Source organism: Vipera ursinii (genome assembly GCF_947247035.1).
Source record: "Vipera ursinii genome assembly, chromosome: 4".
Lineage (NCBI taxonomy): Eukaryota > Metazoa > Chordata > Lepidosauria > Squamata > Viperidae > Vipera > Vipera ursinii.
The window spans coordinates 65,522,515-65,647,883 of NC_139514.1; the positions used below are offsets into that span (position 1 = coordinate 65,522,515).

At 38.2% G+C, this 125,369-nt stretch overlaps 1 protein-coding gene across 1 annotated transcript; it reads right to left on the minus strand.

Moving 5' to 3' along the window:
- Nucleotides 1-7,891: 7,891 nt before the first annotated feature.
- PHEX (phosphate regulating endopeptidase X-linked) lies at nucleotides 7,892-103,799 on the minus strand. The gene is made up of 22 exons (XM_083361622.1): nucleotides 103,228-103,799; nucleotides 99,284-99,352; nucleotides 96,089-96,250; nucleotides 79,127-79,213; nucleotides 76,403-76,629; nucleotides 74,811-74,879; nucleotides 73,761-73,877; nucleotides 71,139-71,222; nucleotides 70,768-70,913; nucleotides 65,758-65,851; nucleotides 65,083-65,211; nucleotides 60,911-61,012; nucleotides 44,996-45,073; nucleotides 32,783-32,886; nucleotides 27,372-27,430; nucleotides 22,953-23,007; nucleotides 13,310-13,377; nucleotides 12,850-12,980; nucleotides 11,022-11,087; nucleotides 10,786-10,890; nucleotides 10,146-10,222; nucleotides 7,892-8,371 (listed from the first exon to the last, which is right to left on the minus strand). Exons 1-22 carry the CDS (start codon nucleotides 103,349-103,351, stop codon nucleotides 8,269-8,271), a joined length of 2,256 nt encoding a protein of 751 aa, XP_083217748.1. The 5' UTR covers nucleotides 103,352-103,799; the 3' UTR covers nucleotides 7,892-8,268.
- Nucleotides 103,800-125,369: the final 21,570 nt, after the last annotated feature.

Genomic DNA, 125,369 nt, shown 5'->3' on the forward strand with positions numbered 1-125,369 from the left:
TTTAAGTGATTGTCCACTAGGACTCCAAGATCTCTCTCACAGTTACTACTATTGAGCAAGGTACCACCTATACTATACCTGTGCATTTGATTTTTCCTGCCTAAATGTAGAACCTTACTTTTTCACAATTGAATTTCATTTTGTTAGATAGTGCCCAGTGTTCGAGTCTGTCCAGATCCTCCTGTATCTTAAGCCTATCTTCTGGAGCATTGGCTATTCCTGCCAGCTTGGTGTTGTCTGCAAATTTGATGAGTTCCCCATCTATCCCCTCATCCAAATCGTTGATGAAGATGTTGAAAAGCTGCACAGACCTCTTCTAGATTTTCCTCTTGCCTTTCCGAGTTAACTCCTTGGTCTGTCATTGAGCAAGAATTGACTTTGTAGGGAAGCATATTATCATTTGATGTATATTTAACATATGTTCTACCTTTATTTACCAATTATATAATATTTGTATGCAATCCACATGGCGAGGTTTGGGGAAACTTACAATAGAAAAAATATATTTTTAAAATCATAAGATTAAAAAATCGCCTGGCCCACACCGCCTCCGCTGCCCGCATTGCACAGCCCCGCCATATAGAGTGGGCTCTGCTGCTCCCACAGCACCAGCTGCGCCGGCTCCAGCCCCAGGGAGGGGAGCCCGCCGCCAACATCCTTCTCACCTGTGACTGCAGCAGCACCGTCCCCCCACCCACCCCGCCTCCTGCGCCTGCCAAGATGAGAGTTCCGGCACCTTTTTTTTTTTTAGAAAAAAAGCACTGCTTGTATGTTTTAATCCATGGACTTGAGTTAAATTGCATTTATAAATAAATTAAAGCAACGTATTTTGTGTACACTATCAAATTGCTGCACAGGAACTATTGTCCGAAGAAAATCATGTCCAAAATACTTAGAGACCATTTTTTATAACAGCACTGCTAATCCAAACATGTAAGCATTGACTTATGTGCAGTTATGATAGTTTTCTTTCCTTTTTTCTCAGCAGCTGGAAAACTATTATAGCTGATGACAAGCAAAGAGAAACAGTAGTGTTAATCCTAGTAACCTTGAGAAAATCTTCTATTAAATGACTTAAATGGGGGGAAACCAAGAATTTCTTTTTTATCAAAAGAACTGAGACAGGATTTTTATTAAAGTGAATTACTACAGCATTTTCGCTAATAATAGAATGGAACTGAGACAATTGTGTGAAGAGAATTTAAGGCAAGAAATTTCCCTTGATTCTCTCTTTGCCTGACTAATTCTCATTTTTGTTCAATAAACTTTTTTGTTATTCATGAAAACAAATGATCAAAAATTCTTCAGAATATTACATATAAACAAACTTATATAATTACTTTAAAATCAATTCTCTAGTGTTGTGAATTTTCAACTTTTCAGTTGTTCCCTATTTACCTCTTTTTATCGTTTCTTATTTCTGAATCTATTAAAACATAGGCAACTGTATTATATTGTATACTCTCATCTTGAATGTAATTGAATAACCTGGGTTCCAAATTTGGGGCAAAATCTATCTTGAAGGGAAGAAGAAAAAAGGGATCCCATTGAACTAACTAACTATCTTACACTACATAAAAATCTAGTGTTACATTTTGGAAGAATTAAAATTTTGTTTGATTAGCATGATTGTTGCTTTTAGTTAAATGATTTAAATTGACCACATTTATACAAAGTGTAATTTACTTCCAAGTAAATAAGCTCTGGATCCATGGTGTATACAAGTACAGAAATAAAAATTTTAGACTCTAATTCCTTACTAGTCATGAGCAAATAGCTGCAGTTCATATATTCAGCAAGTACAGCAAAGTATATGTATAGTCAGCACATGTGCTCAGATGGACATGGAACATATTGGGAAATGTGAAATGTAATTGGGAAATGTGAATGCCGAAGACCAATTCTGTTTAGAGATGTCAAATATTTGTTTGTTTATATTGCTTTTGAATATACAGGTGAAACTCAAAAAATTAGAATATTGTGCAAAAGTTCATTTATTTCAGTAATGCAACTTAAAAGGGGAAACTAATATATGAGATAGACTCATTACATGCAAATCAAGATAGTTCAAGCCGTGATTTGTCATAATTGTGATGATTATGGCGTACAGCTCATGAAAACCCCAAATCCACAATCTCAGAAAATTAGAATATTACATGCAATCAATAAAACAAAGAGTGTACATAGAACAATATCAGACCTCTGAAAAGTATAAGCATGCATACGTACTCAGTACTTGGTTTGGGCCCCTTTTGCAGCAATTACTGCCTCAATGAGCATGGCATGGAAGCTATCAGCCTGTGGCACTGCTGAGATGTTATGGAAGACCAGGATGCTTCAATAGCGGCCTTCAGCTCTTCTGCATTGTTCGGTCTCATGTCTCTCATCTTTCTCTTGGCAATGCCCCATAGATTCTCTATGGGGTTCAGGTCAGGCGAGTTTGCTGGCCAATCAAGCACAGTAATCCCACGGTCATTGAACCAGGTTTTGGTGCTTTGGGCAGTGTGGGCAGGTGTCAAGTCCTGCTGCAAAATGAAGTCAGCATCTCCATAAAGCTCGTCTGCGGAAGGAAGCATGAAGTGCTCCAAAATCTCCTGGTAGATGGCTGAGTTGACCCTGGACTTAATGATGCACAGTAGACCAACACCAGCAGATGACATGGCTCCCAAAATCAACACAGACTGTGGAAACTTCACACTGGACTTCAAGCATCTTGCAGTGTGTGCCTCTCCATTCTTCCTCCAGATTCTGGGTCCTTGCTTTCCAAATGAGATGCAAAGGTTGCTCTCATCAGAAAAGAGGACTTTGGACCACTGAGCAACTGACCAGGTCTGTTTTTCTTTAGCCCAGGTAAGATGCTTCTGACGTTGTTTGTTGTTCAGGAGTGGCTTGACAAGAGGAATACGACATTTGAAGCCCATGTCCAGGATCCGTCTGTGTGTGGTGGCTCTTGATGCACTGACTCCAGCCTCAGTCCACTCCTTGTGAAAGTCCCCAACACTTTTGAATGGCCTTTTCCTGACAATCCTCTCCAGGCTGTGGTCATCCCTGCTGCTTGTGCACCTTTTTCTTCCACACTTTTCCCTTCCACATAACTTTCTATTAATGTGCTTTGATACAGCACTTTGGGAACATCCAACTTCTTTTGCAATTACCTTTTGAGGCTTTCCCTCCTTATGGAGGGTGTCAGTGATGGTTTTCTGCACAACTGTCAGGTCAGCAGTCTTCCCCATGATTGTGATTCCTACTGAACCAGACTGAGAGACCATTTAAAGGCTCAGGAACCCTTTGCAGGTGTTATGGCTTAATTAGCTGATTAGAGTGGGACACTTTGAACCTAGAATATTGCACCTTTTCACAATATTTTAATTTTCTGAGATTGTGGATTTGGGGTTTTCATGAGCTGTACGCCATAATCATCACAATTATGACAAATCACGGCTTGAACTATCTTGCTTTGCATGTAATGAGTCTATCTCATATATTAGTTTCCCCTTTTAAGTTGCATTACTGAAATAAATGAACTTTTGCACAATATTCTAATTTTTCGAGTTTCACCTGTATTTATACTCCGTTTTCTCCTTCTACTCTTCCTTTCATATGCATCATCCTAAAACAATGCATTTTCAATGTTCTGTTTTCAGTTTAGTTTTCTAAAATTCAATACTCTTTCTAGGGATTCAGATAAGTCTATTTTACAATCTACCTAGAGAGGACTTTGTGGAAATAATTATAAAAAATTAGTCCCACAACTAAACTGTTTAGCGTTAGAGCATTTAATGCTACATAGCTGCAAAAGATATCTGCACCTTTTGTTGAATGAACTCTCTTTAGGTTGCATTAGCATTTATTTTCAGGTAGAAACTTCAGTCTCAAGGTAATTTCCTACCCCCAATCCCATGACATCATCTGTTTTAAAGAATTTTTCCCTCCTGTCAAAGAGGAAGTTAATTAATGTTGTTCAAGTCTCCTGGCTCTTTGGATGCTTGACTGACCAGTTTCCATGGATTCCTACTATCACAAAATGTGCAACTGAGAGGCATAATTTGTTTTTCTTGTTTTTCTTGTGAAGGTAAATATAAACATTGTGTCAAAGGCAAATGTGCCACATTCTAAATTATGTTTTTTATCTGATGAGATAAGGTTATTAGGGCATATCAAAGCTCTATTCTCACCATTTAAATGTTTAGAAATGAGCCATATTGAATTTCTGGTTGGCTAGCTTCCTATAAATGTTTTCAGCTTTTCTGCAAAAAGAAGAACAAGAGTAAAACAAAGCAGTTTTTAGTATTATGGCTAAGGTTGTTTTAATATGATCTGTTTTAACAACACTCTGATAACAATCGGAAGATGAAACCATGTTTTGAATTTATTTCCATAAAAAAAATCTATTCAGAAAAGACAAAATCCTTCCATGTACATTTTGCCTCTTAATATTAGAAGCATCTATCTGAAAACAATTCTTTCTTTAGTACAAATTATGAGAAAACTCTCATCCCCAGACGTCTTCTAGCATAGATCTTAATATTTTCGTAATCCAAAACATAAAGAGTCTTTTGTAAATAACCCTATCCTTTCCTGTTATTTGTGCTGCACTCACTGTGAGCACAATATTTAACTATGGCTAAGGGGTGCAGTGGCCTAGTATCTAAGACACTGGGCTTGTCAACCAGAAGGTTGGCAATTCGAGACCTATGTGACTGGCTGAGCTCCCATTCTTGCCCCAGTTCCTGCCAACTTAGCAGTTCAAAAGCAAGCAAATGCAAATGAATAAATAGGCACCACTTTGGTGAGAAGGTAACAGCGTTCCGTGTACCTCAGAATATAGTCATGTCAGCCAGATGACTGCAGAGGTGTCTTCAGACACTGCTGGCTCCCTCAGCTCAAATGCCTATATACAAATTCTCAAAATGTGGGGAACAAACAGGGTGAACTTGAACATGAAGGTAGATAGTTGGAATTACTGAAACTTGGTGTGATGAAACCCATGACTGGAACATACTGATAGAAGGATACAAACTGCTCAAAAAAACCCAGCCCCCATAAAAGAAGAGGTGGAGTCACACTATATGTAAAAAATCATTATATTGCTACCGAAATGCATGAGATCAAAGACGAAAACCTCCTAGAATGCATATGGATCAATATAAAAGAAAAAAAGAATGACCTTGCCATAGGTGTATACTACAGGCCACCCAACCAAGTAGAAAAATTAGATATACTTTTTGCTAATCAACTAACAAATATATGTAGGAAACACAGTACAATAGTAATGGGGGACTTCAATTACCCTGACATCAAGTGCAAGACTAATTCTGCACCAAGTGAGAAATCGAATAGGTTCCTGACCATACTAGCTGACAACTTTGTTGTCCAAAAGGTAGAGAAGGGAACTAGAGGGACAGAAACTTTGGGTGCATTTAATATAATGCAAACACAAGAAATCAAACATAATGGTACCAGAGTCTTAGATTTTAAAAGAGGTGTTTTTAGCAAACTCAGAGAGAGCTTGAGAAAGATTCCTTTGATGAAAATCCTAACAGGAAAAACAACTCAAGAAGCTTTGGAAACTTTGAAAAATATGATCATAAACGCCCAGTACAGTTTTGGTCTCCACACTATAAAGAAGATGTTGGGAGTCTAGAAAGAGTGCAGAGAAGAGCAACAAAGATGATTAGGGGACTGGAGGCTAAAACATATGAAGAACAGTTACAGGACATGGCTAGTCTAGTGAAGAGAAGGACCAGGGGAGAAATGATAGAGTGTTGCAATATTTGAGGGCTGTCCAAAGCACCTGAAAGCCAGACAAGGAATAAAGGAAGGAAATTGATCAAGGAGAGATTGAACCTAGAAATAAGGAGAAATTTTCCGACAGTGAGAACAATCAACCAATGGAACAGCTTGCCTTCAGAAGTTGTGGGAGCTTCATCATTGGAAGCTTTCAAGAAGAGACTGGACTGCCATCCATCAGAAATGGTGTAGGGTCTCCTGCTTGGACATGGGGTTGGACTAGATGACCTATAAGGTCCCTTCCAACTCTGTTATTCTATTCCTCCAAGCTTGGAAATGGAGATGAGCACTGCCTCCTAGAGTCAGACACAACTGGACCAGGGAAACCTTTACCTTTTAAAGACTCGATTTAGAATTGCTCTGCCCATACAATATTAGCACAGATGCTCCTTTATAGGCAACTAAATAGTGTTTGGTACTTGGATACCTTTCTTCTTGTTCACATTAAGAAAAAGAAAAGAAAAAATATATTGGAGTAGCTTTGCAAGATTTATTTGTTAAAACGTATCACATATTTTTTTCACAAGTGAACTCAAAAGCAGATAACAGTAGACAATGTCATACGATGTATAAAACCACTGTCATTTTAATTATCTTCATCTGTGATTTGAGAATGGTTATGTTATATGATCATTAACAAAATTATCCTATTTCAAACAATTTTAAAAATGGATATATTTAAGCAATTAAAAAAAACCAGGAAAATTATATAAGATTATCTCACTCTTTACTCAAATCTTTACTAGCAAGAACCCTACTGTTACTATAGTATAGTTAACATCTTCTGTCTATGGGATCTTTTTATATTGTGATCTAAAGTGACCCTGCTACAGTAATGGACTCCACAGAATCAATGCTGTCACTGCATGCCCTCCTTGGTCTCTTTTGCAGTAGAGATTCCTAAGCCTAAAATACTAGAAACAGTCAAGACTTTTGAAGTAAATTATAATTGACTCCCTTGAGTCCATCTGCAGCTGTGAATTGGCATTGGCATTTCCAATATATCTGCAAAACTCTGGAATTATTGAGCCAATTCTGGCACTATACCGAGGGTAACCCAAGTTTGGAACTCTTCTTAAGACAAAGTAGTGCTAGGTTCTAATCAGAAGCTGCCCCTTTAAGCCTTCCTACTCCAAAATTAACATCAAACCAACATTAAACAATACTCCAATCAAGAAACTGCCAAAGAAGCCAGCAGTAAACAGCCCAACCAAAGAATTTCTAAGGCCAGCCCCACCAACATTGACAAGGCAAGCTACTAGAATATAAACTGACAGCAAACTGCACACCTTACTAGCGCTGATGATGTTACCTAGTTTGGGTAATGAAACATCTGCAAGAAAACAAGCAAGCTCGGAGAGCACCAAGGATCCCTCCTTGCAAGGAAGTGGTGGTATCTGGGAGGAAGTTCTTCACTTCTTAAAACAAGCAGACATTCTATAATGGTACAAAACATCTGCCTCTTTTCCCAATTCTGTTCTGGCCTACACCCGTATATTAGGTAAATTAAACCAACTCAAGTAGAAAATTTCCTCTTTGTGTATTATCAAAAGCATCTGTCACAAGGCCAATGTGCAGTTAGCTGAGCAAAGATTTAATGATGTTCCTACATTTTATATATAATTAACCAGTGTGGAGGCAAATAGCCACAATATCTATATGTGGAGAAAGTGCTTAAACTGACCTTATAGGATCATGCATCTGAGTTTTAAATGATTATATTTTTGTTTCAAACTTACCTTTTTATTATATTATAAAATAAATGATGCCCATAATTCAGGTAAAATATTTGTGATACATTTTTTTCCATTTGTAATTGTAACTGAAACATAGATTGTGAGTTTGTGTGCATCATACAGATATGCATGTGCAATCATAGGTAGAAGAAAACATACACGTCTGAAGCTGATTCTGAACCCAGTGGGCCTCCTTTGTTTATTCCACCATGTAGCTCAGAGTGGCAATGGAAAGAGAATAGATTAAATGGCCTTATTCTTAAAGTTGTGGTCCCAAATATCTCTCTGATCAACATTTCAAGAAGGCAGATGAAAGATGCATGTGATTGCTGAAAATCAGAAGATTTTACTGAACATCTGGGTTTATATAATTGGAGGTATAGTTCGACTAATTTCAAATGTCAGCATAACCGCTATAAAAATATATATAAATGTACCATTATAATCTTATAATGTTGATGTTGCTTTGCTTCATAGTAATGAGAATACTATAGTACAAATTTATACATGTTATGAATTTTATAAAGGACACATTTCTTTAAAAAAAATTGCCTACATACTACATTTTGAATTATCCTGTGCTTGTGAACAAGCAATTCAATAATGGCAGCTGGTTGGGTCCCAGGATGGGAATGCTACAAAGCAAAATAATATTGGTCTGCACTTGGTCAATGCAATTCTGAAGCAATAGTGGGCCAGTAAAAGGAAGGCATGATTTCTGTACAGGATTCCAGAGGAAGTGCTACCAAATTCGACAGGAATCTGCACCTCGATTCATTGTAGTATTTTCTGGACAGTTGAAAGCTTTCCGGAATTCCTCAAAATTACTCATAGCACCTATAACTCTAAAGTGGAAAAATAAAAGGTAAATTTGCAAATTAGTTTAATACTGTGTCTCATATTCTCAATATATATACTTGTAGTGATTTCAGGCCACAAGAAGCCTTCATTTTGATTTCCTGCAGAGAAACATATGCTAATTCAAGCTAGCCCTGCTACTGCATCATACCATTTCAGCTAACATATAAAATCTTTTAAAAGGCTCAGCATTTTAATGTACCTGGGTACATTAGGTGATGTTACTTGATAAGTTCTGAAGACAAGACGCCCAAGGACAAGACACAACCTTGTTGATGAAGATATACCATTAATCTGTATAATGTCATTCCACCTAGTCTCCTGCTTGTTCATTGCCTGCAGCAGCACATTAAACAGGGATCTCAACAGCAGCACCTGAAATTTTATCCTGATAGTTTTCTTTCCTGAACATAGTTGATATATTATTAATAATTCATGTACTTTAGATTTAACTTTGCTTTTAATTGTTGAAGCAGTTTTTTTCATTAAAAGTGTCCATTTGATCTGGTATCATTCAAGCTTTTCAACATTATCTAAGCTCCCTATTTTTAAAAAAAGAAAAAAGAAAAATTGTGTCATAATTGCATTATTATTGTCCTTCACTGCCTAACTCATCCTATAGGGGGAAACTATGTTACTGGAAGATGTATTTTCTCATTCCAAATGGTTATCCATGCAAGGCGTTTTTAATCCTACTCTTTCAGAAGACAGGTATTTGGGCAACAAATCTTTTAAATACAGACAGCTAAAAGAGGATTCTTAGCACCTTTCTATAGTTGTAATTACATTTCTAAGGATATATGAAATAGCTCCACAGTTAGGGATGAAGAACAGAACTGTGTGAGTTGGGATTTAGGTTTGATATAAACCTGCTGGATGTTGAATACACCTCTCCTTTAAATATTGGCAGGAAATTGCACTAAAGAAATTGCAAAAGAAATTCCTGTTCTAGGAAAGGCTGATTATTTAAAAAAAAATTAGTAATTTAAAATACTATTTCATTCATTATGATTGTATATAATAATGTGTTTTAATATAATTATTTAAGCTTCCTACAATCTCCATGTGGTACTCAAAACATTAAAAAATAAAATGCAGCATTAAAATACAGCAGAACAAATAAAAAGCAGTGTAAAAACGTTCACCCCACAGAAAAAATGGAACAATTTGGGTAACGAAACTGTGTTGTTGGGCCACAATGCAAAAGCTTTTGCCGGATCCAGGATCCAGGTAGGCAAAAATTGCCTTCAGTTGTACAAATGTTTGGGTGTGTGCATTTGCCAGAAAAAGAAAACAATCCTCTTACCCACATGTCTAGACCTGATTTAATGTGTTGACATGTGGGGTCAGTTGGCCCATACCCATGATTATAATGCAACACTTAGATTCAGAATACTAGAATAAACGTTAATAAATTAAAATCCACACAGCTAAATGTTACAGAGAAGAGAAACTATTACCTGGAAAGAAGAAAATCATTTCTCCCACCCCAATTTTATCTCCCTTCTACTAATCAGCTTCTTGGGGCTAGAAAAACAAATCTCTGGAAATGATGTTCAATAGAATATCAAGATGGAAAATAAAGCAAAGGGAGAGAAGTACATAATGTATGAGTTCTTGCAGAACAACAGAGTGGTTAAAAGAAATTGTCACATTTCTTAACTGATCAGAACAGCTGTTTATTTTAGTTCTATTATACCTGCCTGGTTTACTGTATTATGGCAATTGCAAAAAAAAAAAAAAGGAAGCAAGTGAAAATACCTGAACTGAGGGGGACTGTGAACTCCAGTGTAGATTTGTTCTCTTGCAGCTTCTAGTTTAAACGAATTGCACCTCACCTAAGATAAATAGTTAGATAATTAGATAAAAGAACTAGTTAAATATTTCTGAACCTCTTTCATGATCCAGCTTGTAACCAATGACAGAAATAGTTGTCTGTAGCATACGTGAATTGGAGACAAATTATGCACAAAGCCATTCAACATTGTGCTATGAAAGGGAATTTGGACTGCCCTTGAAATTTCTTTCTCTTCAGCAACTAGAAAGCCGAAAAGGAATGAACCATCAGGTAGGAAGCAGCAGTGAAATGTGCTTTACATCTTTTGGGTATGGTATTGTGGAAAAAAGAATCTGAAGAGAGGCCTTGCAATTTGTTTCTTTTTGAAGGGAAGGGAAGGAGCCAGCCACTGGTAATAATCTACAGTTTATGAAAATGACATTCTTTTGGTAATCAAGCAGACTTGTCTGCTCAACATACCGTGAACAGAAAAATATGCATATGAATGAATGAACCTTTATTGTCAAAGTACAACCATGTATACACTGAGATTGGCTGAGCCTCCCTTCGTGCCCCCAAACCACCACAACTCAACTCCATTCTGAAATGTTATGTACTACTCACATGAGCATAACTCAGAAAGAAGAGCTGGTCATGAGTGAAGTCAATGCCTGGTAGTAGAGCTTCTTCCTCTCCTTGTCTCTTCTCTTTGACCCATTTCCTATAGGCCTGATGAGAGACATAATGAACACATTGAAGGCACTGCAGGTTTCACCAGCCCTTTTTCCTGCAGTATCATATTGGGGCGGGTGGAATGGACCATGTATTGGTCTGCACTTAGAAACAAAAGAGCTGCCTACCCCAAAAGCCTCTCGCAGCCCTCCATTATCTGCAATGTTTTCTGCCAAAGTCCTTTTTCCTTTTATCTAGGAGTAAGAATATTGTAAATTAACATGGTTTCTCAGCCCACATCAAATTTTTCCATATAACTGGGTAAAAAATACAAGGGTATGACAAATACTTTAAGATTTACTCTCAGATTATTACTGGGGGATGGTATTATATGTATCCGGATATAGTTGTCACAGAATGGGTACCAGGGATCTTAATCAGTACAGTACATAATTTGTTCATGTAATGTAATCTAATGTCATATTAATGCATAACGGCAGGCAAAGTACTGGTAGTCCTTATTTAACAGTCACAATTGGGATCAGCAACTCTGTCGCTAGGTAGTAGTTGTTAAGTGAGACATCATGTGACTGCAAATTGCAATTCCACTGTCAGCTTCTTTATAGAACTCTACTTGTCAGAAGCGAGCTGTAGAGCAGGCAAATGGTGATAATTCAGCCAAAGGAATGTGATGGCCATCCTAAGTGCAAGGAACAGTTACTTTTTCAGTACCGTTGTAACTTTGAACACTTGCTAAACAGGACAGTCTTTAAACAAGGACTATCTGTAGGCAAAGCTGGAAAAAAATGTTTTTTATATATGTATGAAGTTGCCTGCAGCATTACAGCTGTTGAAAAAGTGAAGAAATAAGCTGCCTTTTAAACCATTTTGGCTACTATGCAGCATTAGTGCTTAGGTTTTCCAAGGAATCCAGTCAGTGGATCCTATTGCTTCAAATTCCTTTTTTTCCCCTTCTACTGGATGGATGGATGGGATGGATGGATGAGATAGAGCAGGACTTTTCAACTGGTGGTACTTTAGCACCTGGCAGGTGGTACGTGACCCCTAGCCAAGTGTAGAAGGGGAGGGAATGAGCCAAAGCGGCACTGCACAGGCCTGGAAGAGATCAGCTGGAGCTGCAGGGCTCTGCAGAAGTGCCAGGATCTGTGCGTGCAGCTGCATGCTGGTTGGAGCTCCCGGTGCACTGAGAAGAGAAAAGGAGGAGGAGGGCGGAGAGAGGAGAAGCTATAAAAGGGGCAGGTTTTGGTGGGAGAGGGAGAGAAAAAAAACACACAGAGAGAGAGAGAATAGAAGAGGCTTTTGTTAGCAAAGTGATGAGGAGAGAGTGAGCGAGAGGGGCCTTTACGAGTGATGGAGGAGTGAGCAAGCGAGTGAGCAAGCGGCCTTTGGAAGCAATGGCAACATGTGAGCAATGTGTGAGTGAGAGAGAGAGAGAGAGAGTGGGAGGCTTTGCAAACAACGTGTGAGTGAGTGAAAGAGCAAGCAGGAGGCTTTGTGAGCAACATGTGAGTGATCAAAAGAGTGAGCAGGAGGCTTTGTGAGCAATGTCTGAGTAAAGCCAAAATTCCCCCCCCCTTTTTTTTAACTCATCAAATTTTTGACACCTTGCTAAGGACTGGTGATACTCAAATATTGTCATGTACTAAAAATGGTACAATCTGTGAAAAGATTGAAAAGCCCTGAGATAGAGATTAGATATAAGCAGACAGTCAGACAGACAGGCAATCAAAAGTTCTAAAGAAATACAGCTTTAACATTGTTATTTACAGGTATATAATAGTATAGGTGTGCAATGAATAATTAAGCGAGCATCAGTGGTTTCCCATCACTTCAACTCTTTCTTCCCTCTCTGCTTTGAAATTAAAGGAAAAAGTGAGGAAAAGCATTTACAAAAAAGGCAAACATCAAAATGCCATGATGATATATTACTACTGATTGTTCCAGACTTAGTTTGATCGGTCCAAATCAGTTTTAAGCCAAACATCCTAAACTTACATTCAACCCTGCTTTCTTCCAGTAATAGCTGTTGTACTGATTGACCATGCATTTTGTTTTCTCTTTGAATTTTTCTTCTGATTGCAAAGACCACCATGGATTCAAATTTCCATTCTTGTCATATTTGCGACCTGCATTTTCATTTTCAAGAGAGAAAAAATGCAAAGCAAGCATAAATAAAATACAGATTTCTTAAAACTTAACCCAGAAACATTTCCTTTAAAAGAATGACTTCACTGTTTATGTTAACCTTAAAACATACATAAATAGAAACAAGAATTTAATGCATGATTAACTATTTTCACTCAAAAGACCAGAAACACTACATCTCCATATTGCTTTGGAAAGTATGTGAGGTTTGCATTTAGAGTTCATCATTTTTATTCCTACAGAAGTTAGGAGAGGTCTCCAAAATTAGTCTTCCTTTCTTAACCAGATTTTAAGAATCTAAATAACTTACCATTGTTATCAAATCCATGAGTAAATTCATGCCCAACAATAACTCCTATAGCACCATAGCTTAATGACCTGAAAAAGAAAAGAATTTTGAGATCCAGTAGAATTTCCATTCAATTTTATGTACACTGGAAGAAAGTATATTTAAAGATATCATTGAAGAAAATCACTATTATTTGATAAACATTAGCAGAAATTAAAAAAATTCTTAGTTTGTAAAAAGCAAGTGGAAATGAGCTAATATACACAAAAAAGTACATTTAACTTCTTTGACTACATTAAATATAGTGCCATCTCAAATATAATTCTCTATGAAAAACTTAATGGCATATGATGAATGCAGTTTTAATCACATTGGATGTTTTTATATTAATGGACAAATCACAGTTCAGTGTTACATTTCTATCAACCCTTTTCAAGGCTGCTCACAATTAACCTTTTGGAATCAATTACTAGCCCTGCAGTACCAAGTAGATAAACTTTGTATTTGTCACAGCAGAGTGAAGACCTTTTCTTAACAACTGTAATTTCCAAACATATGCAAAAAAAAGCTCAAGCTAATTAAATTGTCAAAAGAATACTGAATATCTTTTTTTCATATAAGCCAAATATGGCTCATAGGTTGTCTTAAATCAAATTTGATGGAGAGAGGTCTAAAGTATAAATAGCCAAATGTATTAGAATGGAGTATGCTTGCAGTAATACCAAATTGCTGGTGCTTATTATTTATGTCCTTATTGGGAGATATTTATTTGTAATGATGTAAGGGTAAAATTATTTGATGTCATAAGAATATAAAAGCTTTTTTGTAATCTTACAGTTTAAAACAGTGGTGGGATTCAGCCGGTTCACATGACTTCAGCAGAACCAGTAGCTAATTTTTTGTTGCCCGGGCCCAGAATTGACTTTTGGAAACCGCATCCACACAGAGAACCAATTGTTCACATATTTGAATCCCACCACTGGTTTAAAACCACAAAATGGAAGAAAAAGGAAGGGAAAGGGAAGATGTGCAAGTTTAGTTAAATACCAGACTAAAGAGATAAGTTTCTAAAATATACTAGTGAAAGGAAACCCATGGATCTCATGTTTTTAAGAACTGAAATAGCAAGAAGGAATAAAAGAATATGGAAGTAGTCCTGGAATAAAAGCATAACTTTTAGTTTTTGAAGGGTCAACTTTTCAATGAGAAAAGTGAAACTTGACTACTTCCAGAAGGCACAGTTTTCATCCTACTTTATTCTCAGAAATCACTTGAAAGCTAACATTTGAAGGTTTTCACCTGAGCTGAATTCAAAATGGTGAAGACAGACAGGAAATCATATTCCAATCAATTATTCCTGTATCCAACCAATAACAGAATTTTAAAAGTGGGTATCAAAGAATATTCTGCCCCTGAGCTGTCACATATGGAGTAACAAAAAACCCATTTCTCCTTCAATGTGTACACAAACATACATTCAATTATATTGTCATATATGTTGTATGAAGAAAAGGAAAGGAAAGGAAAGGAAAGGAAAGGAAAGGAAAGGAAAGGAAAGGAAGGAAGGAAGGAAGGAAGGAAGGAAGGAAGGAAGGAAGGAAGGAAGGAAGGAAGGAAGGAAGGAAGGAAGGAAACATTATTGTTGGGAAATAAGGCCATTTTTTCTGTTTATATTAAAACACTTCTGTTGAAGTGTACCCAAAGGATAATATGATGGCATTTTTACAGCCAGACACTTTTCACAGTAACTTTAATAATGGCTGAATGTTGCAGTATGAGTCATTATAAACCCATGGCAGGCAAAGATGGCTCCCTGAGGACAGAGGCTAGGAGTTGAATGATATAAAATATAGATACAAGTTACATATATAATCCAGGAAATTCAGATTTACTATTTTTTAAGAGAGATTGTGAACTTGATGTTGGCAAAGTTCTGGAAATGGAATTGAATTTTTGGAATTTGCATTGGATTATGCTGCTATTTCATTTTATGTTGTATCGTATTTTATTCCTTGAGGACATTGAGTAGCTAAAAAATTTTCTTTAAAAGTGCAAAGCTAAAGTCTACATAAAATGTAGTTTGTCCCCTCTGCTAGTGAGTGAAACATGAGGAAGTCACTATTGTTGCACACTAAACCAAGAAACAAGTGCATTGCATTTCCAAGCTCTTAGAAAATCTCACTCCTTTTAAAAATAATTATTAATAAAATAAACAAAATATAGCAGTAATTGTATGTTTGTGTGTACATGTATTAAAACTTCCAAAAATGCAAATCCATATATTATTATTATTATTATTATTATTATTATTATTATTATTATTATTATTATTATTATTATTATTATTATTAAAGTTTATATGCCGCCCTTCTCACTAAGGAATCACGGTGGCTCACAACAATAAAAAATTAAAAAAAATAGAATACAAAGATTTAAAAAGAATTAAACAATAAATAAAGAAATAAAGGACAATTTAAGCCGATAAAAACCAAATTTAAAAACCATGATCAGTCCAGGCCTGCTTGTTGGAACAACCATGTCTTCAGGTCACGGTGGAAGGATCGAAGGTCAGGGGCCATCTGCAGCTCCGGAGGCAACTCATTCCAGAGGGTCGGCGCGCCCACAGAGAAGGCTCTCCCCCTGGGGGTTGCCAGCCAGCATTGCCTGGCCGATGGAACCCTGAGGAGGCCAACTCTGTGGGAGCGAACCGGGCGATGGGAGGTTGACATTGGCAGCAGGTGATCTCGCAAGTATCCTGGGCCTAAGCCATGTACCAGCACCTTGAATCGCACCCAGAGGGCAACCGGAAGCCAATGCAGCTCGCGCAGGAGTGGTGTAACATGGGAGCATCGAGATACTCCCATAAACACCCGCGTGGCTGCATTTTGCACCAGTTGAAGCCTCCGGGTGCACCTCAAGGGCAGCCCCATGTAGAGAGCATTGCAGTAATCCAGGCGAGAAATGACAAGGGCATGGGTGACCGTGCATAGGCCATATTAACATACAAATAGATGTTTTTAAAATATGATTAAATCTAGGTTATAATGAAATCAATTTATTATAGGCATAAGGCTAGATTCAGTGAAATGTACAATAGTCAAACTGTTGTATACCTCTATATATATAACAGAAAAGCAAAGTACCGTAATATAAAATGTGTGTATGTAGGTATAGATTGATTGCTAGATTGATGAGAGAGAGAGAGAGAGATTGCCAAAAATATAGAGAGAGCCATCCTGATATAGTGGTATGAAGAATGGCTGCAGGACTTGGGTTTCACTAACCTAAAGAAAAGAAGAAATAGGGATGACATGGTAGCAGTATTCCAGTATTGAGAGGCTGCCACAAAGAAGAGGGGGTCAAATTATTCACCAAAGCATCAGAGGGCAGGACAAGAAACAATGGTTGGAAAATGACCAAAGAGAGAAGCAACCTGGAATTAAGGAGAAACTTCCTGACAGTGAGGAAGTTAATTAACCAGTAGAACAGCTTGCCTCCAGAAATCATGGGCACTCCATCACTTGAGGTTTTTAAGAAGAGGCTAGATTCTCCTGCTTGAGTGGGGGGCTGGACTAGAAGACATCCAAGGTCCCTTCCAGCTCTATTCTATTCTAGCATCAAGCTAGACACTGGAAGACTGTGGTTCTAATCCCACAAGCTGGATAACCTTAGGCTATCACCTTCTCTCAGCCCCAGGAAAGAGGAATGGCAAACCACTTTTGAAAAACCTTGACAAGAAAACAGCAGGACTTGTCCAGGCAGTATTCAAAAATCAGACAGGACTAAACAGAATTATAATGTAATGTAATGTAATGTAATGTAATGTAATGTAATGTAATGTAATAATATAATATTATAATATAATATAATATAATATAATATAATATAATATAATATAATATAATATAATATAATATAATATAATATAATATAATATAATATAAATCTAATAATCTAATCTAATCTAATCTAATCTAATCTAATCTAATCTAATATAATATAATATAATATAATATAATATAATATAATATAATATAATATAATATAATATAATAATCTAAAATCTAATCTAATCTAATCTAATCTAATATAATATAATATAATAATATAATAATATAATATAATATAATATAATATTATAATCTAATCTAATCTAATCTAATATAATATAATATAATATAATATAATATAATATAATATAATATAATATAATAATCTAAAATCTAATCTAATCTAATCTAATCTAATATAATATAATATAATATAATATAATATAATATAATATAATATAATATAATATAATATAATATAATATAATATAATATAATATAATATAATATAATATAATATAATATAATATAATATAATATAATATAATATAATATAATATAATATAATATAATATAATATAATATAATATATGAGTTTGGAGAACTGGTTATGATAAATCTGTGTTTTCTGGAACACATCTGGTTTTCGTTCAACTTTCTTCCAGGCAGGGAAAAAGAAAACCCTTCCCAAAAGTCTAAGAGAGGAGCAACGGAAACCAAATTGAGACACAGTGCCTTCACTCACATCAGCTGCCCCCCCTGCCTTTTCCCTTTCATTCCCTTCCCAAGCCAAACGGCCATGTTATGGAGGATGGGCCTTACCCAGTCCCCCTCCGCCATTTCAGAGCTACGGGGAGTGACGGAGAAAGGCTTTTTCATTGCTGCGCAACAGCTGTGTCTGCTGCTGGAGGGGCTTTCTTTGGTCCCCACTGCCTCCTCGTCCACCAACTCTCCTGTGGCTTGCACCGTGACTGGGGGGGCGCAAGCCTCCCCTGCTGCCTCCTTCTGCCAGCCCTGGTATCCCTCCACCAGCCCTCCATCGCTGCCACCACACTTTCTTTCTACAATAAGCTCTGGGAAAACTATGCCAGCTGGAGCTGGGCAGGGAAGGCCAGGCTCCCCTTCCTCAATGGTTCTGCAAAGCTCTTGAGAAGTGGATCCACTTCCTGCAGGGCTGGCCCAATCCGCTCCTCAAGAGCTTTGCAGAATCATTGGGGAAGGGGAACCTGGCCTTCCTTGCCCAGCTCCAGCTGGTGTAGTTTTCCTGGAGATTACCATAGCGTTCTTCTGTACAAAATGTCCTTCCTTTCCTCCCTTCTATTGGGAGGAAAGCAGCAGGAAATAGGGCTGCCATTTCCAGAACAGAGAAGGGAGATGTGGGCCCATGCAGGGCAGCAAGAAAGTATGGACCAGCGATCACTGCACAGAGAAAGGAAACAAGGAAAGAAGACTTAAGGACACCCAGGGAGATAAAGGAAGTTACTGTAAACTGTCTTTCTCCTTTTCTCCCTTTCTCCCTTTCTCGGCTGGGATGGAGGCAGCACACATGGGCTGCTGCTTTGTGCAAGTGGGTGTGACCTGGGTGACCAAGGCTCCTCAGGGCTGCTTGAGATGTTTTGTTCCTAGATGGTGGTGGGTGAAACCGACCACCCTGCAGCAGTTTTCCACCTCTGCCTCTTCCTCAGGCGGCTTACTCCACCACCACCCCTCCTTTACTTTTAGCATTTAGGGAAGCCTGTGCCTTCACATATTCTTAAGTTGCTCTTCAGGCTGAGAACCAGTTGTTAAATTATTTGAATCCCACCACTGAATGTATGCATATATATATTATAAAAAGTATATCCAATTTTAATTAATCGTGTGATGTGTTCTACAGATGGTGGTACAAAACTGAGTGACTTGGAAAGATACTTTTGAGTCCTTGTCTAACAGATGTAATATTAAATAGAATGAAAGGAGCACTACAGTAACAAATGGCTTAGGGTTTGTTGAGCCATTACCACATGGACAAAACTGGAAAGACATAGGAGTATGTTTAAAACATCCAAAAAGAAGTGCTGTGGGTAACACATCCAGCCTAGGTAAAGTGAAATCTAGATTATATGGAAACATATTATCCCATCTTCTAAATTTATATTTTAAAAACGGAAACCTCTGAAAGGGATGGACCAAAAACTGGCCAGTTTTCAAATGACAGATGAATATAACTATCCTGGTTGGGAGGGGGAAAATCTATTAAAAAATCAAAACAAGGAGCCAACCAGAAAAGCCTGGAATGAACTCCGGGGTTTCCTATTGCAATCTGGGACAATTCAACACAAGTATCTAAAAATTGAGTCATGGTGCCTCAGTGGTTGGAATGCAGTACTGCAGGCTGACTCTGCCAACTGCCAGGAGTTCGATCCTGACCAGCTCATGGTTGACTCAGCCCTACATCCTTCTGAGGTCGGTAAAATGAGGAGCCAGATTGTTGAGGGCAATATGCTGACTCTGTAAACTGCTTAGGGAGGACTGTAAAGCACTGTGAAACAATATATAAGTCTATTGCTATTCTTCTGCTCAGAAATACTGGGAATGCATATTCACATCCATGCTTGTCTGCTTTCCTACTACATGCAATGCCTCTCAGCCCATGGATGGTTTTAAATGAGAGTTATACATCTGTTCAGCAGACTGATTTCACTTGCTGTTGGAGTAATCTGCATTCCCAATGACTTGTCATGCAGAAGAATTCACTGAGAAGGAAAGAACTCTGATAAATGCCAAGGATGATCTCTTCTTCATTGAAATTATGTTTCCTGCTCAATTCACCACCCACAGGACCAAAATGGAGAGAGAGAGGAAAGGTTATATCTTTTCTCCACTGACTCTGTAGTCCAACACAAAATCACAACACCTCGTGTTTAGTTTGAATTTACTATAACAAGAACACCCCATCAATGTCACTGCAGATTTTCAAAGATTTTCATGTGATTTAACAATCCATAACATGGTAATTGCCCTCTCAGTCATATTCAAAACTTACAGTATATTTGAATTTCTATCTTAGCCTTTTATTTTATTCTATCCTCCACAAAAGCTCAATTGTATGTCATAAAATAGTTCTTACCGATTTTATTTTTATCACTGCTAAATTCCATTACAAGCCTGAGGTTAAAATTGTACATTTCAAAAAATGGAAGCATCCCATTCTATGACAAGTGTATTATTTTATATTGTACCAAAGACAGAAGTGGCATCAGATACAGAATACAGTCTTAAGAGTAAGGCTGTTCACCTTTTTGATAACATCAAGGAGTGTGTCTGGAATACAAAAAGGAGTGAAATCTCTATACATTTTTCCCCAGGAACTGAGCAATAGTGGAACAATAGCACAACATTCTCAGTATAATTTATTTATGTAAACTTTAGCAATAAAATTTTTAACAATGTATGTGCAAATATAGGATAATAAGATATTGACAAACACTTGTCAGCTGAAAAATGACTATCGTCTACTTTCTTGGTTAAAAAAAGGTCAGTCTGCTTGGGAGGGATAACTGTTAGAGAAAAACTAACTGAAAACAGAGAAATTTAGTTTTTATTTTTTTAAAAAAAATGCAGCATGGGTGAAAAAGAATTGATAGCAGAATGAGACAGAAATCCAGGGGAAGATCAGAGAAAAAAGGAATGTTAGTGAAAAGAAGAAATAACTTACCAATAAAGGAGAATATTTGTAGTTGAGAATTGAAATGAGGGGTCCTTGGTGCTCTCTTAATTTGGGTAATGAAACATCTGCAAGAAAACAACTAAGCTCAGAGAGCACCAAGGACTGCTCAGAAATAACTTAGGAATTGACATAATTAAAGGCTTAGGAGATAGTGGCTGAATTTTACACACTACAGTAGTTCAGTAGTTCTGAGCTAATATAGTGGTAAGAGCATGTACACAGGTTTTTGGTTCTCCATTGGTTATGGGTGCAAACAGCCAGAACATTTTCCAGTATCAATAGTTTTCTTGTTGATGATGCTTGGCCCTGAAAATAGTGGAATAAGCCTGCAGCAGTGGAATAATCTCAAATATAGTTTGATATGATTAGAGATGGGATCAATCAATCAATCAGTAATAAAATGCTGTGTCTTCCGAAGCTGCTAGCTCAGGGGTGTCAAACTCAATTTCATTGAGGGCCGCAACAGCATTGCGGTTGCCCTCAGGGGGGCGGATAGGTATGGCCAGGGTGGGTGTGGCCTACTGGGTGGGCGTGGCTAGAGTGCGTATGGCCTACTAGGTGGGCATGGCCAGCTCTACATCGTTCACATCAAGGGTGCCTATAGGGGCCTGGGCAGGAGTGGGACAGATCTGAGGGTCTCTGGCAGAAGGAGGGTCTCTGGGTCACGGCCAAAGCAGTGGGGGCCATTCCGTTACTGTTTCCAGGATGGCTTCGCGGGCCACATGAAACCACTTCGTGGGCCGGATCTGGCCCCCAGGCCTTGTGTTTGACATGTCTGTGCTAGCTGCTGGAAAATAAAACATTTAACACAGAGTATCTATCATGAAAAGAACAAAATCTTCCGCAAAATGTCATCAAAGATATATAGTTCCTTATTTTTGGTTTCTTAATTAATGAGTACACTAATGTATAAGTAGCAGTTAGCACTTTGATTTCAGTGTAGACATGCTCAATAAATGTTGATTTCACAACACTACCCTATGCATGGATTCTACAAGGATTTCAAAGATCAGTAACTAACAAACTTTGCCCCAGGAAAAAGATGTTAAATTAATTTCTACTTTCTGGAATTGGTTCCTGTCACATTTCATGATTTGAGAACTAGATTCTCAGAGATACTCAGCTTTTCTACTTTATAATTCAATTCTCATTGAGAATATAAGGAGGAAATTCTCATGATATAAAGAATTTATGGGAGAAATAATCGTGGGGGGAGGGGGACGAATTGTAACAATTACTGAGAATATTATTAAAACAACAAAATGGAACCTAAGAACTATCTCTAATCTCGTAAATAGGAATTGTGTGTTTTAAATTCCAGAGACATATTTAGCATTAACAGGTTTTTTATTTTGTTTTGCTTTCTATGTGTGAAAACTAGCAGCTTCTAGATAGATCCACTGCTAACAGTAGTTAGTTTTCTAAAAATATTCATTGCAATACATGAACAGGAATACTTAATTCATCTCTGCCTGAAGCCTGTTTCATTGTATAACAAAATGTTTAAATACACAGGAGAGGAATGGAGGCGACAAGCTCTGTAAAGAAAACCTTGGTAAAACAAATATGGGGAGAACTCCTCTTCTGTGTCTACTGTTTGATCAGGCTTTTAAACAGTGCATGAGGATGAAGGAATGGGGGCAGAATGCATGGACAGATCTTTAATGAATTGAAAACAAAACAAGAAAAAGAAATAGGTATTATGAAGAAAGCAGTTTTTGTACGGACAAGCGCTGGCTCTTCGGCTTTGAAACGGAGATGAGCACCGGCCCCTAGAGTTGGAAACGACTAGCATGCATGTGCGGGGGAACCTTTACCTTTACCCAGTGCTTTTTTTGTAAAAGAAAAAGGTGCTGGAACTCACACATGTCATACAACCCGCCTTGCCTACCCTACAAGGTTCCATCCAAAAATGTGCCGGAACTCCGTTCTGAGCATTCTATGAGGAAAAAAAGCCCTGCCTTTACCTTATATTTACAGTTAAAGTTAAAGCTGATAGAGCATGCTCAATTGCACATACTGTATATTTAGGTTTTCCAGTTTCTTGCTTCAATCAGTGTGCTAACTTGTAAGGATATTTCATGTATTTGACTTTATAAGCATTTCACATATAAAGACTTCTTACCTGGGATATTCGGTTCCCCAGAAGAAAGGCTTCTGGAGTTCTCCTGCTGGAAACCCTGTGGTGATTTTAGAAGAGGAGAAGAAAGAATTCAGTCTCATCAAATAAAGAAGTCTGAGATTTTCTAAGACATTTAGACAGGATACGATACCTTCTGCACACAAGGGCAACAGTTAATCTAATGGTTTAAACAATGAATTTTAAAAAATTAAACAATGAGTTTCAGTCAGAAGCATAATATGTCTTTATAGGAAGCCCTCCCTCCCTCCCTCCCTCCCTCCCTTCCTTCCTTCCTTCCTTCCTTCCTTCCTTCCTTCCTTCCTTCCTTCCTTCCTTCCTTCCTTCCTCACAGCTAAAATTCAAGTAAACAACTTACCATTGAAACACCGTTATCTCTCAGAACTGGCTTGTGTTGTCATTCTATTGGGTGGGTCAGGTTATTATCCAAATTTGGTCAAACAAGTTTCAATTGTGTCGCATCATCAAAACAATCTCCTTTGCACAACTTGAATATATTTACTTAACCTGGGATTATATAGTGCAGGGGTAGGCAACTTCGGCTCTTTTATGACTCATGGACTTCAATTCCCAGAGCTGGCTCAGGAATTCTGGGAGTTGAAGTCCATGAGTCATAAAAGAGCTGAGGTTGCCTACCCCTGATGTAGTGTGTTGACCACCATCTTATTGAAAGTTTTGTAATACAAAAATATATGAAAGGATGAGGGGTTATTGCTTTTTATTGTTTTACTATTGGATTTTTATCTTTGTAAGCTGCCCAGAGTCACTGAGAGTTAGTCGGGCAGCCATGTACATTTTCTAAAATAAATAAATAAATAATGTAACTTAAAGAAACATTTGTGCTTTTTCCATAGACTTAGATATCTGAATTACAATTCTCATCATCCCTAAGTGGCCAGACTAAGCTATTTATATAAGATTGTTTTATACAGGTGCTTATGTAGGTAGCAAAAGAAAGCCTAGGAATTGCAGTAGAAATATAAGAGACAGCCTAGAACAGCAAAAGCTGCAAACAATTTCCAAAAACCTTAAATACTAAAACATATATAGCAGAAACTTTAAGTAGAGGCTTTAATGAACAGGGAAGGGGAGAATAAAGATTTCCATGAGGGGAAAAAATAAAAAGGAAATACTCAGAGCATGAGTGGATAAATCTGTAAATCAAGCTTTACTGCACACCTTATTTAAATGTTCTTTTTTAAAAACCCTAAATTATTGATTGAAGGGGCATAGCCTTTGGGGCAAAATGTAACCAGATAGTTTTGTATAGGAAGCTAGAATGAAGATATTGTTATACCTGAGATGACTTTATACAACTGCTGTAAAACACTTAGAGAGTACTGTACAGTAAAGCACTAAGAAGTGGTATATAAGTCTAAGTGCCATAGCTATTGCTAAAGCTCATTCAATATGAATTGGACTTTTAATCAGCAAACCATGTAGCTATTTTACCAGCTCTGCATATCCTCCAATGTTCTTACACAGTACAGATGACATGGTCATTCCAGGAATGTAGAAGACCAGGAGGAAAGCCCTCTGCCTCCAACAGTTTGGGGCAGCTTAGAGCAAACGAGCTTTTAGAAAACGTTTGTGTGTTTACTTTTAATGTGCCAATTTATTTACTTCACTCAATTTCTATACCACTCTATTTTCATAGAATCCGAACAGTTTATACCCACAATCATAATTTAAGGTTAATTTCCTAGCCAAAATAATGCTGTTAACAGCAACTAACCTATGTGTTCCCCATACTGAAGTAGAATAATGGTCATTGTTCCAAATTGCATGATTTCACTCCTTTTTCCAAAGTATTTAACAGTTGTCAAAATGTCTAATGGTAGGTTGGCCCACAGGAAGTGCAATCACTAAGAAGACTTGACAACAGGGTAGTTGAAGATGGCAATCCTTCAAATGAGAGACCCTCAGGAAGTCCAGATTCAACCCAGAGAAGGACAGGAATCCTTCAGTCACTATGCATGTTAAGAAAATGGGAGCTGACGGTTGTTCTGCCCACCTTGAGCAGAAGGAGATTGAAAAGTACACTGATTTCTTCCAGGGTACCTTCTGTAATGGTGCCTATTTAATTCTATTCAGAGATAAGAAAACCCAAGCAATAATATTTCATCTTGTCAGGTTATTTAGCTCTTACATTCAGCAAAAGCTATTAGAAGAATCCTGAACCTTAAAAAGTGCTCTCTTTAAACATTATAATTCAATAATTTGCAAGCTGTAGTTTATATTGTGTAATTTAAAATGCTGTTATTAGTAATGATGGATATTTTTTTCAGTTTCTCCACTTTTTTCATATTTGTTTGATTGGCCAAATTATTAAATTCATTATCTCCACACAGACAGACCCTACATCATTCCACGGGAGACAGCAAAGCCACAAACAATCTTCTTCTTTTGCCCACCCATCTCTTGGCTGCTGCTATTAACCTGTTTTGGCACAGGAAAACGGAAAACACACCCACTCATCCCCTCACACAAAATTGCTATCTTTTGAGGGATCCCAGGTAAGGTTTATGCAGAGTAGATGCTTCCAGCTGGATAAGAAGAGAGTTGGACTAGAAGACCTCCAAAGTCCCTTCCAACTCTTGTGCTCATCATGACAGATTGAGGGAGGATCTCTCCAATCTGGACTTAATACATCTTTGTTCATTTTAACCATTCTGGCATATTCTATTATGTATTCCTTTTTTTGGTACCGAACCTGCAAACAGATTTTGAACCAGCAATCTTTCATATGTTAAGTGAAGATTGCAGCCACCACACTGTTTCAACTGTGTTGTTACAAGGATATATGTTATCTATTAGAACACAGGTAGTTCTCAACTTATGACCAAAATTTATGTTGCTAAGTAAGAGATTTGTTAAGTGGGGTTTGCCCCATTTTACAATCTTTCTTGCCACAATTGTTAAGTGAATCATTGCAGTTGTTAAGATAGTAAGACAGTTGTTAAGTGAATCTGGCTTTCCCATTAAACTTTGCTTGTCAGAAGGTCACCAGAAAGTGATCACATGATCCCAGGACACCATAAATATGAGTTAGTTGGGGATGCTGCAATGTGTGAAAGTATGAAAAATGGTCATAAGTCACTTTTTTCAGTGCTATTGTAATTTTGAATGGTCACTAAATGAACTGTTGTCAAGGACTACCTGTAAGAGTACCCGTTTCTTTGCAAAATAGCTAGTAAACTGCTAAATCAGCCTAAAACAGACTGAAATATTTCATTCCAAACAGACAGAAACACTCCAAAAGCGACATAACAAACAAACATAGTTTGGAAGTGGAACAGAAAAATCTATCTTGAGGTTACTTTGAAGGCAAGTGGGAAATTAATAAAAAGTGATGTCCATTTTTACCCTTCAGAAATAACAACAAATTAATTCTGACAACGAGGCAATTTACCAACATGGATAGACCCTATGTGCTTTCTGAACATTTAGAATAGTCTCCACCTTTTCACATTTGATCAGTAGCTGCTTAATATTAGTTGTTGTTATTATTTTCCATGTTCAAGGTCCAGGAAGAGCCTGGAGATTATTAGTAATGTCGCTCAAATATATAGGGATAAAACTGTGGGGTTTCCAGTTTCAGTTTCAATTGATGCCTTAACCACCACACTGGACTGGATCTCTCATTGTTGTTTTGCCAGGATCAGAATAATGATGGACTTTATACTCAAGCAGTGATATGATTTTGGGATGAAAGGCTGTGATGAGGCTTTCCGGTGTCCTGATGTTTTGCTTTGACTGGCATTTTCAGAGGCACAGAGCGCCATTTTTTCTGCTGATGAAATGTTAGGACACCAGAAAACTAGACCCCTGCCATTAAGCTCAAAAGCTGATCACTGCTTAATTGATGCCAGGCACAAAAACATAAACCAATATACAGTTTTACATTATTTCAACAAAGCTGGGTGATACTGTAAATTATTAGAGAGTGAATGGCCTTTGTTTGGAATTTGTTTGCATGCTTGCTTGCTTTACGGATTCCTTGATCACAAACGATCAGATGCCTTATTACTTCATAAAGGTAATATTACTTCTTTCTTAGAAAGGATATTGTTATGCAATTGGCTTTTCTTTCTTTCTTTCTTTCTTTCTTTCTTTCTTCATTCATTCATTCATTTATCTTTCTTTCTTCTTCCTTTCCTCCCTCTTTCTCTCTCTTTGTACCCTGAATATGTAAAATCAACAGCCAATCTGCAAATGCAATATATTTAGCGACTTGGTTTTAGTATTTTTTTATGAGTTCACAGTTTCTAAAACTAGTAGGTATTTTTGTGCAGTATGAGGAAATAACAATTTTAAAATTGTGAGGAGCACTGTTTATAAAAGCTGAAGGATATTCTTTTTTCTCAGATAAGTAATTAAATTGTGGTTTAGTCAAGTACTCACTGATCTGATTTGTAGATGAACTGTAAAAGGCATTCACTGTTGTTGGACTAGTAAACCACCTGTTGAAAAGAGAAAAGAAAAGCAGATATGATGTTCTTATTCTATTAACCAGAAAACATCTGTCACAGTCTGTCTCCATCCCCTTTCGCCCCCACAAATGTCAAGTTCCTATATGAACTCATTGCTCTTTTTGGCTAAATTTGGATCTCCCTCAAGATTTAAACTACAATTGCAGAGCCTGCCATTCAAAGCGACAGCAGGCATCTTATTATTCTATGTACAAAGGAAATCAGGATACAACTATGGAGCAAAGGATGAAGATTAATAGTCTGTAAAAGTGGTTCAAACACCTACAGGTAGTCCTCAACCTAGAACTATTCATTTAACAACCATTCAAATTACAATGCCATCAGAAAACATCACTTATGACCTGTACTTACACTTACAACCATCACACATCCCTTGGGCTCGTATGATAGCAATTTGGGCACTTGGCAACCTGTCTGTATTTATGTTCAGTTGTAGTATCCTGCAGTCACATGATTTGATCTGCAACATTTTTTTGCTGATGTCCAGGAAAAAAAAACACCCATTGGGGAAACTAGATTCATTTAACAATGGTGTGATTCATTTAACACAATCGATAAAAATTGTGGTAAAATTGGGTCTGACTCAACGTACGACTGTAATGACTTACAATGACAATTCTGATCCAAATTGTGTTCATAAGTCAAGGACTACTAGTACAATAGAATACCTTCCATCCATATATGACATTATAGCTAAAAGACATAAGCTTCCCTTTTTAAAATGAAATTTTAGAAAATGCATTAATCATGGATAACAAAATATCAAAATTATAGGATTTATGAGATTATCCACCATTTTTATCAGTTTTTTTTAATAAACCATCATCAAATATACTTGTATAATATTATTTAATGTTAAACTGTAAAACAATATAACAATTATTTTTATTATCCATTCTATATTTTAAATATCGTATATCATATATAAGCCTGAATATCACTGAGTAGAGATCTAATTGTTAATACTTATAATACAATAGACTTTATTTAGCAGGCATGCTTTGTCTCCCTATTCTGCACCCTTCTGGAAAACATTTTCCAGTAAAACCATAAGATGGAAGATATACTTCAGTAAGAGAGTAGAAGATGAGTGACATCTAGTCTGAGGAATCAGGAGAAAACATTTAGCAAGGTTGACTGCATTCCAATTTCAGAGTCATTTACAGCAGCAGCCAAATACGCTAATCTGAAAAGCAGCAGCACAGATGCTTAAAAAGAAGTGGCCTTACATAGGATAACATTGAATGACTTTTTGGAATGACCTGGAGTGGCACTTAGGTCACTTTTATTGGAAATCTAAAATGTCATTGCACATTCTAAGTCTCCACAATGATCATAACCTTTAGCATCATTTCTTTATCTTATTTGCTTCAATTGTCTCAGAGCTTTCTTTCAATACGTTCTAACCTAGAGACCTCGACCAGCCTTAACCCAAAGAGATGAAAGCTGTCTCCATAAGTTTTATAATCACTTAAGACGGAAAAATATTTAGTATACTTCTTAAAAAGTATTAACTTTTATAAATGTCTATTGTTTATCATTAACATGCTTTAATTTTTTTATACATTTATATTACCTATACAAAAATGTCCACCAGACCATTCATTACTGTACAGAGATTACACCTTTGCAGGAGAAAATTAATGCCAATAAAATTTCCCATATGCAAATACCAAACCAACAAACAGCATTATATTGGTAATGGTGTTGGTGGAAAGAGGTGACTTTTCTTGTTCTTCCAAATACTGATATAAATGAATAAGGATGGAATGAAGTTGCCTTATATAATTTCATTACATACCCCAGTGTCCCCAAACTTTGTTAGATTTGTGTATACAGTACAAATGCTTCGGGAAAGATTCCCTATATAGATTCTCCTTATGTTCAGATATTTAAATTAGGTTTCAAATACAGTCTGCAAATATTACATATGGTCACTAAAAAAGGTAAAGGTTCCCCCACACATGCGTGCTAGTCGTTTCCGATTCTAGGGGCCAGTGCTCATCTCCATTTCAAAGCCGAAGAGCCAGCGCTTGTCCGAGGATGTCTCCATGGTCATGTGGCTGGCATGACTAGATGCCAAAGGCGTACGGAACGCTGTTACCTTCCCACCGTAGTGGTCCCTATTTTTCTACTCACATTTTTTATGTGCTTTCGAACTGCTAGGTTGGCAGAAGCTGGGACGAGTAACAGGCGCTCACTCTGTTATGTGGCACTCGGGATTCAACCCGCCAAACTGCCGACCTTCTGATCGTCCTAACCCACTGAGCCACCGAGTTCCTAGATGGCAACAAAAGCTAGAGTTGTCTTTATTTCTTCCTGCCATCTACTAGTTATCCAGTACATTTCAGAGATCAGATTTTTCATGCTTATTTAAATAACTGAAAAACTGTAAAATAATAATGTAAGGCCGGCTTTTTAAATACAGATTTTTGGCTAATTTCAGAACAGTTTGTAAAAAAGACTAATTATGCAGTTTTACTGTAACATGTCTTTTCAGGCTATCCTTTATTGCCGAGTTCTAAATTAAGCATGTAAAATACTGCATAGCAGAAAATTCAGCTACAATAAATTCAAAATGTGCAAATATTGAAAAATCGTTACAACTTACTATTCCTCCTCAAAAAGGTTCTAAAATTCTTCCTGCAATATAATGTCTCAAGATAGTGTGATTTAATCCTTCTCATTTTATTTGTTTGTTTATTTGCAAGTTTTAAAGGCCAGCTAACACCAGAATAACTCTGGGCATCTTACATTAAGAACAGAAAATAGTAAAAATATGTTTGTCTATGTTTGACCTCTTCCCTGACTGGGAAAGTTCATAGTTTAGTCCAAAACTATTAATGGGCATTGATAGGATTTCTCCTGGCCTATTGGAGAACTTCATAGCCAGTTAAATGGTAGAAAATGGAAGATACTCAACCATATCTGGGATGTGGCTATAGAAATATTTTGGAGATTTCACTGTAGGAAATTACAGTTTGAATTAGTATTCGGGGGGGGGGGGGAAGCTGATTCCAATACTTGTCTATTCTCAACACTAAGATTAGAAAGACAAAGACCCCTAAATTCTGCATCCCCCACCCAAAATCTAAAGACATGACCTTTATGACATAACATTAACCCACCACCATTAGAATACCAAAAGGGCACTTTGAAGCTCAGGTCAAAGTTCATTGCACAGGGACAACCACAAACAGGAACAACTCCAAACACAAAGCCCCCAAAAGGTATAAAAACCCACCCACTCCCAGCTCCATTTTGTCAGCCACCCCAGAAACATGCTACCATCACTGATGTTTCTGGCAACTAAATAAACTGAACCTTCTTTCCTAAGCAGTCTCCATTTTGTTTATTCCTGGCTTAGACTGGACCCTGATGAAAATTTTTCTTTCAACAGGCCTAATGCAATTTTATAAAGAGTAATATGATAAAGAGTAATGTTTCTCCTGTTTGCAGTTGACTTTATAATTAAAGTTTTCTCCCCTTCTGAGATATCTATATGACTGGCTATTACAATGATGACAGAAAAATAATCCTCACAATCTGAACTCTCAGATAACGAGGACTGTATTTTTATGTTTGGAAGGAATAAAATGGGTTACTGTATCTCCAGATTTGCATGGTCTGGATTTTAACAGACTATAAAACCTTGATTCCTGACCTAAAATGAAATGTGTATAAAGTAGTTGTATTGAAACTGAATTGAAAGGCCCTTACACTGTTGCAATACAAGCCCTGCCATTTTCTACATCTTTCACACACCCTGAACAGTCAGAGCTTTCAGCACAACAGCAAGATGCTGTTTTTTGTCCTGATTCAACCAACAAGCTCCTAGAGAATTTCTGATTCAGATTCAGTTCTCCTTTAAACTTGATGCTCAACAACTGAATTTAGACAGCACAGGTCCACGGCCTATTTTATATCTCAGAAACTACACATATAGACTTGTCATGTGAGAAAAGATACAATGCACTGTAAATCTAATAAATAGGATCCCAAGGAAAAGCCATAAGAAATGCCTTACAATTATGGCACAAAACGTTTATATATTACTATGCTCTGTCTGTTTGTGCTAACTAGTTCAGAACACATTCCCTCAAACCCTCTGAAGAAAATTAAGCCAAATAAATATGAAGAACAAGTGGGAAAAGTTAATATTAAACAGCCCTTGGAGAAAGAAAAAGAATAAAGATAAGCTGGAGTTTAATGTAATACATGCTGAGTTGTTGAACAGTTCTCTTCATTCCAAAGTAGAACAGTGATGGAAGATAATACATACGAGACTGCCCTACAATTTTATATTTCAGGAAATATTTGCCAATTAATTTAATCTTCAGTGACATTTTAAAGACTAACAATCTTCTTAGTGAAGCTAATAACCACATCCATAAGAATGAAACATCAAGGGGGGTTATCTCCTTTTTCATAAAGTAGAAAATGTGTTTGTTGCTCTGGACACTCATGACAAACTAAATATAATTTGTTATAGAAATGATAGCAAATAATCTAGAAGAATCTCAGAACATCTTCAGGTTTTTCTCTTAGTTTACAACATACACATACAAAACAAGGGCTATGATAGGTGTTGCCGTGGCTTTTGTATTATATTGCAATTCAGATCTCAGCAATGTAGTGGCCTACTCCCCCCTCTTTTACGCCCAGAGAGGTGCACAACAGATAGATGGAAGAAGCAGCTGTTTCATGATCTTCTTTGCAAATTCTTCTGCACACTGAAATGCAGTAGCAGGACTTAAAAGAGGAAAAGGATGCAGTTTGTGGAAAGGATTTAAGATCTATGTGGTTGTGGAGCCCCACTTCTCTTTGTCAAACTAGAGGGGGAAGGAGAAAGGAATGTCATTTCCTCTTGATTCTTTGTCTTATGATATCATCTGGCAAACATCCTCTTTTAAAATAAAAGGAGAAGCTTAATTTCATCCAGTTTAAAATGAAGATTCAATCCCATTACTTTATTGACCCTAAGTTCATAATAATAACAACTCTGCTTATTTTTGTGGATAGCCGTCTTTTATGAAAATTCTGTTAGATGGAAATTCCAGCAGTACCATTCCAAACAGCCATAATTGCCAGCAGAAACTCATCTGTAGCACAGTTATCATTATTAAGTTCTAAACCAGGCAAACTAAGCATTTTAAAATTTTACCAGTTTCAGAACAATAGATTGGGGATGAGAAGTCTAAAATTTGTGTTAAATTATATTTCTTGTATATTAATTGTCTGAATATTGTATATTAATTGTCTGTATATTAATTGTCTGGATTTCATCTCAATACTTCCCCAGCACATCTCTTCCCAACTCACTCTGTTTTGGGGACTTCTTTTCTCAGCCAGTAGAAATCTGATTGGGCCACATGTCTGCGAGTCTGAAGGACATTGCCAAAATAGTCTGCTTCTGAAAACTTCATCTGGAAATAAATATAAAGATTATGCTAATATAATTAAATTAAAACAGATGAACAACCTTAATATACTAGACAAGTAAAATATCAGAATTTAAATATTCTGAAAAAAATGCTGCCTCTTCCTCCTTTTCTCCATTGTGGTCCAAAACCAAATCAGATGCAATCCAAAAACATAATAGCATTATAACAGTTTGATACAAATAATACTTCTATTTACAATTTGGATATGATACAATTCATTGAAACCAATATATGGAACAATTAAAAGGGTGGTCTTAAGACCTCTCTCATTTATTGGGTTTGCTGTGTAGTCTTTCTATTAAAAGGCAAATTAATTAAGAGTGCACTTCCACCTAGAATTTACATCCTAGAAATCTACCTTCAAAGGTTTTGAAATTGCCCTAGAGGCATACCAGCATTGATTAAGTGCTGCAGAAATTCTTTTTATATCTGCTATCCATAACTGCAGAAGGAAAGACATTAAAATGTGTTTTGAAAAAGGACCATTGGTGATGGATATAGACAACTTAAAAATGTACAGGTTGTGGCTCCCTTAATTCACTGAGGTGAAAATATGACCAAACGACTGCTATTAAATTATGTCCAATACATCATAATATTTCTTCAGAAAATTCCATTTCATATATCGTCAGAGAACATGCCACGTGAAGTAGTTTGGATATTGCTATCCAAATGTCTTGTTCTACAATCATATACTAGGAGGGACAAATGTCCCATGATTAGTTCCTAACACCTGTTTCAGTGCTAATCAACCAGCTTCTATTCTAAATAAAACATTGGATGTACTTCTAGGTGTAGAAAATATGGCTCTCAGAAAGATTGTATTATTTCATATAATTAGAATTTTATGCTGGGGTTCAGTTGCATACACCATAAAGAATTGTACTACCAATTTTGAAAGAAATAATCTTTCAGAGTACTATTGGTTGCCTTTCTATGTAGAATAGAATATAGAATAGAATAATAACTTTATTGTCACTGTGAATGTACACTAATGGGCATACATTAAAATGAAATTTCGTTGCATTCACCTCTCAAAGCATCACCACCTCCAATATACACTACATAATTATGAGAAACATAAATAAATAAATAAATAAATAAATACAGAAGTATGCATATACCCACACATATTATATGACACAAACAGTCTAGTTCAGGTTATGTATACATGTGCATGGCGAGAAAAATGAATGTAATAATATAATAGTATATAATTGTCAGTTGTGAAACATCAAGACAACACATGAAGTTACAATTAATCTGATTTATTACTAATTTAATTTAATTTATTAATATTTCTATACCGCCCTTCTCCCGAAGGACTCAGGGCGGTGTACAGGGCAAGAATAAAACACAGAGATTTACAAAAAATAAAAGATAATTAAATACATGCCCGATTAAAAATACAGTTAATACATAGTAAAAAAAAACCCAATAAAAATAGTAAAAAACCCCAAACAATCCCCCCACAGGCCAGGCCGGCTTGCTCGAACAAGTATGTTTTCAGATCGCGGCGAAAGGAGCGAAGATCGGGCGCCGTCTGGAGCTCAACCGGTAACTGGTTCCATAGCTCCGGGGCGCCCACAGAGAAGGATCTCCCCCTGGGGGCCACCAGTCGACATTCTCTGACCGGTGGCACCCTGAGGAGACCCTCTCTGTGGGAACGCACAGGGCGGAGGGAAGTAGACGCCGGCAGCAGGTGTTCCCTAAGGTACTCCGGACCCCTGCCATGTAGGGCTTTAAACACCATTACTAGCACCTTGAATCTCACCCGGAAGACAACTGGCAACCAATGCAGCTCACGGAGCAGAGGTGTGACATGGGAGTATCAGGAGACTCCCAACACAACTCTCGCGGCTGCATTCTGTACCAGTTGGAGCCTCCGGGTGGTCCTCAAGGGAAGCCCCATGTAGAGAGCGTTGCAGTAGTCTAGACGAGAGGTCACAAGCGTGTGAGTGACCGTGCATAAATCATCCCGGCTTAGATAGGGCCGCAACTGGCGCACCAGGCGAACCTGGGCGAAAGCCCCCTAGTCACAGCCACCATGTGATCTTCCAAGGTGAGCCATGAATCTAGGAGGACTCCCAAGTTGCGAGCCCTATCTACAGGGGGTAATAATTCACCCCCCATAGAAAGAGATGGAATATCCGAATAGACCCGGGATGAAGGTATGCAAAGCCACTCGGTCTTGTCGGGGTTGAGTTGAAGTCTGTTCCTCCCCATCCAGACCCGAACCGCCTCCAGGCAACGGGACATCACGTTGAGGGCATCACTGGGGTGGTTTGGGGTCGAAAGAAAAAGCTGGGTATCATCAGCATACTGATGATACCCAACTCCAAAGCCACGAATGATCTCACCCAGCGGTTTCATGTAGATGTTGAACAGGAGAGGCGAGAGGACCGACCCCTGAGGAACTCCACAAACGAGAGACCTCGCGGTCGACCTCTGCCCTCCTGTCAACACTGACAGCGAGCATCCCTGGAGATAGGAGGAGAACCACTGTAAGACCGTGCCTCCCACTCCCAATCCCCTGAGACGCCGCAGCAGGATACCATGGTCGATGGTATCGAAAGCCGCTGAGAGGTCTAATAGGACTAGAACAGAGGAATGACCCCTGTCCCGAGCCCTCCAGAGATCATTCACCAGCACGACCAATGCCGTCTCCGTGCTGTACCCGGGCCTGAAACCCGATTGGTACGGGTCTAGATAATCCGCTTCATCCAGGACCAAAGGGAGCTGATGCGCCACCACACTCTCAACAACCTTCGTAAGAAAGCGAAGGTTGGAGACCGGACGAAAGTTGTTCAATACAGCTGGGTCCAAGGCAGGCTTCTTGAGGAGAGGCCTCACCACCGCCTCTTTCAAGACGGCAGGGAAGCTACCCTCACTCAAAGAAGCTGATATAACTGCTTGGAACCAGCTGCGTGTCCTCTCCCGGGCTGCATAAACCAGCCAGGAAGGGCACGGGTCCAATAAACATGTGGTGGAGCTCAGTCTCCCCATAATCCTGTCCACTTCCTCCGGAGTCACAGAATCAAACTCCACCCAGGTGATATCGACAAGACCGCCCGTGTCCTGATCGCCAGACTCTGCCCAGTTGGAGTCCAGACCAGTCCGAATCCGAGCGATTTTGTCCGACAGATAATTGTTAAACTCCTCGGCACAACCCTGCAAGGGTTCCTCCCTCACCTCCTGATTAAGGAGGGAGTGAGTCACCCTAAACAGAGCGGCCGGGCGATTATCTGCAGACGCGATAAGGGTAGCGAAGTGATTAGACCTCGCCACCCTTATCGCAGCGAGATAAGACCTAATGTAGGTTCTTAGTTGCAATTGGTCGGATTCGGATCTGCTGGACCTCCAACCGCTCTCTAGGCCCCGTCTCCGACGCTTCATCTCCCGGAGCTCCGCGGAGAACCATGGAGATCGACGGGATCTGCATCGGGTCAGGGGCCGCAAGGGTACAACTCGGTCAAGAGTCTCAGTGGCTGCCCTTTCCCAGGCTTCCACTAAGGCATCTGCCGAGCTGTGAGTGGGGGAGGCAGGTGGGGACCCCAACGCTGCCTGGAACCTCTCGGGATCCATTAAGCGTCTGGGGCGGTACCATCTAACTGGTTCCACACACCCACGGCGGGGGGTAGCAAAACGGAAGACCAGCCGCCGGAGATGATGATCGGTCCATGACAGGGGCATAATAATTGGAGAGCCCCCACCAAGATCATCTAACCACCGACCAGATAAGAAAACTAAGTCAAGGGTGTGGCCTCCCTCATGAGTCAGTCCTGAAATTACTTGCGTCAGGTCCATGGCCGTCATGAAAGCCATGAACTCCCGAGCCAACTCAGATGATCCTCCCAGAGATGGTAGATTGAAGTCCCCCAAAACTATAAGTTTCGGGAACTCAACCACCAACCCAGAGAGGACATCGAGGAGCTCAGGCAGGGCTGCTGCTGCGTGACTAGGTGAAAGGTACACCAGCAGCAAGCCCAACTGCGCACCAGGGCCGCATCTCAAAAAGAGAGACTCACATCCGACTATCTGGGGAACGGTGGCCTCCCGCGGACCTAAGGTCTCCCTCATAACAACAGCCACTCCCCCACCCCTACCCTGAGCCCGAGGCCGGTGTAGCACCCGGAAACCTGGTGGGCAAAGATCAGCCAGAGGAATACCGCCCTCTGGGCCCAACCAAGTCTCCGTGATGCAAGCCAGGTCCGCCTGCTCACACTCGACCAAATCATGGACGAGAGGAGCTTTATTGATGACAGACCTGGCATTCAAGTACACCAGCCGGAGCTCAGGAGGCTGCACATCCTCACTCCCGGGACCTCGGGGAAGAACAAGAGGGTCAGAACGCCTCACCGCTTGCAAGTAGCGGAGAGGCCTTCCCTGAGATCAATACGGCCCTCTGTTCCTGCACCTGCTGCCATTCCCTAACGTCATGGGAATGGGCAATCCCACGACTTGCCCTGGAGCCCCGGGGGCAACCGACCCCCGCTCCTCCCCTCCGCGATCAATCCCGGCCCTGGCCTGAACAACGGTTGCTGGACTGCCCCCCATATCCGAACAACCAAAAGAAGTTCCCACCCCCCCTCCCTAACCTCCTAAAAAATTTAACCAAAAAACTAATCAGGGGCCTCTTATTTGGCTTATATCGGAGGCCCCTACCCGTGCCCAACCATCTCTCAGGGTCCCAGCAATCGGGCCCTTCATCAAGAGGAGGTGTAAAGAATAAGGCGGGTCACTCCCAAGATGGGGGGGTCCCCCTGAGGGCGTATAAGACCGTGCTAGAATAAGTCAGACGCATGATCTTAAACAGGTCCAACAAAAAAGACAGCAAGGCAGACCGGATCGACACGGGAGGATCTTAAAATTAAATAAGTCGAAGGCAAATGACCAGAAAGCCAGCCCAGCTCCACTGCCACTAGAGCTGGGAAACCCTGGAACAGATCGAATCCCGCCCTCTCACGGCGGTCGAGGCCGGGGAGCAGCCTGGTACATAAAACCAGGGAAGCAATACCACCCAGAGCTCTCACCTCTGAGAGGCAGCAGATGTAAAATCATAACCACTCTCCCAAAGTGGTTATAACCCAGACCTTCCATTATAGGGGAGGGGGGAGAAGAGGAGGGAGTTAGAGCAAAAGAATCTATAAAATACATCAGGATTAATAAGCCGGTATAGTCACAAAATGGTAGGAGAGATTCCAATTGTATAAGTCACTTCCATGTTGCAAAAGACTGGATGATAGTCAGTCAAGAAGGAAACCACAACATGGTCTAATCATTTTCTGGCAGCGCAGAGATTAAATTTTGCCTCACAAATGTCCGAGGCAACAGCGTCCGCGTTCCACCACCAGGCCAGGTCACCATGTCAGAGAGGCCAACTCGCTTCACCGTCAGCCATCTCGGACACCAGCCAGACGACGTCTCCACCACTCCAGCGTTTTCACCCCCCCCCCGCCGCTCCAAGCCGCGATTCATAGTCAGTCCAACAACACGCGGCTCCCCAAGCAGCAGGAAGGCGTTCCGGAGCACCACCGAGCTGTAAAAAATTAATCCAGGCGTCACAGGTCTCAGGAACGCCACCAGGCTCCGTAGAGGGGGTCTCGAGACCCCCGCTGCACAGATGGTCAGCCGGTCGGCGCCACGTTGAGCAGAGCTCCAGTGAAAAATCAGGCTCTTTTACTAATCATGCCTATGCATAGGAATCTACTCAATTAATGGCTAACACTATTTTCTCATTAGACAAAAGTCAATGGAATTCAAGAAGTGTTGGACTTAGTCAAAGGTCCATAGAGACTCTAGGCTGATTTCTCATTGATTCCACCCCAAGCTTTGCCAATCCTTCGACAATAATACCATTTTTCAAACTGAATTTTCCCTTATAAATGTTAACATAAAAATATGTAGGTTATGGGTCTAATAACTTTGGTGCTTTTCTATATTGGAAAGCTATACAATTCTGTTGAAAAGAGTTCTGTTTCCATGAGTTCTATAAATACACAATTGCAAGATTATCTTATTTTTAAATGAATAGAATTGTCTTTCTGCATTAGAAAATTAGTAAATATTGCCATGTGAGCATATACTAGGAAATTCCATAGACAACAAATGTGGTTTTCCCCAACATATAGCACACTGGAAAACTTAACATAATTATTCCACTGTTGCTTCTAGAGCTTGGTACTGCATGCATTTTGATTACTATTTATGGAATGCATTTTGATAGTGAATAGTATAAAAATGTGGGAGGACAAGTATACTTTAAAATCCCTTCCTTGAATCATATTTGAGAAAAGTTAATAATCTTGACATCTGAAAGAAAACTAATGATATTTTTAAATATGAAATATTTGGAACCAAAAAAATAAACAAGCTGCAAACATAAAATTGGTCTTCTCTTAAAAAATTTTAATGCTTCCATCAGCTAAATTTTAATTCAGTTTCAGATTATGGCCTTTAAGAGCTAATAAATATTTTGTCACATTGAGGAAATGACTTAAAAATATAACTGCTGGCAACTTCAAAGAAAATAGAAATATGATAATGTCACAGTTTTAAACTCAGACCCTACAGTTAAGGGTATTAGTTTAGTACAATTTTCAGAATTGCCAAAAAAAAACTGCTTCAAATCAAAAGCAGTTGTCTCTTCATAATTTTTTTTCTGTATTTACAGAAAAACCTACTTATTGCATTGACCTGTGAAAGCCTAGATATTAAACTAAAAGGCACCTAGCCAAGTTGTTTATGCCAAACGATTCCCGTGTAATTTATGTTATTCTGAAAAACATATAAACATACATATTTCATTGAAAAACATTATTAAGCACATAAGAATAAAAATGTGAAAATATTTAAAAGAGCTAAACCCAAATAAACATTTTATTGCAGACTTCATTTCAAGGAAAAATTCCTTGGAAATTATGAATTTAAAGCTCCACTTGGATACCAATCAAAAGTCTCTCTCTTTCTCTTTCTCTCTCTTTTTCCTCTTTCCATTATTTATCCCAGCTTTGATTTCTAACCATCTTTGCCAGTTCTTGTTAAAAAAAATTGTCAACAATTGTGCAAAGTACTAACTGTTAGCTTAGTATTGCTTACATCAGGGTGTTAAAAGCCTCTAATCTTAGATGACTGAATTATTATCTACTTAGGGATGCTGTTTGCTTGACTGAACTTTGGCTTTTCCATATGAAGCATAAACAGCCCAGAGAGGCATCCACCCTACTGTGGGGACCATGCACACTATGTCGCTCCATGGCAGCAAGCAGGACAACTCCGAATGCGGGGAAGAGCTTGCCACCAAGACTCACCTTTAGGAGAGCTCATCCAGATGGATGGAAGAGATGGCTGCCATGGATCCACAAGGGAGGTGGTCGTTTGGTGTGGGGAAAAGGGAAGACTGGGATGGAAGAGTTCAGTGTGTAACCTTCACCTGGGGCAGCCAAAAACCAGGCTATAGGCCCAAGATGGAACTATTCAATGATGATGAAGAAGCTAAAGGAGAACTGGATCCAACTGACCAGATCCTAAAGCGGGTGATGCATTTCAAGATAGAGGTGTTCCAGGACTTAAAGGTAAAATCCAGATGATGCAGAGGGAGATGTGAGAACAGCTCAAAAAAGCTGGGGGAAGCAAAGGTGAGGCCATAGTCACTGAGGCAGCAGCAGGACTGGTGAGCTCCACTGAAAGTGAGGAAGCTAGGGTCAGGGTCATCACCGTGGCCCTCGAAGAAGCCGCCGCCTGGTGGATGGTAACCCTGCACAATTCAAATGCCCCAGAGCTATGGAATTTCAACCACTTTATATCAGCCCCTAAGATGGTGGTTCAAAGACAGGAAGGCACAGGACTGCATAAAAATGGTCAGGCAAGGATGTTGCCCCATAGCCTAGTACATGGAGGCATTCTGGGACCTGGCATGTTGTCTCAACTGGCCGGAGGACAATCCTGGTAAGCTGCTTCCAGGATGGGCTTAACAATGACCTATACAATGCCTACATTCCTCCCAGGGCCCCAGTTTGCCTACACGACTGGTGCATCCCAGCCAAGGAAGCAGAGATTGACCAGAATCACAACCCATACAGATCAGGGAAGACTTGGAAAGATCTCCCCTGGAAAAGAAAGGAGAGGCACCCAGACCCACATTGACTCAGCCACGATCAACCGCCTGCTTCAAATGCAGCAAGGAAGGGTTATTGCATCTCGCATGAAGCAGTAGAAATGGATCCAGAAAAAGTGCAGGCTGTGCTAGAGTGGGATGTCCCATGCACCAGGAAACAACTGCAAAGCTTCCTGGGCTTCGCTAACCTATAGGCAATTCATCCCCTCCTTTGCACAGATGGCCCTCCCCATCACAAACTTACTGAGAATGAAGGGAGGGGGCAAGCCGAAACCCAGCCAGCCTCTAAAGTGGACAATGGAATGCCAAGCCACATTCAAGAAATTAAAAAGACTTTTTTCCACAGAGCCGGATCTGAAGCACCAGCAGGGGCACTTTTACTTCAGGAAAACAAAACTATAACCCTGTGCTTACGTCTCAAAAAGCTGAGATAGAACAATTCTGGGAAGTGTGGGAGAAGGAGGCTTATGCCCTAAGGTGGGCTCTTCTCACCTGGAGACATAAAATTCCCTTCCAGATCTGGACAGATCATAAAAACCTGGAAGCACTGAAAACCCCAAAGAAATTATCCCCCAAACAGGCCTGATGAGGACAATACTTCCAACGGTTCAATTTTACTCTACACTATCTGCCGGGTTGGGGAACCTCCTAGCAGACACCTTATTGAGATTACCACAATATAACAGTGTAAAAACAGAAATAGTTAAACCCATGCTTCCAATACAGCAGCTAGGAGCACCAGTGACCACGAGAGTACAATCAAAGGGTAAACCCCTGCCAGACATCACTGCCACATCTGAATTCAAACAAATAATGGAGAAAGATGACTGGTTCCTTAGTCACAAAAACCTCTGTTCCATATGAGATGGGCTTGCATGGGTAGCGGGGAAAATGTATGTACCAGCAAGCCAGAGACTAAGGACTATGCAGACCTGCCATGACTCCAAAGTGGCTGGGCATTTTGGATTCATGAAAATGTTATACCTCCTATAATGACAAATTTTGGTGGCCCTTCATTAAGAAAGACATGGAGGTTTATGTTGCCAGCTGCCCTACCTGTGCAGTAGCAAAACGAAGGCAGGAAAAAACACCTGGCCTTTTGCAACTAGTTACAAACCTTTCAGCACCCTGGAGAGAGATGACTATGTATTTTATTGTAGAATTACCCAAGAGTGCTGAAAATACCGTTATTTGGGTGGTGACCGACCTGTTCTCAAAACAGGTCCATTTCACCCCTTGCCCAAAGATACCAATGGCAAAGACTGGCAAAGATGTTCCTCCACCATATCTACTGTTTGCATGGAGCCCCACAGCACATAATCTCTGATAGGGCAGTCTAATTCAACTCAAAATTCTGGAGGGCATTTTTGGACCTTTGGACCAAGGTCTGTCATCTAGTTATTATCCTCAAACAAATGGTGGGACAGAACGAACAAACTCAGTACTGGAGCAGTACCTACAGTATTTTATCATCTATCAACAAGACAACTGGACCAACCTTTTCCCATTTGCTGAAGTAGCGTACAACAATGTGGTCCATTCTAGCACAGGGTTCACTCCTTTTCAAGTAGCCACAGGCCAAGTTTTTAACCCCATGCCCGAATTGCCAAATAACGAGCTCACCATCCCTTCCCATAAGGAACAGATTAAGCAGTTGCAAAACACCTGGCCATCAGTCAGAAATGCCTTAGAAGAAGGCTCAGGCAGACAAGAGAATGGAACTTAAACAGTTCAAAGTAGGGGACCGGGTATACTTGTCTATTAGGTTCCTTCAATCATTGCAGCCATCAAAGAAACTAGGACCCAAATTTGTGAGTCCATTCTCAATAAAATGCATCATAAACCCTGTCACAGTAGTACTAGAACTCCCAAAACCCTTAAGGCAAATCCTTAATTCCACTACAGCCTGTTAAATCTGAAATAACCTCACCTTTAAGGCCAGCAGCTTCTCCTCTTCCTCTATCCATCATGGTAGAGGGTGAGCAATACTTTGAAATTAAGGAGATCCTAGATTCACGCAAACACCAAGGGGCTACACAGTACTTAGTGGCCTTCCAAAATGAATGGGTTCATAAAAAAACATGTTAGAGCTCCAAAACTGCTCAAACGTTTTCATGCTCATTACCCTGACAAACCTGATTAACTTTTTTTTCTCTCCCCCCCCCAATTTTATTATTTTCTGTCTCTTCAGCAGACTTCTCCTTCTTTTAAGGGGGGGCAGCATGTCAGAAACCCCTTCAATGTTTCTTTTCAGGCTCTACCATTCTAGTGGCAGGGGGAGGCTTAGCTCTACAGGATGGGGGGAGGCTTTGCTTGGTTGGGAGGGAGGCTTATGGATGTATTTCTTCTACTTTGTTTCCTCTCAACTTTGATGTATCTCTTTGGATGTGAAAAGGGGAAAGGAATGTGCCAGGGGCCATCTGTCTTTTCTCCACTCCATTGTGAGATCTGGTGAAGCACCTGGGAACCGTTAACCGTGTTAACCGTTAACCGTGTTAACCTTTGCACCTGTGGATTGGCTGGACACAAACTGGACAGTTGGGCTCTAGGGTGAATGAAAGTTTAAATGTAGCTATTTGCATGAGAAGTCTTTAGATCTTGCTTTGCTCTCCTCCTATCACTAATTCTCAATAAAAGTTCCTATTTGAAAAAAAATGTCAGTTTCAAGAGTCCTGCTTTCTTGGGAGAATTAGCTGAGGCAGTTACTTACATCCAGTAAGTAAACACAGCACCACATGTGCTATCAACTCTCAGTCTAACAAACCAGCAAACAGCCCATTGTGATGAAAGGACTAAGATAGAATGTTGTATTAGTAACAAGCAGAGAAAGAGCATAGAGACATCTGAAAGGGGAAAAATTTTGTCAGTTCCACTTTATGAAGAATTAGCAATGGGAAAAAAGCCCACGGTGTCTACCAGTTTCCCAAAACACAGAAGGAGGGAGAAAAAGATGCACCTTGAACTTCCAGATGCATCTTTCAGTAAAGTAAAAAGGGGTTTAGGATAAGAGGTAAAAGCCAGTGATACTCAAACCAGATGGAACCATTCTTTAACTGAGCATGGCTCTCTGACTCTCAAGGCTAGGAAAAAAAATATGGTGGAAAGTACAATGATTAGAAAACCTAAGAATTGAAGGCCTAGAATTTAAAACCTGGTATAGAGGGGGACACACACACACACACACACATACACACGTATGTGTATAATATCTCTTCTACAAAAAAGCATTTTTAATATGAAGTTAAATATCTGGAAAAACAGAACTGAAATCTGACAGTATGGTATACTTGGAGCTCTGTTTTTCTTTTTACTTTGCTGAATATTTAACAAATTAGTTGTAGAATTATGATTCAGAAAGTGGACTGCAGCTGCCATTAATTTGCTCCAGCAATACAATTGACAATAATCACTGTTTTATTTTGAAGATTTGCATATATTGCAAAACAAGGAGCTAAATATGAGGCTTACACTTCTCTTCAGAGATTAAATACATCTTAGGATACTTACTCATCATCATTTGTTTCAATTAAAAACATTTGGTTCTCCTGAGAGGTGATGATGCTTAACAAAAGATGTCAGGTAAATAATGTGAGCAATTAAGTGGAACTCAAGAAATGTACAAAACAAACTTATATAACTGAAGACATGCATCAATGAAGCTCTTAGAAGTTATTACTCCTTTACTTTCAGTGGGAATTAATTGTATGCATAGCATTAATATATCCTGAAAAAGCAGAGCAGAGACAAGGACGAGGATGGAAGATAGGCTGCATAAGGGAAAGGACGCTTTGTAATGGGAGGATGATTGCATTTAGCACTAGAAATTTGTAATTTATATTTATAATACTCTTTGCTCTGGTTAAATCTTGAACATTCTACATGGTGAATGAGTATATGAACATACGTGCATTTGTAATTTATATTATAACAATAACTGCAACAAGTAATAATTGAAAATAATAAAGCAAAACTTACTGTTTTGATGCCTTCTGTAATATATGTATCATTCATTATAAATCCGGGATAACCCACTTTTGCCAAAACTGATTTTGCCTTTAGGAAAAAAAAATGGATAAACGTGACAATGACAAGGATGACCATTTAAAGTAAATTTTAAATCATATGGTAATCTTAATTGCGCTTGCTATTGTTGTTAGCTTTAAAAACAGGAAGTCTGTATTTTACTTTCCTGCAAAGAACAACAACAACGACAACAACAAATAACCTGCAGAATGTTATTTATCCATAGTAAGTATAAAAAACTTCTGTTATTTTTCAAAAATCCAGGTTGGAGATGGTTAGTGTTTGGATCTTTTCATGCAAAAATATGTAACTGTCACAGGTCAAATGTTGCTTATAAACAGTGTTCCAGGGCTGAAAGTGTCTTGGAAAATGTGGGGTTTTTTAGGGGGGGGGGAACACTCCCTAGCCTATTCTGCTCACTGTTCATCCTACTGTGCTGCTACCTTGCTTTAATCTGATCTAAAAAAATTCTTTCTCTATGAAGCTGTGCATTCTTTCTTCTCAACCAAGGGACTCCAAATTTGGCTTTGTAGTGTCTCTGTTCAGCAGTTACTTTTTCCTCCCTTAAAGATAGTAATATATACAGCATAATGATTGGTTCTATGGTAAGCAGTTTTTATATACAGATTGTTCAAATCTAGACATCCTATATGGGGGCCGGGGGGAGGGCGGAGAGGAACACTGTTATGATTTTTAAGTCGAACCAGATGGTAGGAACTCTCATTCATGTACGATAACAACATATAAAACAAGCAGAGCCATCTGAAAACCCTTCAAATATAATGTGTTGGAGTGAATCTATTAACTAGATTAGAGTTCAGTAAGTAGAATTATTTGTCTATACATCTTCTAGGTTAAAGAATACTTTGTTCATATTGTACAGGGGGCAAGCATGCCTTTGGGAAAATATAATTGCCTCTCTGTGTCAGGAAACAAAGGTAATATTTTCTGTATTCACACAGTACTTTAATAAGAAGCTTTTAAGATACATCTTTAACCAGTCTTTTGATTGTGTCAGAAAAAATAAACAATTGTCCAAGTTATCAGAGATTTTGGATTTTGATGCAGAACCCAGGTGAGACTTTGTCCCTTTGCCCTGATACAGAAGTTACCTGTGGCCAGACTCAACTTCACAGGAGCATATATTGAATCTTACTATAATACTGGAAGGCAACAAGAAGCATCATATCTGAACTGATAAGCAAAAAGAATTTTCTGAGTAGGTGGGGGGCTGTTGCCATCCTGTGGTTATCCAGATTTTTGTAACCCAGATTATAGCCTGGCTAAATGTAAATGTAAATTAGACAGAAGATGAGATTCTGTAGGAACTAGTCCATTAAGGTTAATAGTGCTTGGTCTCTCTAAAGAAACATACAATAAGTCCTCAACTTACAACAGTTTATTAAGTGACTGTTCAAAGTTATGACAGCACTGAAAAAAGTGACTTATGACCGTTTTTCACAGTTATGAACATTGCAGCATCTCCATGGTCATGTGATCAAAATTCGGACACTTATTTATTTATTTATTTAATTCCATTTATATCCCGCCCTTCTCCAAAGACTCAGGGCGGCTTACAAGCTTAGCAGTAGCCTTCATTCTATGTATATGCCTGCTTATTAGGGCTTTCACCCCCCCCCAAGCGGCATTATTACAAAGTCAGCTTAATTGCCCCCAACAATCTGGGTCCTCATTTTACCTACCTCGGAAGGATGGAAGGCTGAGTCAACCTTGAGCCTGGTGGGATGCGAACCTGCACTAATTGTAGGCAGCTGGTGTTACTTAAGGAGGCATTAGCCCACTGCTCCACCAAGGCAATTGATTCACATTTAAGACAGTTGCAGTGTCCTGAGATCATGTGATCACCTTTTGGGACCTTCTTACAAGCAAAGTCAATGGGGAAGCCAGATTCACTTAACAACTATGTTACTAATTTAACAACTACAGTGATTCACTTAACAACTGTGGAAATAAAGGTTGTAAAATGGGGCAAAACTCACTTAAATGTTTCACTTAGCAACAGAACTTTGAGGCACAATTGTGGTCGTACATTGAAGACTACCTGTATTGATCACTATGGGGAGATAAGGATAAGCATTCATTGTTCTTTTACTTTTGGGGGGGAGGCTTTTCTAGTTCTCATTTTTGGCTAAGAGGCAGTGCTCAAAAAGATCAAGTTATAAAAGAAATGTTGCCATTCAGTTTCTGAAAATTCCTTAGTTTTCTAGTCCACATGGCCATTCTTTTTATTATGCAGACTAAAGCAGACATGGCAAAAATCTTGAACGTCGTACACACACATTGTAAATGATTTAAATGAATTTTAATATGAATATCTTACCACCTGGAAACAGAGAAATTCTGCTATCTTGTCTTCCACACAGAATAATCTGACCACTTGGGTACTATAGCAATACACTTTAACTTCAACAGCTGGCCTTTAGCTACTCCCTTTGGCAATAAATTCTGTTAGGCTAATCTTGCTAACCCCAGGTATTTATTTGTCACTTGTGAAAATATCTTTACAATTAATTGGGATAATTAATACGTGACATCCTGCAGAAAACAGGTGGGAGATTAACAGCAGGAGCAGCAGAAAGAGACGAAACCTTAAGCAAGACAGATCCCATTGTCATGCAAATGATCTCAGTGACAGAAAAACAATAGAAGACAAATGCCATACAGAATAAATTGGGAAATGAAGTAAATAACAAAAGAGAATATTTGTTCTTAATTTTCCAAAAGGAGCATCAGAGCCTCCCAGGTTTTTATTATTTTCAAGAAAAAACATATCTTATTGTTGTTTGCTATATGACTGATTGACACTGTGTAATTACTGTTAGGTTAAGATACCTGATTGTTTTCTCTTCTTATATTCAACACAAAAGGGCAAGTGGGGGGGAAATGTTGCATTTCTGCTGATCTAGTTTTTAAAATGACCTAGGTAAGTCATAGAGGTCTTGCACGTCTTCTAAAGTAGTCATTTAAAGCAACTAAGCAATTTTCTGTTGCATTCATGCTTTTCAGTATAGAGGATTAAGCAAACAGAAGGAGAATAATAACTTTAGGAGCTGATAAATTGTGACCTTTAAAGAAAACACCTATTCATTTTGCAGCATGACTAATTACAAAGTTTGGAAAATAATGAATGTGGATAAACTGTCCCAACCTGGTGAATGATTTCCAAGTGAACTACCGTAATTGCTGTAAATATTGATCAAATGCCAACGCTAAAGATATTTCAAATCAGAACTAGGCTGCATAACATCATCTGAATCTGGGAGTGGTGATGTTAAAACATGATCAATAGGTCATCAAAAAGAAACATTGCTGAATAATGTATATTATACTTCCATATTTATTAATTTCCATACTTCCTGGATGGGTCTGAGAACTGAGTCCTCTCTTAATCCATGAAGTGAGCAATCATTATAGGCTGACTGAAGAACATAGTAGATAAGACAAATATTATGTTTCTATGGTTGTGGGTCTTTTTCATATGCAAATTATTTTTAACCATTCTGTGTCAGAATTCTAACTGGACCTCCTGATTGGCAATCCCACATCTAGTTTGGTTTCAAATTAAATTTATCAGTGTTTCTTATATTTTATATAAAAGGAGTGTATGTTTTATTACAAAAAAAGATCCAATTTGGGTCAGTCATCAGCACCAGAGGTGTCCTCTTCCAAGCTTTCGGACTCATGCTGGACCCCCATCCTCTCATTCTTTCTCACTGGAATGTGTGCTTTGGGCTATTCTATGAGTCTTGTTTATGTGGTGCCTTCCTATTGGTTGATTGGTGTGTTGATGGTTGGCAACTGGCTACTGTTTTCTTGTGCTGCCAAGCCCTTGGCTACTAAGTACCTGATAAGCTGGTTGTACATCAGTACTCTTGCTGGCTGATAAGGGCCAGGCTTCAATCATTTCTCTAGCTATTGTTGTACCTGCACAGCCAACAATCTTAGTAGCTATGAAACTGAATGTATGTCCTTGTTCATTGCAATGTGGAATGCTTTATGTAGAATGCATCAGAAAATGAATGGCAGAAATGTGAATGATGTCTAAAATCTATTTCATTTGACTACATTAAGTATCAAGACAGCCTTCCAATCCTGCATTTTACACTAATAATGTGGGCAAATAGGAATTGCATCTAGGTTTAATAAAGAGCATAAGGAATTTATTTAACCTGTGTTTAGTCGTTAAAAAAACTTTTTTATCTCTGGTCCACTCTGCTGATTTTTTTCATTCTCTAGTGCTTACTAGAATGATATTGTTATCAGATACCTAACAGAAATCCAAGTTCCAGTCACTGCCTAATGTAGACCAGGTGTAGGTCCTTCTATAAGAATTATTACCAGGGCTTTTTTTTCTCATAGAACGCTCAGAACGGAGTTCCGGCACCTTTTTTGGATGGAACCTTGTAGGGTAGGCAAGGCAGATTGTATGACATGTATGAGTTCCGGCACCTTTTTCGTTTACAAAAAAAGCACTGTTTCATGGCAAGATTTTTTTCAGAATGCATGCATTCGTTACATGCATACTTCTGTTTTTTAGGTAGATAATGAACATAGCCACAAGTATTTTGATCTCACACAGTTTGGTTAATATTTTGGGCTATGCTTTTCTCTGGAAATAGAATGGCAGCTGGAAACTCGGGGTTAAATATAATTTCCTTCCCCTTCTCCAGTTTTCCACAATCTGTCTGCACTATGCTAGGATTATTAATGGAACTGACAACTCCTTACAACTGACTGAGCACTGGCAGCAGCCAGGTAACAAGGGAGAAGCTGACTGCAGCAAATAATCTAACACCAAAAGATAAAAGAGTATTAAGCATGTCATGACAAATGGTTTCAGATCAAGCCAAAGTAGATGAAAAAAATCACATCTGGTTAGTGAATCCATGCTTTTGTAAATTAGATGCATATAGATTAAAATAGCTTTTTATAGGGTAAAAGCTACTACCTCAAGAGATGTAAACTGTAAACCACAATCATATGCTTCTTATCTGTGTCCCATCCCATTCAAACCCATTAATGCAGGCAAGATATGGATAGCATTGGATCACAAGTCACATCATCAAAATTTATCATCAGAATAGGGACACTACATTGTTTCCAATATTTCCAAAGAGCGTTGGCTTGAGAGGCGTATTGTATGAGGAATGCAATGTAAAACCTTGCACTTGTATGAATTTATTTTAATCTGCAAGTGAGACAATATTTAAAGAGTAGCATTTTCCCCAAACTTTTTTTTTTCAAATCAATATAGAAAGCCAATGGCTCAAGATATTCCCAAACAAAGCTTAACCTTCAAAACCTTCAACTTCAGGAATATAGGGCAGAAAGAAAACATTTCATTACCACAGGATCCAGAAGAAAAAAATAGAGCTTATGGTTCATCACAATGAAGAAAGTAGAAATTGAATGAAACCCTAAGCAATAATAAATGTGTCATCCAAAAGAACTCCAATAGACAGAAGTGAACATTAGTTGGCTAACTATTCATGCCATATAGTCCAACCTATTGGTTATCCATATTCCTTCTGTATATGGAAATGAAATTGCAGCATTATGTATTGTCTGTAGCAACCTCAGAAGCATCAGGAAAGCAATTTTTTTACTTGATTACTAGGACTTACATGCAGTTTCAACCACATGATTCTCCCATTATCCCATAAAGCACAATAAAGTATAACATTGATTTAAAACATGGTAACTAAACTCAGTACCACGAAAGTAACATTCAATGCAGCATCGGCTTGATCCTCAAAGGCTCTGCAGAAAAATTAAATCTTTTCAAAATAGACTGGGGCATCCTTGTCCTGAGGGCAAGCTCTTCTGAAAGAAGGCAGAATAAAAAAATTCCTTCTGACATGCCCTCTTTTCTGGATCATATCAGGCTGGTGGATTCCACCTTGCGTACATGCAACAGTAAGATGATACAACTATAATGGGTCTAGTCCCGTTTCAGACAAGCAGCTACATATTGCACCAAGTGGTTTCCAAATAGTCAGTGTAGTACTTTAAAAAATCTGTGACTTATTTAAATTTAATCAATCTGCTGGCTTGAAACTAAAGTTTCATTGCATTGAAACATGAATTTGTGGTGTCGATTCCCAAATACTGAGTTCAGTAGGCCAACAAAGGAAGGAGCAGCCTAATAACTCTGTGAAAATCCATTTTTTTCATTCTCCCATTCAAGACAGAACAATTATATCATGTCTTCAGTGGCTGGGTAGGCCATCCTTTCATATAGCCTGAAAGTCCTTGTTCGCTATCATTCACTTATAAATTATAGAACATTTTATAAAAATATTTATAATTGTTAGGGAACATGTAATAAATCAAACCTGAGCTGTAGATGTATGCTATTCATTCTTTAATAAATAGTTTCTGATTTTTAAAAAGAAAGTTTCTTTTTATACTACTTTTATACTAGTAACTATACTACTACTTGTACTACTAAAATCTGTCCTGAATGAAATTGTGCATCATAGAGTAAAACTGTCAATAAAGGTAGCTGAAATGGGCCAGTTTACAGAATGCCAGGACCCATTATTCTGAGAGAATGAAATTTGAGAAGTTGTGGCTGCTGGAAGGAAGGAAGGAAGGAAGGAAGGAAGGAAGGAAGGAAGGAAGGAAGGAATCATGTGCTAAGTATGGAATACCAAAAGCAGAGTCTGCCTCATTTGCACTCTGCTGTGGCTTAATGAAGCATTCAAGCCACAAGATTATGATACATTTGGGCAAGCCAAAATAACTCCTCAGTGGGTGGTGCCTATAATGCACAACTATTTGAAGGTTTTCAGTTGTCAGCTCAGTGTAGATATATGCTCATCTGTCAAATCTACCAAATACGTCATCGAGTATCAGGCAATTTTTGCACTGAACAGTGAAGACCAAATCACACAGTACTTGACAAGCTGATATATTGAGTCCTCTGAAGCTGTTGCTTCAGCTGCTGAATTTCAAATTCACAAGAGGGAACCAGCTGTTGTTTGCCTTCAAGTGCACCTTCCACAACAGCATCAAGTGTTCTTTCAAGATAATGCTGAATCACTCTAACAGAATTTGTGGATCTCTTCAAACACAAACCATTTGCAAAAACACTGTACTATGTGGATATTCCAAGATTCTGTACTTGGTCTAATAAGAAATGGGAAAGAAGAAATATTGGAAAAGAGTGGAGGGTTCTTTGGAATTTTTGAGGCCAATGTTCTAAGTCAAGTGTGCATTGTTACTCCATGAAGTAGTGACCTCTACTACTTGAGATGCTTCTTCATCACATAAAGGGGCCAGTATTTTTTGAATTACATAATGGTCATATCCTTCTATCATTCTAAGATGTCTGCAGAGAGAGACTATTGTTGCAAGCTGATGATCATAGGCAATAAACTATAGAAGATACCAAAAGAAGAAGAACCTCCAAGGCAATGACAGATTTCTTTGTTGTCTCGACTATGTGTGTAATTGCTTGTAAAATAATCTTTCTTTGATTATTTTCATTGATTTACCAGGAAGAATGTAAAAGACATTTAACACTGACCTGGTCCTCAATAAAGATAGGGGAGGTGTAGTTGTAGCTGTTTCTGTGGCATTATCCAGTTTTGCAATAATATTGATGCTTGGTGAGATACCTCTCAAAGTGAATGAAAATACTCTTTGTATCATTGGTGGGTGAGGGGAAGAAACCTCCAAGAATGCAAATTTGCTTTGACTTCGATGCCTATTGTCTGGAATGAGACCTCATGATTAGGAGGGAGAGCTTTGAAACCACAGACTGGACGCTTCACAATATACATGTATACAGTAAAAATTAGGCCTTTGGGGCAATTTGCTGTGGCAATTTCCATCATTTTCTGCCAGTTGGGAAAAGAAGAAAAGTTGCTGATGTGGAGAATCTGCGCATCAAAAAAAAAAATCATACCTATGGAGAAATTTGTTAAGTTTCAACTGATCAGAAATGTGATTGAATGAGAGAGACAGAAGATATTCTGTGTCCTAACTGGACGTTGGAGAAGACAAAATTCAGAAAAACCAAAATGATGAAATAGAATTACTTGAGGATATAGTTCTGCCAGCAAGGAGAATGTACAGGTAGTCCTCGACTTGCAACAATTCATTCAGTGACTATTAAGAGTTACAATGTCACTGAAAAAAGTGACTTATGACCATTTTTCACACTTACAACCTTTGTAGCATCCCTATGATCATGTGATCAAAATTCAAATGCTTGGCAACTGGTCCATACTTATGACTCTTGCTGTGTCCTAAGGTCATGTAATCATCTTTTGCAACCTTTTGACAAGCAAAATCAATGGGGAAGACACATTCACTTAAAAACCATATTACTAAATTATCAATTGCAATGATTCACTTAAAAACTGTGACAAGAAAAGTTATAAAATGGGGCATAACTCACTTAATAAATATCTCACTTAGCAACAAAAATTTTGGGCTCAATTATGGTCATAAGTCGAGGACTACTTGTATAGATTTCATCTATCCAATATTTGACAATTCTGCAGAACTATTTTCAGCTAACTTTATCTTGGTTCCTCTCAATGAAATAATAAAATCAATTCCACATGCATTAGATACTTCCCTGTAATGATGAAATATGTTGTTCCTTCAGTGCTGTCACTGTCAAGTAGTTAATGCCATCCATTTTCCAACAAATTCCTTCATTCAATAGGATCACCCATCATTTTAATCTTTTTTAATCTTGGATCTTCCAAGGCCTTAGAATGAATGTAGATGATTGTGGAAGAATTCCACAAGAATGTCATTGTAGCAAAGAAACATTGGTGTGTTAAAAAATGACATTCCCATGATTCCAAGAATTACCCTCAATTTACCAGAAGGTGAAGGTATCTCTCTTCAGCAGATACAGTTCCCAATGCAGCCATGCTTTGCTGTTACTACGCATAAAATTTAATGGCAAACCATGGAGAATGTGCTGATTTATCTGGAGAAACTAGTATTCCAGCATGGTCATCTGCATGTCACTTTAAGCCAAGGAAAAACAAGTGAAAGCACTAGAGTATTCTCTAAAACTGGCAGATGTTCAACCACAAATGGGTGGTTAACATTGTTAAACAAAAAGCATCCAAATTTGTTGTTACACATTGTTCTTCTTTAATAAAATGCTTTTTTCTTTAATTGTAAAACCAAAGTAGTAGCAATTCACCATGGTCATCCCTTGCCAAGAGTCCTTCATGTAGGAAATGCAATCCATGATCCAGGAAACCAAAGTTTTCTTGGAGACACCAACCCTTTAGCCAATAGTTTATTTCTAAGATTCTTTTTCCCCTCAATGGTGGAAAGTACTGATGAGAACATTATTTGTGCTCCTAGCTTCTTGACTTTATTGCCTAGTTGTTTGTAATCCCTCACTATTGTATGCAGGTTGCTTGTTGTCTCATTTGTCCCAATGTGGAGGAGGAGGAGGGGGTAGTAATGTGTGGGCCTAATTATTTTGGTTAAGTTCTCGGCCACATCTTTGATTTTTGCTCCAGGGAGACAGCATACCTCCCTGGATTGTATGTCTGGTCTGCAGATGGATGGTTCTGTTCCTTTGAGGGTAGAGTTTCCTATTATTAACACTCTCCTTTCTTTTTTGGGGGGCGCTGCAGTCTGGGGTGCTTTTCTGTTTATCTCAGGTGTGTTTGTCGATGTGGCTTTTTAAGGGATATTTGAAGTCTTTTTGCTAGGTGTCTGCATGTCTTCTTTGAGGGCGGGTTTGTGGGTCTGCGTGTTTCCGTCTAAGGGGAGAAATTGATTGGTCAGTTTTAGTGGGGCTGCTTCTAGTTGGGTAGGATTTGGCAGAGGTGGTTTGTTTGTTATATGCTGTTTCTTTCTTTGGGTGTTGTGTTTTCTTCTGTGTGTGAAATACCCCTGTTTGTCTTCCTCCAAGAGTTTATCAGTAGGGTCAAATCCTCTGGGAGTTATTTCTTTGTTTTTTGGTTCAGTTTGGGTGGAGCTTTCTTTAGTATGTTGGGGTTTGGCTAGAGTTGCGTCTAGGTTAGTAACCTTTTCCTGTAGTAGTTCACATAATTTGCATCTGATGCATGTATAGTTTGGGTGTTCTTTGGACATCAGTGCGTACATGGAACATGTATTGCATACCACAATAGCCTCAGTTGCCTGTTCCATGAGTTTGGTGTTTGATAGTCTCTGTCGTGCTGCCTTGCTGCTGCCTGTAGGCCTCTGGTCTGCCACTGTCTTGCCACCACCATCTGTCTTTGCCGCTCCTGCCTTGCCTCCACCTGCAGGCCTCCCAGTCCACAGAAAAGAACACCACCGCCTGCAGGCTGCCTCTCTACCACCTGCCTCTGCACTGCCCCCAGCCACTTCACGGGTCTGCTGCTTCACATTGCTGCTGGCCACTCTTTTTCACTTCCACAGCCACCTCACAGTTCCTCTGCTTTGCGCTATCATCGGCTGCCTTCTCTCCATCGTTCGAGCTGCCAGTGCATCACGTAGTCCGGTTTGCTATGCTGGTCTCTGCTTCATTGTGCCAGTTTGGGTCACTGGGCCACCGTGCCTTTCAGGTAGGCCTCCATTAGTTCCCACTGCTAAGCCAATTCAACTATTGATTTGTATAATATTTCATTTGCATGAATTTGCATGAATTTGTATTAGTTATTTTGTTGCCAAAACACATTTTTGTACTGATGGATATTGGAATTGACTGTATAACATATTGGAGAAGAAATTCTGAAGACAATCAGAGGATTATAGATTAAAAAAATAAGCAAAGAAGGGGATGGCAATGATAAATGCAGTGGAGGACAGATGTCACCTAATATTGAGGAAAGCAAAGAGGAAAGTGTAAAAATAACATACCCTGGATCCCAAATAAAGGAAAAGGAAATTTTTGAAGAATTAAATTCAGAACATGTAAAAGTGGATTGATAATTTCCAGTGTGTACAGGTAATCCCCAAGTTACGGGCATTCACTTAACGCTTGTTTGAAATTACGTGATCAGCGCCCCCTAGTGTTTACAAGCAAGTCCCAAAATTACTACTATTGCAGCACCATGGCAGTTGTTCACCCTTTCAAATGACTGCAGAGGTTCTGCAACATTCACCCTATCCCCCCCCAACTCCCCCCAACTGCTTCCCCCTCCCTTCCTGCTACACGGGACTCACCTTTCAAAAATCTGTCGCCTCTCTACTGTGATTTCTTTTTCTTTGAGGGAGAGGAGAGTCAGCTTGGAAATGCTTTTTGCACTGACGATGGAAGCTCCTGGGTGCCATGATATCATGCGAGTTCAAACACCCATTCTCTGCAAAAGAGAGTATAGCCCCCGGAGGGGAAAAGTGTTTGCCTTATTTGCAAGCCTATGGGGCAGAATCGGAGTCAGCCGGGCACAGGAACCAATGCCGTCCATGGCCTGGGTGTGCTGCTCTCTTGCATGTATCAGCCTTAGTTTGAGGACAGGAGGGAAGCCTTCAACTGAATGCTGGGGAGGTGGAATCACAGTCGCTCAGGTGGCTGCTGCCACCAGTGGCTTGGGTGCCCCAGTTCCGTCTGAGTTGGAAGAAAGCGGAGGTGAGGCATCAGGATTGGTCTCAAACATTAAGAGCCAGATGTGCCGCTCACACACATGCACTGGCCTTATTGAAAGCAATCCCGCTGCTGTGCGAGCAGCACACCTGGGCCTTATTGTTTGAGAGTAGTTGTCAACGCTGCTTATTGCTTGACAGTAGTCCTACTGCTGCGCCTCCGCTTTCTTCCAACTCAGACAGAACCAGGACACCCAAGTTGCTGGTGCCAGCAGCCACTTGAGTGGCTATGATTCCACCTTCCCAGCGCTGAGTTGAAGGCTTCCTTCCTGCCCTCAAATGAAGGCCGATGCATATGAGTGAGCAGCGCACCCGGGCTATGGACAGCATTGGTTCCTGTGCCCGGCCAACTCCGATTCCACACTTTGCCCCATAGGCATGCAAACAAAGCAAACACTCCCCCCCCCAAGAATGGAAGCTGATCTCTTTTGCAGAGAATGGGAGTTTGAATTTGCATGATATTACAGTATCAAGGAGCTACTATTATCAGCATGAAAAGCATTTCAAAGTCGACTCTCCTCTCCCTCAATGGGAAAGAAACTGCAGCAGAGAGGAGACAGATTTTTGCAAGGTGAGTCCCACATGATAGGAAGGGAAAGGAAAGTATGAGGTATCTTAGTGGGTTGGGGAGGCCTTGGAGTCCTGTTACATCATTACCCCCCATGGCCTTCCCCACCCTGAGATACATCATGTGCACTTAACGAACCATGCATTTGCCCACACATTCGATTAGCAAATGTGTCTGCGAAAGCAGGGAGTGATCTTGTTCAAGGTACAAGATTTACTCCCACAAATTCTCGAGTTATGAATGGAATGGGCAGGCTTCATTATATTCATAATTCAAGGACTACCTGTACAACACATCAGGAAGAACAAATCAGATCAGTAAATAAAATCAAAGAGTCAGTGTAGTTAAGGTGTTAAACTGGCACTAGGAAAATCCATGTTCATCTTGAGCAATAGATGTTCACTGGGTGATTGAGGATCAGTTACTGTTAGTCCAACTTATATCTCACAGGGTTCTTATGGTGCAAGGACCTGGAAAAAGAGAACACTATGTATGGTGCCTTAAGCCTCTGAACCGAAGACCGAACACAAATCTAATAAATAAATTCTTCAAACATTCTTACTGCAACAAAGAAAAGAAAAAAAAAGTTTGAAAGCACACATTGCAGAGTTTCCAATTAGGTGGTAATTGTTCCAATTTAAGAGCTAGTTAATGTCAGTGTTTCTAGTATAAGTACCTACTGGATGTCAGAACTATCCGCATGTAGCACCATTAGCCAGATGCTAGAGCCAAAGGGTCACAACAGAGCCGAAATTTAATTTTGGCTTTGTCCATCGCCAGCCTTCTGTAGTTCACTGAGAAAACCGCCATTTATATTTTCCACAATATTACTGACAAAGTATGGTTCTGATCAAATGGCTGCCTAGGGACTCTCACAATGCTCAGTTTAACATTTTACCTAATTTGTTGAAAGCTAATTAGTGTGCTACTGCTGCCCTCTGCTGCCCATTAAGAAGCTGTCCAAAGAAGTCTATAAGTGGCCCTCAAGTTAAAAGCTTGGAGCTGCCTTTGCTAAGCAAACACACCAGCTTCAGCTGAAGCACTTCCACTTTATCTCTGGTGTCATAGCTACACTGAAAAGTCATCTCAAAATCAGGCTATGAAGGTTTCAAAATTAGAACACCAAGTTGAAGATGATTGCTATATTTTTCTATGTATTTCTAAAAGTAAACATAACTGGGCTATGTTATATTTGCAATGGGGATTGTAGCAAAACAAAAACAAAAGATTGTTTTGTAGTAATTACCTTATTTTAATGTTTTTAGGTACCTAGCATATTACTATCCCAAAGTATTAAGGCTCTCAGCCCCATTCTCCAATAAAGTTACAGTGGGGCAGTGGAGCTTACTTGATGGATTTTATTTTCAATGATCTCTTAAAGAGCATTCTGCTAGGCTATCCTTACTGTTGACATTTTTCACTTGGCATTTGACTATTTACTAATTGCACTAACCTATGTTTTATTTCATGATTTATAGAAGTAACAACAATTGATAGGACATGTGTATGTTTAACATACAAACCACAAATTAAACAACACTTATAATTAGTGTGTGCAATGTGTAAACCTATATTTATACCATCTTTGCCACTAAAATCTTTCTCATTGTTTTATCTGCAGATCTATGAAATATAAATATAGCTATTTGTCACAAATCACAACCTCCTAACAATGTTATTGAGTTTGATTCAGCCTTTATCCCAAAGTTTTGTTGCTGCTGCTACTGTTTTTCTGGCCTTCAAAATAAACCAGTTGCTACTGCTGCTTCTCTGAGTAAATTCTTTTAAATAGTGAATAATTTAAGTGAATCCTGGGTTATTCAATACATTTTTCACATCTGTATCATCTAAAAAGCATGAAGTTTACTGTTTTTCATCTAAGAACTCTGAAGGTTTTTTTAAAAAAAAGAACTGTAGAAAACCAAATCCTACCTGTTTTTATTTCATCACAACCTGCTAGTGATTCAGATACGGCCTGTAGTATGAGTGCCCTCAGGAAAAGTATTTGCAAGCCACTTCCGACAATCCAATCAAACAAGGAGAAGGGATGTTTTCTTCCCTTTTGCCTCTGACTAGTCAAGTGTTTTTAAAGTATTTTATTACCTTTGGATGAGCTTCTATTAATCTTTTAATAGACCTTCATAGCTGCATATTTTCCTTATGTCACACAAAATTTTGAAAACAGTATACATCAAAAATTGGTTTCAAGCTGTTAGGGCAACATATGCGCTTCCTGGAAGATCAAGTGTTTGAAGGTTGTTTTACATAAAAGAAGCCCCATGTGAAAAGAGACCACCGCAGAGTCAAGAGCAAGTTTCCCACCTCAACAAGCCAGTTTATCATAGTTTCTAAGAAGTCAAATAAGACACAGTGAGTTTGTTTTTTGGAATTTTCTTCCCGCTTTAACAGAAATGCAGATGTAGGAAAATAATGCAGATCTTAGAATGGGGTGTTCTTATTGCAGACGAGAGTCATTAAATTCTACTTTTACACAACAAAAGAAATCTTTTCCAGTGAAAAAATGATAACTAATAATATCAATGAATATAATGCATAATTATATGTTAAAATATTAAGAATGAAACAAATAAAAGTGACTAGATATCTCAGAATGCATAAATATGAGCTTACAGCAATTCAAATACCTCGTTACAAACAGACAATCCTGGAAATTATTTCCATCAGGTCACAAAGGAATGGAAGCAATTGAACAACTTCTAACACAAATTCCATTTTTAAAAATATTAATAAAAACTTGAAAGAACAAGGGAGAGTAGTTTTAAGAACTACTGAAGCATCAGAAAAGGTAAAACAAAAATTACCGTATGTTTGGTATGTATTAAATTTCATGAGCTAATAATTATGTGCACCATAATTTCTGACTGAAAATACTTGAGACTATTATGTTGGTACTTTTAAATTACAGATAACATTAGACTTTGAGAACTGAACCTTTAACCACAGTTTCTGAAAATCAGTGGCATAATTTTATGTCAGTTTGAATGAAAAACATTAAAAACTGTACTGTGTGCCTTAACATAGACTTAACAACCAGCCTAAAGAACACACATACCTTCCTACTGCGCATTATCCTCCCCGATTATTGCACGGTGGTTCCCAACCATTCAAAAAAAAATGAAATGTAAATCTCAGCTTTAAGATTCCCCACACCATCTTAAACTGAAATTTCAAATTTGATTATTCTACATAAATTATACAGTGATAAGCATTCTTTTTAATATAATCAAACATAATGCACTGTAATAAGTTCTATTCAGTAGAAACTGTACTTGACCTGTATTGACAATATCGTAATACATACAATGAATTTTATTTTAAACCATTTCCAGATTTTTATAATACAAATAATAAACAAATAAAATAGCTCAAGTCTGTGTTAAAATCACAGATGTACAATAATTCCAATCCAATAATTCCAATCAATTCCAGGAATTGAATAACATCAAGAAGAGAAGTATTGAAACCTTAAATTAATAGTTTCTCTCGCAAGGAAAACTATTTATTGAAATATAATAAATTAACTTGTTCTATTTAAATGCAAAATGAGGAATCAAAAAATTATCATGATGAGTATAAAGATTTAACTAAGTTCAAGATGTAAATCATAGAACTTTGCAATAAACATCCAATCCTACGTTAAGTTCTTTTTCTAGCTATGCATTCATATATGATAGTATAGACTTGTATTTCAATATCCTTACCTTTTCAACAGCTTTTCTTTTTGTATCCAAATCCATCCAGTCATTTTCATTTTCCAACATGTCTATAAAGGCCCATCGAATTCCTTCAGTCAGCTCTGCCATCTGAAGGAAACATTATCTCCTTGAGAAAGGTGCTATTTTCAATCCAATACCATGGAGGGAAGAAATCTATATGGACAAGCGTGTTTCTGTGCAAATTGCCAGCATGGATGCAGTTGTGCATCTAGTTATACATTCAATATTTGCATTATTTTGCTCAACCAGTTCCCAGCCAAGAACATGGACGAACTGAACATTCTTCAATTTAAGAATAAGAAGGAATAGGTCTATATGACCTTCAGAGACCCTAATATACTTTAGTTTTCTCTATTCTTTATCCTATGGTCAATTTTTAGTATCCTAAAGGTGTTTTGTATTTCAGTTCCCATATGTTTTTACCCTGTATTGTATTGCCAGCCTCTAATTTCAGTTCTAAGAAAGCTCATACTAGCAAAACTGTATGAGACTGATAAAAATTGCAATATTGTTATGAAATGTATTTAGGTTGAAAGAAATTATGAAAAAGCATCAAAGCCAGATTTTCCCCTAAATATCCATCTAAAATGTGAAAACAAATATTGGCAAAATGCTCAGAAAAAGTGGAGTAAGTGAAACTTCTAATATCACCTAAACCTAAGAAATAGGTTTAGATTAACATTATTGTATTAAACTTCCATTAATATTGTAACAGTATTGTTGGCTTCAAGATGCTGCAACACTTCTGTTCTTGTTTCAGTTCAGCTACCACCCTAGAAACTGCTGGCTAAAATTGTGTTTTGATATTGATTTATGTAAACAAAAAGAGTGCCCTTCTCTAAACGACCTAGGGGACTTGTAGCATCTTATTTTTATGATTCATTAATGTCTTTTTAATATCACATTATTTTTATTCAATATGGAAGTCAGTACAAATCTAAGACAGAATATGACTGAGCATTCAACAATCAAGAGTAAACTGCATCCCAGGGAATAGTTAACTCACAGAATATTGATGGCAGAGTAATGTTTCAATTAACTTAGTGCACTAATGAGCTGAACTCCCTGAACTTGGAGCTTGCCAGTTCATATTCTAGATTTTACAATTGGGCTCTGGGGTATATTCTGATTTTTGTGCACATCTGTAGCAATAGGGTTAGATCATAAATATTATCTCTTTGTTCAAAGCAGAAAGGCAAGATGACACCCAAGGTATGAGTTCATCAATGACTACATTTGAGAATGCCATAATAGATTATTTGTTTTGTAACAGGCATTTACAACAAAGAGAACATGGGGGTGCCATAATTTCATAATGTCTAAGCAGCTGAAACATGATTGATAAACTAAGGAAATGAAAAGGACCCACTTTAAAAATGAAATAAACCAGAGTATTTATTTACATCTTGTCCATATTCATGTTAAAACCCAGCATTTCCATAAGATTTACCACAAAGAGGCATGTACAAGGCATTAATGGAGTAAGCACGCCTAGGGTTATAAATACACATGGCATTGTTCATTCAAGATTTGATTTAGTTTTCTTTCCCATTTTTTTCTACAGAACATTTTGGGTTATGCCTACCATATATTCAGGCACATTCCAATACATACACAGCCATCACTCTATTTCCTGGTGCAGTAAGCAACTTTATACAAAGTATCTGTGAAGCTATGTGTAATGTATTGGGCTTGTTTTGTTAAGGGAACACCACATGGGAAGGTTGCTTGAGCAGGGAAGCTGGCTAACGGCTCCCAGCTCCTCAGACAACCCGTCTCCAGCACCACTATTGGTTGTCTCTAGGGCGGCAATAGGTTGCTTTAAATTTATTGGCCTCCACCTAGAGACCAGGGTATAAATTGCTGCATTTGCAGCCCTATTTCTCAGTTCAGATACTGCAAGCAATAAACAATGATCTTTGCTGAACTCATTTGCCTCGTCTTGGTCATTAAGCAACGAACCCAGTACATAACACTATGAAATGTACTGTCTTTAGGACCGCCATAGTGCTTCTAGTTTGTCTACAGTTATGGGGTGAAGGAGGGAGAATTTGGGATCCACAGATGCTCCCTACCAACGTGACAGCCGAAGCCACTAAAGAGATGTTTTGGCGAACCAAAGTTTCTTCTCAGAACAATTACTGGAAGATGAATTGGCCTGAACTGTGGCCTGAACTGTCAAAGAGGGGAAGGAAAGTTTTACTCTTTAAATTACTGTATCTATTTCCCACCATATTCTCAGAGCCAGCTTCTATCATACCAGTTTGCTAATGTCTAATAAAGTTTAAATTAGAGATCGCAATGTTTCTGGTGTTTTGCTTTGTTGGGCTTCTTAGCTGGAACTTGACAGTACCATAAAGGAATAAGAATGATTAAGCAAAAGAAGTTAAAAGCATAACATAGGATGAAAGCAAAGGAAACAGCTAAAACTATTTGTGTGTGTGTGTGTGTGTGTCTGTGTTTTGTGTGTGTGTGTGTGTGTGTGTGTACCTTGAATCAATCTTGTACCCATACTATTCACAATTGATTTCTATACTTGCTTACATCATTCCATTGACCACATATGCTACCTTTCAGTCTTTATGCTTCATACATTTCTCTTTTCAGGATCTTATTAATGGAGCCAGCCAGGTTTTTTTTTTCCAATCTTCCCCTTCCTCTTAAACCATACACTGTTTCTCTTTTTTTTAGTTTGAAATTTGATCTCTTTCATTCTCTCTGTATAACCAAGCCACCTCAAAGTATTTCTTTCACAATGGTTACTTACTTTTGTATTCAATCCATGTTCTGTAATCAACCATTTTTAATACATTTTTACTTGTTTATTTTGCCACACATATTTAAGTGCCCGATTCAACACATTTTTATGTTTCTTGTGACACAACTCTCACTTCCATATAACAAGAATCATAGTGTCAGGTTTCCGACTATGGGCTTTTCAAGTGACTCTGAGGCATTGTTTACCTTAAAAGTCCTTTATTAGCCTAATACACCAGCAAATGCTTGCTCGAAGGAAGCTGGAATCTGAAATCTCCGCCCCCTTGCACAATATATTAAAACACAATTCTCCACCTTTCTAATTTTGTCATTAATCATATTCTCCTATTAATTTAAAGAATCAGTTTCCCTTCCGTTAGACAACTGGCCAAGTTCTTATCTTCTTTAATTTCATATGGCCTTGAGGCACAATCTTCCTCCTCCCTCCTCCGAGCCTTAACCCTACCTCTTAAAGCAATACACAACTTTAACATATGAAATAGCTGCTTCATCATCTCTTGTCAAGCAAAAACATTCGATGTTAGCAGCGTTGACACACAGCAGTTTTCCTTCTTGTGATAATTTATTCCTTACTACAGGCCACACAGCATCCACTATCTTTCTATGAATATATGTCTGTCTTATAAGACCTCCATTCATTTTATGATTTATGGTAAATATTCTATCAAGCATTGTAGATAAGCAAAGGGACATCACACTACCTTGTTTTATACTCTGTTCAGTGTTTACAGAGATGTGAGTCTAAATTCAGTGTCTTAGTTTTGTGACTTGTTTATTTCTTTATATTGCATATATTTATAAAATTCAAGAATATCCATTAGAAGTAAAAAGCTCTCTCTCAGTGCTCAATAGGTGCTAGAACAATGTTAATACATAGAATGCATATCAGTGACTTAGTTTTGATGGGATTGCAAAACCTGGCCTTGATGTAACAAAACAGTATACCGGTAATTGGTACCAAAAGCTAGCACATATACTGAGTGAACATAGGACTATAATTTCCTCAGAATCTTAACTTGAAATATCTGAATTCCCTTATCTACAGTGATACAAAACTCAGGCTTTTTGTAATAAAATGGTGCAAAATTGGTACAAAACTATGTTAAATGTAGCAGTTAGCAGTTAAGAAAAGCTGTTTTTATCTAACTCAGTTCAAAGACAGAAAAACAGTTATTCATTTCTACCTAGCTGGTCCCAAGTAAATTATAATATCTATCTAACCTTATAGATTTTGTGTGGATGTGATTTGTTCCTGAAGCTGGGACTTTTCATTTTCCACAATAAAATAATATTAATTCCCTAACTCTTGTACTATTGTTTACTGTGTTGAAACAATCAAACAAATATAAAAAAATTAAATAAAACAAAATAAAACCTACCATTTCTCTTTTATCTTCTTGGAAATGTCGTTCTACAAATATTTTGCCAACAACATATGGCAGAGCACTTTCTACGAAGTTTACACATTTATCCCATTGAGGCACCAAAGATCCTGTTCCCTGGATTACCTGTTTGGGTTAAGATTGATATATTATGGCAAGTTCTTGTGTAGCCTTTTCTGTACCTCTCCTTACCCAATGAAACAGCCTACAGCCTTGAGATAAAGAGCAACCCCACCCTCCTTGTTTTCTTAAAGGCCATTAAGACCTGTCTTTTCCCTTAAGCATTGGCCCAAGGTGGGGGGTAAGGCCAGCATTTGTGTTTTTGTGATGGAAGCATTACAGCATTGGTGATATGTAAGAATTTTTTATTTTGTGTGTTCTATTAATTGTTAGCCATTCAGAGTGATTTTATATAATATGGTTAAATATTACTTATTTTTCAAATAAGTAAACAAAGAAACTCTAAAGACTCTTTTTTTAAAAAAACAGTTGTCAAGATCCAAATCCCAATGATCTGGGAAAGATTAGAAATTCAATACTCACTGATCTCTACAAAAGCTTTTGGTTCAGATGGGCTAGCTGGAATTATACTAGTTCATGAAATATGGCCATCAAATGCTGTTACCGATTTTATAGACATGGATTACGTGGATATTGATGTCCCATACTTACCCTTGAAAATTCTAGCCACCTATATTGAAAACGCCGACTGAGGTTGAATATTCTTGAATAAACCATTCTCCATACCAGATAGTTGGCAATAGTCCTGTAATACATACCAATGAAGATCAACTAGATCTATGTGTTCCAATGTACAGCCAATACTAGAAATATACATAGTTTTTTACTTTCTTATTCACTACAATATCAACTTACTGTATGAATAAAGTATGAATTGACAAAAACATATTACAGTAGAATGAAGGACATTTTCCTTTTGAATATCCTGAACTGGGATGTAGTCTTAAATTAAAGGTTTAACAACTCTGTGGGTTGGATTGAGATGAGAAAGAGTCAATGGTCCAGTCACCGAGCCTTCCTTTTAATAACTTTTGTAGTATTCATTAGTATAGTTTTAATTGATCAATCATGATAAAAAAAATAGTGGTCACTAAAAACAAATTAAATAAACGTCTTGAATATTTTAGCTTTCAGAGCTTCTGAAAGACTTAGAAATCAATTTCTTAATGGCATGTTCCATACTGGAACCAAATATATATAATTCCAAGGAATATAGTAAGAATATTGTTTATTGGAAAAGATGTTGCTCTGCTCTTCCAGTGTAACTTGCATTATTCTGGACAGTTAATAACTGAATCAATGCAATCACAAGATCAATATAAACTTTAAAAAATAAATTTGATAAAACAGAAATATAGTGCCTCTGCTGTTTGTATCTAATGCTACAACGTCTTAGGTATCATACTATGAATGACATATGTTACCAGATCATTTTAAGGCTAAATGACATAAGATATATAGATGTTAAGTAATTAAACATTGCAAATAGGCAAGCATTTTTAAAAACTTAGTTTGAAAGAATAGAATCAATATTTTGTCAACATATTTTGATCTTTGACTTTGCCTCTTTAAAGAAATTATTTTGAGGACTACCTGAATGTGTTAAATCTTGTACACAGAATACCTCTGGCTACAATTCCCCAAACTGTGTGCTGAGGTACCACGGGGCACTACAGTGATCTCACAATGACACGACAAGAAACATCAGGTTTTGCAACATCATATTTTTGTGACACTAAGGATGCTGTGAACTGAAAAAGTGTGGGAACCTTTGGGCTAAGGCCTTTTAGGCAGATTATTGGTAGACATAGAAACAATCAAGACTTATCCCACCTCCACCAAATGATACCACACAACCATCTGTCAATAACTCAAAATTCTACTGAGCCTAGAAAATGCTGTTGTCTCATTGGGAAAACTTGAACATGATATTATATCTCAAGGAAATGTGCAAAATTTGGCCAGAATCAGCTTGCTTTTATCTTGCCTCACATGGAGCAATGCAGTCTATCAGTTTTAATACAGAATACTACTGCTTTGATAGAATCAGAGCCAGATGGAATCAAGAGGCCATGTTAATCCAGTGCCTAGGAGCGAGGCAATGCTATTAATCCATCGGCTTGGTTTCAAGGTGTTACAAACAAGAATTGATTTTTTGCTATAAGATTCCTGAAGAACAAAGAGCAATAGATGGCTCAAGTTATAATTGAGAAGCAACTTGTTTTAGGGTAGGGCAAAACTAAGGATGATGATCCAGCATTTTCTACCTCAAATATCTTATGGAATTATAAAAATAAGGATTACACCAAGGTTCTGCTTTGCCTTTTATGAAGACAGAAAAATTAGTACATATGGACTTTTAAATTTATGAAAAAATAGATGAAAAAATTAAAGAATAAATATAGTGCAACTGAATGTGGCTTCTAAACTGATAAACGTTTTGAAATCAAAACCAATGTTGCTTTCTCTTAAATACTTTTTTTAAAATAAATAAGTTAATAACTATTTTTTTAGAAGGCAAACAGCCAGGATTTTCATTTCAAAACTCCTACTTTTATGTGAAAATGATGGTTGCAATTTAAACATTACAGGACAAAAGAAACAGGCCAAAGTCAGGAGCAATCAAATGAGGAAGGAACCACTTAAAAATCACTTTAAGAAGACTGCAGCTATGAAGGCACTTTAGGAACATATACGGAAATGCATATTATACATAATAATTCACAATGATTGCTAACTCAAGTTACTATAAATACTGCTATAATACTACTGTGATGGTTTCCACTTCATATGTTGCTTCTGTCTGTTGCCCAGAGAATTTAACAACATCCTAAAGAATCCTTTGATATCTTTGATACAGAATATAAAACAGCCATGGCAAAATATTCAGTTAAAACATCTGTTGTGTTCCTTTTCAGCCTCACCTTTTAGCAGTCTCTGAAATTCCATAAATGTTATCTACTGTACATTGGAGAAGACTTTCAAAGACGGTACACAACATTTTCATCATGATCAAATCTAAGAAATAGTATTAATGGCTTTATGACGTGGAATAGACTGTATTGGAAAACAAAAGCTTTAAGGTTTATCAAGCTTTAAGTATGTTTTTTTTAATTATTTAAAAACTCAGTTCCACAGAATCCAACAGATTAACAGTTTCTGTTTTCGGTAAGTAAAAAACAAGTATAAAACTGTAATTAGACCATCATGATGATCAACGTGTGTGAAATTTTCCAAAAGTGTAACAATATTTTGCCACATAAAAGGAAATGGAAATGAACTGGTCTGATAGGAATAATTGCAAATAAAATAAATCAGAATTGGCTATGGACTTCAGCAAGTAGGGAGTTATGAAACAGGTTTGAGTCCTTGTAGAAAGTGAAATATAAGAACACATGGGATACAGATTCAATGGGTACTTCTCCATCAAGATACAATCTTAACTCATAACAAACTTTTTAATACTTCCCATGAAGAACTGTTGTTCGAAAGCATTAAAACATGTTTCAATGTTTTACAGCAATAAAGCTGATATTGTTCAAAATTTAGGGAAGATTATTTGATTTAAATACCTTGCCAGTTTGAAAAAAAGAGGAAAAAAGAGGATTGATTATTCAATCTGGTAGAGCAGGTAAGTCTTATTGACTTTCCAGATCCATGGTATATCACTTGAACGCAATAAGTGCTTGATCATAGTCTATCATCAAAATAATCTGTTTTTAGAATCTATAGTATTATATTATAGTTTTGGCAAACTGAATATATTAGGCATTTTGGATGTTTCCGAAAGGTTGGCTGTAATCTTGCCTTAAGACGGAGAGATAATAAATTTCAAGGAACTTTATTTGTATGCTTTGGTCATGTAGTTCCTTAATGATTAGAGATTAATACCGTGGTGAACCAGATTTGGAGGTTAAAGTTTAAATATATAAAAGTGATGTTAATATTATCATATCACTATACACTCAAATTGGAACTTCTCTATCTGTGGTTGAATACATCCTGTCTGAAAGATAGCAAAAGAAGCAAATTTTGTAATAGATGTGTATGTGCCAGAGTTTTATGCTGGATTCAGTGCTAGCTCTCAGTTCTTGAAACTGTTAACAAAGTAAGATTGGATAAAACTACTTCATGTAGCCTTTGCTTAAAACCTGAATTTTATAACATTATTATTTGGAAATCCTAACAAAAGAGGGTTTTTTCTCTTTCTCCTTTCCAATTGTTTTTCTTCAGTTTAACTAATTTTTGCAATGTAGTTTTTTTAATGGCATTCATTTTAAATAAAATGAAATGCAATTCTTTTATTTGCATCTGTTTATATCTGTATAAACTTTATTACTATTTGTATTGGTATAAATTCATTTTTAAACAATTGAAAAGTAGTAGCATGTATAGATTTGAGTAGAAGGTTATCCAGTCAGAAGCTACTGCTTCTTCATGTTTTCATGAAATGGTTCTTTTACTCCTTATTTTTTTTCCTTTTTTCTTTGCCAAATAGATAACAGAGTTCATCCCACTGAAATATATTGCTAACATTTATGGGATCTGTACACTACCACATATGGAAAATCTCATGTTAGGGAAGGCTGTTCTGACAGTAATATCTAAATTAAAGTCATGTGTTTTTACTGTATATAATGCATTTGTTTCTGCAAAGCAAGTGGAAAATCCTTATAATAACTTTTGAAATTTCTGTTTTGTTCCTTAAAAAGGAAGTAACTTTGCAAGATTCTTTTCAACTCTACCAACATTTTTTTTGCGTCATTCAGATATCCCACAATTTTTCACCCTTATGGCAGCCTATTATGCTGTCTTCATGATAAATTTGATAGAAAAGTGTTCATCATGAACTAAGTCTGATGAAAATAACTATTTTGGCAGGGAGGAATTAATAGCATGCATTTTGGGTTATAGGAGCATCTCATTCACTTGAACCAATGTGATCATATCTTTAAAATGGTATGTACAAGCCATCAATAATGTAGTTGCTAATATAAGTAGGACCGGCTTATGAGCTGTTTGTATTTAAGGAGATGCTCACAAGAAATTCTAGTTTATTTGGTGAATGCCTGAAAGATGCATTACTTCATCTAAGCCAAAAACAGATGAAAAAACTAAAGGAAATTATGAATTAAACTTGGCTCAAATCTCAAAGATTTGCCGAACAAGAATTGGACAAAACTTTGGAATTTACTATGAACATTTGCCTTAAATACAATAAATTAAATTTATGTTAAGAATTGAATATATATATATATATATATATATATATATATATATATATATATATATATATATATATATATATATATATATAAATAAACAGGGCTTTTTTCCTCATAGAACGCTCAGAACGGAGTTCCGGCACCTTTTTTGGATGGAATCTTGTAGAGTAGGCAAGATGGCTTGTATGACATGTGTGAGTTCCGGCACCTTTTTCTTTTACAAAAAAAGCACTGTAAATAAATATATAAATAAAATTATATAAATAAAAGATTAACAAGATGAGAGTTCCGGCACCTTTTTTTTTTTTTAGAAAAAAAGCACTGTGACAAACTGAAAGACTTCTGCAGGTATATATTATTTCTTCAAAGTGCACCAGGAACCAACACTTTGTTCTAAAAGTCCAGCAGAAAAACAACATCAGTGAGAAATTCTTACTTTTTCCTTTCTCTTTCTAATATCCTGAATAAATCTTTAAAATACTGCGGCACTCGGACGACCACATTTTCTGAAGCATCAATGTCCTTCAGGTCAGGATAGAGTTTAGTGTCAATCACCTTCTTGATATATGCCAGCCAGTCAAACTGAAAGATATGGAAAATATTTAGCTTTTGGTTCTTACAAAAGAAAAAAACCTTCACTGCACATTGCAAATATTTCAAACTTTCCATAAAATCAGCTGCATTTAATTGTGAACATATATATTTAACTATTTTAATTTAAATTGCACCTTATGCACATCTAAAGCAACTTTTAATTTAGAAAGGTATATCCAGTCCAATCCTGCATTATCAAAATTGTTTTCCAACCTGTGGGATCATGCTGCTGAGTTCTGATACATTCATTTTGTTATACATAGATTCACTGGTTCGATTCTCATGTGGAATCATTATCTGCAAAGATACATGTAAACAAATATTATGGTACTGAGAAATCCACTCTGACTCTGTTAACATCAACAGATTTTTTAATAGTTCCTTCACTGAGACAACCAATGTTACATCAAACCTGCTGATATCACAACAGAATTATTTTATAATTATACATAAACAGCCACTTTTCTGTATAACTATTTTAACAATTTTCTTCTATATATTATAATTAACATAATTTATGCTTCTAGTTTTTTGCTATTACAGATAACCACAGTGTCCTCCTGAAGAGAAAAAGTCTGGCCAGCATAAAGATTCATTGCAGATCTTAAATTTTATTGATTGTTTCACTCATATTTTTTCAATCAAAAATCTACTAAAGCCTTTCCCAGGTATGCACAATAAATAGGTAAAGGTAAAGTTTCCCCTGCACATGCGTGCTAGTCATTTCCGACTCTAGGGGCCGGTGCTCATCTCCGTTTCAAAGCCGAAGAGCCAGCGCTTGTCCGAGGACGTCTCTGTGGTCATGTGGCCGGCATGACTAGACGCCAAAGGCGCACGGAACGCTGTTACCTTCCCACTGGAGTGGTCCCTATTTTTCTACTTGCATTTTTACGTGCTTTCGAACTGGTAGGTTGGCAGAACCATCCTTGCAAGATGTTATTGCAAAATGTTTGGTCAGTACATGAATGGTTATTTGTCATTTTGTAAAACATTTATTTGGGGCTTCTTGCTTCGTGATGCAGTTTTATGCTTTAAATTGTGCTCTTAATTAATCAGCTTTTTGTTTGTTTGTTTTATTTAAGTTCTCCTTTAGTTTCTAAGATTCCAACCTGTTTGTCCCTGCTTTATACTTTGAATGTACAGGGGTTTTTTTTCCCCTATGGCATTCTCCTTGGTCAATGTCTTGTTTAATGTGTCTTTTGCATTTATTCATTATGCATTTGTATGTTAGAAATGTTATACTTTGATGGAAAGATTTAATCCATTATAGACTGTATCTTGTAAAGGTATTTTTATTGCTTCAATCCACTGATAAAGAAATTTGTCTCAAAACATAGGGTCCAGTTTAAAAAAAGTATTTGTACACATATTTATTTCTTTTTGTGCCTTCTAAAATCTTAGCGGGAAAGGGCCCTCTCATGCTATTCCTGCCAGCCCCTCCAGATATATCAGATCAGGAAATCAATTCTAGGAGAAGACTAAACCTATTTTATTATGCTTAGGTATCTTACTGAATTTTACTTCTTTCTTCTTATATTTCAGTGAATTAGGGAAGCATCTGCCTGAGTCATTTCTGAATTTCTTGTGTTGGACTTAAAGAAATATTTTGCCTAGCTAAGGGTTCCTACTTATCTCTATTAAAGTGATCTTGCATCATGATAAAAGTCCCAACCCTGAGTACTGTGTGTGTGACTTTGCAACACAGGTGTAAAATATACAAAAATTTCATTGTACTTGCATGATATGTATTTCTATATTTCCCCACTTGCCCTTAAATACGAGCTAAGTTCTCTTATTTAATAACTATCTTGCAAACCAACATATTGTTTGTATTTTACTTATTAGGAGCTACAGGCAGTATACAGTTACATGACCAATAAGCTCTAAATATCATATTTGATTATGATCAGATATGTTTTCTCTATAAGCAGGGGATACTAAATTTAAATGTAATGTTTCTGATCATCTTTTTTTAAAAACCTTTATTATGGTCATGTAAGGAGGATGGGATGCAAAACATTAAAAAGATAAAAATATAAAGTGCAAAAACAAAATTACATAAAAGACTAGAAAGCATAAAAAGAATTTAAAAAGAAATCTTAAGAACTTACTGAATCACTGGTATCAATAGAATTTAAATCATTGAAAATTATATATGATTAAATATCACTGAAACTCTATCTGTACCTGCCATCCTGAAACTACCAAAATTTCAAACATCAAAAATGAGAATATTTTTCATTCTAAGTGGTCAAAGTTTATTAAATGTAGTTTGCATAATTTGACTGCAAAAATTGTGGTTCAAATAAGTGCAATGAAAAGAAGGTCCGGGGTGACATGATAGCAGTGTTCCAATATCTAAGAAGAAGAAGAAGAGGGAGCCAAGCTATTCTCCAAAGCACCTGAAGGCAGGACAAGAAGGAATGGATGGAAACTAGTCAAGGAGAGAACCAACCTAGAGCTAAGGAGAAATTTCTTGACAGTTAGAACGAATAATCAGTGGAATGATTTGCCTCCAGAAGTTGTTCCAACACTGGGGGTACTTAAGAAAAGATTGGACAAACATTTGTCTAAATGGTATAGGTTTCCTGCTTGAGCAGGGGGTTGGACAAGAAGACCTCCAAGGTCCCTTTCAACTCTATTATTCTGTTATTCAAATGTTCTTACAAAGACAGTTGGATGAAAATAACAGATGCAGAAGAGGCAACAGCAACCAAGATGGCACTGAATTACAAATCTGAGAAAGAGCAGTGCTGAATAGAGGGAAAACTCCAGGGTTCTTCAAGACTGGCTACCACAACTGCAGCTGAAATCTATATTTTAAAGGGCACTAACCTCAGCAATTTTGATTTCCAATTTAAGCACTGATTTCATGTCCATCTCTGCATGTGAAGCATTGGCACCCAAAAGGACTGCGGTATCAACCATGAACTGGAACAAGGCATCTCTGTACTACAGTGGGGTAAGAATTCAGACATTAATACAGCAAAAAAAGACAATAGCTCAAGTAGATAACATTTATTACCTTATTTTACACTGAATGGCCTAACATAGCACATTATTTATTTATTTTTATTTTTAATTTCAGTAACACTATTGAATTTTAATATTATTTAACGGGTTGTGTAAATCATCGCAAATATTAATTAGCATTCCATTTGCATTAATTAGCAAACCTTGAGAAAGTGGATCCGTAGCTTTCTTCAAAAGTTTGGTTTTGAAGGAACCAGGGATGTGAACTTCATCTGTACTTCCTTTATCTTTCTATGTTATCAGGGAATATTTATCTATTTATTCAGAAAACTAAACACAAGAAGAGAACTCAGACTTGTGCAACATATGAATGATGGTAAAATTGTACTCAGCAAGACATCCTTGGTTGCAACTCATAAATTAACAAAGAAGATTGTGCTGCAAATAATGGTCAACATTGAAAAGGAACAGGGTCATGGAACAAGGCAAGGTTCTACTGATAATAAGTAACTGACATATTGGTGTGTTTATTGTGCAGAGTAGGGAGAATATGTTGAAATATTCAATCGCTATATACCATTTATTATCTTTCCCTATATTTACCTGCTATGTTGCAAACGATATGTAAATTACTGTATAGATAGTAAGTGACAAGGTATATATTCTCACATAATTAAGATTTTCTTTCAGCTCACTTTTCATATGGTTTATGTAAATTTTTAGCAGAAATATCATTTTTATACCACATATAGCATACAAAATATTGAAGAATGAACAGTTTCCAAGCCTGGTATTCTGCAGATGTGCTTGGATTTCACCCACAGAATCCAGCTAGCTTTTGGGAGTTTTAATTCCAGATAGGCTGAGGAAAAATTGTGAATGTACTTAGGTAATTGAGTAAATAACACTCACAGATTTAGCTTCTGTGGTATTATCCAGATAGTCTTCTCGTGCTGATAGAGTCAGAGATGCTTGGTCTAACTATATAAATAAAATAAGAATACATTAGATTTACAAAAACACAATTTGGACTATAGTTCTATAACCAGACTTCAAAAATAAACCCAAAGATCTTAGTGAGACTACTTGTGAATAGATTTGTAGCAGTATCGCAATGCCAATATCTAATGTAGTATTATAAGTTAAAGGAGGTGGGCAGAATTCAGAATTCAGGAAAATGTCCACAAAAGCCTTCTGTTTATTAACTTTTTTGACAAAATCTATATGTAAACCCTGAGAGTTCTAATTTTACAATCAATTTTTTGCTTCATCCCAAAAATGTGAATATCTCACAGCAAGGCAATCTAAAACCAACAAGTTTCTTCAAAAATTAAATAGAATATAGCAATGTAGTTTCTGTAAAGCAGATTACTGAAAATTAAATTAGAAATTACTGTAGAATGCTTCAGGAATACTGTTACATACATTTTCCAATGTTTAGTCATTTACATATATACATACTAATAATCAGATGTCAAGATATTGTTGAACACAGATGTAATGTAATGTAACAGGTTTTATAAATCCTGTTAAAAATTAGCTGAAGGGTTAGTTAAATACAGATTTAAAATATGCTGTACCTTCTTACATATGTGGCTAAGGAAGGAATTCTCTGGGATACAAATAAATAATTTCATTTGATTTTAAAATAAATGAACTCAAAAAGTAAGGCACAGCTTCAGGCCTTCTTGCTGATGTCCACGTGGTATTACAAAATTGCATTTCTTCTTTCTTGTTTAATTTTGAATGCTAAGTGTCTATCCAAAAGCTTACAATCTATCTGCATGGCTTCCATAATTGTACCTTTATATACATTTATATATAAAGTGAATAATTAATTAAATAATACATCTATGATGTGCTTATTATCTCTAGGTTTGTTCCTATCTTTTAGATACCATTAAAATCTGCATGGGCTCCTAGACATGTTATAATTAAGACAACAATATAATAATAAAAAATATATTGCAGGCCCAGCATTGGCATACAGTCACCATCCCAAATGCTTTCTATAAATGCTGTATTTACTAGTTTTACTACTTTGAAGAAGACCATCAGGGCACTGATTAGACTCCAGGGAAGATTGTCACATAATGCAAGTACCACAATGAAAAAAACATTGGCTGTAATACACAGGGGGCCCATTCCCATTACAGAGTTTGTTGAAAAGCATACATCAGATCATTCAATTCCATGTGAAAAAGGTCTGGAGGTGCCCAGCAGCCAAGCCATATAGGGCTCTTCAAGATAAAACTAGCACTTTGAATTGCACTTCAACCAATGCAGAATGGCTGTTTCTTGGCTGTGGTGGTTCACCTGCAAGCAGACTACAGTACTGTATTTTGCACTATCCAGCTTCTAGAGGGTCTTTAAAGCCAGTCCTGTTTAGAAAACATTGCTACAGTCCAATTGCCAGCATCTCCTGCTCCAGGTTAAGGACAGAATACTAAATAATAAAATGAAATTAATTGAAAATGCCACCTGTATGGCTTCCTTAATAATACCTTTATGATGTGCTCATTAGAAGCCTTATCATCTGAAGCCACATATAATCGGATGAAAACAGAATTACTGTATTGTCCACGAAGAGTAGCAAGGGTCTGTAGCATGCTGAACTTCCTTTCTGACCACAGACCTTCAGGCCCAATGTTTGATTCCAGCACAGGCCAGCGAAATGGAGAATGCTTCAGCATGTTGAGAAGTGGTTTTGCATCAGCTTTTTCTATCTTATCTGGGAGAATGAAAAAAAATCAGTCAGCATAAGGCAACTTGCAAAGAAAATCCACTTCTAAAGTACCTATGATCTGTCTGTATATTGTTGGCAACAAAAGCCTGCTTTCCTATCATTATGTATATTTCTCTACATCAAGTGAAACCAGAGATTTAGGCTAAAAATCAGCCACTTTGAATAGCTTGTCTTGGCACAGAGAGCAGAAAAATGTACACTCTTGCCATCTGTCTGTTCAGGCCTTGACTACTGCTCAGTCACTGGCAACCTTCAAAGCAAATGCAAATCATCCAAGTTTCTGACTCAGTATGATGGATGGTCAGGTGCTCTGCTAGCTGGCCAGCATGTACCAGATTATGGCACTTCTGTATGGTTCTACTGGAACCCTGATTAATATTGGCCATTGCTGTACATAATAGCAGAGGGCAAGGCAGTCTATCTCTACTTCAAATTGCAGTTTTAGGTAGCACCAACAGTAACATAATCTGGCTGTCAGACTTCAGCCCCTCACTTTGAAATTAAGTTGCTGTTTTGCTTAGACGACTCTCAGACACAATTCAGCTATATTTGCTGACAAAAATGAAACCATGTGCAAACAGATTTATTCAGTGGTGGGATTCAAATATGTGAACAACCAGTTCTCTGTGTGGATGCCACTTCCGGAAGTCCATTCTGGGCCTGGGCAACAAAAAAGTAGCTACTGGTTCTGCCAAAGTGGTGCAAACCGGCTGAATCCCACCACTGGATTTTCTATAAAGCCTATGCCTAGGTCTGTCTCCCTAGATTTAAATTCTAGGCTTTATCTTCTCATCTTTGTGTCAAAATATAGTTGGAGGGCATTGGGGCACCTTTGTTGATATAAGAATTTTCTCTGGTCTGGGAACTATTTGTTCTTTCTTCACTTAATTTTTTCTTACACTGTCTCTCCCCCCCACCTCTCTCTCTGAGTCTGAATGTAACATGTTCTTCTTCTCCTTTCTCTTTCTAATCACTAGGTGTCTGAAAAGTATTTCCATTCCAGCTAAATGAGAATCTCTCCTATAATTTATGATTCACTACTCACAAATATGTAGGATCTAGGCTACATATTGATAATCATGGACTACCTATATGGAGATGTCTTTTTTATATATAAATATTTTCTTGAATGTAAAAATGGTAAGACCTAACCCCAAAAAATGGTTGGCAGAGCTAATGAACTATATTACCTGAAATGGAGGATTCAGTGAATTCTCTGGGGTGCTAGTATTTACTAAAGGCTACAGTTGTATTTCAAGACTATTTTGGATTTGTGGAAAAGTGAGAATAAATGTCAATGAGTAGCTCCACATATCTGGGCTTCACTTAGTTTCTGATGGCCAATCTCAGAAACTGTGACTGAGTCATTTCTTCAACGATGCTGATTTGGAATGTGTAAATCATCAGCTTGAAAAATATGGTCCTCCCCAAAAATGCAATATTTGGTTTATCGACAAGGTGTCTTATCAGACATGTTTCAAGTGGCCTGATCTCAATAATATAGACATAAACCTTTTCTTGGACATTGAATATAGTTCAGTTTCCAAAGTTTCATGTATGCAGGTGGAAGAAAAGAAAAGATGATATAAAAGAATGGTGGCATCTTTCCTTTTTGTTTCTACTGTGTCATAATTCCTCAAGTTGCTTTTGGACTACAAAAGATTAACCCACCAAAATCTAAAGATATGAACACAAATGTAACCAATGTAATCAGTGCTTCATCCCAGCACCTATCAGATCTCATGGGAAAAAATATTTTCCTACTTCTCTGTGGCAAAGCTAAAATTCCTGCTATATAATCCTTCTTCATTTCTTTTCTTTTATTTCTTCCAAAGAGTTGTTGAGGCATCATAGATGAAGTGTTAAAACTCTAAAATTTTATTTAACATCTCTCATTATTCTAATACATTATTATTTGATATTAGTTCTTCTTCCCCAGTCTTTCTATGCGAATCAGAATCCTTCAATCTTTCTTTTGTACCCCTCCAAAGTGTTAATTAAATCACTTTCTATTCCATCCTAACATGACCATGAACTTAGTATTCTTTTATAATAAACCATTTATTCAAAAACCCTGTTTCAATCTTACTGTTCAGTTCCCCTTCTGAAATTACCATACTGAGTCACCAATCGATCTGGTATTTCCTGGTGTGTTATAATACATTTGTCATTGACACCATCCAGTATAACAAATGAGCAATAAACTAGAAAAAGCGACATTAAAGATTACATGTCCCTTAGATATACATGTTTCATACACAAATATCAATAGTAGCCTGTGGTATTATAGAGTTATTTACTGTAAGTGATATAATATTGCACAGATTGAAGTGCAATCAGAAAAAAGTGCCCATTGCACATATCTGGAATGTAAAATTCACTGCACAGGTACACTAGGACTTTCTAGATTGTTTTGTACGTCTTTTTTTCCTAATAGAATTATGCACCATATAGTTCCAGCAGTATGGAAATAGTTACTCACTCTCATTCATACATGAAGAATAAAGTATCTTGGCCTTCTGTACAGCTTCATTGTCTCGTCTTTTGCTAAGCGGTTTTTCAAGGAGAGCTGTCAAAGAATAGATTTTTTTCCAAGATATTTATTATTATCAGAAAACAGATCAGAATGCCACAATGTAGATAAGATGCCTGAATTCTTGGGAATAATTGTGTAAATTAGATTGGCTGCCATGGACATTTTTGATTGAGCAACTTAGAAAATGTTAAACTACACATGATGAGAAATGTTAAGAGTTCCATTTAATGTTATACTCTGTTCTAGAATGTCATCATTGACATTAGAATAGATAGTAACACCAAAGAGACCGGCTGAAGAGCTCTCTCCTACACTTGGTCCAAAATGGTAACTCTAATACAATCTTGCATTGTAGAACACTCCTATTCAGAATTCTAGTAGAGCCAGCAACAATTATATCACATCAGATGTATTTTCACCTTTTATTTTATTGGTAAAAAAAGTGATGATGTTGAGAACTTTTCGAAAAGCTTCATTCTTCTATGCTTATTCAACCCAGATTATAATTAAATATTGCTCTGTTTCTTATATTACATGATATATTGCATTTACTATATTATATGAAAGGCTGGAAAATAATTCTAATTGCATAATACTTCCTTAAAGGAAGAAATGCCAGATGTTATTTAATACAAACGTTTGAAAACAGAATGAGCATATATACAGTTATGACAAAATAAAGGATGGAGGAAATTGGCTATTATTGTTATTTTGAAACATAAATAAGAGAAGAACTTTTAAGTATTTTTCCCTTTCGTAAATGATTGAAATACCAAAGGAAGTATATCAAATTAACACTAATGCAGGGGCACTCTAGAAATGCAGGGCTTGATCTGGCAAAGTTAAAATCGTGCCTGAGAGTTTTTTGCTCCATGCTTCTAAGTAAAACAACTACACACAAGGACATTACACATTTTGAAAGAAATGTAGAAGTCAATTATCTTGCTCCCTTTCTTTAGCTGCCACCTTAATTTCCCTGAAACCACTCTAAATATTTTGACCTAGTTATCTATAACATATTCCAGCTCAATTGACTCAAGCCAGGATTTACATAGAGCTGGAAACAAAAAATGAAAACACCAGGTGCCAAAGTCAGTATTTAACTGAGCTCCAGAGTAGTGAAATGTCATAATTTGTCTCATTAGTCATCTGTGCACTCCGATGCAGGCTCAAGGGATTCATGCTCTCTTGCTTAAACTATTCAAATTATGTAAAATTTTGTAAATTCACAGAATTTACCTAATCTTGCCAGAAAGGCAAAGAGACATCTGTACTTGACTTAGAAAGAGAGTGTGTGTGAAACAGTCAATTCGATGCAGCAGTTAAGGCACCAGCTAGAAACCAGGAGACTATGAATTCTAGTCCTGCCTTAGAACTAAAAGGTGGCTGGATGATTTTGGGGCAGTCACTCTCTCAATTCCTGTCACAATAGATGGATCAACACTTGGTTGATCTGTTAAAATAAAAAGTGGAGCCAGCACTTGTGGAAAATGCTAAGGGAGAGTAGGAGAGAGAGAGGGGGGGAGAAACACATATACACATACGCAATAAAATACTGAGTAGATTGAGTAGAATTTATGAGTTGGAAGATCCAGTATAAACTCATTTTCCAGCAGAATATTCACTGGCTGATCCTGTTCTTTTATACTTTATACTTTCTCTCACCCCTGCTTACTTCAAAGGTTTGTTGTAAGGCTATTATGGGAAAAACCATGATTCCTTGACCATGAAATAGAAGTAATCAAGAATAATCAACCCCGTTTCCATTTTCCTTCATAATACAGTTACTTCTCAAAAGCAACCATATTTAGTATAAGAATAGATTGATGTCTTTTCCCTGAGTTACTATTTCTCTACTTTAAATTGCATTTTTCTTTGAATTTGGAACTCAGATAAGAATGAATTGGATGGAGCAAGGGAAGGGAAGAGTGTGGTGCAGATAGTGTTACAAAGGTACAGTTAAATGTTTAGGATCTTTAGAATAGCCATCATCAGTTGGATCTAAGCCTAAACAGGATACACTTTATCCTAAGAGTAAATAGTAATCATATCCTGTTAAAATGAAGTATATCCTCCACTAAAAGCTAAATACTCCTACAGGATTCTTTTCCTCACAGAAAAAGAACTATTTTGAAACTAACTGTATATTTGTGGTAAAGTGTTACCTCTAATCTTACTTGCTATTTCTAGCCCCTGCCACTTTCCCAGCCTACAAACAGTCATAGTTTCACTGTAGGTTTCATACCCTTCAACTTCCTTCACAAATTAAACTTCTTTCATTTAATTTATGAAGGAAAAAAATCCTATCTATGAAAATTCAGACCTAAAATATTTTAGCTGTGTTTTTGTCATATCAAGAGTAAAAGTGGTGGGGTGGGGTGATGACATTGCTGTTTCTGAGATTAAGCCAAAAATTTCCCTGTCAGATTGTGTCCCCTGAATCAATATTACTCCTCTTTCTTCTTTTCAGTAATTTTAAGTTTGTACTTTGAGGATATTTGCATTGCTCGAGCACTGTTTTCTTGATGCCATTTTTATTTGGGAGAGGAAGTTGTTTTTGGCATTAACTGTCATTCCATATGGTTACAACACATGGAAAGTTATTGACAAACCTCCATTACATCTATGAATCAATATATTTTAAGAAAATGTAGGCTAACATATATTCATAGGAATAAAATAGTCACAGAAAATGGGCAAAGAAGAAGGTGCAGAAAGCTGGGAAACATTGTTTAGTAAGATTTAAATTCTGAATATGTGATGTACATTATTTTACCTTAAAAGCTAAATGTACAACTTTGGGACAAAACACTGAATTTCACTTTATAATTTATTCAAAAGGTGGCCAATTCACGTCAAACCTTTCCGTCAGGGTTTATTGCCAGACTTTATGTAAGGTGCCCATTTTCTTCATCTTTGGCAGGTAAAATTTTAACCCCAATATCTCGATGGAGCAAAATTTCTCCAGGTTTCACTAGAAAAACCCTCAAAACGTTTTTAGTATTCTAGACCTAGGAATCATTGGGCATTTTGAACAATGACCCTGTTGTTTTCTTGGATTTTTTTTTTCACTCCAGGGCAAGAATAGCTATTATTGACTCCAGAATTTGCAGAAAAATTATTCAAAGTGATTATTATTACAACTTTTTTAAAAAACAACAATCCTCCCCATGAGAGCAGTTGAAATATACCATCTCTATCTCTTTGCTGTGATTGCTTAGGAAAGCAGAGTGCAGCTGAAAAATCAGTTAGCTAAAATCAGTTACTTTTCCCCAATTTTTCTTTCCTTAAATAAAATCTGTCGTGCGTAGGCAAATAATTAGCAGAACAAAGAGCTAATCTCATCATACTCTTTTCTATTAACACTTCTCTACCCTAAACATATACAAATCGTACAGGCAAGCACAAGTTATCCTTCTTTCTATTCTTATGTTTTTAGAAATATTTTCAACTATGTTAGTTAAGCAAGGCTTTAATCATTTTTTTCTATAGGCTGTGTCATGTCTCCTACTTAGCATGTTCGAGCAAATAGGTTTATCATGTTGTAAAAGTGTGTTTGTTTATAGCTGCCTACTGGTCACAAGTTCACCAGAAGTACCTCTGTGTCTCTCATTGCCTATGTGGTTGATAGATGCAAAAAGGGACAGTCTACTGGTGCTGATAAACTGCACCAATAATATTAAGATTACAGTGACAAGCACATCAATACATGCAAAATGTACACACTCCACTCAAAGTTCAAATGAACAGTCCAAAGCCATTGCAATCAATGCACTTTCAAATGTATCTTAAAGGTTCAACTTCAATTAACCAAACTAACCTTGTATCATTGTACTAGTAATTTGCATTTACAAGACCCAGCTTGCATTATAAATCCTTCACAAAACTGTGAGTACTTTGACTGTACTACCCGGCTTCTGCCAGGACTTCTTTCTACAAAAGCAGAACTGAATCCAGAATAGCTCCTTACTGAAACACATATTGCATATTGTCTTCTGCTTTGTCCTAGATATATCCTTTTATAGATAAATTTGAAAGCATGAAAAAAACCAAGAATAATACTTGGAAGCTGCAAAACTTTAAATCTTCAGGAGAAGATTTAAAAATAATAGCAATTGAAATGGTCCTCCTTCTGATATCAAAACATTTTGAACATCTTTGGTAGTTTATTTATTTATTTATTTATTTATTCGGTTTATATACCGCCCTATTCCCAAAGGACTGAGGGCGGTTTACAAGGCAAAATTTAAAAACAATCCAATATAAAATTAAAATAAATTAAATTAACTATGATAGACATCTTTGGCTAGGCAATTCAATGTTTTTCTCTCCCTCTTAAAGAATCGCTTGTCTTCAAGATGAAATCCAGGTTTCTTGATTTTGAAGGTAAAGACAATAACTCAAGGAAAATGAAATAATAGGCAGAAGTCTTTTGAAAGTAAAAACTAAGTAAATGTAACCTTTAAATTGCTTTAAAATCATAACATTAAATACTACTGACTTGTTACAAAGTGGAATACTCATTAATAAACCAATATTCAAAACAATAAGGCTTTTATCTCTACATGTGCAATGCAAGTAAAATAGATCATCAGTGCCTTTAGTCGGATGCTTGGCCTATTGAAGGATCAATATGAAGGAATTCCTTTATGTAAGTTAGTGCATGGTTGACCTTGTTGTAGCTCAGAAGTTAAGGAGGATGAAGCCTGGCTAACACCAGTTGAGGAGCAGTCAGGGATTATCAGAACAATATACTAGACTGTTGAAGAGCCATCTCAGAAAAGTCAACAGCAAACTTTAGATATGATTATGAAGAAAAACAAGTCTACAAAGTCACTGGAAGTCTTTCTCTGCTTAATTCTTTGCTATCTTTTTAATACTAGGCAACTTTGCATTTTATGTATCTCTCCTACATAGATCAAATGCAAGGCACATTGTGAATGCAATTTATCTAGAGTGAAATGACTTTTTACTTTGTCTGGATCAAATTCCATAAAAGATCCAATCTGTGAAAACTTTGGGCAGATTTTTCTGAATCTGAACTGTAGTTCACCGGCAGAACACTACTGCATTCAGAAGGGTCCATAGTTTGGTGCCAGGATCTTAAGAGTCAAGATTTGCATCAGGAAGGAAGGAAGGAAGGAAGGAAGGAAGGAAGGAAGGAAGGAAGGAAGGAAGGAAGGAAGGAAGGAAGGAAGGAAGGAAGGAAAATTTGCCTTATTGTTCCCTCAAGGAATAGTTAATGTAGATAATACTGTGATAAATGGACTAATAATCTGTGCCCCTTTCAAGCAGGTTCCCATGATCTGTTTTGTTCAGCAATGAGTTACTAAAGTAGGACCTACATTTTTTTTAGAAAACCTCAAACTTAGAATTGTGGCTCCCCTCTCCCCCCAGGAACTTATGACTTGACAAACACAGAGACTTTAATTATAACATTGCAACAGTACACTAGTGCATTCCAGAAAGGATTATAGTCCAAACTCCAAAAACAAGGAGATGCTGAAGACAAACATCTGGAGTATTTAGGAACACAGAAAATGCTAAGTATATACTTTGCTTGCTGAAAATAAAAAATGGAACCACAAGTCTCTAAAATTAGGCTCAACATTTTTATTCTTGTGCTGGTCCCTTCTTCATAGCTCTATGGATGGAAAGGAGGGAGGGAGGGAGGGAGGGAGGAAGGGAGGGAGGGAGGGAGGAAGGAAGGAAGGAAGGAAGGAAGGAAGGAGAAAGTGACTACTCAAAATATAAAAAAGTTCAGTCCTGCATGGATATGACAAAGACACAGCCTAGCCTAGTCTTCCCCATCTTTCCAGATGCACGGACTCCCCTATCATCAGTCAGAATAATTAATGGCAACACTCCTTGGTCAAGATAGGAACTGTACTCCAATCCATCTGAGAACATCAGGTTGGGAAAATCTAGAGTAGGAGTTGAATCTATTCCCTGGGACTACGGGTATCCAGATAGCCTGCCATGTTACACACTGTTTTAAAAGTAACCACTGAATTTTACAAATGCACACCAAAAAGTCTTAAACATTCTTTAAAAGGGAAAGAAGCTATTTTCTGAAGGTTGTTTCCAATTACTTAGTTTCCCAATATCATGCTTTTAGTAACCATTTAAGTTTATATTACTGTTATTTGCTAACAGTGATTTCTTTACGAGTCAGTTCCCTTTCCATGAGAATTAGAATCTTAAACACATTTTCCATTTTCATTTGTGAAATGAGATTGAAGATGAGATGACACTGTCTGTTCCCAAATGACATTTAATTACTATTATTAGGTGCCTTCAAGTGAGATTTTGATACCTGGCAACAAAGTTTTCTTGGCAAGGTTTTTGGATGTAGTTTGCCATTGCCTCCTTCTTAGGGCAGAGGAAGAGAGCCATTGGTCCAAGGTCACCCAGCTGACTTTGTGCCCCAGGTGGAAATAGAATCTATGGTCTCCCAGTTTCTAGTTTGAGTTTCTAGTCTATGCCTTAACCATTATATCAGACTGGCTCCCCAACTCGTTATATATGTGTTTACATTCTCAGTTTTTTACAACTAAATATTCAAAGCAACTTTTGAAGCATAAAGAAACTGTAATGGCAATAAAGCACTTTCTCTTTCTAGATACATAAATGTAAAAATTAAACTAGTAAGAATATCCCTTTCAGTTGAAACTGTGCTCTGTATTTTAATAAAAAATATTAAATATTTCAAGTACTTTTAAGCTAAAATACTTTAAAAACAAAACTAAAAGTCTAAAACTAAGGTCACATATCCCTTAGATCAGGGGTGTCAAACTGCCGGCCCGCAGACCGGATGCGTCATGAAGAAATCGCATCCACCCCATTGCCGGCGAAAAAGCTCCGATACATCGTGCAATGTCACGTGATATCGTGAGTTTCACATGTCTGTCTTAGATTTTTGTAGGCCCAATGAATTGCTCAAATTTATCACGTGGACAAATTTGGAAACCATGCAGTAAGGAACATTTTCAAGAAAATCAGCCCTAGATAAGTAGGGCTGCATTTCTAAAACATGGTTCAATTTATTAGATCGTATTATGCCTAGGCCCCAAAGCAAATGTGATAATATTTCTACTAGTTACAAGGCTAGGATTATGCATGCGCTGTATGTCTATGTGCACGTGGACAACTGCAACTGGATCACATCGGTTGACCCTACTCCTTTTTTATGTATGCCCATTCCTCATAATGTTTAAAAACATAACTGTGCTGAGTTAAAACTCAGGTGAATACATGAGGGAAGAAAACTGAAGCAGAAATCATAATCGCTCCTATTGGTATTTAGAATGATGGGTTTTGGAAAGCACAAAGAGAGGGAAAACTAAGATGCATATTTTTGCTCTTGACTAGAAGGATAGATGATCAGTATTACCTTGACCCTTCTCCAAGGGCATTTTGTAATTTTTAAGACTCAAGCATGGGACACATGAAAGGGTCCTGATATAGTTATCTTATCACTGATATACTACAAGGTTAGGCAGAGAATTTCCATTGCAGTGACATGTGTCTTTCTAAAGTACATTTTTCTAAGGAATTAAAAACTGTTTAGAGTCTATTATTCCCTTCCAATCCAGAGTCCTAGCCTCTTTCTGCAAATCTACTTGGTAGTTTGACGATTAAAGCCAAAATAAGCAGCTGGGGGGAATCATGCCGGTTTTCCCAGGTGTGTGTTTGTTTTTGAACTCTACAGGGTTTTTTTTGCAAAATTCTTAGGAGAGAACTCAGTAAAACTCAAATATTTTCTGACATATTTTACAGATATTTCATTTCCTTGCTGCCATCAAAGTATTTCCCTTATTCATTCCTATAATAAAAAAAACTATTTTGTCATGAAATAACCACCATTGTCTATAGTGAGACCATAGAGCAATCAAAGAAGTTTTTTGTTATTTTTCTTAATCTGAGCTCATCAGTTATATTGTAGTTATTGTAATGCCCTGTCACAATAGCTAATGGCTTATTGACAAGCTAGACTAATAAAGAATTTATGAAAGGACCACATGTTTCTTATTATAGCCCCAATAGCTTCAGGAAAATAAGGGATGTGCCCCGGTGCCAGCCATACAATAATGTAGAAATTTGTCCACATTCTAAAATGCTGCACAAGCTGTAATATTATATTACAGTATAATCAGTGCATTTATTACTACTGCTATGCTAAATATTCCTTAGATGGGAATTATTTTTGCTAAAAATAAGGCAAGCCCTTCTTTCTGTTTGCATTGGGTGCATGATCTCATTTATACCTTCTGAAGCAGCTGTTATTTCTCCCTCTATCACATTAAATGCAACAACATATTTAAGGTAACATGTATTTTGGCCTTGATCCCTAAATTCAGCACTCATGACTTCAAATGTTGCTGAATTACAATTCTGAGCATTCTGTGCATTGACTCTGCACAGTTCAACAGACATAGAAAGCTTGTGATCTTCCATTTCAGTTAATTGGACCTGCAAGAACTAAATCATGAAGCTTTATTTATACTCTGTGTAAGCTTTGCTTTCTGGTATCTTACATTTTATTCTTTTCAACGGTAATTATGATAACCAGAAAAATTATGGAATACAGAGATCACCCTGAATGTAATTTATATACTTTGGTACACACTTTGTAGATTTTGGAATTCAAGGAAAAGACAATGAGTCATTTTGATGGAAAATGAAGTTCAAGCACAAGTCAGTTAAATACTATATTTCACAATGCTTGCAACCCCAAAGCTAAATAAAACTGTTCACCTGATCCAACAGCATAAACTCCCAAAACTCAGAGGTGGTGTCTCTCTCTCCTGACCAAAAGAAGTCTGAGGAAATCCTGTGGCTCACATCATGAAGAGCCATGAAAACCTCACTGAGGGAACAAATCATCTCTTTTCCTCATTCCTGGTTTCCCACATAGCCTTTATGAGGACAGCTCATCTAGCTAACCTACACAATTTCTGACTTTTCTACCATTTAATTTGATACATTTGGTTAAAAATGAATTAATACATAAGTATTAAGAAAATTCAAGGGTTGTGAAAAAAAGATAGCTCTCTTATGTATTCAGCTTACAGGAGAGCCAATGTGGCTCCTAAGTACAGTACATTTATGACATATTAAATCATCAGTTAACATAATCCATTATCCATTCAGTAATCATTAAATCTTATATATCTGACTTTTAAAAGCCACAGCTACATTTGAAAATACATTAGCATGAAATTTATGTTTTAAATACATTCATGATGTTCTCACACGTTACTGTGCTATTATTTGGAACTACTTTGCACGTAGCATGCTTCTTAAAACTGACACGTTTAAAAGATTTTAATCAACAATTCAGAATGAAATAGTTATATAGTTATATGATAACATTTAATAGTTATATCAACGTACAATATATGGGGCTCAAAACTGGAATAAAGTGTTCTCATTATCACTAGAATGGAAGGTGCAAAGGGATGGCTTTTAGGAAGTGCTTGATATTGCACAGGCAATATTGTTCACTTCATTGGTGTGGGATAGTGATAGGAGTCACATCTTTTTCAGGCTCTTGGGGTGGTTTCTTTGTTCTCTCCTATTAATTCTAGATTCTTCTTATTCTGCACTGCTGCAAAGCTTCCATAGCCCCAAGTCCTCATTTCCCTGAGGGTTCTAAGAGGCATAGGGACACAGCAGCAATCAGGCCTTTTAAAAATCAACTAAAAAGCAACTATGGAGTAGCAACAGTGGGGCCACAATGCTGATTTGCAGCCAGCTTTTGCACCTCTCATTGGACAGGGAGGGGAGAATTTGTCAGCTTTAGCAATTTGTTCAAAATGATTAATGATGTTTTCTAGCATCATTTAAGGGATGCGGTAGTTCAGTGGGTTAGGACACTGAGCTTGTCGATCAGAAAGTCGGCAGTTTGGCGGGTCGAATCCCGAGTGCCATGTAACAGAGTGAGCGCCTGTTACTCGTCTCAGCTTCTGCCCACCTAGCAGTTCGAAAGCACGTAAAAATGCAAGTAGAAAAATAGGGACCACTATGTTGGGAAGGTAACAGCGTTCCGTGTACCTTTGGTGTCTAGTCATGCTGGCCACATGACTACGGAGACGTCCTCGGACAAGTGCTGGCTCTTCGGCTTTGAAATGGAGATGAGCACCGGCCCCTAGAGTCGGAAACGACTAGCACGCATGTGCGGGTGAACCTTTACCTTTACCTTTTTTTAGCATCATTTAACCATTGTGCTGATATAGTAGTATCATTAACAATAACTGGATGATGCTATAGGTCTTAGCAACTGAAAATCTGTCTGCGGTTAATTACGGCCATTCCAAGATTGCTTCTAAGGATGAGGGAAGTGTTACAGTTGCTTTTGGTATGGAACATCTCATAGATTTCCAAGGAGGGAGAATTAAGAATTTTCTCTCTAATCTAGGTCCGGCTAAATAATTCTAATAGTTTTTGAAGATTATTGCATCAGTCAAAACCAACCTGTTATCTATTATGTTTTCCAATGCCACTGAAAGGTTGAAATCTAAGTTAGGAAAATGAGCAGGAATTGTGATGACAAAAAAGGAACTATCACTCTCAATCTCTCTCTTTCAAAAGACAGCAGATACTAAGATAACTTCTTCATTCCACGTGTTATTAAGAACTCACTAACCCTACAACTATTTCAGCCATGACAGTTCAGGAGAACAGAATTTTGTAGAAATATAAAAGCTTTTTGGATTAAAATTTGGTGGAACATTCAAAAGATTTTTAAGAGAAAGATAAAGTTTTCTCCACAATTGTTTTTATTGGGTATTGTTGTAGATTGTGATACTAAAAAGAAATTAATTTGATGTTGAACTTGATAACAGCAGCACGGTTACTGGTGGGACAATATTGGAAGAAGGATAGTTTGCCTACTATAGAGGAATGGGTACTTAAGGTATCGAATCTTGCAGAAATGTCTAAGATTTCTGCTTATTTGAAGGATGACTCGCAAGAAAGATATATTTCAGTTTGGAGGAGATGGATAGATTATATTCAGAATAAATATGGGACTAAAAAGTTCCATTTAGCTTATGAGTAGATTTTAGATTGTTACTAATTTTAGTATTAGTATTGATTATATTTTTGTTTAAGTTATTATTATTATGTTTTTAATAATTTGAATGTATCTATGTTAAAGGGGAGTTAAAGCACATTATGAATTTGGTTAATTTTATAATGGATAATATTAGTTAGAATATGATTATTATATTTATAACCCTGTATTCAGCTCTGGGAAGTGGGGGGGAGGGGGTGGTTTGGGGCGGGTGGGTTTTGGGGATATGTATTGTAAAAAAAATTTGTAAAACTCTTTAATAAAAAAAAGGAGAACAGGATTTAGGAAGCAGGACTAACAGTTTGGCCCTGTTGATGAGATTGTAAAAAAAAGGGGGGGATAATAAAAAGTGCATTTGCCTTCAAATTGCAATCACCTTCCCTTCGTCCAGTGTGCTCCCACAGAGAGGGCCTCCTTAGGGTGCCGTCAGTCAAAGAGTGTCGACTGGTGGCCCCCAGGGGGAGGGCGTTCTCTGTGGGCGCGCCAGACCTTTGGAACCGTTTACCGGTGGAGCTCCTTCCGACGTGACCTAAAAACATATTTATTTGAACAAGCCGGCCTGGTCTGATGGGTTTAGGGGTATTTTAACGCTTTGTATTAATTTATTGAATTGGGCTGTTGTATTTAATATTTCTTTTAATTTTTATATATTGTATTTTATTGTATTGCCCTGTACACCACCCTGAGTCCTTCGGGAGAAGGGCGGTATAAAAATTAAATTAAATAAATAAATAAATAAAAGTCCATCTACATATTATGCTAAACACATAGTGTGGTTAAAGGTTATTCTAAAATAAACAGGCAATCCATACTGGTTACAGAAAGCAAGGGTTAATGGTTTATGCTAAAAAAAAAAGCCAAGGAAATGAATAGGATCCACAAATATAAAGAGTGCTGAGGAATGGGAACAAGATATCTATGACCTCATGCAAAGCTGAAATATAGACTTGAATTTGGGTATCCAAACTAACTAAAATATGTGAAACAAAGCGAGGAAAAAACTTTGAGTAGAGTCCTATTGGAAACAAAATGCTTAACAATTGGTGTATAGTATAAGCAAAACTTTTAAAGACAGAACTTTATTTCAGTCATTGACCAATTAAAATACAATCAATAAAATGAACAACCCAAAAATTATCCCCTAACAGCAAAAACTATCAGCAACCATTTGTGGGCAAAGCTTACACATAATGAAGCAAAATTTTGCTACTTTCAGAGAAATAAATTTATTTTTACTATTTAATGGACAGTGCAGATAAACGCAATTAGAGTGCCCCAGAAGTTTAAATAAAAGAGGTGTCATCAACTTGCGGCAAATATCCATATAAAACTGGAAATAAAAAAGAATGTGGGCTGTGGTTTCTATGATACCCGTCACCCATATTCCCAACTGAGACTATGATCTTAAATCCAGGGCTAATTATTATCCAGATGTTTATCTAAGGTGGGATCCAAATCTCAATATTTAATTTTCATTTTGGGGAAGAGACTGTTCAATGTTTATGCAATATCACAGTGTGTAAGAAGCACAAATCAAAATATATTACAAGTCAAATATAAACATTGCTCTAACAGTTGTTCACAGTGTAATCCTACACATACTTATACAAAAAATGTCTAGTCGTGGGCTCTTTTTCAAATAAGTTTTGACTGGATTGCAGCCTCAATTAACCCAAGTAAGGCTAGGGTTGTCAACTCAATTAAAGTATTTTATTAGTCTCAACCAAGACCTTTATATGTCGAAATCTTGGCATCTCTCTCTACTTTGTATTGCTTAAGATTACTTGGTTTACATGCCTTCAATTTTTTTAAAATTCTAATGCGATAACTTGTAAACAATGAAATACAACAGTTTACTGGCAAATCATCAATTGTGGTGCTTATTTTTAATGCATGAGGGATTTGACATTAAAACACTTCAGGAAAATAAAGTCCTCTGCTGGATTCTGCACTATTACATGGCAGTTGCTTTCTATCTACTGTCTTTCAACAAGGCTGAAAGCTGACTGTTAGAGAGTAGAAATCTAATGAATCTGGAAGATGCTATGGAGGAAGAATATTCCAATATAAGCTTCCACCAAAAGCAGTTGTTTTAGAATCTAATTACTGTTCAATACATGTCTAGCATTATTCCTGAAAGCATTGCATCCGGTCAAAAATGTTAGGCTGGCAACTATAACCATGCTATCAAAGCACGATCCTCTCTTGCTTACATGAACATAAAAAGGGACTGGATTCAACTGTGAAATTGCAGCTATCCTCTTTACATTTTTGAGCAACATTGTGGATGTCCTTGCCTGAAAGCCAAGTTCAAAAGTAAATTACTTGAACTTTTTAGTTTTTAAATTTATGAAAATGGATGCATGTTATCCCTAACATGAGATTTATGAACTTCAATTGATTTCTGTAATTCAGGAATGGAACACAATCAAACAATTATTTCCTTCCTGTTTCTTGATGATATATGAGCTGAGATTCATCTGAGATTAAACCCCAATGAATATATATCAGCCCAGGTTCGAATCTCAGAAGGGTATGGCTGACTGATGAAAACTAATAAGTTTGAAATACATATCAGTCTCCCTTAATTCTTTGTTAGCAATATATATATATATATATATATTTCACAAATCTCTGATTCTACATTTGAATAATATACAGATGCTAGAATTATCAGGTCAAACACATCTGGTTTAACAATCAAAATATACTGCTATGCAATAATTTCTTGCTATATCTTTATAATATTTGAGGAAGAAAACATCTTGAACATTACAATGGGTTACATAGAAATAAGTCCTGTTGATGTCAACAGAATTATCTTCCATATAAACAGATCTCTAACACTTTTTATGTGAAACATAACCATCAGAAAAATATAAATCATTTTTTGAAAATATTGATATTGGAAAATATGCATAAGAGTACCAGCATATGGTATTTTGCTCTGTAATTAGAGTAAATGGTTGATGTTGCTTAAAAATAAGACTTGTATTTTTCTGTGTATATAACAACTCACTGAGGTTTTTTTTTAATAAAATCCAACATAAAGAGAAAACTTTCAGATTAAAATATCTCACTTCCTACACATTTCCGCCCCAAACTATATTTTTATTCTAGGCATGAATAACATTTCCCAAGACCTGTCCTTTAGTGGTAGGTAATTTTAGAGGAACCACATGCAACTCAGCCAAAATGTCAGGCTTCATCTGCCTCTCAAATTTAAGAAAACATAAGTATGCAGAATGTAATCCTTAAAATAATTTTCTGATACTTATATATTTATTATATTTTAATCTGCCCAATATTTTTTGATTGGATAAAATGAAAATCTAGGTTTTTTAAAAAAAGCAGCAAAATAAAGTTTATAGAATTTACCAATTTTAAAATGCCTAAACATTGGTATTTCCCAGAGATATAATTAAATTTATGTCACTTTAAAATCTGTGACATAAACCCTAAAATGCCATGTATAACAAGAATGAAACTACTACTATCTCAGTTAATATTAATTATTCACTAAGAATATGGATCCTCTTTCTAGGACGTTTGCCATCAGAAGATTACATTCTTCAATTCCTCTAATACATATATAGCTGTAGTGGATTTTCCTAAGCTTTCCTTTTCCTTCTTTCCCTTTCCCTTTCCACATATGGTGCCTTCTGTAATGTCTACCTTGCCAAGTCTTGGCTATGATGACTGGAAATTATAAGAGACATACTCCAGCATCTCTAGAGTATACCAGATTGGAGAAGTCTAATAGATACAGTCAGAAAATCCTTGGATTGTTGGAATAACTTTTCAACTAAATCTACATCTAGACTGCTGGAATACAGAATATGTTTTCCATCTGATATTGTCACAGAATCTGTGGCCATTCTCCAGGCCTGTTTAACTTCAAAATCCAACTAATTGCCATCCACAAATTTAAGCAACTCACATTAAATATCAATCACTGTTCCATCTCTCCAATATTTTATTCTATTGTACACTTCATCTGAATTCCATTGTTTGAAATAGTGAGCTTCATAACCTTAGAGTATATTCAGCTTTCACCACATGGCTTATGTTTTCACACTAAAGATCCTGCCTGTTTTCACAAATGGCTCTGCTACTTCTATGATCCTTACCACAAAATGGTAATTCCATTTTGATTTAGTTTTGGTTTATATCCTTTCTTTCTATGTGCAGGAGTGTGCAAGGCAACTGAAAATAACTAAAATACAAAGTACAAAATGAAAAGCTTAAAAGCTTAATTAAAGTATACATAAAACTTAAATCTGACATTAACATCCTGTTGAAATATACATGAGTGAACCATCTTGTAGGGTAGAGAGAATAGAGCTAATGGTGTCTGGCTAACAATGCAAAAGAAGGTCCTGTTCTGCTGCCTCATTATGATAGAGGAGGGTGTTCCTGGGAGGTTGAGTAAAAAAAAACCAGAGAGCATATGCCAAAACCATATATTTCCAGGAGAGGTGCTGAAGTTCATCCCAGCTGTTTGACTAAAACAAACAGGCAGTAGTAATGTAGAAAAGGGCTGGAGGGTACTGATCACTTTAGTGATAATAGCAAAGGCAACATTTTATGTTGGATGAGAGAAGGCAAGTAAAACATTCCTGCATTATAACAACAACAACAGTGATGATGATGTCAGCCCTTCAAGATAAATAAGAAAACCAATGCCATATCTGTAGGTCAAGGGTGTCAAACGTGATGTGTTGTGACATATCACAACTTTTTTTGCATTTCCGGAGCTGGGGTGGGCACGGTCTCTGCATGATGCAACCGGCCGGTGGGCTGGCAGCTTAACACCTCTGCTGTAGGTCAATACTACTGTTCTTGTAAAGCTATAGTAACAGACTTTCAGTCTGAAATATACCTTTGCTCCCTCCCTTTATCTTTGTGCGAACTAGGGAAGGTCTTGTGTAAGATGTTTACTCATTTTATATTCTTGTCCTGCGCTCAGGCTTATTTATCTGTTGCCTTAGTAGCAGCTTTTTCCTGTCCCTCAAGGCCATTCCTTGGCCTTCTACAACTAATAATTTATTAAAGGAGCCATCTAATTCTTAATGAATCTAGGCAGTCGTTACCAGGAAAAGCACATGGATAAAAAATATAAAATGATTTATGATTCAATAGTAAAGGAACAAGCAGTCAAGAAATAACCTGCTGATTAGTACTTGGTAGAACAGCCATGAAAGTCTTGGAAATGATATTCAGATGCCATAATGAACAGAATAGCATAAAAAATTATATTCCCTGTGACACACTATTGAAGCAAAAGTTGGATTTTCAAAAAGCAGGATAGGAAGTGTATTGATGCTTTTGAATTTTGATGTTGGAGAAATCTCCTAAGATTACCATAGGTAGCCAAGAAAACAATAGGTAACCAAAGAACACAATTCAGAGTTTATTTCAGAATAGAAATGACCAGGCACAGATTTTCCTACTCTGAACACATTATGAGAAGATCCAACACTGTAAAGAAAGCTTTGATGTTGAGAAAAGTAGAGGGAAGGGGAAAAAGGGAGTGACCAACAGCAAGGCAAACAGATTCAGTTACAGTGGTAGTGGGTGCACCATTGGAAGACCTGAAGGACCAGGTGAGGGATAGATGGTCATGGAGAAAAATTGTGTGATTGCTAACAGTATTGCCTTAAGTAATAGCCACTCAGGGACACTTAGAGTTGGGTGTCATACAAGTTCAATAAATTATTTCACCAGCAACTATCCAATACATGATTGTGTTGGTTTTAGTAAAGCAGAAACAAATGATGATAACAACAAAAAGCTATATGAAGCAAGTCAGTTAGCTAGGATCCACTTACCTTTCAATTTTAGATCTACGTTATGTCTCAGCCAAGGATAGATTCCATAATTTGAATAATCTTCTGGTATTGGATTATCTTGTAACCATCCTTCACAGGCAAATCGGAAAAAGTTATCACAGGGATCCACAGATGTATTTAGCTTGCTTTTGATGGAGGCAGCTGGAAAAAGTTATACAATTTCATGGATCATCAGTTGATAATATTAATTGCTATACAAGGCATGCAAATCACTTTCAGATTTATGATTATTATTTTCTGGCTTTATTTATTCCCTTCCACATAATTAATTTCACCATTTAACTTATCCCATCTGACTTTGTTCAGGTAGGCTACGATTTCAAAAGGAAATGAAAATGAAAGGAAAGAAATCTTTCTTAAGTATTGGCCCATCTCACTCTTTTCCTTGATTTTCAAGTTATGGATTTTGGGCTAGACACTAACATTTTGGCTTTCATTTATCTGGCTATATCTGGATTTTTTCAGTCTGTCACTGCAAGTGACCATGCTAAAATCTGGGGGAATCTTTTGGTTGCCACTTCTAGATTATCTCTCTTCTCTTCATCTTCCTTTAGCTTCTGGTTATTGAAGTGGAGCCTTTGATGCTATCAGCACCACCATCTGTCAATTAGATCCTTGTCCCTCCTGGATGGTGAAAGCCTCCAGGATGGTGAGTAGTGGGCAGGTCCCGGCAGTGATTAATATGTTACTGGAGGAGGGAACATTTCAGGATGCTTTTAAGGAAGCCCTGGTTTGCCCTCTCCTTTAAAAAGACCATCACTGGATCCCACCTGCCTGGACAATTTTTGTCCAGTTTCCAACCTTCCATTCTTAAGAAAGGTTGTGGAAAAGGTGATTGCCTGGCAGCTGCAGAGAGTCCTGGATGAAACAGATTATATGGACCCCTTTCAGTCAGTATTCAGGTGCAGTTATGGGATGGAAACTGCATTGGTCATGCTTGTCGATGATCTCTGGCAAGAGTGAGAGGGGAATCGTGCAACCATCCTTGCTCTCCTTGACCTCTTGGTGGCTTTTGATACCATTGACCATGGTACCCATTTGAGCTGGCTGCAGGAACTGGGTATGGTCAGTACAGTTCTCCATCGGTTTGGCTCCTTTCTCTATGGCTAGTCCCAATCTGTACTGATGTGAGAGGTCCAGCCCTCAGCCACTATTTTGTGTACTCTCTCCACTCCTTTTCAACATCTATATGAAACTGTGGAGTGAGATTGCCCATCACCAGGGGACAGGGGTTGAGGTATCTACAGTATGCCAATGATACCCAACTCTATATCTCCACTCTTGGCAATCTAAGTGATGCTGTATCCGCCCTCTGGCAGTGCCTGGAGGCTTGGGGGCCTGTATAGGGGAGAGCAGGCTTTGACTGAACCCTGGCAAGACTGAATAGCTTTTGGTACATGGGGATCCGGGATCCGGGACTTTGTCATCCTTGATTCTGGATGGGTGGCACTGCCCCAGACAGTTTCAGTTCACAACTTGGGGGTTCTCATGCACTTGTGACTCCTTCTTGAGGAACAGGTGGCAGTTGTGACTAGGCGAGACTTTCCACAACTTTGTGTAGTGTGCCAGTTGTGGCCTTTCCTGGATCAGGACTCCTGGTGCTCTGTTGTTCAGTCCCTAGTCATCTCACACTTGGACTGTTGTAATGCACACTATATGGGGCTACCCTTGAAGAGATTTTGAACACTACAGCTAGTGCAGAGTGCAGCAGCACAGGCAGTTTCAGGGGAGGGGCAAGAATGGCTCTTGTAACACCACTGTTCTGTGAGCTGCATTGGTTGTTGGTCTACTTCTGGATGCAATTCAGGATGGTGGTGATCACCTTTAAAGCCCTTCATGGATTTCTCCAGCTGGTGGGGTCCAGGAGGAGAGCCTTCTCTGCTGTTGCTCCCACCTTCTGGAACAGGTTGGACTCAAGGGCCTAAAAACCTGGCTCTGCCAGTTGGCCTAGGGCCCCAATGGGGAACAGCACAGTGGAGGTGGTAAGTTAAGTAATAGGTCCTACCTTTTCCCCCATTCCACCCCTGCCTTCCCCACATGTCCTTGATTTTAATTTTTGGTTTTAATTTATTTAGGTTTTAATGTGTATGTATTTTTTATGTCTGTAAGTCACCCAGAGTTATTTCCTGGTAAGATGGGTGGCCTGATAATCACATGTGGCCTCTCAATAGGATCTTAGAATCAAAATAAGGAAGATGCGGCAGCAAGACAAAAATTAGCTAGGATTGCATGTTCTTAGATTATCAGGAGTAGAGCTTCTCAGGAGAGAAAACATTATCAAACGAAAAGCCTGACAAATATCAAAACCTCATTATTTACTTTATGATAGTTTTATCATTTACTTGGATATTTGAGGAACATTTAATGTATCTCAATGAAATATATTTGCATTGATTTACTTATGTATTTTTAATTTGATTTTTGGGGGAATGTTTATATTGATTACACTTGAATTCAACCTCAAACTGCCTAATAGGAGAACTTAGTCATGAAATGAAGGGATCCAACTGAGAAGTAGCAAAACTGGCATTGCAGAGAAGTCTGTCTGCTTGCTAGGACTCACACATTCAAAATGTCCCAAATCATTTCAAAATAGGGGTACCACTTCAGTGGGCAACTTAACAGGGATGTAAAAGGAGCCCCAATTGGCCATTCCCTGGGCAATGGTGATGTCATGGTTCAATCCTTTCAACCCAGAAGTGGGTTCAACCCAACACAACACTATAGTAGTATTTCAAAGCATGAGGCCGCAATTATGTCCATTAGCACTGTCAAAATCTACTGTATCTCCTCCTGATCTGAGAGCTTTGTACATCCAATGCTATAAGAATTCTTTGCAGCAGCCTATCAGATGATTTGGGTGAACAAAACCATCTCTAGAAAGAAGTAAGCTACCTTAAAAAGGATTGCCTCTTTCCTAGAAGAGACATCAACTAGCCCAAGGTCTCCTGGTTTCTCTTGATGCTGGTTCTCCCTGAACCGATAGAACAAATTTTTTTTAAAAAAATAGTAATTACTATTTTAAAAAATAGTAATTATACTTATGTTATCAATGGTTAAAATGGTTTTTGATTTATTACAGATTCCTGAGATCCAAAAGGAAAGGAAAGAGTTTACATCTCTTTGTACCAATATGCTTTATCTATATTAAAAGAAAAGTAATACTTTACTTACCAGCTTCAATGCATTCAGGAGTCAAGCAATATTGTTGCTTTGCATAAAATTTGATGTGTCCTTGACTTACTGCAAAAGGAAAAGAACAAGATTGTGGTCTCTTTGGCTCTACAAATATTTTTCATGACTCTAAAGACATTAGTTGGGTGATTACAACAATGCTAGTACAGAAGGAAAAGATGCCAATCTGTTGATATAATACCTTCCTCAAAACAGAATATATTTTGTATATTATCAACCACTTGTTCACTCACCACACCAGTTTGATTCAGAAGCAACCCCTGTGAACCTTTTTATTACTAGAAAGTATGGAAATGATATAGTAGCCTCATAGAACAACTAATTGCCACCAAACTGGGAGATAGGTTAGGGTGATGCAGAAAATCTATGGCTGATGGAGTTTTGAACCTGATCTACATCCTGATCCAACCATTATATGATACTGAAGTCAGTCCAGAATTAATTTGCTAATCAACACAGCACTGAAATGTTTACTTGTAATTTGCATCCTTTTTCCATACACATAAAAAAGACAAAAAACAATTAAGACGCCAGGAAGAAATAAAAGCAGTTGTATTTAACATTATTGTTAACTGTAAGTAAAAAATTGAAATGGAAAATTTAGGTATGTTAATTGTAGTCTCATCAGTTATCATATGCATTTGAGCAGCCATTTTGTGAGATTTCCAAAATCCAAATGCCTCAAACTCAATTTTGGGGGAAATGTATACTTGCCTAAGCTCTAAAAATGCTAAAAGTGCTGTCTGTGTCAATAAAAACGTCATAGGGAAGAATAAACAGGATGAAGGGGAAGAAGAAGGGAGTAAGGAGATTAACCTTTCCAGATCAACAAATCCTTTGGGAAGACCTTAAAAGGACCTTCAAAAACCTCTTTCATCTTCAGTCAATACTTCAGATTTTTTTTAAATGTTTCCTGTTTCTATAACTTCACAGTTGCTTTCCTCATCCTGTATTCCTCCAAATATTTCAATGCTTGCTCCAATAGCTAACGGTAAAAAGATTTTATCTAGTCCTTACTCCGTATATTTGCCAGCATTCTTTATCCAGAAGGAATGACATATTGTCATGATACAAATTTTTTCTCTCTTGCTTATGTATCATGACAATTTGCTTGGACAACAGATCCTCAGCCAAAAGGTTTGTTACATTTGGAGTAATAATTTGGGAAAACTGATTTGTACTTATTCCCAAAAAGTTACTTGATGGGGAAGGAATTTTAAGTGGTTAGATCCCCTATTCAAATTTCTTTCAGTCCTACAATTCTATGATTATGTAGGAAGAATATCTACTATGACTATGACAATTTGGTGTTCTTATTGGAGCAGTACCTATGTGACCTGGAATTGGTAGGCTTGTCTTTGGTACCCCTGTCATGTCAGATCACAGTCTGGTGGCAATGAGTTTTTCAAGAGACATACCACTCCTCAGAGAAGCAGAACCTATTAGGTCTGTCCACCCTGGCAAGTAATGGATCCGGATAGATTTCAGAAAGAATTGGGGTTAGACCTACAGATCTGCTGCACAGTCCTGCTGAATTTTTAGTCACTGTTTGGAATAGGAAGATGACTGAGGCTGTGGATAGGATTGTGTCCTTGTGACCTCTCCTAACCCATATTGTAGACCTCTTTGTCCCCCATGGTATGCAGAGGAATTGAGAAGGATGAAATGAATGAAGAGACATCTAGAGTGCCACTGGCAGAAGATAAGGAACAACTGAATCAAACTTAGGTGGAGCAAATTTAGTGGTTGGGAATGGGGGGGGAGCTCTGTGTTGTCCTGATTCACTTCCTTTGTCTATGGCCACTCTCAATTGGTGTTGATAGGAAGCAAGAGGCCCAACCCTTGTCCCCTGCTTTGTCCCTTAGGGCTCAATACTCTCTCTGCTTCTGTTTAACATCTACATGAAGCTGCTAGGCAAAACCATTGTTACCATGGACTGAGATATCCTCAATATGCTGATGACACCCAGCTATATGTCTTTGTCCATGGTGAGTTAAGTGATACTTCGAGGCTGTTAAGGGCTGGATGGGGAGCAAAGGCTGAAATTGAATCTTGACAAGACCAGAGTTTGGGGTTCTGTAGTCCACAAAGAATTGCCATCTCTGGTCTTGGGTGGGATGGCACTGCCTGGACAGATTCAGTGTGTAATCTGGGACTCATGGTTCCTGCTCAAAATCAGGTTGTGTGCCAGTTATGCCCTTTCCTGGATCAACAATCCCCGCTCACAGTCACTCACACCCTAGCCACCTCCTGTCTTATATATTGCAACATGCCCTACCTGGGGCTACCCTTGAAAAGCATCCAGAAGCTCCAGTTGGTTCAAAATGCAGTGGATACCATGGTTCTGTGCAGACCCAGGTGTGCACATGAGTCATCTCTCATGTGGGACCTTCATTGGTTGCCAATTTGCTTCCCAGTGCAATTTAAGGTGCTAGTTGTCACCATTAAAGCCCTGCATAGCTTGGGACCAAGATATTTAAAGGACCATCTCTTCCCAGGGTCTTCTGGTAGCTCTCTCACTTGGAACATCATCCCCATGGATATTAGACTGGACCCCACTTTGATATTCTTTCACAAGGACCTGAAAACTTGGTTTTGCCAACAGACTTGGGCAACCCAGAAAGGGATGGAACTCATCAAGTATTTGATTGCTTGTTGTCACCAGGGGGGAGAGGGTAATAGGTTTTACTCTTTTAATATTGTTTTTTTTATTTTTGTAAGCTGCTTAGAGTCACTGAAAGTGAGTGAATAGCCATATAAATTATCTAAATAAAACTAATAAATAAATACAATTTCCTAAGTAAAATAGATGCAGTATTATTTTGCAATAGATATCTTATTTTAATAAGTACAGTCACAAGGAATTTCTGTTCTATAAATTTGATGAGATTTTTAACATTTAAGAGTTGTGACTCGCTGAAAACACAAAACATCTGGAGGTCATTTGATAGGGGAAAGCTGCCTTGCAATTTCTCTGTAGAGCTCATTTGGCAAATGGACATTGACAGTGAACCCCATTTATATATATATATCAGCAAGGGTTATGCCCAACCATTACTAAATGTTTGGGAGGAAGTCATCTTTTAGCTACTTTGCTTTCATTGGAACTGAAGAAGACAGAAAGTCTATTCCCCTCTTAATAAAAAAATTAATTATTCATTTGGGAATCTTTAGTTTTATCATTTCAAAAGCATAAATAAGAACGCACAGTCAAAATTTATAAAACATTTTGAGGCACACCTAAATTTACTTTTTTGATGTACACAATGGAGCTTAACAGAAATCAAACGGAATAAGGATCCCCAATAGATCCATTGAGATTATGCATACATTTCAAGCTTTGAAAGACATAATTTATTTTTATACAAAAGCCACATGTTAATTGTCAGTATTTAGGAGAAACAATGGTTGGTTGGTTTTTTAATTCCAAAGTAATTCTCACTCTTTTTTAACAAAAATGTGCCCTTTTTTATATAATATTGTTATCAATTTATAGCACTGGATAAAGACATTATGATTAATATTGCTATAGTTCATTATTCACAATTTATTCAAGGTTTTAAACTGTAACTTGATAAAATGCATTGGTATTTGTAGACTTTGGTTGCTTTTTAGTTAAAATGTGAGTAGCAAAAAAAGGAATAAATGAATATTCCCAATCCTGTTCAAACAAATAATAAGAGCAGTTTACCAAATCCTGAATTGCAACTGGTATAGAATCCTAGAGAAGAAAAATACATCTCAGGACCTTTCAAGCCTCCAATGCAATCTTTAACCTGGAAACAGAATCTCCAGCAGTAAAACTACAGTAATTTTTCCATTGGAATTTGGTTAGAAGAGTTACCAAAGATGAAATGGCAATACCACTGCAGACAGAATTTTGGAAAATTGTATTTATGCTAGTGCAACAGATTGAAACTTACCAAGAAAAAGGGCAATGCTAAGCACGACCGTGCTGCTCACAAACACACCGAGAGACAGTTTGAGAAGTTTGCTGGCTCCTCTCTTGTTGGGTGGCATCGACCTCCCTGTTGTCTCTCCTTCCATCAGGATAGATTTTCACAACTCCCTGGGAAAAAACCTCGGTTTTTCGTTCTTCTGCTGTTTGTTACTGTTGACTTATAAAGAAGTCCCATCCATGAATCCCTTCTTCAAATCTCTTTTATCACTGAGTATTTTAGCAGCTAACACTGCTGTCAAAACTCATTTGCAAATGTTTAACTCTTTCCAAAAGTGGGAGTGGATGGGGGGGAGAAAAGACATAAAATGCAGTATTAAATTCCTTCCTTGATCAGGACTTGGAAAGGCACACAGTAACAATTTAATTTGTAGCTCTTGTTCTTTGCAAGCAGGCCAATTTTTGTCAGCAGTGCAGGACAGAAAAAAAAATCACAGTATTGTCCCAATATATGGTTTCACCATTCAAGTTTAAAACAGTTAAAACAAACAAAAAAAGTGTTTTCCAATCAAAAACTAGATTTCTGATAAAATTTTGCAGACATTAGATTGATAAAAAAAAGAATTGTTAAGCAATTAGATTATCTGCTGAATCTCATTCATTTTCACTCTAGATGCTGCATCATTTTCCTTTACAGAATAAATTTTCTCCAACTACAAGTCCTTTTAAAGCTCCAAGGAGTTCTGGGGATGACTTACACTGTTTTTATTTTAGGAGATTTGTTTATGACATCAAGTGCCAAAGATCAGAGTCATGCTTATGTGGAAGGCAACCTTGTTATTAAAACAACCTACAGATGGGATTTTTTTAAGCAAAAAAAATGAACAAGTTATTTTTCAGTGCCTGTGGAGTCTCTAAAGGTTCTGTGCAAACATTATGCAAGAATAAAGCTGCAGTAAAGTGCTTTTATGAAGACAGGAAAGACAAAATGTATTAAATAATAATGTTGTACCCGGTTGCAGGCTGATATGCTACAATTATAGAGTTTGCACTTTCAAAAGTTAAAGCTGGGAACAATTCATTTAGGACAGATTCAAAGAAACTCAATTAAAACTCAAAAATGAAAGATAGAAGACAAGAAAGTCACTTTCTTCTATTAATTGTCATGCTTAAAATATCCATATGGTTTGTTGAAACAAAAATCTTCATCAGGGTCCAGTCCAAGCTACATTTCTAAAAGCTGGCCTGCTTGGTTTCTGCCTGGAGGAGGGAGACTTGGGGCTGTCTTTGCCTAAGATTTTTCATTATTCCTTTGGGGAAATATAATATTCTGTCCTTTTTAATATCCCCCCAAAATATTTCCTTTTCTAGGAGGGTGGGTGGGTGCTGACTTCCAACAGGTTTTAATTGACTGCAGAGCAGAAATCAATACATGAGATGAGGCTTTAATCCTTTTCCCCCCCTGCTAATCCCAGATATTCCTTACTCATACACACCTAGATGCTATTTGCTATGAGAACAGACTTGTAATTGGTAGCAACAGGCTCAGTCCAGTTGGATAATTTCTAAAGAAATCAGGAAAGCCTTCCTCATCAGATGCTCTAGTATCATTCACCAGTTAAACTAAGAGCAAGTAGATTGGATTTGATTTGTCCGCTAAAGCAACTATATAGTGAGAATTACAATCTGACAGTATTTGGAGTTGTTTTCTATGTTGTATTGTTGTTGATTCCTTGTATTTTCAGCTTCTACTAGTTATTGTAGGGCAAAGTATGGTTTGTTTTAACTGGCTTGAGTGCTTCAGAGGAAATATATGGATTTAAATTTAAAAAACCAAGTACACAAATCTTATCTATTCCAATGCTGAAGCTTGGCATTGAAAGGTGGTTGCAGAATTCAATATGAAGTCAAAGTGAAAATCTCCTTATGCCAAAATCTGGTGTTACCATCCTTTGGTCCTAGAGCTTTTAGCAACAAATTGTTGGTAAGGGAAAAAATAGGGAAGTGGAGGTTCTTTTTAAAACATTTATTGCTGTCAAGCAAATTGCTTTGCTGTGTCTCATCTGCTGAAGTTGGATTTCATATCAGCTCTGCTCTATTTTGCCTCTCTGCTATTTCTTTTTTGTATTTACTGAAAATTTACTTTTTTACATTTATTGTAAATCTGCCAGTAGCTCTTGGTAAAATTGCTTTTCTTTCACATCTTCTGAAAATTCAAGTGCCGGAGCTAAAAAGAATAAAAGTGAAAGATGATCCTTCTCTGAGAGCAAGGCACAGCCATTGTCTGCTGTTATTGGTTTGGACCAAAAAGCCATCTTTTTGCTGCCACTAGACATTATGGTACCAATATATATTGTTTCCTAAGGTGTGTGTGTGTGTGTGTGTGTGTGTGTGTGTGTGTGCATCTGTCTGCCCATCCATTGGATGTAATAAGTACACATATCACTCTCATGGCTTTATTATTGCAGCTCTCTACATAGAACCACTGGGAAGGTTCAACTGGTTTGCTTGCCAGATCAGTTCTTAAGGCACTTCAAGATACTGGTTATGATGGCACAATGTCTAATGTGGCATAAAGGTAAAGGTAAAGTTTCCCCCGCACATGCGTGCTAGTCGTTTCCGACTCTAGGGACCGGTGCTCATCTCCGTTTCAAAGCCGAAGAGCCAGCGCTTGTCTGAGGATGTCTCCGTGGTCATGTGGCCGGTATGACTAGATGCCAAAGGCGCACGGAACGCTGTTACCTTCCCACTGTAGTAGTCCCTATTTTTCTACTTGCATTTTTACGTGCTTTCGAACTGGTAGGTTGGCAGAAGATGGGACGAGTAACAGGCACTCACTCTGTTATGCGGCACTCGGGATTCGACCTGCCAAACTGCCATTCTTCTGATTGATAAGCTCAGCGTCCTAACCCACTGAGCCACCACGTCCCTAATGTGGCATAGTGGCCCAGTTATAAGTGGGACCATTTTTCTCTTGTGATACAGTATCTGTATGGTTAATACAAGTCAACATATTTTGGGCACAATGTCTTTTCAATTAAAAAATGTCATATTTTTTGGAACCCAAGAAGCACGCATTCTGTCACCTGCCCTCTGGAAAGAGGTTCTCCATGAAATCCAGTTGGCTCCCATCCTCATAGCATACTGCAGGGCTTTGTCCACCTGGTTGTTTTCCCAAGCTTTCAGTTAGGGTGGCTGAGTTTTGTTGCTGGCCAGACTCTCCATCCTGCTCATTACTTTGTTTTTGTGGGTTTTGTTTTTTGAAGTATGTTGGGTTTGTGTTATTATTATATTGTAATCCACCCAGAGTAGTTCAGAGCTGAGCGACACTTAAATTTAATAAATTTTGCTCCAATCCTGGCTCTTAGAGTTATTCTTGTAGATGTTGTTGCACCAATGAATATTCCACTTTCATTCTATTGTGTTTCCCCAAAAGTAAACCCACCCCTGAAAGTAAGCCCTAGCTGATTTTGGGGGTGCTAATATAAGCCTGTCCCCCAAAAGTAAGCCCTACTTAAGAGCCTGCATGGACGGCCTGCCTCTGTGACTAGGCAAAGCCGATGGGGGAGAGTAGATCTGACTCACAGTACCAGTATACCGGTTCCTTACCACTGCCAGGCTTGTTTTGCAGTCTCATTGCAGTGGCATTGGGCACAACGTGCAAGGCAACAAACAGCTGGTTTCAGCACAATAGAGCCATTTGCTGCTGGCCATGGCCATTTGCTGCCTCGCGCATCACGCCCAATGCTGCTGCCATGAGGCCTGGCAGATCCTCCCACTTCTGACCCACGTGCCATTATACTGGTTCCTTACTGCCACCCAGCTTTTCTGCAGCCTCATGTCAGCAGCATTGGGCAGGTGGCAAATGGCTGGTTTCAGTGCAATGCAGCCATTTGACGCCTTGTGCATTGTGCCCAGTGCTGCTGCCAGGCCTACCATACGTTAACTCTAACCCCCAGAGCCCCCCAACCCTAATGGGAGATGGAAAGCCCTGAGGAGAAAAATGGAAAAACTTGGGTGGGGAAAAAAATGGAAAAAAAAGTTCATTCAGACTTTCTAACTTCTTGAGATCTCGCGAGAAGTTAGAAAGTCTGATTGAACTTTTTTTTTTACCGGTAGTCCCACAAACATGCGACAAGGGTTGAAAAGCGAATGGAGAAACACAATACAGCTGAAAGGCAGGTTAGTAAAAAAAAAAACGCTTGGGGAAGGTGAAGGTATCTGGGGGAGGGGCGTGGCAACCTTACCCTGCACAGCTTCAGCAGGTATCTGGCAGAGGGAAGCAACTCCCACCCCACAGCAACCTTACCCTGTGCAGCTTGGGCAGGTGTCTGGCAGGCAGAGGGAAACAACTCCACACACACACCCCGCTACCTGCCTCACCACCTCACCTCATGGCGGCAGTGGCAGCAGCCAGCCAGGCAGAAGACGATCCAGTGGGAGCAGCCAGTAGAGGCCAAAAGCACCCAGCCAGCATGAGAGATGCAGCACCTGCCCTTAGCCTGGCGCCTGCAGCACTGAGTAGGTGTGCAGGCTGGCGCTCAGCAGCCCAAAGGCGGAGGCATGGGCAGTGTGGGTTTACTGATGGCTGCTGGCGAAGGACCCTGGCAGGCAGGCGGCAGGGCGGCACTCCGGATCTGGGTTGATGCGCCCCACACCAGACCTGGCAACCTTTCCACCCCCGTCCAGCATGGCCATACCGGTACCATATCTGTTTAGCCACTACGCTCTCGCTGTCACATTGCTTCTCTACCCATGCACAGGCCCCGCCCCACCCTCGCATGCTCTTGGCCTGCTGGTACCGGTACCGGCAAAAAAAGTACGCCCTCCCTGAAAATAAAACCTAGTGCTTACTTCAGAGCCCAAAAGAAAGTAAGACAGGGTCTTACTTTTGGGAAACACAGTAGCTGCCCATTAATCAGGGTCATCCGAAGCAATCCTGTCATGTGAAGTAGGAGCAAAAGTCTATTTCTATCATTACTCCTTTCTGGATATTCCATCTTCTGAACCCTCTTCCTCCCTGTTAGCAGCAGTGAATCCATTCTCTCTAGTGTTTGGCAAGCTCACTGTCAACAACAAAATTATCTCTCTGCTGACAGAACACATCCATAGGACATCCCACTGAGAACTGCTCAGAGTATCACACAAAGAATCCTGGCCAAGCTTCTCTTGAAGATCTCATGCTTTAGATAGCATGTTGGGAGATGATGGGAAGCCAAGAAATAAGGGTTAATATTAATTAATTCATTCTTCATTCCAGGCACTGTCCAAAGTGGATAGTTTTTGTTCCTAATTGTAAGGCAGTTCTGCTGTAAGTCCTAAACACAAATACTTCTAAGTCCTAAGCAAAAAAGGCCTCAAAAATACTAAATACTGTCTGAAGATTTGTTTAGGCAGTCTACTTAATGACTGAGACTTATTCCCTCAATGACAGAGACTGAGAGATGCTATATTCACAATAATATTTCCAGTATTATCACAGAGAAGCCTAATAGTCTATCAGTTTTTCTGTTCTGGTCCATTATGTCCATAGCTCACTTTCCAGATGAAAGACTAGTTTTTAATATAAAATGAATGTGCTGAACTTGCTGTTGGGATTAGCAATTCTTTATAGCTTCTTAAGTGTTCTTAGATTATGCAAGAAACTTTCTTAAAGTCAAGAAAGGATTTAACTCAACACTTTCTGTTAAGAACAATACAAATATTCATATATTGTCAGTTTTGGGCAGCACAATTTTTCTCAAACCAGCTTGTGTAATTCAGAAATGAAACATAATATACCACTGGGAACATATGTATAAATGGAATATTCAAAGTCCTTGTATCAATTTTTTTAGTAACAGTGCAAAATACTAAAAACCAACCCATTTGCTTCTCATGTAACAAAGACTGTCTAATATTCTATCAATTAGCTATCCATATGTAAGTTCTGTATTGTGGTTGAATATGCTGGATAATTAGTGAAGATATTTATTTCAGTCTATAGTCCACTTATTCAAATCCAAGCTGGTCTAGGATAAATGGCTTATGAAATTAAACAGTAAAGCAATTAGTTCCCAGAGTGGTTGCTCTTTAAATAAAAGACAAAAATGTATTGCTAATAAATTACAGAATGCATTTTATTGCATAAAATATAAAATAGCATGTTTATTTCTGCTTGCTGAAAAACTCTTTTGTTTGACACACAGCTTGATAGAATGTCAACTAGCAGGACATAATAAGCTGTTGATCTGTTAATGGAAAAATCTGATGTCTGAACTACAGGCTCAATAGTTAGAGAAAGCTGTACTGCTGGCTAATTCACTGTTCACTCCAGGAGCTTGATTCTGAATGGCTCAAAGTTGACTCAGCCTTTCAACATTTCGAGGCCAGTAAAATGAGGGCCCAGATTGTTGGGGGCCAAGATGCTGACTCTGCAAATCAGGCATGTCAAAAAGGATGCATCATACTAAAACCGCACCCACCCCATTGCCAGTAATGGGGAAAAAGTCGTGATATGTCACGCGACGTTATGTGACGTCGCGAGTTTGACATGCTGTAGTATAAATCATTTAGAGAGGGCTGTAAAGCACTGTGAAGCAGTATATAAGTCTAAGTGCTATTGCTAAGAGCTATTGCTATTGAACTATTTCCTTCTTTAAGAATTTATTCTCATAGCATCAATAAATCACAAATGTTAATTTCAATTTAATGTGAAAAATCATTAAAAGGGAAATTAATGTCACTTCTGGGCACTCCAAATCACAGTGCCTAACTCAAGTCCAATTTACCATGATGATATTTACTTTTTTATATAACAAAAAGGACACTGTAGTCTTCTGCTAAGTGGAGCTTGGCATTTTTTTCTTTCCACAACACATTTCAAAGGAGAAAACAGATATTGATCTTTGAGACAATCTGCAAAATACAGAATATCAAGTTGAAATAGAAGAAAAGCTATCTATAGTAGGATCTGACTAGAGAATTTTCTGCAACCTTTGCCACCGACCAAACAGTGGTGGTGATTGCTATATGAAGGCTCTTGTCCGACCTGAAAATATACACTCATTTATATTTTAAAGCTTTGGTTTTTTGTATGACATGTCTCTATGGCAAAGACTTGAGTGTGTAAAGATGGAGGTAATTAACTCTTACATGACCAAGAGCCATGTCCCACTAATGGGGATGTTTATTACGTTTATACCTAATGTTTTATGACTGAATCTGGAGCCTGCAAGCAAAGCAGCTTTTCACAGCACATATTTATGACAGAATGGCAAGTTTAGTAGAGCACAAGACTATTGAAATAAAAGCAAACTATATCCACAAAAACGTATTTGATCATGGTCTCTAATGGTATCTTTTGTAGACAATATATACATAATAAATCATACTGTGGCCTGCTAGATTTGTAACTGATTAAACAATCATATCTGAAATTATATGCAGATGTCTCTAAATCATTAGGAAACTATTGGGAATTATGGAAGTCACTTTGGACAATATTTTAAATCTGTTGCTATTCAATAGTTTTCATAAATAAACTTTATGCATTATAAACAAAATGATGAAATTGAAGGGATGTTTATCAAAATTTACCATGCTACAGAATTAGCTAACATCCAAGTAGACAAAAGCCACAATTCCATGACCTTTGCAATGTCACCAAAATTAAAAGCAGCATACAACCCAAATCACAACAGTGAAAGACAGAAAAATAAGACCATCAACAGTTACATATGTTACTGAAAAGCTCAAAAACGTGACTTCTTTTTTATAATTCCCCAAAAGCTGCAATCAGGCTGATCTCACTGGACAACCCAAGGTTTTGCTTCCTGAACCCTTTTCAGTGTACCTTACAGATTTTTGGTTGCTAATCACTAAAATAACTTGTAATTTAACCTATCACATATCGTTTTATAATAATCTTGTTTTTACACAATGGCAATGTATGCTCTTTGATTTGTTTTGTGAGCCAGGCAGTCTAAAAATCTATTAAATAAATAAAAACAGTGAGTCCCTCCCAAACAATATAACAGGCTGAGCCAATTCTGGTCAGAAAAGGTGATCCTTGTGGTACCTTGATGCCAAATCATGAAGAGCTTTACAAGTTAGCACAGCAGTTTAAATTGTGTTCACAATGGAATCAGCAATTAGTGCAGATCTATTTTTTAAAGCATGTTGCATCTGGGAAAACAAACCTCCTCAACACGCAAATCTAACTCTAGGTTATAGCACAAAACTGTTTAGAGATGCTAGGTAATAAGAGTTTAGAATTGTGTATAATGCTATATAGGTAAGGTAAAGGTTCCCCCGCACATGTGTGCTAGTCGTTTCCGACTCTAGGGGCCGGTGCTCATCTCCGTTTCAAAGTCGAAGAGCCAGCGCTTGTCCGAAGATGTCTCTGTGGTCATGTGGCCGGCATGACTAGATGCCAAAGGCGCATGGAACGCTGTTACCTTCCCACCGGAGTGGTCCCTATTTTTCTACTTGCATTTTTACGTGCTTTCGAACTGCTAGGTTGGCAGAAGCTGGGAGGAGTAACAGACGCTCACTCTGCTACGTGGCACTGGGGATTCGACCCACCAAACTGCCAACCTTCTGATCGACAAGCTCAGCGTCCTAACCCACTGAGCCACCGCGTCCCTTTTAATGCTATATAGAAATGGACAAAACATTCCCATTCTTCTAAAATATTTTCCTTCTGTACTATAAGACTTGATATTGGAACTGGCTGTTAGTCTCCAACTTTCATTGCTTTGTTGCTCAGTATTTTGAGCCATGCTGAAAAAAGGAAATGGTGCCTTTTCCACCTTCTTCCTGAAAACATATAGTGAATTTGATTATTTTGCTTTTAAAGTAAAACTATATAAGTACATCTTATCTATCTGTTGTCCAATAATAAGTGCTAGGTATCTGACATGCAGCCCCAATATGTATGTAACTACTAAGAAACATTACATCTAAAAGAAATTAACATTGACATCTAAAAGAAATCTAATAATCTCAGTCCAAACCTGGCATTTAATGGCACATACAAATGTTGTAGTATATTGCCATATAGCCACATTTGGCCCTTAAGCTATTTATTTAACAGATGGCAGCTCTTAAGCTATTTTATTTTATTTATTTTTATTTACGTTATAAATAAATCCTGAGATAAATCATGAATCCAATCTATGTACTCTAACTTCTGCTTTTCCAATAGATGCCTTTCTGCCAATTATGATCATATGAACCTTCTGGATCTCTTTATTGTTATGTATTGGGATCCACTTCAATATATGAAACTATTTTATTTTGCTAATAGTCATGTTTCATCATCAAACTCTGCTATATATATTCTCATTCCAGTGCAAATGCTGAAAAGGAGTAAATTGTATTTCTCAGAACACATAAATGTGGTGTATACCATTAATAATAGTATTACCACATTATTTAAATGTGTAGAAATTATATTCCTTTCCTAACGTTTTTTTTTCTGCAATATGTATAAATAAATATGACAAATTTGAAAAAAAATGCCAATGTAAAAATTGGTTGCTATACAAATAGAACACTGCAGTAAATCATGTCATAGTTTACAAACCACAATGGATGATTAAATAATCCAAACTCAAATTATATGATGGTTTAGCACCATACATGAACTCAGCTATTATACAGTACCTGTACTCATAGTCCTTAAAAAATTTCAAGGATACATTACTGGAAATGTTAAATTTTTCAGTGTGTTCTCGTAACTAATCTTTAAATCTGTCTATGTAGATTCTGTCATTCAGGTCATGGTTGTCCTTATTTTTCCTTGAAGACATTTTGTTTCTCATCCAAGACACTTCTTCAGTTCTGACTGAAAAAGTGAGAACAGAAGAAGCTTCTTGAATGAGAAGCAGGATGTCCTCAAGGAAAAACAAAGTCCATTTGCCTTTTGAAAAAAGCAGCTTTGGGATAATCTGTAAATCCTACATTGCATCTGTATGCTTGATTTTCCTCTTGCGTGCATATAAGCACCTTTAAGTTTGAAATATTAGTCTTTATATTCTTATATTATAATTTTATTATAATATTTATTATAAAGTACTTTCCTATTTTCATTTGCCTAGCACAGTGGTGGCGAACCTTTTTGAGATCAAGTGCCCAAACTGCAACCCAAACCCCACTTATTTATTGTCGGGTGCTGGATGGGCGTGGCCCACTGGGTGGGTATGGCCAGCTCAACATCACTTGCATCGGGGGCACTTGTTCAGAGCTGGGCAGGACTGGGGAGGATCTGAGGGTCTCCGGTAGAGGGGGGATGGGACCGGGGCGAGCACCGGGTCATGGTCCACTGGAGGAGCCTCACTGATATTAAAGGGGGTGGGGGTAGACATGATATTAAAGGGGGTGGGAGAAGAGATATTAAAGGGGGTGGGGAAGACATATTAAAGGGGGTGGGGAAGACATATTAAAGGGGGTGGAGGAAGACATGATATTAAAGGGGTGGGGAAGACATATTAAAGGGGTGGAGGAAGACATGATATTAAAGGTGGAGGAAGACATTAAAAGGGGTGGGGAAGTGTGTGTGTGAGAGAGAGACAGAGAGAGAGAGATTCCCCTTTTTGTAAGTTTGCTTACTTTGTAATGCTTTCCTTTCCTCACACTTTTGCTTCCCTGCTGGCTCAATCTCTCTTTCTCTCTGCTGCATCTGCCACCCAGATCTACGGGTGCAGAGCAATTTCGCTCACACACCCCCATGGCCGATATCAGCAGAAGTGTTTTTGAAGCCTCTGGAACTCGCATCCATGGCAATGAGATTTTACAATGCTCCAGCAGCCCGATCTGGGCATCGGAGGCCTGTAAAATGCTTCTGCTGCCCAAATCGGCTGTGGGGGGGGGGAGCAAAATTGCTCTGCAGCCCTAGATCTGGGAAGCAGAAGCATTTTGCAGGCCTCCGACGCCCGGATCAGGCTGCTGGAGCATTGTAAAATTTTCCCACGGCCATGGGTGCAAGCTCCAGAGGCTTCAAAAATGCTTCTGCTGCCCAAATCTAGGGCTGCAGAGTGATTTCACTCCCCTCCCACAGCCAATTTGGAGGGAGGCGAGCAGCCGCTACCCACCAGAAATCGGCCCTCTGCCATGACACGGCAGGCAGCCATTCTCCGGAGGGAGGCGAGCAGCTGCTGCATGCCAGGTGTGTCACGGAAGAGAGCCGGTTTCGGGTGCACAGTGGCCACTCACCTCCCTCCACAGAACGGCTGCCTGGCGTGTCACCAAAGAGGGCCAGTTTCATGCGCATAGCGGCCACTCGCCTCCCTCCAGAGTAGAACTGCTGCCTGGCGCATCACCGAAGAGGGCCGGTTTCGGGCACACAACAGCCGCTCGCCTTCCCCCGGAGAACAGCTGCCTGGCGCATCGCCGAAGAGGGCTGGTTTCAGGCACACAGCGGCTGCTCGCCTCCCTCCAGAGAATGGCTGCTTGGTGCGTCGCTGAAGAGGGCTGGTTTCGAGCGCACAGCAGCCGCTTGCCTCCCTCCAGAGAACAGCTGCCTGGCGCATCGCCGAAGAGGGTCGATTTCGGGCGCACAGCGGATGCTCGCCTCCCTCTGGAGAACGGCTGCCAGGCCACCGTTCCCTCATGTATGGATTGTCCTGCCGCTTCCACCTTTTCCACCCCCATGGATCACCCTGCCACCACTTGGAAATGGTCTGTGCCCCACGGATCTCGGGCTGCACAGCAAGTTTGTGCCTCCCCCGGCCGATCCAGGCAGCAGAGGCCTTTTTGAAGCCTCTGGAGTTTGCATCCATGGCTGCGGGGCCATTTTGTGGCACCTCAGTGGCCTGAATCGGCAGTGGGGAGGGCGCAAAATCGTTGTGCAGAGGTCTTTTGCAGACCTCTGGAGCCCGTATCAGGCCACTGGCACACCACACAATTGCTCTGCGGCCATGGATGTGAGCTCCAGAGGCTTTGAAAAGGCCTCTGCCATCCTGATCGGCCATCGGGGGGGGCGAAATCGCTCCAGAGGCTTACCTGGACTCATGCTGCAGCTGCCTCCACCATCCAGCCTGGATCCACCCACCTCTTGCAGCTGCTCCCTGACTCTCAGTGCAGAGAAAGAGAGCAAGAGCGTGGAGAGGGGGCGGGGCAGCCTGGCTCCACCTTCCTCTTGGGTGATGGAGCACGTGCCCACAGGGATGGCTCTGTGTGCCACCTCTGGCACGCATGCCATAGGTTCGACATCCCTGACCTAGGCACAAATACATTGAATCCAAATAGACTGACTTCCAGAGAGAGATATATTGTGTTACATTATCATTGTGTTCTAGAGCAAGGTTTTACAACCTTTTCACCCATTGTACCACTTTTAGGATATGGCAATATTCGAGTACCACCAGTCGCCTAGCAAGATGTCATAAACTTGATGACCAAAAAAAAAAGGAAAAAAGTGATAAAGTACAGGTAGTCCTTGACTTACAATAGTTCACTTAGTGACTGTTCAGTTACAACAGCACTGAAAAAAGTGACTTATGACCATTTTTCACACTTATGACCATTGCAGCATCCCCAGGGTCATGTGATTTACATTCGGATGCTTGGCAATGATCCATATTCATGATGGTCATAGTATCCCAGGGTCATGTGATCCTCTTTTGTAACCTTTTGACAAGCAAAGTCAGTGGGGAAGCCAGAGTCACTTAACAACTTTTTTGCTAATTTAACAACTGCAGTGATTTACTTAACGAATTTGGCAAGAAGTCATAAAATGAAGCAAAGCTCATTTAACAAATTTCTCACCCCTCATTCTTTTATATCTTCTTTCCCCTTCTTTTATATCCTTCTTCCCCCCTTTATATCCTCTTTTCTCTCCATTCTTTTATATCCTCTTCTCTGCCCTCCTTCTTTTATATAGTCTCTTCTCTCCCTTTTATATCCTCTCCTCTTTCTCCCCTTTTATATCCTCTCTTCTCTCCCCCCTTTTTCTCTTTGGTGCATCTCCAGATGACTACTCTCCTCAAGGTTGCGCTTCTCCATCTCTCTTTTGCCATCCCCTTCTCTTTCCCCCATTGTCTTTTTTTTCCTCTCCCTTTCCCACCAAAACCTGCCTTTTATAGCCTCTCCTCTTTCTCCCCCCTCCTCTTTTTCTCTTCCAGGTGCACTTGAAGCACCGATCAGTTGTAGCTGCATGCACTGATCCTGGGCTCTCAGCAGAACCTAGGCAACACCTCACGCAGCTCCAGGTGAACCTCTGCCCAAAGACTGTGCGCAGTTGCCTGCCATCCTTGAGGCCGCCGTTGATCAACTGGAGCTGCGTGCGCCTCTCCCTGTACTAGAGTGTCAAGTTAGAGCCCTGCTGGTTAGTCACCTATCAATCCGGCTTGGTGCTTTTTTTTTTTTTGATACTACCTTAAGTCCTTGATTAAATCAAATCAAAAGTGGACAGGTTTGTTAAGCAGCAAGTGGCATCTGTGGCCAAGAAGGCCTTTGCAATTATACTCGTATCTAGCCCTGAAGGCCTTTAAGATAGCCACATGCTTTGGTCATCTTGCAATTAAACTACTGCAATATATTTCACATAGGACTACTCTTGAAGACCACTTAGATGTTATACTGGTCCAAAGTGTGGTGGAATGAGCAGTGATGAGCAACCCATGGCATGCCTATATTAACCTCTGCTCTGTGAGCTGCACTGGTTATCAGTAAACTGCTAGGTGCAATTCAAGGAGCTAAAAAGCCTTTTGTGGCATAGGGCCTGTTAAGGGAAGGGCCACTGATCTCCTTTATGGTCCTGCATAGTCTAAGGTGCCCAGATTTATATAGATTGGAGTGGTTTATAAAGTTAATAAATAAAGTAGGAGAGATTCCCTCATATCTTAATGGAAATGGGAAGAACAAAAATCACTGAGTGAAAACAGTCATCTATATATTGCTAAAGCTCTTGTATCTGTAACCTTTAACTGGGCACAACAGTGCATTGTAGGGAACAATTTTTGAAACAAGGTACCTCAAATAGGCTAATTTATAGTATGTATCCAAAATCCAAGATCATGACTTCCATAGAATTGAAATTTGGAATTCTATAAAACATTTTAAGACATTAAAATTATCATAAATCATTTTGGCATGAAACAAAATGTGATAAAACATTTTCTGTGGACAACTACTTATGTTTGACTTTGACATACAGTTCAACAAGGGCTACTTTCTAGGTAGATACATATCTGAATATCTCCTTGAAATTTAAAAAAAACGTTTGTGGTGAAGGCAATATATTGGAAGCTCTGTCATTGTTGAAGGCATTGAGGAATCTGGTAAGGAAATATCTCTGAAACAATTATCTAGTTGGTCATGGATTGTCTAGTATAAATCTAAAACTAAGCCCAAAGGCTAAACTTGGAAATAGGAAGTTGACAGTGATAGTAAATTTTTTGAAATGAGCTAGTGTTCTGCTTGTTTTTCTGTTTCTATTTGTGGGGAGCTGCATATGTTTATGTAGGAGAACATTTGAAAATGTATGCAGTTTTTTAAAGCTTCTCTTATCACTTCCTTCTACCTCATTAACAGACCAAGCATAGGGAAATAGTACACCCTGCTGGGGTTAATCAGTAGGAACTACAGCAATACTCTACATGTGTTTTAAGTTTGTATTGTACTCCATGTTTTCTAGAACTTTCATTCCGCTGCATGGGAATTTTAGTTACAACTTATTTGGAAGGTGCCAGGTTGCTCTCTAAGCAATATTTTTCTAATAATGTTTGTGGCAATCCAACATGCTTCCATATGGTAAAGAAATACTGTACTGTATGCCTGCTACCTTTCTGCATAGTTATATAATATGGGATGTGATCTAAAATAAGCCTGTAAGGTATATCTGAATCAAAATCTAGATCATTCTACTGTAATTTATGCATGCTTATATTTAGTGACACCAAAAAAAAATCAACAAAGGCTGTTAGAAAAGCGAATTAGAGGCTAGAGAGATTTATTTATTAAATTATTTGGATGATAGTAGATCAGATCAGAAAGGCTCTTAACTGAATTAGAAATAGGAAATTAATTTACAAGAATAAGCCATACATAAATCCTTCACTTTAGTCAGTGTATTCTATAGAAATTGTACTTCAATTTTGTCAACTAAGACAATTTAGGTGGTAAGGAAATAGGGGAACTCAGGTACAAAACAGGCTATGTAGAAAGTAAACACAGGGTCAGTCAAAATGGACTCAAATGTCTATAAACCAATGCACAGAATATGAGTAATAAACAGGGTGAACTAGAAATTCAGGTAAATGAGGGCAGATATGATATTGTTGCCATTATGGAAACTTGGCGGAATGAAACCGACAAATGTAATATACAGCTATAGGGATTGAAATTATTTTTAAAAACAGACCAAAAAAAAGAGGAGGTGAAGTTGCACTATATACAAGAAATAACTACATTTCTACAGAAATAGAGCACAACAATGATGAAAACTGTCTTGAATGCATTTGGATCAATATAAAAGGGGGAAAAATTACATTGCTATAGGTGTATACTACGGGTCGGCAACCCACAGCTCTGGAGCCACATGCAGCTCTTTCAGCCGTCTCCTACGGCTCCCAGTCCTCCTTCACCATTTGCAATCCCACAAAAGAAAAGTGGGAGTTCAATCAATCAATTCCAATTTCTCACAAGTAAAAAAGATCTTGCGAAGTTGGAATTGATTGATTGAACTTTTGTTTGTGGGACTGCCCACAAACTTTTCTTCTTGGGACTGCACGTGGCGGCAGTGAAGGAAGAGACGGAGGACTGCTGGAAAGAAGGTCCATGGGTCAGATGGGGCATGAGGGGGGGTTTCTGCCAAGCATCATATGGAGCTGGCTGGGGAAACAGGCTGGGTTGGGGGAGCTGCCAATGCCACTGCCATGATCCCCCCTCCCCAGCCACCATACCACCATCACCAATATTCTCACCTGACCTCACTCTCTTCTTCTCGTCTTCCACACTCTCCTGCGTAGTTGGATGAGGCTTCTCAGAGGGGGCTACCACACCCGAGTATCTGATTGAAGGAATGGTCCGGGGTGGACGGAACTGAGCCCAGAGCACCTTTTACCTTGCACCAGCCTTATTGAGTGGGAAAGCACCTCTGCCTCTGCTTCTGGCTGCTTTCCTTGCACTCCAGGGCATGAATGAGGAGGGCGCTTCGTGCATAAAAGGCACTCTGTGGGGCAAGAGCACATGGTGGCTATAAAGAGCTGACCTTTCCTTCAGGCCCCAATAAGAGTCTCACTGGAGGCATTTATTAAAACTTCTGGAGCACAGCCTGGCTGGCGCATCTTTCCCAGTCCACAGTTTGGTCTGAGCACCTTTTCTGATTTGGATTGGTCAGTTCCCGCCGGCTGAAGCGACCCATGCTGAAACCAGCTGAGAGCTGGAATGGCTTTCTGCAGCCAACGGTGCTAAGCGGCTTCGAGGCTGGAGAGGAAGGTATAAAGCAACCTCGGCTGAAGCTCTTCCAGCTGCGGAGCTTCAGGTGGTTCCTGAGGAAATGCTCTTCTCATTCAAACTGGCTGCTAGCGGCTTGGGTGGCTCTGCTCCATCCAAGTTGAAAAAAAGCAGAGGCCAGCAGAAAACAGGCCTGAAGGAAAGGTCAGCTCTTTATAGCCGTCATGTGCTCTCGCCCCACGGAGTGCCTTTTATGCACAAGGTGCTCACCTCATTCACGCCCTGGAGCGTGAGGCAGTCAGAAGCAGCAGCGGAGGCGCCTTCCCACTCGATAAGACTGATGCAAGGTAAAAGGCACTCGGGGCTCAATTCTGGCCACCCCCTTCCCACCCGGACCACTCCTTCAATCAGTTACTTGGGTGCAGTAGCCCCCTCCTCTTCAAGAAGCCTCATCCAACTCTACACGGGAGATTCTGGTGAAACAGGGGCACAATGAGGAGCACGAGGGAGAAGCGAATGGACTATGGCAGGCTTGGCGGGGGCTATTCATTTGGCAGTGTCATTTGGCAGAGAAAGAGAGTATGTGAACTGCAGCAGAGTCTAGTCTCTTCACAACCCAAATGGTGAAGCATCAATTTGGTTTCCAGACGTCTTTTCAGAGCCCTGGGAAAAGCATGTAAAGCGAACTGTTGTGGTCCTTTTACTTTTCTTGTTTCCTAGGAACTGTCAGTTATTGAGACAGGCAAGTGGCAGCCACCCCCTTTTAAAAGACAAAAAGACCCTTTTAAAAGACAAAAAGGATTGGAATTTGTTAGATTTTCCCAGTAAGTGGTTTGCTGGGAGGGGGAGGGAGAGTTCATCGATTTCATAAATGCAACACACTATAATTTTTTATACATAGTATAAAGGTAAAAAAAAAATGCAGGGTTATCTTCATTTTAGATATCAAAAGGGTTTTGTGGCTCCCAGTGTTTTCTTTTCTGTGGGAAACGGGTCCAAATGGCTGAGTGTTTAAGGTTGCCGACCCCTGGTGTATACTATAGGCCAGGGCTTTTCAGCCTTTTTCACAGATTGTACCACTTTTGTTGTTGTTAGTTGCGAAGTCGTGTCTGACCCATTGCAACCCCATGGACAATATTCCTCCAGGCCTTCCTGTCCTCTTACCATCTTCTGGAGTCCATTTAAGCTCACGCCTACTGCTTCATGACTCCATCCAGCCACCTCATTCTCTGTCGTCCCCTTCTTCTCTTGCACTCAATCTTTCTCAGCATTAGGCTCTTTTCCAGTGAGTCCTTCCTTCTCATTAGGTGGCCAAAGTATTTGAGTTTCAACTTCAGGATCTGGCCTTCTAAAGGACCTTCTAAAGAGTACCACTTTTAGGACATGGCAATATTTGAGTATCACCAGTGCTTAGCAAGGTGTCAAAAACTTGATGACTAAAAAAAGGGAGGTGAGGGAATTTTGGGTTGTACTGATTAGATGGATTTGTTGTTATAGAAATGGCTAGTTTATACTATTATGGAAAAGTAAAATGTTGAAGTTTGATGTTAATGCTTCATTTTATTGCAACAGAGGAAGTTGGAAGTCAATGCCTTTTCTTCCCCTTCTCCCCCTCACTTTTCTTTCCCTTTTTCCTCCCCACTGTGTCCTACTATTTGCTTTGTATTTTTGTATTTTATTCTATAATCTAATAAAATGTTACAAACTGTAAAAAAAGGAAGAAAAAAGTACTGGTTTTATTCCTTGTATATCCTTTCCTCTCTCCCCCTTCTCCTTTTATATCCACTCTTCTCTCCCTCCTCCTCCTTCCTTTATATCCTCTCTTCTCTCCCCTTCCTCCTCCTTTCATATCCTCTCCTCTCTCCTTCCTCTTCTTCTCTCCCAGTGTACTGGAAGCGCTGATCAGCTGGAGCTGTGTGCCCCGATCCTGGGCTCTCAGTAGAGCCCTGGCAATACTGCTGCTCCGGCTGAATCTCTGTCCGACGCCTGCGTGTGGCTGCTGGCCACCACCACCACCCGAGGCCGGAAGTGCTGATCAGCTGTAGCTGCACGTGCAGATCCTGGGCTCTCAACAGAGCTCCAGCAACAGTACAGCTCCAGCTGACTCTCCCCCAGGCCTCTTTGGCACTGCCGTCACTTCAGCTCATCCACTTTTACACTTTTTTTTAGTGCTTTTCAATCTGTGGTACACGTACCACCTGCCAGGTGCTAAAGGGCCACCAGTGGTACGCGTACCACGAGTTGAAATGTCCTGTCCATAGCATGTGAACAATGTAATTCCTATTAAAGACTGGAAACAGACGATGCCAGATATGTACATAATGATATTCTGCATAATGGTTACCAACTTACATTCTTTGAGGTCATAATAAATATTGCTGGACAATCAAAAATGGAAAAACGTATTCTTAATTTAATCAAAATACATTCTGAAAACTTTAACATACTTAAATACAAAGATTCAATAAAACTGACAAATACTAGAATAATTTATTTAGAAAGTGAAATGTTTATTTTAACTATTGCACTCTAGAGGCCAAAGTGAATTTAACAATTGTAGGCAGTGCAGTAATTGTGGCATATCTATTTGAACTAGTGTAGTGCAATTGATCAGTGGTTTCTTTAAGGAAAGTCATGTTAGTTTTCAAACTTTATTCCCCTTAACAAAATTAAATTCAACTACGGTGATGGAAGCAGCATTACTAAGAATTGAGAAGTCAGGGCAGCCATGTTTGATTCTGGTGGGCCTATATGAAGAGGCCATCTCAATGATACGCCAGTTAAATGCATAAGTAAAATTTTGAAAAGCATTCATCTGTCAAAGGTAACTTTTCTAAATCTTATCGTCACAAATGGGAAAACAACTACAAGGCAACTACAGAGATAGTTTATTTAAAACAAGGTTTTAACATTTCAATTTATCCTCAATCTATTCAACCAATAGAAAACATTGTTTGGTAAACAGCTATGTATTATGGGAGGCCTCCAGACTAGATAAGACTTTCACAAAACATTCTTTGAAGTAACAATATACGGTATTATTTCTCCCAACATTACCATTACATTCTATTCCAATATAACAAGAATAAAAATTAGGGAAAGAAGGGAATACTTTAAAATGAGAAGCCATGCTGATTTCAGTTTTGAAATAAAATCCGGAAACATTATCTTATGTGTGAGTGAAACTGCTGGAAACATTCCACAACCTAGGTATAAATGAATCAAAATTGTTTCCTCTGTTTTTAGGAAAGTGGAAGAAACTAGTTCCATGTATTTTATAAAGGTAGCTCTAGGTTCATTATAAGTCTTGTATGACTTCTGCCTAGAGTAGCCCCCCGGCAAGATAAGTGGCAAATACATTTAACCAAAAAAAATTCAAATTAAGACATGACGGTATTTCAAAAAATATTGTAATTAAATATAAATATATGCATCGTACAATTCAATGCAAACCTAGATATTTAAAATGTTCTGCTTGCTCTCTATAGATCTCTCAGCTGCAATCTTTTATCACTAATTTTAAAAAAAGAAATAAAGAATGCCACCTGATCTTCAGAAAAATGATTTTGTATAAACCTATGTTTTAAAACCACTACCGTGTTTTCCTGAAAGTAAGAGCCTGTCTTATATTATTTCTGCCTCCAAAAGAGGCATTAGGTCTTAATTTTGAGGGTGTCTTATATTTTTCGTGACACCTGCCTCGCCTCTGCGGCACCAACAGCCCCATCCAGCAGCCCATGTGGCTGCCGGCCCACTTCTGCTGTGGCCACTCGCGGCAGGCTGTGTGGCACATTGCACTGGTGCCACAAGGCGAGGCAGGTGGGGGAGGGGTGCAGCTGCCCCATGCGCCTTGCACCCGCTTTCCCCCCACCAAGCCATTCCTTGATCGGCGACTTTCACTCCCCTCCTGAGCGAAATTTTTTTTTTCACAAGAAGTTGGAAGGTCTGACTGAATTTTAGTCCCACAAACTCAGTTTCCCTGCAGCAGAAGAGAGCTGGAAAGCAGGTTAGTAAAGAAATGCTTTCAGGAAGAGGGACGAGCTGCGCTTCGAGTTGCGCTGAGTGAAGAGGCAGGAAAAAGGGCTACAGTTTCTAGAAGGGAGACGCAGGACAATGCAGGCAGCAAGCAAGTGCTGTTCTTTGCTCTGCATCCCTGCGCAGAGCTACTGCCTTCTCCGCGAGACAGGAAACAAAGGGCTGGCAGAGGCAGGTGGCTGGGAGAGTTGGCGGAAGACAAAGAGGCAGAAGCTGTGCCCGGGCATGTGATCTGTGGGACGAAGTTAAAGAAAGCCCCTCCAGCGGCAGTAGAGCCATTTGCCACCACTCCCCCCTGGCTCTGAAATGGCGGAGGGGGACCAGGCCTACCCCCGCCCATCCCATCTGCCATAGCATTCCTTCCAGCTCGGGAAGGGAGTGAAAGGTCGCCGAACAAAGAATGGCCTGGCAGGGGCGACCCTGAAGTACCGGTAAGCGGGTGTGGGGCACGTGGGGCAGCTCCACCCCCTCCCCCACTTGCCTCACCTTGTTGTGGCAGCAGTGATGCAATGTGCCGTGTGGCCTCCTGCCACATTGCAACAGCGAGGTGGGACGGAGTGGGCAGGGTCCTAACTAGGGCTTATGCTTGGGGTAAGGCTTATATTAGCCCCCCCCAAAAAAAATTAGGGTAGGTCTTCGTTTGAGGATGGGCTTATTTTTGGGGAAACACAGTATTAAATGTTGACTCATGCTTTCCATTCGTATTTTCCTACAAATTTCTAGGTAAATTTACATAAAAGATAGCTTTTCACTCATCAAAACAATTAATTGAAAGTTTGCTCTTTGTCATAGTTTATTAAGTGGCTTTATTCAACACATAATTCAGAAATTGTAATATAGCTTTCTTTATATTGTCTAGTTTGTTGGTATATGAGAATTCAAGATGGTAAATTCCAGTGTTAATAAAATTCAATACCTATCAGGATTATCATGAATTATAATAGACTATCTTCTCTTAACTACCTGAAGAAATTATGTCTGAATTTCTCCAGGTAGTGTGTTGGCCTTTCACAGAAATGGAGGGAAGTGTGTGTTCACACTGTATTTTGGAAGGCACTCTATAAACAGTTTTCTTTAATTAACAAGAAAATAATTTTATTGAATTATTTTTAAGACTGAAAAAAAAGAATGGTACATTTGAATTCACTCTTGCTCTCTTATTGCATCAACATTACAATAAGAAATTATTTCTCAACTATTTTAAGGATCTGCTTATAGCAAACACAATGAGCAAACAAAAAAAAACAGAACACACAAAGAGTTTACAAAAATATAATTTCACACCATGTGCAGAAGCATACGGGGAGACATTGATCCAATAATCTAATAAGTTTCCACATGCATATTCAAATAGCATATGTGCTAATTGATGGCTTAAGGTCAGTAAAATTTATCCCATCCATATGGCTGGGCTCAACTGGCACAAAATATAAATATAGAATTCATAAATGTCTCAGTTCAACATGGTACACCAGAAATCTCTTAGGTCCAGATCACACTGAATGAAATGAGACATGCCTTGTGCTATACAAACTAATCTCCCATTTACCATAGATAAAACTGGTAAAGGGTGTGTTTCCAGCATATTGTCTATTTTTAATGTACATTTCTCACTCTAGGAATATTAATATTAAAGCTAAAAGGGTATGTAATCACTAAGAACTCTTACATATATTTCAACTTTTCATATTTAATTTGGAAAAATAGTCCACTCCATAGCTTTAACAGTTGTTTGATCTACTATTCTACTCT

Bases quoted from the DNA above. Each gene is read 5' to 3' on its own strand.
- PHEX (XM_083361622.1), bottom strand. From the start codon at position 103,351: ATGGAAGGAGAGACAACAGGGAGGTCGATGCCACCCAACAAGAGAGGA. The intron at 99,353-103,227 runs GTAAGTTTCAAT...TTCCTTTTGCAG, and splicing joins TAGCATTGCCCTTTTTCTTG to TAAGTCAAGGACACATCAAA. The intron at 12,981-13,309 runs GTAAGTTATTTA...ATGAAAATGCAG, and splicing joins TCATGGATTTGATAACAATG to GTCGCAAATATGACAAGAAT.